We start from the raw sequence: 144,179 nt of genomic DNA, 5'->3' as shown, positions 1-144,179 counted from the left end.
AGCGCTACATTAAAAAGATACTGGTAGGTGAGCTGATAAATAGAATAATAATAATTACAAATAGATTAAGGGACAGGTATTAACCATTAAATGTTTATATGTCTCAGGTAGAACTGTACAGAACCAATAAGAGAAAAGACATTCCAGGCAGTCAACTACCACCACACGAAGAGGGGCTATTTCAAGAGGATTAAGGGGTACGTTCCTTCCCAAGGGTACAACTAAAGATTTGTAGAGTTGGTTGGACAAGTGCAGAGTACACTAGGGTGCTAAGTATTGTGCTCTATTAGTTCCCTCAGGCATCGTTCAAGAGAAGGTCTATAGAACGGACTGACAAGAAGAAGGGTGCTGCGGAGGAGATCCGAAGAATCCTGAACCAGTCTCTTCTTTCTTTTATTATTTTGTCCACTCCCCCTTCCCCCTTTGGGGTTGTTTTAGAGATGTGATCTAATTCGGTCTCTGGAGGATCCCGGAGGGGGCATTGGGAACTAGCATCTCTGTTCCTGTGCAAGTACATGGTAAGAATTCCTCTGTTGTAGATCTTGACACTATACCAATTGCAACATTTACTAACCCTTCTTCAACATTTAAATTACAGTGCAAAGTTAATTGACACTTTTAGCTCCTGCGTAAATTATTTTCTATTCCTGTAGTTTTTAATACAGAGTTTTCCAAAACATCCAATTCTTTTTATCTAGCAGTAGTTTTATGACTCCCTGATGTTCCATTTTATTAATAGCTGTAATTTCCAAACTATCTTATTTCTTCAGTTGTATTAATTGTTCATTAAACGTGGAGAAGAACTTCAAGTGTTGGCATTAAACCAACTTTAGACTTCTGTCCTTCAAAAGAATCGTGCATTAGTTCAGCTGCTGCAAAATTTGATGGTAATGGTTTGTTGATAAGATGAATTTCCAAAGCACATTTCCCCACTTTTGTTAGAAATCCTATTCAAACATTCTACAGTATATCTGCATAATTTACATCAGATGATTGGCGCATATTTTTCACTAGTTCCTTTTATTCAAAGTTTACCCAAATATTCACATTGCCAATGTCCCCTAGAGAATGTTTTTTTTCATTATGCACAAGTGTTTCAAAAACAGGTTATTCTTTTACGGGGTGAGTTAAAATAGGTCACCAAACAAAATCAAATGTTTTCCTCCAAAGAGCACATTGTAGTTTGTTCTCAAAATCTGCTGTATTCTTAAGTGTGTGAAGGCAAGCATTAAGGTGGATACCATGCTGACTTCTTCAATGATCAAAATCTACAGTTTCTTAAACACTCTTGACACCTCATGGGAAGCTTCACCAGATAGTTTCTGGTATTCCAGTTTATTGTCATGTTCAATAGGTAGCATCAGTAAGTGATATAAAGTAATCCCTCTAATTTTATGTGCACCTAATCCTGTTGGTGCAGTTACAACACATACCAAGTTTGACTCTGTAGTTTTCTCTAGATAACTAGCAAGAACTTTAATTAGGAAACTTGTTCTAGTGCCAGCTCAACCACTGATGTATAGTATTATTGGTTTGTATGAAGAATGATCACACTGTTTCCTCTAGTGGAGAAATCCCTGCTCTATTTTAACTTTAATTTAATTGTAAATTTATTTTTGTTCATTGTTCAGTTGTTCTACTAAATGTTCAAAATCCACAGTTTCCTCTCTTGCTTGCTGCATTGTAGTCTCTATCTCATTCATAGCTATAGCTGCTTCATTTTGGATAATAGGTTCTCCAAGAGGATCTTGACCCGCTGGTGCAGAACTTTGGATAACGTTGTGAACTCTCCTTCGCTATCTCAGCAGCGATGGTTTCTTCCTGTTCAATCACATCTTTCAACATTTGTAAATAGGTTGGAAATACTGAAATGAGCACTCAATGCTGTCTTACGCAGTGTTGAAAGAGTCTTCGTTACATTCATAGTGTTCAAGTAAATCTGATTCAGCATGCCACGGCTTGAACAACTGCAAAAGTACCAGGTTGAAAAACTCTCTTCTTTCTTGAGTTTGTCAACTAAGCTTTCGGTAGTTAATTAGATCATCTGTGTTGTGTTACGCCAGACAACCATCACATCCAGGTACTCCATATTTTCCTTCTTCTATGTTTGTGGTTACATTACTTTTATATGTATAGTGCTGAAGTACTTCATAGAGACACATGTTTTCAAGATGAGGACTGTTTCTTGGGTAGTATGTGTTCAGCATGTTAGTTTTCAGAATGTCTCTACTTTCTGGATCGAATTCCGCAAGGTGCTGTATTTTTGGGAAATACTTTAATACTCTGTTTTGATTGCTTGCAAGGCCTATGCTTGCCCACACAATTCCTCTCGCTTACCCACACAATTCCTCTTGACTTGGAGAACAAACTAACTGAGCTCAACCTGTCCGCACACTCATAGGATCCTTTCTTTTCAATAGGAAAGCATCTTTTAATACTGAAACTGTGCAATTTCTTGGTAAGGCTCTTTTCTGCAGAAATCTCCTCCCACATCTCTTCTCTGTCTTCTCTGATTTTGTTATATATGAAACCACGTAGCTAACCCACACAATTCCCCTTGACTTGGAGAACAAACTAACTGAGCTCAACCTGTCAGAGCACCCATAGGATCCTATTTCTCTGTGGGAAAGCGTTTTTAAACTGAAACTGTGCAATTTCTTGGTAAGGCTCTTTTTTGCAGAAATCTCCTCCCAACTCTCTTCTCTGTCTTCTCTGATTTTGTTATACATGAAGCCACGTAGTGGGGAACAGCTATGGAGTTGTCTGCAACAAATGGTAGATACATATTTGTATTCCACAGCTTCAGAATCACAGGGTTGTAGTTATTGACATACTTGGAAGCATCTGTTCTTCTCATATTGTATGTATTTTTGGGTGATTTTTGTGTCAATGTATGTCTGACTGTAGACAAGAAGCTGTTGGCTCTTTCATCTAAGATGACAGGTTGTGGAATCCAAAATGACATCTCATGTAAAATTTTCCTTTGCATCTGTATCTTCATCAACAGTACTTCCCACATCTATGAGTTTGAAACCGCAGAACTTGATGTCTCAAGACCTTGTCATGATCAACATTAGGAATGGCGCATGTCACATACTGTTGCATGAAAGACAAGACAGGCTCATTAGTGTTTGTACCAAATTTTGGGGCATCTTTTACCCATAACAGCACCTGAATATTTGCAGCACTTCTAGCTGGTACTTTTTGCACCAAAGCAAATCAGTTACTTAGTCAAGGGGAGGATTTGGTTTGTTTAATGGGAAAGCTATAATTGCTTGAAAGCTGTGCTTAATATATCTGCAAATGTTTGCAGGGCCCAGCTAGCAAAGTTCTCCTGGTGTCCTCAGATTGATATATTTTATGTTTGATTTTGCTTCTCACACTAATTCAAGCAGATCATCCAATGCATGTTCAGTACAACTGAGGTGCCGATTACGATCCTGTAAAAACCGGGTACGAACCGTCGGTCGGAGCGTTTTCTCCGTCCGACTCGTACCCGGTCGTAAAACTTTACAAACATGGAATTACGATTCGCACGGAAACACCATTTCCGTACGAATCGGAAAAAACACAGACCGACGAAAATATACATACGAATGTGATCCAGGAATGCTGCGACGTGAGGTCGGGACGCTTTCAGGCAGCGTTTCACGACCCAGGAAGTACGATTCGAACCGACAGCAGTCCGGACGGCAATATTTTCACGGCACCCAAAAAGTGCCGGAAAAGCGAAGTACGCCGCAAAACGACCAGAGTAGGTGGCCCGGTACGTGCCATACCCCCCCCCAGCCCCCGTATGTACGCGCTGACCCCCCCCAGCCCCTGTATGTACACGCCGACCCCCCCAGCCCCCGTATGTACGCGCCGACCCCCCCAGCCCCCGTACGTTCGAGTCGTACCCCCCGTGTATGTACACCCCTGTACATGTCGTACTCCCCCATGTATGTACACCCCTGTACGTGTCGTACTCCCCGTGTATGTACACCCCTGTACGTTCGAGTTGTACCCCCACCCGTGTATGTACACCCCTGTACGTGTCATACTCCCCGTGTATGTACACCCCTGTACGTTCGAGTTGTACCCCCCCGTGTATGTACACCCCTGTACGTGTCGTCCTCCCCGTGTATGTACACCCCTGTACGTGTCGTACTCCCCGTGTATGTACACCCCTGTACATTCGAGTCGTACCCCCACCCGTGTATGTACACCCCTGTACGTGTCGTACTCCCCCGTTTATGTACACCCCTGTATGTGTCGTACTCCCCCGTGTATGTACACCCCTGTACGTGTCGTACTCCCCGTGTATGTACACCACTGTACGTTCGAGTCGTACCCCCCGTGTATGTACACCCCTGTACGTGTTGTCCTCCCCCGTGTATGTACACCCCTGTACGTTCGAGTCGTACCCCCACCCGTGTATGTACGGTGCGTACCCCCAGCGCGTACATACACGGGTGGGGGTACGACTCGAATGTACAGGGGTGTACATACACGGGGAGTACGACACGTACAGGGGTGTACATACACGGGGGAGTACGACACGTACAGGGGTGTACATACACGGGGGGGTTCGACACATACAGGGGTGTACATACACGGGGAGTACGACACGTACAGGGGTGTACATACACGGGGGAGTACGACACGTACAGGGGTGTACATACACGGGGGGGTTCGACACATACAGGGGTGTACATACACGAGGAGTACGACACGTACAGGGGTGTACATACACGGGTGGGGGTACGACTCGAACGTACGGGGGCTGGGGGGGTGTTCGGCGCGTATGCGGGCACATGTCTCCATGTTTGCTATGGGTGTTCGGTGCGGACAGTGTTTTTTCCATACGGTTGTAACATCGGACGCACGGGATGGATCGTGATTCCTCGGTCGGACTTCACTTTTCACGTTTGTACGGTAAATCGTCCGTGGACGTGTCGGACACATTTTCCGACCCGAGGAGGTGTGGGGAATTCTTCCCAATGCGATTCGTATGATCTTTTTCCCATGCGAATCGTAATTGGCAGTTTGTACGGCACTTGTACGATTCGTACGGTAAAAAGACCGGATACGAGTCGTACGGGGAATTTTTTTACCGGATCGTGATCGGCACCTTAGTGTTGGAAACCACATAGGTGCTCCTAGGCTTCTCAACATTCCTTTCAGCTCACCATGAAGAATATACCAATATTCATTATTATCACGCCATCAAATTAATCAAGTTGTATTCCAGAGTTTCAACTTTTCCGTGAACTTTGTCAGTGAATTCCCTTGCAGTGATATTTTGCAGATTCACTCCTGTCTTGACAATGGGGTTTACTGCATAAGATAGGCCTGGCAAGTCGCTCTCAAATAAAAGGTGAAATACATAGGGAATACACTCGCGAAATCTAGGATCCTCTGAGTACAGTCTTGTTGATCTGTACTTGGCTGCTGGTATTTTTTTTAGGTCAGTCATCATACTTACCACATACTCCAGAAGGAAACTGATGAGGAAACAGTGAGCTTCTAAACCTTTCTCCCAGACACTTATGGGAGCTCCTTTAGCTTCTTTCACTTGAAAGAGATCAATAGTGTCACCAATAATCCCTTCAGAGTGTAGAGGATGAATATTATAGTGCTCATAAATTTCTTGTGACCGGGATCGATCCATCTTTTCAATCTGACCTCTCCATAGTAATTTGTCTTCCTCCATATGTGTAATATCTTGAAGAACATCTACTTTTTTAAATAAAATGTTATTTTATATTAGAAAAAGTGTTGCTTTTTTTACTTTACTAACATCTTCTAACTCTTGCCATATCTTTTTTCTCTTGGCAGGGACACCATTGACTAGAATTACAAATATTTCTTTCAAATCACTTTGCATTCCTGTGGTTTCAATATTCTGTTTGAAATCAAATGACAAGTACACAATCTACCTTTAAGACCTTTCTAGAGCTCATTTAGAGGTAACCTCCCTGTCTTTGTCTCAATACAAACTACAGCTTGAACTGGCTGCATAGACTTTATTAGGATTGATTCATAACCATTTCAATCTTATAGTTCTTGAGGGATTGCCACTAATTCTAACTTGTTGTGGAATGCCCTAGCTGGCCGTTTACTGTACTCCAACTTATTATAACAGTATTTACATATAATGTGTCATGTGGAACAATCACAGGTTTCCTCTAAAAATAAATAAGCTGGAAATTCTTGCCACTTATTTGTGTTGTCTTCTTCAGTTTTTGAAGACACAACACAACAAGTTGTGTAGTGAGTGTGTCAACAACATATACAAACACAGTCCTGTTTCTCTGAACACACTTTATTAAACAGTAATACCTGTGTCCTGTTCCACTACACCTGCAAACGAGCTCTATTCCTTTCTCTTAAACATAGTGCAGCAACTTTGACATAGTAAAGCCTCCTAACTAAAGATTGGATTTTTAAATGGTGTACAGCTAATGTTCTGAAATGATGAAAGGTGTTTTTGCCCACTTTCTTTGATAGACATGCTAGTGAGTGACCCTGCAAATTGGTATATTTTCTTGCTTTGCATGGATCTAATCCTTGCAAAAATACCAATTTTCTGTTTGGGACTTTGGCATGCAAAGATACGTACAAACTTTCTCAATATATCAATTGATTGTTGCCGAACACTGCAAATACTACTACAGTCCCATTTGTATAAAGGGGCCTGTCTACACCTTCCCTTTACCTCTTCAGGTATACTTAGTCTACATTTCTAGCAACCATTACCTGATTTAGAATAGGACTACCATCTTTCATCTCATAACATTGTCCAGATTTATCAACTACATGCAATAATGTATTCTCTTGGAAGTAGCTTTCTTCATTGAAGAAAGGCTCAGTAATTGTATGTCTCTATATACCTCAGAAAACATTGCAAAAGTTACTGCTATTGACAAGTCTTTTCTTTTGGTTAATTTTCCTCATCCACAAAACTATTTTATTTCCTGTCTTCCTTCTGTTTAGACAAACAATAAAAAGGTTTTTTTAGGGGCAAAGGCCTTATGAACTACAGCCTGAATACATTCATTTTGTCATACTGCTTCTCTTCTTATATTATACTTCTTCATACTTCATATTGGATTCTGAATTATTCGACTACTGAACATTCTATCTCTACCTCTGTCTTCTAGTTAAACTTTGTGCTTTATTGTATGATTGTTTTACTCTTCAAATCATTGACTTTTACTTCATTATCTTCTTGGTCTTAAACTTTAATTTGTATTTACTTGATTTAGCACTCTTTCCAGTTGTGCAGTTAAAATGTTAAGAAATGTCTTTGTCTTCTTACTAGCAGCTCTTTTCTCTTTGACCGCTTTTTCTGCATTTTGCCCCTTTTGTTTCTCAGCTGTGAGGATATAGTATCCTTTTCTCAGTTTCTTTCTTTTCTTTTGGATGGCATTATAACTGTCTGTACTTAAACAGAAATTGATGTCTGAAAATAAAATTAAAAAAACACCCATTAGCTTTTCATTATGTAGTATCAGACAACAAAGTACTAACACAAACTGTTATATTATTGTAATATCGCTAATATTACTCTATTAATTTTCATGTTTATGAGTCTGTGCCTTTCTCTGTATCACTGTACATATTAGTCTCTTACAGGGTATCCTACCACATTCACTACAGAGTTCCTGTGTATCTTCTCATATATAAATGACTACTTGCCTACATAGATGACTAGAGTGTCTCAGTACTTAGCTACATATCTCAGTGAGTCTATCAGTCCAGCTGTAACAGTGCCATAAGATGTATATATAAATGTGCCAGTATGTGATTCTCTGTTTTACTAGTTCTAGATCTCTCTAACTGTGTATATAAGTGACAGAATGAATACCTCACTGCCTGTGTTAAGGGTTAGAGGAGTATGTAGGTATCTGTGAAACTGCCTTTCATACTGCTGCATACATAAATAGTTTCTGAAAATGTGAGTGAATGTAGAAGTGTGTCTATTGGTCTAAGAGTAGGTGTGAGATAGGCACTAAACATTGTGAACATGTAATTACCTTCCTTTAAGGATGGTATACTCTATGTCATGCTTGGCATATGGGTCTGCAATTGTTGAGCAAGTTACTAAAACTCAAAAGGACAGCTCTCATTTGTTTAAGCAAAAATTGCTGCCCTTTATGGTGTACCTCCAGCATATCTCAGAGGTGAGTAATGTGCACTAAAATGTGGATTCAAGACTTGAAAAACAGCTTGTAGATGCCAAGTGAAGCTGGCAGTGAGAGTGTACATTGAGGGTCTGCACTAGTAGGTCATACCCATGTTTAGAGCACTATTTGTCAGGAGCGAATGACATCAGAGTGACTGTAGGAGCCCACCCGCAGCAGTGCCATGAGATGTTTAAGTAAATGTGCCGGTATGTTACTAAAACCCCGAAGAACATCCTACATTTTTTTCAGCACAAAACACAGTGTTTTATGGCAACTCTCAAACATATCTCAAAGGTGACCTTTGTGTACTAAAATGTAGATTTAAGACATGACAGACAGCGTTTACATGCCAAGTGAAGCTGGCAGTGAGACTGAACAGACAGGGTCTGCATAGGTAGGCCTCATCCATGTTTGAAGCACTGTTTCTGTGGTTGGATGATGAGGTTGTCAGTACTTGCCTACATATCTCAGTGAGTGTAGGAATACACATGTAGCAGTGCCATGAGATGTTTAAGTAAATGCTCCTGTGTGTGAATGTCTGTTTTAGTACCTCTATGGTTCTAGAAATGTGTATATAAGTGGCTGAACAAATACCTCAGTGTCTGTATTAAGGAATAGAGGGCTGTGTAGCTGTGACTGCAACTACCTTTGAGTGTGCTGCATACATAAGCTATTTCTGGATAAGTGACTGACTGTATAAGTACTCCTGTAGCTGTCTGATTAGGTGAGAAAAAGGCTCTATGCTTTCGCAAACATGTATGTCAGTTAGTTTCTGGGTAACATACTCTATGTAGTACTTGGCAAATGGATACACAAGTGCACAAGTAACTTATTGAACTCAAAAGGACATCTCTCATCTTTTAAACACAAGGCATCATGCTTTACAGCGTAGAGCATCTACAGGTTGTAAAATAATACATGTATCAGTTCAGAAATGGCATAGGTATTCAATAGCAGACACCCCAGATGAGTGTCAGAGATTTTGCTACTCAATCGATATTTGACTGTCCTCACTGGTGAAAAAGCATTACCTTCATGGCATTGGTACTCACGAGTATGACAAATATTAAGTGAATCACAGAGGACAGCACACCTCTATGTGTAGTACACACTTGCATACTTGTGTGTATGCCACACAATGTCATAGCGCATCTCTTGCAGTGGGCAAAGGATATGCATCATTCAGGACACATAACAGAAGGCCCCCCTTGCCCTTTATCTTAATTAACTGTACCCCTCCTGTATTTGCAGCTGACCAAGGATATGCTCTGCAGCTGTAGGTGATAACTCCTCTAAACCAGACAAAACCCAGACAGCATCCCAGCAGAGGTATAATTAAACCCTAAGCAGGACCTGGTTCACATTAGAGTGAACATTTGGCATTTTAAAATCCCATTCAAGAGTCTGGATATGTCTAGGGGCCCATTGCTCTACTCACCACCACCAATGCTATGCAAAATTTCACTTGTTTGGTTGCATATTGCACACTATTTGTGCACAGACAAATGTACCATGGGCTGCTGCCAATGAGGAGCAGAAACTGCCGGAAACCGAGGGTGAGGAAGATGAGGAGCCACATCAAACAGGACCATATAATTCACTATTTTCTTACTGAGTTAGAAAGTGACTTACATCATGTCACAAAATGATGTCTACATGAAAATATATATATATATATATATACATATATATATATCACTGAAAAAACCATAGGTTTCACACATGTTATAGTTAGCGGAAATTTTACTGATAAAAAACCAATGAAATTCCCCCGTTATAGTTAGTGCAGGAAACTATAACTCACGCGACCGCAATCCTCTGCTGATGCTAATACTGTATTTAGACACTTATTTGCCCATGTCTTCTTCCATAAATTTTTAGCTATACATATATTACAAATATTTTTTTTTCATAAAGACACATATGTCATCAGCAGAAGATTGCGGTCGCGTGAGTTATAGTTTCCTGCACTAACTATAACGGGGGAATTTCATTGGTTTTTTATCAGTAAAATTTCCGCTAACTATAACATGTGTGAAACCTATGGTTTTTTCAGTGAATTTGCAAGGTTTTTTAAATGCTAATTCCTAACTATAACGTGTGTGAAACCTATGGTTTTTTCAGTGAATTTGTACGGTTTTTTAAATGCTAAGTTACTTTACGCCATTCGTGGCGTGCGCGCCCACTTAACGCAGTTCGTTCCGTGCGCGCACGGTGCGCTTCGCGCACCGTGCGCGCACAGTGAGCACGCGGTGCGCTTCGCGCACCGCGCGCCCACTTTACGCAGTTAGTGCTGTGCACGCACGGTGGGCACGCGGTGCGCTACGCGCACCGCGTGCCCACGTTACGCTAGATGGGCCATGTACGCACGATGCGCTTCGCGCACCGTGCGCACATGGAGGACATATTATGTGCTTCCTTCTGATAGGTAATCTGTTGAAATTTTTTTGGGAAATGCTGTGCTCTTATATGCCATGCACAAATGGTGGCCTTCGTCCACCATTTGCACACGGGGTGGAGAGAGTGGGGTTTTTTTTTTTAATAATTATTTACCGTACGCGTACGGTAAGCGTACGGTAAGCGTAATCGGCAAAATTTTCGAAAGATAAAAAATTACCGTTTTTTGCCTTGGGGGATCGTAGAAGACTCAACTAACATGGTTATGTGCATGGGCGCTGTCTAAACAGCCCCTTTATATGTTTTTAGCATTTGTTTATCAGCTCCCCCCTCAGAGTGCGAGAGAGAAAATGGCGGCCGCCGCTTCCTGGTTTCGACCGATTCGAATGTTTACTAAGATCTAAGGGCCAATCAGAATCGCGCTCGCGCACGCCACCGTACGCGTACGGTAAGCGCACTGTAAGCGCACCGTAAGCTGGCTCAGATACATATATTGATTTAAAGGCTATTTTCTCAGAATCTACTGAACAGATTTACACCAAACCTACAAAAGGCACTTCCTTGACCTGAGGACTACCTCTCTGCCAAATTTCAAGTAATTCTGTTCAGCCGTTCGGGCTGTAGCTGTGTCTAAAGGTCCTATGAAAAAATGCATGGGAAAAACGCGTTTTGGGACCCCCCTTTTATCTCAGCCCCCGCTTGACGAATCCCCCCGAGACTTTCAGGGTAGGAGCGGAGCGTAGCGCCCCACCTATTTTGAAAAATTCGCAAGGATTCGTCGACCGGCGCAAAAGTTATTCAAAATAGAATGTTGCGGATTTCCTATGGAAACGTGGTCCTAACTATAACTACCTACTGGCGACCGCCAGTAGGTAATATATATATATATATATATATATATATATATATATATATATATATATATATATATAAACATATGGACACTGACAGTGTGTATGCATTTTGATTTCATAGTCAAAGTAAACATCAAAACATTCACATCACACCTGCTACTAATTGCCACTAGTTGTAGCTAGACAAGCTGGCCTTGTGATCCACAAATCATAGGCTGTGCTTGGTGGTAAAGACTATGTGCAATTGCTATGTGCATGGCCCACACATATCTTTCCAGACACAAGGCCACACAGTTGATGTTTGTGTACAACAACATACTATGGTGGGTTCTCTCAACACTTCCCTTAACCTAAACCATTCATGGAATTCCTCTACATGGCCAATGTAAGCAAAGGCATGCAAGATACATGGAAACAGAGTATCGAAGTTTACATCAATTGATACATCCTTGTTCTGACTCCACTGATGATGTCTTTCAAGTTTTAGACTGTGTCAGCTCCATGTGAGTCTCATCACCTGTCTCAGTGTCAAACTACATGAGTGTTGCATGTGAACACCCACTGCTATACACAAGCAACCCCACCTTGATGCAGAGTTTTGTTATGGTGTGATTTATATGCAGCCTTATAATCAGCAATACGTAGGAAGTGACACCAAGACATGCATGGTGAACCAGCATAGTACCATCAGCGTGAGTGAGAATCATGTGGCCCACAAATTATGACTCTGTTACTTCCTGTGTGGTATGACCCTTCAATATGAATGGCCTAAACTCAACCAATCATATGGTACCATCCATACCACCAGTTCCAGGTGATTGCAGCCAGTCACAGCACTCACCTGCAAGGGAAAATGTAACCCCCCCCAAGTATCCCCACAGCCTTCTGCCTGCAGTGTGGTACATGCACAGGTTGGCAGTAGGATGCGCTGTGGTAAGAAATGCCCTTGCACTACAGTGGGATAGTGCCCTATGTGTAGTATGATACCTGAAAATCATGAACTTGCACATGTGTACAATGTCAACCCACATATTAGGTACAAAAGGGGGTGGTGATGGACGGAGCATCAGAACCAATCAAACACTCACACCCAGTCCACAGATCTGGGTTTCATCCATCACCGTTCTTTAACCCACTCTGCCACCCCAGTTCAGACACGGCCATATGCAAATCAGTCTGACCCTGTGCCTCATGGGAACAGTCCAGCCCGAACTGCCAAGCCATGCCTTCCCTGGACCGGAAACAAGCTTCCTAGTACCGGTTTCTGGCATTTCAGCCGTCTTCAGCCAGGCTTGCTTGAATCCAGTGGCAAAGTGAGCAAGGGACTCACGTCTGAGCATACCCTGCCAACTTATGGCGAACAAAGCGGTACAAAAGGGGGTGGTGATGGACGGAGCATCAGAACCAATCAAACACTCACACCCAGTCCACAGATCTGGGTTTCATCCATCACCGTTCTTTAGCCCACTCTGCCACCCCAGTTCAGACACGACCATATGCAAATCAGTCTGACCCTGTGCCTCATGGGAACAGTTCAGCCCGAATTGCCAAGCCATGCCTTCCCTGGACTGGAAACAAGCTTCCTAGGACCGGTTTCTGGCATTTCAGCCGTCTTCAGCCAGGCTTGCTTGAATCCAGTGGCAAAGTGAGCAAGGGACTCACATCTGAGCATACCCTGCCAACTTATGGCGAACAAAGCGGTACAAAAGGGGGTGGTGATGGACGGAGCATCAGAGCCAATCAAACACTCACACCCAGTCCACAGATCTGGGTTTCATCCATCACCGTTCTTTAGCCCACTCTGCCACCCCAGTTCAGACACGGCCATATGCAAATCAGTCTGACCCTGTGCCTCATGGGAACAGTCCAGCCCGAACTGCCAAGCCATGCCTTCCCTGGACCGGAAACAAGCTTCCTAGGACCGGTTTCTGGCATTTCAGCCGTCTTCAGCCAGGCTTGCTTGAATCCAGTGGCAAAGTGAGCAAGGGACTCACGCCTGAGCATACCCTGCCAACTTATGGTGAACAAAGCGGTTCAAAAGGGGGTGGTGATGGACGGAGCATCAGAACCCATCAAACACTCACACCCAGTCCACAGATCTGGGTTTCATCCATCACCGTTCTTTAGCCCACTCTGCCACCCCAGTTCAGACACGGCCATATGCAAATCAGTCTGACCCTGTGCCTCATGGGAACAGTCCAGCCCGAACTGCCAAGCCATGCCTTCCCTGGACCGGAAACAGATCTCTTGACTGGGGGAGAATGTCTGCATTGTCAGCATTCCGTCCATCGTTTGTTTGTTGTAACGCTTTTCACCCTAAGTGGGATGGGTATTCCCAGACGTGGGACCCGTGCTCACTACGCCACTGGAGTCAAGCTATCCTGGCTGATGACGGCTGATAGCCAGAAACCGGTCCTAGAATGCTTGATTCCGGTCCAGGGAAGACATGGCTTGGCAGTTCGGGCTGGACTGTTCCCATGAGGCACAGGGTCAAGACTGATTTGCATATGGCCATGTCTAAACTAGGGTGGCATAGTGGGCAAAAGAACGATGGATTTAACCCAGATCTCTTGACTGGGGGAGAATGTCTGCATTGTCAGCATTCCGTCCATCGTTTGTTTGTTGTAACGCTTTTAACCCACATATTAAACACATGCATTTACAGTACGAAGGACAACTCCACTATTCACACCCAACACAGCAATCCCTGTAAATGATTACATGTATTGCACATCTCAATATACCCAAAAACACATATTTGCCCTATCGAATAAAAATAAATTGACGCATGAGACTAAAGCGTGGATTTTGCTGCCACAGCATCAGCCAAAAATGATGCTCCTAGCCGATGCATCTGAATGACAGCAGGGTGCCTTGTCAGGCCACTGAGAGAAATCAATGTATTGACTTGTAGCGTAAACATGGTGATGTTGTGGATAATGGGAAGTGATGTCAGGGATCCTGCATGCTGCAACCCAGGGACTGTGAAGTTACTTTCATTTTCACTTTAAGATACAGTTTTCCTTTCTGAGCCTGTGAGTGGTTGTGTCTTGGCTAATGCTGGAGAGTATTTTGGTGTGTCTGGAGCTAGTTAGTTGTGTCTGCTGTCCCTGTTGTGTTCGTCATGTCCTTTGTGTGCTGTTTTCTTGCCTATTGTTGCATATAGTGCTGTGTTCAGTTGGGTGTTTGTCTTCTGGGATATTGTTGTTATAGGGCAAGTTGTGTTTTTTTGGGGGGGGTTCTGTTTTGTTTGTGCAGTTGTTGTCTGTGGGTGTGATCATGCCTGGGAAAGGTATGGCTCACCCCATGAGCAAAGAGGAGTGTGGTAGCTTGCTGTGGCCAGTAACCCATTACCTGCCCAACATGTTAGCCTGTGGGTGACATGTACTCCTGGGCTGCCCCAAGAAGGTGTGGAAGCAATGTTGGGAGAATGTGCGGCAACAGATGCCGAGGCTGTTTGGAGTCAACCGGACAGTTCATCAGCTTAAACCTTACTGCGTGTATATGGTTGGCAGGGAGTCCGACCTCCTTGACTACGTTGGTATCCAAGTTGGTGAAGAAGTCGGTAAGTATACATGATATGTATGTTTTCTATGTGTCTCATTTACCCATTGATGAATAGTAGTAACATTGAGTATGAATCACATGACATTTTGCACATAATAGCCATGCCCGCATGCAAATGAGGGAAATGCTGTGGCAATAGTGCTGGCACGATTTGTGCACTAGCACCATCTGGGACACTGAGCGGGCCACACAAGTGTTAGTATCCCTTTAGGTGATAGAAATGAGTCTCAGGGAAGCATTGAGCTGATGCAAATGCCCATTGACCATTTAGACAACTCATACGATGACAAAGCAGGTAGTGCAGATCAGCTCCAGTGGTGCTATTTTCACCACAAACATTTGTCAGGTACAGTTGTGATGGGCCTTTACAGAACATGTGTTAAACATAAAGGGGCTTATTTCCAAGCCCCTTGTGCCGCCGGACATCACTTATTCCCTGATCAATAGTAATGAACCTGCGGTGCAAGGGCCTTGTAAATAAGCCCCATAGTTGTCTGCAAAACTCTGTGGGAGTGCAATTCATAAGTATTAGTGCTACACAGCTCAACGAGGATTTGCCCAGTGCTAGCCAGCAAGAAAGAGAAAATGCAGATTTTGGCAGAAGGCATTGATGAAGGGGGAGTCTGTTGAGCTATAGTGGACCACCTTAACTACAACCATGTTTATGTAGAAGCCCTAGTGGCGCCAGTGCTTCACTTTTCATATGTTAAAAAAAGTGAGGCCTCACTGACACAAGGGGCTCGCAAATTAGCCCCTTTGTGTGCTTAGCATACACATACACACCCTTGACCTATGGTGCACATGTGTGTGCATTGTTGACTTGATTGATATTGTACTGGAAGGGACAGCTCTTAGCACAAAGAAATGCTAAGGCAGAGTATGACACTTGTGTATGTGTACATTGGAATGCAGCGTGCATACAATACTGAATGACATATAGTGATGGATTACATACCATTGGGTAGTCATGCATTATTGAGGCCTGCCAAGGCTTACACAGCTAACCTGTGAATGTGCCAAAAAACACATATCACTGGTTTTGAACATCCTTTCCTATGTAAAAGGTATGGCTCCTTGATGTCCACTATGGCTACGCTGTGCTTTGCACTGGCTTGACTGACTCCATACCTCTGAATGCATAGCAAATAACACATGCTGCCTTTGCATGGCCTCATGGAGGTGTTTTTGAGGCCAGAGCCACTGGAATGGTCCTAACATATTACTCCCATTGTACATGTCTCTTGTATAAGAGGCCCAGTGTATGTCCGAGGGGAGCCCACTTACATGGTACTGTATCCAAGGGTATGCCAGCCTGAATCTGACACATCTCAACATATCCCATACATGCTTTTTTCTTTTCTTTTCTTTTTATTACATCATTGACAGTTGACAGATGGTCATGGCACATGAAAATACAAATTGTTATGTGAATAAACATCAGCAAAATCAGACAGCGGAGATCCCACGAATTGCATTTCCACCACAGAAAAACAAAAAAGATAAAAAATGAAAAGGGAAGTGAGAAAGAAAGGAAAATCTTAGATGTGAAAGGAGCAAGAAGAATAAAGACATTGAGCAAGGAAAGTCTGAAAAAATATGCAAATATACAAAGAGCCAAATTCAGAGATGTTTACCTGATCCAGCTAGGAATTGGCAAGCAGATTTTTCTCCCCATTTCCCCTCTCCTGCGCCCTTTCAATCTGTATACAGCTGATTCCATATTCTAAGTAGCTAATAACTTAGCCCGCCATATTATAAATATAGGAGGGTCAGGACTTATCCACTGAGAGGTGATGCATGTTCTGGCAATAGCCATTGCAACAAATAAAAATCCACTTTCGGGTCTGGGCCGAGCCATAGTTTCCTGGCTCACTTCTACCCCAAGATACTCAAATCAGATGTTAAAGAAACCGGTGTGCCGAGTATCTGGTTCAAAAAGAATTCGATATCCTGGAGGAATTTAGCAAGATTGGGGCAGGAGAAAAACATGTTTATCGTATCGGCAGCCCATGCCCCACACCTACTACATGATTTACCCCGTGGGCCAGCCCATTTGGAGATCTTCTCCGGAGTATAATATAAGTCAAATCCTGGCATTAAATGTTGGGTCCTCAGGCTGCCGGTAATTAAAATCTGTTTAGCAAATTCCAGAGACAGCTCTAAGTCAATACCTTCTTTCTCAAACTTCCTTCCCCATCTAGCCGTCTGGATAGACAAGTCGTCAGGGAGACCGGCCAATAGCGTTTTATAAATTATCCCAATACGAGATCTATTCTCTATTATGTCAACCAGGGGTATGTTCCCTATGTTTGCGTCTGTTTGAGCCATAGTTTTACGCAGGTAACTCCTGTCATAGAAAGGCCAAACGTCTCTTGTAAGTTAGAAAAGGAAGTGATTTGTCCCCCACAACAGACATCCCCAGGACATTAATCCCTAAATTACCCCAGCTAGACACGGTTGGATCTTGAAAAATTGAGGGTAAGAGTCTAAATGACGAGAACGGGGTATAAACATTAATATTTGAAATGCCAAGCTTCCGTCATATTTTTTTCCAAATAGAATAGGCTGATTGAATGATTTTAAATTTGGTTCTTTTATAATAGCTTGGCTCTCGAATTTTTACTAGACATTGACCAGCAGCCTCACCAAGTACTACCTCATAAATAGTAGGTCTAGCGGCAGCCGGAACTACTGCGTTAGCTCCGACCAGCAGTATCCCCATATGCTATAGTAATGAGGCCCAGTGGTAGAAGAGAAGGCTGGGCATCCCCCATCCCCACCTAAGTCTGGGTAAGATCATCCATTTAACTTCTCTTCTGGCTCTGCGATACCCCCAAAGGAATCTGACGCATGCCCTCTCGGCCTTAGAGATACAGGATGCCGGAAATTCTAAAGGTATGGTCTGAAATAAGTATAAAAATTTAGGAAATACCATAATTTTGATGACATTGCATCGGCCATGCATTGATAGGTGTAGATGGTCTAGTCTCTCAAGTGTCTTATTAATATTCCTTATTATTGGCAAGATGTTTATCTCGGGTATATGCTCCACTAAAGCAAAAATCTTTACTCCCATATATGTTGCTACGGATACAGTTGGAACTTCTTCCGGGAATGAAGTAGCTGAATGTAGAATCTGTGTTTTACCAATATTTAATTTGTAGCCCGACACGGAGCCGAACATCTCTGCTGACTCTTTTAATGCCGGGAGAGCTGATCTGATATTGGATGTGAAAACGGCAATATCATCAGCGTACGCTAGTGTTTTAGAAGCGATGCTCTTAACCGTATCAGCTTTAATCGATGTATTTTCTTCCAGTTTATTCAAAAAATGATTAATATAAATTGCAAATAATAGCAGGGAGCAGGGACAACCCTGCTGAGTTCCTCTGCTTATAGTAAATGATTTAGATACTTGATCAGATATCCGGATACAGGCCTCAGGAAGTACATATAGTGCCTGCACTGCTTGTATAAAATCCTTAGGTAGACCTTTTGCATACAGGGCGGACCAAAGAAACCCCCAGGAGACCCTTTCGAATGCTTTCTCTGTGTCCAACAGGATCATCCCGAGGGGTTTCTTCGTAGCCTGAGCCCAATCAAACAGAGCTATGGCGCGCCTGACGTGGTCCGATGTATCTCGACCCGGGATAAACCTGTGTTGGCGGATGTTAACCAATGGAGTGATAACCTTGCCCAGCCTTAGGGCAATTATCTTAGAATAGATCTTACTGTCAGCACATATCAGAGAAATGGGTCTGTATGATGATGGGCTGAGCTCATGTTTATCCTTTTTTTTTAAACTACTGTGGTGGTTTTGCGCCAGGAGTCGGGAATCTGGCCCTTCTGGGCCAGTTGAAATAAAGATTCAAGCTCACCTTGGAGTGTTTGCCGAAACGTGCGATAAAATTCCAGTGGTAATGCATCGGGCCGACAGCCTTACCGGCTGGTATCAAAGTTAGAGCAAGCTCAACCTCATCCCCCGAAAATGGAGCAGACAGCATCTTGCTTTGTTCCGGGGTAACCTTCAAAGTTTCGTTCTCCCCAGACATCGCTTTTACATGTCTATCAGCAGTATATAACTCCTGATAGAAATTCTGAAAAACCTTCAGGACCTCCCTAGGTAAGTCCTGGATCTGGCCTGATTGATCCTGAATACGAGGAATTCTATTAAAAACTCCCCTTTGTTGCATACATTTAGCCAGCAATCTGCCTGAATTCTCCCCATATTCATATATGTCCGCACGATGCTGTGCGAATTTAATAGCCAATTCATCCCCAAAAATTGATGTGTTCTGGCCTTTGCAACTGCTATCTGCTAAAGGCATTCGTCCGATTTTTGCATGTCCCTGATTACCCGCATAAGCTCTTCCTCGGCCTTCCGTAGCTGTTCCACCCAGCCATTAATCTTCTTTAACCATCCTTTGTCGGTAAAGGGAGAAGCTAAGAGTCTGGCCCTGTACCACCACTTTAAAAGCATCCCAAACTATTATTTCAGGTGCAGTGCCCTTGTTGATGTTAAAAAACTCGATAATCCATTTGGTCATATATTAACAGTATGCCTGATCTAGCAATAACTTCCTATCAAACGTCCAGGCCACAGGAAGTTATAAAAAGGAGCTTGTTGTGAACTCGATCACTAACGAGTTGTGATCTGATATTAGCTTTGGAAAAAGCTCAATATTAGCCCTTTCTGTGATTTGATCAGATGCAAAGAAATAGTCCAATCGGACAAATTTCCGGTGAGGCGCTGAAAAATAAGTGTACATCGGCTCCATCTGCCTATGCCTATGCCAAATATCGTTCAGTCTGTGTTCTCTGTCCAACCCCTGTAGAGCCCTAAAAGTCTTACCCTTTCTTCCCTGATAAGGGATGTTGCTGAAGAGGTTGAAGCTGTTATTCAAGTGAATATTAAGATCACCACAAAGGATTACCGGAGCAGGCCATAAAGCCAGTTCTATACTAAAAAAATCCAGGATTTCTGGATCATCCAGATTTGACCCATACGAAGAGCAGATGGTGAGAGGGGTGCCTAGAATTATAGCTTTGGTGATTACCCATCGGCCTAACTTATCTTCCTTAGTTCGCTTACTAAATGCGAAACCATGCTTAACTAAAATAGCTACCCCCGTGTGGTAGTGGCTTGGCGAGAACATGCAAGGAGATCAAAACCGAGATCCTTTAGCCACCCACGATTGTTCCAGGGGATGTGCGTTTCTTGTAAGCACAATGCGTCTATATTCATATGTCCTATAAGCTTGGAAAGTAAGCCTCTTTTTTTCTATCATTAAGGCCGCAAGTGTTTAAAGAGCAAATTCGGATTTTACTTTTCCCAGCAATCGGCCCTATAAGATGTAAAGATTTCAACATAGCGGAAATGCAAAGAAAGTTTTTTCTTTAAGGGAATTCCGCAGCATAATGTATTTATAAAGTCTCAATACAATCTGTTGCCATGAAAATTCATATAGAATAGTGACTGTGCCCCCACCCACCCTCGACCCCCCTACTACCCCCCCACATCCCACCCTACTTCTACCAGAAGCCCTCCCCCCTCCAAACACCCCCACCTTCCCACCACATGATTCATGGGGACCGACGGTCCCTGGTGATGCAGAGCTGACCCGCCGCCCCCTCCACTATGCTAGAACCCCCCCCACTCCCTCCCGAAAATACGTGCCATATAGTGAATAGAATCAAAAAAAGAAAATACTAAGAGAAAAGGCAAACCATACTTAAATTATTGAGCACAAAGAAACCCCCAGGGTCAAACAAATACAGTGCCATGCAAATCACATTCAGCCCACAGAACCCTGTAGCGAAAGCAAAAATTATTTTGCTTGAATTTTAGACTGGAAATAATGAGTCTGCCCCTGACAGACCACCTTCAATTTGGCTGGATTAAGCAAAAAAACCTGAGCCCCCTTTACCTGGAATAACTGGATTAATTGACGCATTAACCATCTCTTTTCAACAGTCGGCTGACAAAAGTCAGGCCTCACAAAGAATTCGCAGCCCTTGCCGGCCCTTTTCCGATCTGGCCTAGCTAAATCATACAGGGCTTCCCTGGCCCAAAAATTATTAAGACAGATCAGGATAGCACGTGGTCGACCATCAACCTGACCCTCTTTTCTCAGCTGAATAAAGGGGAAGCGGTGAGACCTTTGCAGTTGCATTTTCCAGTCCCAGTGTCAGAGTTCGGGGAAAGCCTCCTCAAAAAGTTCAATCACAAACTAGCGGACATCTGCCCCCTCCTTGCCCTCCAGCATGCCCAAATTTTGGAGACTGTTCGTCCTTGATCAATTTTCCAAGTCAATCAATTTCAGAAGTGTATCATCCTTCTTGGCTTGCATAGACTCGGTCAAGATCTTCTGTGTGGCCAACTCGTCTTTCAACTGGGAAATTCTGTGTCTGCCACTCCAATTCTTGTTGCAAAATCGGAACACGTCTTTGCGACCCTGCATATTGCATTCTGAAGTTTCCGGCACACACCTTGAGTCCGAGAACTCTCAGCTCTTGTTTCCGCCCGGTGGGCCATAATAGACTGATAAATAGTGGAGAGGGTGATTTCTTCAGATTCGTTGGAGTTGAAGCTGGCCACTCCAGGTAATCAACTGGTGCGTCTTTTCCTTCCAAATTTGGTGAGAAAGAATAATCCCAGGTCATTGAGCTGTTCACGGCCCCGGTCTGCAAAGATAAGGCAGGTTGGTCTTTCAATTTTCTAACTGTTCCGGGACAAGGATTTGTCGCTTGCTTCCTCCCAGTGCAGGCTACTAGTATCACTATCTTCCCCCGCCCAGTCTTTTGCACAACTGTCATCACCGGAGGAGTTAGAGTGGTCTAACAGGGAGTAGAATTTATCCACTAGATCCTCCTCCCTACATGTCAGCAAACTGTCGGCCTCCCTGCCTTGGTGACCCTGGTCCACTGCCCCTTTAACATGTCCACTGCTAGCAGAAACTCCATGTACCAGAATGCACTGGACTGGTTCTTCGGGCAATGTACCGGCTACCGGCTGAAGGGGAAGCACACCTGTCATGCTGCCAGCTTCCCCACTCTCACCAGGGAGGCTATCAGTTCTGATAAAATCAGGCCCTTGGTCCAAAGTCCCCCCATCAGTACCCCCTTCTGTGGACTCACCCCGGGTCAGCTCCGTCGAAGTTAAGGCAGTATCCAAAACCAAGTGGACAGATTCAGGGGCGGGTGGAAGGGTATTCATTTTCGTGTTAGTTTTGACTCCTGCTGCTGGTTGTTTCTTCGAAGTTTGCACTTTAAACAGAGCAGGAACCGTCTGCTTAGCACGAGTGGCAGCGCCCTCCCTACCATTGAGTTGCACACCAACACCCGGCATTTCCATGACAGAGCGGCGTCTGCCAACACCAGAACTTCCTCCTTGGACAAGAGCACATTTTCCCAGACTACCAGAGTCCGCCGGTGGACCCCTCGCCTTAAGGCTCGTGGAAGCTGACTTCGCCGGCATGGATGAAGCTACGCCGGTAGCCAAAGCAAGGGAGGCTGTCAGACCATGGGTTTTCCATGTCGTTAACCTGCAGGGCAGCAGGACCTCTCACAGCCAAAGCCACGAGCGCTAAATCATTGACAATGGGGGCTGGTAAGTTTACGCCACTACAACATCGCTACGTCTGTCTTTTGCACAAAAAAAAATCACATCAGAGTTGGGGAGGAGGGGGTCCAGCTCACTCGGTCGCAAATGCAACCGCTATCATGCCTCTCCACAGCTTGTCCCTTACTCCCTCCAAACACAGTTTTAGTAGCTTTGGGCAGGTCCCTGCTTCATAAAGTCCAATGATGCTCTTAAATCATTTGCCTTCATCAATTGCCACCAGAATTCAAGCTTTTTACATGCCTAGGGGGTCAAATCTTCAGGGCCACCCCCACAGGTTCTCCGGAGGTAATCACCTTCTCATGTTATGCCACTCGCGGCCGGGAGTCTTCCGAGCACTTCCAATTACTTCAAAGCACTCACCGCCTCCGCCCGAAGCAAAGCAGCAGCTGCTGCCAGCGACTCGCTACAATGTCCTTGCTCGGCGTCTCCGAATCTCCAAGGAGAGCAGAAGACCTAGGGTGGATTACCTTGAGACCGAGCACATTGGAAGCTGGAGCTAAAGATGCAGGACAGTTCAACATGACCACAACTCTCCGCAAGATTTATAAAGAGCCATTATTTGCTTCTGATTATATCTTCCATCAGGCTTTGGTAAATAAATTTCAGAGTTGACGCCACACCGTAACAGTAAGGAACTCCGATAGGTACGGGTAGGGGGAGGCCCGGGAGCCGCCAGCTCACACGTCCGAACTTGCGGACGCCATCTTGCCTCGCAATACCTAAACACTCAATTCCCGTACATGCTAATGTTCAAATTTCTAATAGAAGACTTAGGGATGCCTGGAACATATCTGAATAATATCTGGTAATCTGCAGCACTGACAGGTATGGAACTCACTTGACATAACGAACAAGTATACATAATGTGTGATGTATGTAGTGTACTCATTTACTGGTGTCAAAATTAAGAGGGCATGGGTATTGCTATACCTTTCTGAGTATGGTATGTGAGTTATGTAGGTGCAGAGACAAATCAAAGTCAACTACCATAGTGAAATATAGTAGTGATCAGGTTGAATATCTGGTTCTGCAAATTGACCAACAGGTGCATGTTTTGTCTCATCATAGGTATGCACACTTCTGCCTGCCTGCCTGCCTTACCGATGTGTTTCATTCATGCATGTCAACTGTGCCATTTGATTTTTTTACAGCCTGAAGGATTACATAACCAATAGCTATACAAATCTACTGGGCTTCTCTTGCATATAATATATGTGTTCTAAGTTAAGTGATGTGTTTTACATATTATGTCTTGCAGTTGGACCACCATCATACACAGTTGCTGAGGTGGATGGTTTCAAGGGCCCCAAAATCACCAGTGAGTGACTTCCTCAGTGCTAATTGTGTATTGCAAGGATTGATTGTGATGTCAGATGTTATGTGAATTGTGTGAATTGCCTGATTCAATGTGCATCCATATCATTAATAAATGTTTGTATATTGATTAATAGGTCATGAAAAGTGGATGGTAATTGTATCATGTGTATCAGACATGGACTAATTTTAAGGAGACTATATTGCCAATCTGGGATGGACCACAAGATAGAGGCTTGATATGGGAGTCAATCAATCAAGAGCTCTTTATTTCTGTAAAATACCATAAAAGAAATGAAGATTCAAGGGTGAGCTTCACACATGTCGACAGGACAATACATGTGGAATAACTTGACAATACAGTAAAAGAGAAAGTCCAAAAAAGTTAAAAAACGAACAAATATATTTAAAAACAGCAGATATCATATAATTCAAGCTTGCATCCAGGGTCCTGTCGACCAAAAGAAGGATGTACAAATTTCAAAAGAGTCTCTTGTATAAAGTGCCTGTGCATTGAAACAATGGTGCAGTCATAAGCAGCTCACACTTTCTAATAAGATCGGCTATAAAAGTCGATAATCGCAAAAAAACAGTTAAACAACAATCACAAATGTGCAAATACACAAGATAAATAAAATTACTAGTTACATATAGAATTCAATAACCAGCGAGGTACTCAAAAAAGCAGTTTCTCAATGGGTAGCCTGGGGGCTTTCTGTTTCCTCCTTCTAATTGCCCATGAGTGGCCTAAGAATTACGCAACTGCGCATAGAAATAGTGGTCTTACATCAGTTTTCAGTATGCGGACGGCCTCTCTAGAATCTCTAGTGCCAAGTTGCCTGCAGACTGGGGTCAACTATTTACTCCTGGGTTTTACATAAGCTGCACAGGCAAAAAGAAAGGGGTCAATGGATTTGTACGAGCAAGGGCAACAGGGGCAGCCCTTTTGCTGTGCTTTGTTGGCCATCCACGAGTTTGTAAAAGAATTAACTGGCAGACTGCTATGCCAGAATTGAATATATAGCTTTCGGCAGCCGGCACTTTAATGTTATCAAGGTCTTTTTTTAATGTGCGGCTGATTTTAAAGACTCAAACCTTTTCAGTTAGACTGCCCTGTGCGCTCTCAGTGTATGGGTTTAGCTCTAAACTGTCCCGATATAAAGATTTGATCTTACATCTATTGCAAGTTGGGGGACAATCAATAATATGGCCGGGGAAGCCTAAACTGGACATAAGGCTTCTGACATATTTGACCAACCCTATTTTATTCGTACTGTCTAAGGCACAGACCTCCTCAAAAGCTGCAGCATAGGATGACAGTTCCAGTGTGGAAACCATCCGTTGCCAGAACAACAAGGGGCGGAGCTTCGCTAGGTCGCTAATGGGTTTAATGCCCATATCAAGCAGTAGTGGGCAACTGGGGGTTCTTTGCGGGAGGGAAGTCAGGTATCTGAGAAACCTATTCTCTAAAATTGTCAGGTTGCATGCTCTTTCCATACCCCACAACTCTGCTCCATAGAGTGCACTGCTCACAGCCTTGCAGCTATGTAGCTTCAATGCTGGAGCAATTGGCTTGGTGTAATAAAGGCAATGCTTTTTACACAGAGCCCTGGTTACCTGGGAAAACTTGAGGTAGGCCTTGTTGAGGAGGTGTTTTTTCTAGGCCATGTCCTCCAACAGCTTACTCCCCAGGTAATCAAAGGAGCTCACTCTCTATAAGGGAGTAATGCCTAGGAACAAATTTCTCTTGAATGACTTGTGGGGATTAAATACCATGAGCTTAGTTTTGGATGTGTTAATTTCGAGCCCCCTCATATCGAAGAGGAGCTTGAATTGGTTTAAGAGTTTTTGCAAGCCTATTGGAGTCTTTGAGACGAGAAGAGTATCATCTGCAAATAAAAGGGTAGAGATTGTTTGCATCCACTGAGATGGCTGCTAAGAGCTCAATAACTTTATTAATGTAGAGTGAGAACAGGGTTGGTGCCAGGACACAGCCTTGGCGAACCCCACGTTGTACTTCAATAGGGTCGGTGCCCTGTCCCTGGCTACCCCATCTAACCCTGGCAAAATTCTCAGCGTGGGGCCCGACAAGAAGTGAGAGAATATTCAGTGGCATAACCATTTCCTTAAGGACCTCCCAATGTTTGGCCCTTGGAACAAGATCAAAGGCAGATTTTAAATTTATAAATGCAATGTAAAGGCTCCCTTTGCTAAGCTTAACTACCTTCCAATAAAGCATAAGGAGGCGGAAGACCTGATTGATTATGCCAGTTTTCCGTCGAAAGCCTGCTTGAAGGGAGGAGAGAATGTCATTCTCCTCTATCCAATCCGAAATTTTTGCTAGGAGCAATCGATAGAAAACTTTCTGGACGCAGTCGATAAGGCTAATTGGTCGACAGTTGGCTGGATTAGACCTATCACCTTTTTTAAAAATAGGAATCACTTCAGCCACTTCCCAGGAATCAGGGATCCTCCCCTCACTTGCAATGTCATTGGCCAGCGTAAGAACAGATGTTGCCCAATTTTCCCTGTCAGATCGAAAAAGGTCTCCGGGGATGCCATCCGGCCCGGGGGCCTTGGCAGGTGCGATTGCATCCAGCGCAGTCAATATTTTGTCTCTAGTAAATGAGAGATTGATTCATGATTGGAGTGGGGCAGGAACTGATAATTCATTGTCAAAAGTTTCAAGGATTGAATAATGGGCTCCATAAATGATTTTGCCACTCATTGGCTGGAATATTATTAGCCAGAGGAGTGAACCTTTCGTGATTGCCCTTACCCATGAGTAGCCAAAACAACCTAGGAGCTGGGTGCAAAATGGACTCCCCCAGTTCTTTCCACCTCCTTTCGTCCCATTCTCTCTTGGCCTTAAACTGCGTCAGCTTGTATCTCCCCCTCAGTTCCAGAATTAAAGGGATGTCCTTTTGCCTTAGAACTAGGGACAGATGTCTGCACTCCTTTGAGAAGCATAGTCATGATCACAGTGGCAGACCATGTGAAAATATGTAGTAGTGGATACACATCTGAACATGTCCCTGGATGTGAAAAATTCGGAATGCATGTCTGTTGCACATGCTATGATTTTAGAACTGTGTAATGAGCGGTGGCATGATCCACCATGAACTTAGAACAGTTCAGATAGGAGATGTTTCATATGTCTCTGATGTGAGGCACTTATCCAGCATCCATTGTTACATATGATATCGGCCAAGTGTTCAGTATAGTTAGCAATGTGCCCTGATATGGGTACTTGCCATATCAGTTACACTACATTGTGAGGTAATACATGTACTTTGCAGACATTGCACATCTTACTGTGGCAAATGCCAATGGCATAAAGGCCATTGCAGGATGCAGAAGGCACACTAATGTTCAGTAAAGTTGACATTTGTACCATATAATGGGTACAAAACAGCATTACTTTGTATTAACATGGTCATACCTGGATCCCTGTTTAATGTCTATTTGGCCCCTCTGGCCCCTATAATTGAACAATTAGGGGTGAAGGTCATCTCCTATGCTAATGACACTCAGCTTGTGTTTTCCTTTAGAGAACACTCGGAGACTGCATTCTCTAACTTTAGGAGATGCCTTCTAAAAGTGGCGTCCTGGATGACTGACAATTGTATGAAACTAAATGCTGAAAAAACGTAGACACTCTTTTTTAACCAACCTTCTCCCCCCAGATCAGAACTCTGGTGGCCTGCGGAACTTAACCCCCCTCCGGTACAGTCAACTTCAGCCAGAAATCTAGGATATAAATTCGATGCCAATCTGTCAGGCAAACCTCAGGTAGGCCAGGTTTCTGCTGCTTGCTTTTGGAAACTAAAAGCCCTGAGAAGATTCCTGAAGCTAATGCCAATTAGCTGTAGAAAATCAGTAGTCCATGCATTGGTCATCTCCCAGTTGGACTATGCCAATAGTCTTTATCTTGGGATGCCAGAGTATCTTGTCAGAGAGTTGCAGATTATACAAAATGCAGCAGCAAGACTCATTAGGAATGTCCCTTTTCGCCATCATATATCACCACATCACCACATCTCCGGAGCCTTCATTGGCTACCTGTAAAGAGACGCATTGAATTTAAGGCACTATCTTTCGCCTATAGAGCATCCCGAGGCCTGGGGCCTACCTACCTTAAGAATAGACTCCAGAAATACCATCAAACTAGGGCACTTCGCTCTAATCAACAGGATTGGCGGCAGGGCCTTTTCGGTAAGAACTACCACTCTATGGAATTCTATGCCAGAACACCTACGGAAATCCCCATCAGAACGGATTTTCAGGAAAAACCTGAAAAAATGGCTGTTCAACCGGATTTAATTACTTTCAGTGCACCAACACCCTCTCTGCTCCTCTGCAAGCGCCGGGACACCTGCGTTGGAGGTAGCTGCGCGCTCTATAAATGACAGTAATAATAATAATAATAATGTGCCAAGGTGGTGCAATTGCATTGTGCAACAATTGCACTGCCTTTGTACTTTGGCCGTAGTAAATCAGAGATGATAGATAATAGGCATGTGTAAGCTGCAATATGAATTAGGCGGTAGGGGATGCACTCTTTGATGTTGTGAAAATGACATTGTTTCATGACGTTTGGACCTGTTCCTAGTCACCCTTTGCCTGACAGTTTTCTTTTTGGTATAAACAGACAACATGACCCGAGAGCAGTTGAGGAAGCACAACCTCAGGAAGGATGGCTACTTGCACATTCGAAGAGTCGCAAAGGCTGACAGGTTGATGAGGAAGCAACATGAGGAGGTGAAGGCTCTTGGAAAATGGAAATTCTCCCCTCTGGGACCACCAACCTTGGACACTAGAAGCAAAGGAAAAGACTCTTGGGCATGTCAAGGTAACTCCAAAGAACCGGTACCCAGCGCCTCCACCAGCATACCCTTACAACCACCAGTCCCTACACGTCAGTCCACAGGAGAAGATATCTCATTTGAGCAAGAGATAAAGAAGGACCTGTCAGACCTAAAGTTGAGGGTGGCAGTGTTTGAGCAGAAGATATAGTGGAGGGGGAGTGATTTAGGTGTTTTGTAGGAGTGGGAATAATTTTATTAGGTAGGGGTACTCTGTGTTTCTTTGGGGTGTGGGTTGATGCGTTATGAAACAAAATACAGAAGTTCAAAACATACCCCTCCAAAAAACATGATTGTTTACGATTCCATGTGTAGTTAATTGACGTTTGGGTGTTGTTTCGGTTGTCCTTGTGTGAAGACATGTCTTAAGGGGGGGTTGACGATTATCATGTTGTGATAAATGTGTAGAGTAAGGTAGGTTATGTTAAGGTAGTTTTAAATAGGATGCAGGATAAGGTATTGTAGGTTAGGTTAAATTAGTTAGTTAGTGCAGGTCAGGTTGTTTTAGTAATTTGAATTTTTCTGTTGACATTAAATGTCATTGTTTGCTACATACAGGTCTAAATCATGATTTGCTGTGTGGGAGTTAGCATGCGTGCTCCGGTAATGTTATGTACATGCATTCTTATTTGCTAGCAGTGTTTGGCACCATGGTGGGGTTGGTTTTACATCATCTATCTACAGATATTGTTGAGCAGTGCACGTGGCAATCATGATTGAAATGGTGCACAGTGCAACACATTTATTCACATACAATTTCTCTATGTGGATACGTCATGCGACATGCTGTGGAGGGATGCTGTGCTCAAAACATTTTCCCAAATTGTAGGTTTTTGGGCTCACACACTGATGGCTACCCCAAACACACTTGCACTTATAGCGTTAACTTGTCAGCCCAATGCTGTTTGCTTGGTAGTCCCATAGACCCAGCACTTGTGGTGTGAAATCATTCACCATTAACATTGACAGCATGACACCTGTTGCACTTCATGCTGGCAACCTTGAGTAACCACTTGCTAGTCAACACACACATAGGGTTCACCAAATATGTTTCACTCTCACTGTCTACCATTGTCCCTGACTCCATACAACACATGTCCCTTTGGCAAAAAGTTGGTGTCATTGCCTTGCTGAATGCACAATGGTCAACTTGGTCCAGACTTCAACAGACAGACAACACACAGGTAGTACTAAGTGCATTTATTTAAATGAGCAAATAAGAATGCAGTTCATAGGACAACAACCCCAAAAGATGTTTTGAGCCAGTGTATCTCCAGAGTCCATGGGGGGGACATGTCATGGGACGGGGAACAACCTTTACAACGCAACTTTTACAACGCACTACCATTACAACGCATTTTTTACAACGCATAATCCATTACAACGCATGACATTACAACGCATGACACTACAACGCATTTTTAAAAACTACCTTTACAACGCATTCCATTACAACGCATACTACCATTACAACGCATACCATTACAACGCATAATATTACACTATACTATCCAACACTTACCCTACTGATGCACCCCCTGGAGTTAGAATAGTAATTTTTACCCCTATACTATCCAACACTTACCCTACTGATGCACCCCCTGGAGTTAGAATAGTAATTTTTACCCCTATACTATCCAACACTTACCCTACTGATGCACCCCCTGGAGTTAGAATAGTAATTTTTACCCCTATACTATCCAACACTTACCCTACTGTTGCACCCCCTGGAGTTAGAATAGTAATTTTTACCCCTATACTATCTAATACTTACCTTAAATGTAATTTAATATTATGCGTTGTAATGGTATGCGTTGTAAAGGTAGTATGCGTTGTAATGGTAATGCGTTGTAAAGGTATTTTTTAAAAATGCGTTGTAGTGTCATGCGTTGTAATGTCATGCGTTGTAATGGATTATGCGTTGTAAAAAATGCGTTGTAAGTGCATGCGTTGTAAAAGTGTGCGTTGTAACGTCATACATCCCATGGGACATGTATAGAAGAGGAGTGCTTCAGTGAGGAGGATGACCACAATGTTAATAGGGAGAGTAGGCCACATTGGCAATTTGACAGTCCACAAATGGTTAAAGTGAACAGGACAAAAGCACAATGAGGCAGTGGCAGCTGAATTAATGTGCATTTTTGAAGGTAGTTATGTGGTAGAATTGGTAACCAACCACTCTTCCCCTTTGAGCACCACTTTAGATGCATATCTTTAGCCTGTTACATTGCCTTTCACTTCAGTTGAGCGCCCGTAGTGTGGTCTTTACCTGGTTACCAAGCAGGAATTGTTAATGTGCATGGGCCCAGGTGATACAGAAGAGCATATTTCCTAAACATATGATGTAGCACAGCACCACAAACCATTTTGTTGCGCAAAGCTGCGTCATTAGAAAGTGCAGGGATGGGCTATGTTTACACCAATACAACTCATCCTTGTGCTTTCCTCTTTACTGGTGCACAATAGGCTGGCTTGCACCAATACAATGTGCCTGTTTTGGCGGTCGGCTGCTGTTTTTGTGCCGGCAATGGCAGAAAGGACAGGAATGTTCCGTAACTTGTAGATTCGGCACATTCTTGCCATGTCCTTGTGATGTAGGGTTTGCATCGCTGCCCTACACCAAAATGTAGTCAAAATGCCCATGTGCCTTCCATTTATGTTATGTTTAAACAGCGCTGAGCATTCTACCCTTTGGCCTGCGGACAGTGACACAGAGTCACATTGTGAAGCAATTTCTCACATACCTAGTCTGCACATCACACAAACTGTTACATACTCACAAACTCATAAAGCACATTACACACCTTATAATAAATATCTTAAACCACTCACACTACCCTTCATCGATCATGTCATGTAGTTTGAATATTTTTTCAAAAATATTTCATACTGTCTTTTAACATTCTCACATACACATATACCTTTTCAATATTCTTTTTCTCCAAATTAAATGCAATTCATATACCTTAAAGTTGAGTTTGAGTTTGAGGAAATGTGAAAACTAAGCATAAGAATGGCACACCACTCTCGTACAAAGCAACCATTAAGGCAAACCTTTTCAACTTTGCACTCTATGATAATGCGGAAGGCAGCAAATCAAAACTTGCCTTTCACATTTTTGTTTTCTAAGACCACTTCTGAATGGGTTAGTATTGGTTAACCCTTTCATGCACTTTTATAAAGATGCCCAATTTGGAAGGGTATCTGTGCATATTATCAACTAATTTGAGATTGTCATTACGAATTTGCAAAAAAAAAGGGAGTCCAGAAACATACTGAAATTGGTAGAGTTTTTAATTTTAGGAGTACAGCACACTTTATTAGCAAGCCCTTGAAGGACTGGGTTTTCTTAGACCCAGCGGTGCCAGGGGACAACACCTGAAACCTTCGTGGGTTACCTGTTCTGGCGTACAAAACACAGAGACACGGGACACTTCCAGTGACGTCAGAGATCAGCGTTTATTTACTGCAGGGATACAGAAGTCACAAGAAGTACACAGCGTGTAGGTTCTCGGAGACTGCTTCAAATTCATAGAAGTGGGTCGCTCCTTTTATACACGTTTTTGCCATAGCACAGTATGGCGAACAAAGGTTACAACTCAGTTCCCACAATAAACTTCAAAAGGGTCGCGTTCATGTTTCAGGAGGCCGGAACATAATTACAACAGTCTTGCCGGTTCCCAACTGTAAAAACATATTCCCTCCGCAATAAACACATTTCCTCCCAACCATAAACGCATTAAGGAAGGACGAAAAACAGAATACAGGGAAAGAACGAGGATGCACAACAGGTTAGAAAAGAGTGTTAGAGGCAATAAAGGAAACTCGAGAGAGGGATCAAAGACCTCGTGTCTAATGTATGCGTAACTGAAACAATAGACCGGAGCGGCAAGATGAGCCTCGAGCGGGGCCATCTGCCTTATTCGTGTCATTCCCCTCGTCATAAAAGTCACCTCAAAGAAACACGTGTCCTTCATACTATCTTGACAGTCCCAGGGTCACGAAGCGGACAAAAGCCCGTTCGCTGGCTACTTGAGGGCAAGAAGACAAAATGGACGCTGTATCTAAAATGGAACCCGAGGGTTCGAATGAACGAACACAAAAAATGAGACGAACCGTACAAGGCTGCATAGCGAAACTTCGCACACCCACTGTACTAGTCATTTGCGGTTCATAGATACCACACTCGTCCATATTCGTCACCACTCAAAAAGTGCCGTCCCGTCTCACACGGAACCTCAGACGCTCCTTTTGCCCTCATGTAGGCAAGCACTAGTCTAGATCAGAATCTATATCGATATTCATCAGATCGTTCAGATGCTGCTGGAACATCATTCTATCCATCAATGTCTCCTTGGTAGCAGATGGCCGCCTTATACACGTCGCAGCACATTGGCCACATAAGGCAGGACCACACTGAACACAAAGACAACACGTGAACAGAAACGCTACAACAGCCCCTACAATCATCAGAATATTCCAACCCCAAGTTGACATCAGGCCCCAAAACCATCCTAGAAGCGTCCAATTACCTTCGTCCACGTGTATGGACTCGGAAATCTTATGCAACTGTGAGATGGCTTGATACACAGTCGGAGCATTGTCAGGGATGAAAATGCAACAACTCGAATGGATAATTTTACACACACCCCCTCGATCTGCAAGGACAACGTCTAGAACCATACGGTTCTGCAACGTCATGAGTCTATCCGCCTGTAGTTCCGCTGTTAGATTACCAAGGGCGTTTGCAGTAATATTAGCGGTCGATTCCACCACACGGGTCAACTGTCTTAGGTTCCTGCTATTAACCATAGGTCCCCAAAACGGCAGGAAACCCTTAAAGAAATCTCCTGCTTCTTGACCAGCAGTATCCTCTTTGCTGATTACGCCTCTCACGACTCTGGTTTTGTGATAATCAGAAGCAACTGTGAAGGTCGGAGGTAAGAGATTCGCAATATAACAGGTACCCGAGAAGTCGCGGGGTAACCATGTATATGCGCGCTCATAACACACAAAATAGGTGCCCTTGGCGGTCAGAAAAACAGGGGAAGAGAGCATCGGTAGGACATACGTCTCAGTGCAAGCACTGTTCCCAAGTTGTGCTCTCGGATTTCGACCCAAACCTTGCAAACAGAAATTACCAAGGTGCGGTACAATCCATATAGGGGACGAGCTCTTCAACTGTCTATCCCCCACTGACGTACCATACTCAGCCTCACTCAGATCCTTATAAGCCTGTACTTCTTCGTCTGGAATGAGTGATACATCGAAAATATCTCTGTCCAGATCTGCTATGGCTATCGCCAGAGGCTTGTGGTACGGACCAGGACCGGACTTGACAAATCGTGGCTCTCGACTAGGGTAAGAGTCTAGTGCACTGCGAAACATGGTTTGGAATGCTCGAGCTGAACCCTGGGGACTGTACGGAAGGACCAAATATGGAATACCCCTATCCATGGTGTGTGGCATTAAACCACATACCCAACAATTTGTAGTATTCACCACTAACTGATGCTGATGTAGGAGTTGGACAAAAGAATTATTCCTGAATTCCGCACGTCTAACCTGTTCGTGTTGAGGCAAAGGATGAAAAGAATGTGGGGAAACAGTAGTGCGGGAACTTAGGTTAGGAGGGGAGGTAGGCGAAACAGGAAGCAAGAATTTCGATACCCCAAAATACACTCCGCCCACCAATAACATAGATACAGTTAGGAATAACAAAAACACCTGAAACAGAAAACATTTTGTTCGCACGACCCTCCATAACTCTGATCTCTGTATCAACACCCTTTCTTCTTCCACCAGCTTAAAGAATGCCATCCTCTACAAACCGTCCGTGACGTTCTTGACGCACTTTGTTCTGAGCAGCAATTATCAATTCCCAGGAGTTCCCAGGAATCGACAAAAGTAACCAACCTAGCGTCAGAAACCTGCTGAACAGAAAGAAGTACTCGCACGGCCCTACGGTAACCCGGATGGAGAGGTTCAAATTTATTACAAGTCTCTTAGCAGTGGAAAACACGAAAAACTTAAAAAGAAAGGATGTAATTGTTCATAACATTCGTAACGTCAAAACCACTATACTATCAATGTTTATTAGTCCTTGAAGTCCTTGAACGAAGAAAGTATCGATTTCTTCCAGGTTGAGTTTGTTCTACGAACAATTGTTCAGATGGCGCAGCAGTGTTCAATGAAGCAGATGACGAGTCGGACCTTGGGTTTTCTGCTACTGATGACTCCACTTGTGGATAGGGCAATGACGAATCCTCCACAAGTTGAGCGTCGCTGAACGGCACGAAACGCGAGGGGGTCTCAGTCTCTTCGGCCGAAATCCCAGTTCTCACCCAACCGTCAGTTGGTAAGGGGATCGGTACCTTCTTTGTATGACTGGCGTGGACCCAATTCTTCCGGCCCTCCAGTCGAACCGCTGTCCTCGTCGTCAACAAGACTAAGTGGGGTCCAACAAATCTTGGCTCCAAATTACGCTTCCGACCGAAATTTCGGGTGACTACCCAGTCACCTGGCCGGAGCTGATGTCCAGGACCCTCTGTCTGCGCCGGTAGAGCTTCAAAGACCTGTTGATGAATTAATCGTAGTTTAGTGGTCAAATCATACAAATAATCGATCAACATTGGATATTCAAGACTATCAAAAGCCCTAGGTCTCGGGACTCCCCAAATATTTGCAGGGCGACCGAACACAATCTCATATGGGCTGAGCCCTACTCGAGAGTGTACAGTTGCTCTGGTCGATAGGAGAGCCAGAGGCAAGGCATCAGGCCATGACAGACCAGTCGAAGCCTGGATCTTAGCGAGTTTCAGCTTCAGGGTACCATTGTACCCTTCAACCAAACCCGCTGCCTGAGGATGGTTGGCACTATGGAATTTCTGCTTTATTCCAAGGCCCTTACACACACTCTGCATTACACTTCCCACAAACTCACTTCCATTATCCGACCACACAATCCGCGGCATTCCATACCTAGGGAAGTATTCCTTCAGCAAGATTTTCGCTGTGGACATGGCAGTATTATCCTTAAGAGGATAGGCCTCGATCCATCTGGAGAACGCACACACCACAACCAAAACATACTTCAGGTTATTGCATCTCTCCATATGGATGAAGTCTAACTGGATAACCTCAAAGGGACAGGTAGGAGGAGCGAAATGACCAGGTGGAGTGGGGGTGCCTTTTCCAGGATTGTGCATCAAACACACCATACAATTCTTAACCACTCGTTCGGCACACTTAGCAATACCATCATTCCTCCACACAGGGGACAAGAACTTGCATATTCCTTTCGCACTGATATGTGATAACCCATGAGCCATCGTCACAACAGCTAACACGTATGCATCTGGAAGCATCCATCTCTGACATTCCGTCAGATCAACCCAACATCCATGCATATCCAATTTTCCTGCACTTTCTTTCCACTTGGTCTTTTCAGCTTCAGTAGCTCCATTCTGAATTTCTTTCACACTCTCGACAGTATTTTCACACATACCAGTCTCTTCCGGCCATCTCACTGAACTCGTAACATACATTCGAGTCGCAAGATTCTTAGCCGTTTCTTTAGCAATCTCATCCGCAAATGCATTACCACGACCAACATCATCCGTCACTTTCCGGTGCGCACTACATTTGACGATCGCCACTTGTTTAGGCAATGTAAGTGCATCCAAAAGATCATTCACTAGTTGTCCGTGTTGAATCTTCGTACCATGCGATGTCATAAATCCTCTCTCTCTCCACAATCTTCCAAAGTTGTGCGCAACACCAAACGCATACTGACTGTCGGTAAACACATTCACACGCTTTCCTTTCGACAGAACACACGCTCTCGTTAATGCAATTAATTCTGCCACTTGTGCTGAATTCTGGTTCAATCTCGCAGTTTCCACAACCGTGCTCAATGTCACCACAGCATACGCAGTCGTCACATCACCATTCGGCAACTTAAAGCAGGAGCCATCCACATACAAAGTACCATCGGGATTTAACAAGGGAGTGTTTTTCAGGTCCACACGACCTTTTGTTTCTTCCTCAGTTCGTAAATAACAATCATGGGGCAGCACATTATCTGCTTCTATATTAATCGGCAACAATGTCGCCGGATTCAGTACATTACAGCGCTTAATCTGAATATGACTTGCCAAAAGGGTAAGCTCATACCCAGACAACCGTGCACTCGTTAGATGTTGAGTCTTTGTCCGATTCAAGAGCGTATCGACTGCATGCGGAACCATTACTATGAGCATATTGTCCATGACCAAACCTGCGGACTGCCGAATAGACGCCGCAGCTGCCGCCGTCGCCCTCAAGCAACTTGGCAACGCTCTAGCTACCGGGTCTAAGGTCGAGGAAAAATATGCACACGGACGCTGCTTATCACCAAATTGTTGCGTTAGGACACTCAACGCACAACCATCTCTCTCATGGACGTATAATGTGAAAGGCTTACTGTAATCAGGAGTACCTAACACAGGAGCCGAACACAGTGCATCACGTAGTTCAGAAAAACTTTTCTGACATTCCTCCGTCCAAGGCAAAGGAGTCGAAACGTCCTTGCACGTGAGAGCTACCAATGGTTTCGCTAACAGTGAAAAATTCGGGATCCACTGTCTGCAGTACGACGTGATCCCTAAAAAGGCACGCACATCTCTCTGAGTTGTCGGCACAGTCATTCGAGCAATTGCTGCAATTCTTTCAGGGGTCAACCTTCTTCCCGCCTTTGACAATAAGTGACCGAGGTAGGTTACTTCTTGACAACAATATTGTAGTTTGGAAGGTGACACTTTATGATGCAAATCGCAAAGGTGCTGTAACAAAGACACTGTAGCGACTGTACAGAGCTGTTCAGTGTCAGCAGCAATTAACAGATCATCAACGTACTGAATCAAGGCTGCACCAGCCGGTAACACAAACGCATCAAGTTGACTTTTAAGAGCTTGGCTGTAGATTGATGGACTCTCACAGTAGCCCTGTGGAGCGCGTTTGAATCTGAAGCTACGCCCACCTAATGAGAAACCAAACAAATCTCTGCTTTCTACAGCAATCGGAATACTGAAGAACGCATTTTTCAGATCGATAACCGAGAACCATGATGCAGTAGCTGGAATCAGAGTCAGTAAAGCTGTAATGTCTGGTACCACAGGAAACTGTGGAACAACAACTTTGTTTACCTCTCGCAAATCGATAACTAAACGATACACGGGAGGCTTGGAGGGATCCGTTCGTTTCAGAATAGGCAACACGGGACTATTGCACACATTACCTCGTGTCTCCTCGATAACATCTTTGCCGATCAGATCGTAAATGATTGCTAACAATGCCCGTTCGCCATCAAGGGAGATACGATACTGAGGTATACGTGGTAAACGCGCACCCACTTTTAGTTGGACAATATAAGGTGGTATATCCAACAGGCCCACATCATTGGGACCTGTTGCCCACAAGGAATCTGGAAGAGACCTCAATTCCGGGGGGAGTTTGTCGATCGACAAATACATAGGGGAAATCACGTTCTTACCCAACGTAAGCTCCACACCCGTAGGAGAACAGTACAGGGTCGCATGTAGCCTCTTCAACAGATCTAAGCCCAAAAGATTCTCACCACAACCAGTAGTCAAAATCAAAGGAGCTTCCAGCTCATGAGACCCAATTGTAAGGGGCAAAGGGCTGGAAACCGGATTGCTAACAGGGGCGCCAGAAAATCCAACGGAGATATTCGTTAAGCCAGACAAAGGCGCGCCAGGGAGTTTAGAATGCATGATGGAACTTTTCGCTGCACCGGTGTCCAACAAAAAAGGCTCAACAACGCCCAAAGTGGCTACTGCAACATAGGGCCCTTTCTGATCAACCGGAACTGATACTTCTCCCCTCCTCTGTCTACGGCTGTCCTAGTAGATACCATCCGCATCAACATCACACTCAACATAATGATCGTCCACATGATACTGTGTAGACCGATCAGACGATGATTCGCGTCGATCGAAACAATTCTGCGGATCCGAAAACGTCGAAAAACGTTCGGTCTGGTTCTGGGTAACTCCGCGACCTCTACCACGAGAAGTCTGTGGAGGACCACCACGTCCTCCCCGAGCCGACACACCATTAGCCCTATCACGTAAAACCGGACAATCGAACTTAAAATGACCTTCCCCACGACAATATGCGCACTGATTATATCTCAGCACATTGCGAGGCGCAGGCGAAGCATTGCGCTGCTGTGGTTTAGAAAACTGTGGTTGCGATCTGTTGGGCTGCTGCGCATCACTAAAATTCGAACGCGGAGGATAAGCTTGCTGTAACAAGACCTTAGTTTTGAGATCCTTAGTTTTCTTTTCTGCACGCTCACTTTCCTCTTTTTCTCTATTCTCATAATATTGGGCCGTAGCCAATATTTGGGCAGTGGTAGAAACAGCCCACGCACTCTCAGAATTCTTCAGCTTGTTGCTCAAGTCGGGCAACAAATTCGACACAAATTTGTCAACGAACAACCGTTGACCACCCTCAGAACCCATATCCTGACCACTATGATCAAGGAACGCCTCTTCGAACCTAGTAAAGAAGTCGGACACACTTTCATCCTTCTTTTGCCTGCATGCTGATAGTTTGTCCCAATTGACGCGCATCGCTGGCATAAGCGTCTTCATGAGGGTAATAATCCTCTGAGGCAAGGCCGCAATAACCTGTTCAGGTTTAGCCCCACCGACCTGCCGGGCATCCGCCGCTGTAAGGGCAGCCCAGTCACCGCCTAACTCGGCTACATGATTTTCATGACGGATTTTCGCCCAAACCGGCTGAGGCACCACATTACCGAACAACATATCGATATCGGCTAGGTTCATAACTGTAGCATCCACCAATTGGGACAGCTCCTTATAATAACCCGCAGGGTTCTTACGAGGATCAGGTAGGGATTGTTTCACTTGCAAAACTTCCGACCGCTTCCAAGGGAGGTGTATCCATACTCTCTGAAAATGCGGTTGGACAGGAGGGTTAGCAGCAGCATCGCCTGGCATCCATACTGGGGGAACTTCTCGCATTGGATACTGACCAGGTTGTGCCATCCATTCCGTGGTCGCGTCCTTAAACAGTGCGCGTGGTTGCACTGTACATCGAAAGGATAACAAACGTTCTAAAGCCTCGCGGACTTTATCACCTACAATGACACCCGTGGCAAACCGGAGCTGTAGCTCGGAAACCTCAGGTGGCATATCATCAGCCATATCATCATCCCACTCCTCTTTTAATGACTTACACAATTCTTCGAACACAAATCGTTGCGTGGGCGCATTGAACTGAGAAAATGTTTCAAACACCACACGTGGGGTGTATCTAACAGGATTGCGAATCCATCTGCGCGCCGTTTTTACCAATGATTCACGTTCCCTATCATCAGGAAGCTGACTACGTCTTTGAGCAACATCCGAAAGAGTCGAGCCAAGTATCGGCCCAAAGAACGGAGAATAAAGAGAAGCAACAGCAGTCAAGAGACGGCTACGAACAGAAGGGGAGGAGGAAGAAGACGAAGGTGTAACAGCCATAGGGGCAGAAACAGTAGAGGTAGATGCAACAGCAGGAGTAGCGGGAACAACAGACGGAGGAGGGACTGGGAAAGGCGCAATAGGGAGAGAAACCGGACCAAGGGGATGTACGATCTGTGGCCCAAGGGGATTCGGGAGTACAGGAGGAACGGCGGACTGACCAGCAGCCGCCAAAGCAGCAGGTTGAGGAAGAGGGGGATTAACAAGACCCATAACATCCGGAGCATAAGGAGGTGGCGATTTCATCAGATAAGACAAAAGCGAATCTTCCACCGATTCTTCTCCTGTCTTATCGATCGTAGAAGGTAGCGTCGGGTAACATTTGTCCACCGACATATGGTGAAGCCGAGCACTAACTTCTTGCTCCTTCTCGTTTTTGTCTAACTGATACTGTTCTGCATTGCGCATCACCGTAATGACACCTTCTCGTTTATGTTTCTTGTTCTGTTTGATTTCCTTCTGCTTGGCCTCTTTCCGCCATAACCGGAAGGAATCAAACATGGCCGGCCTAGCTTTCTTTTTAAACAATTTCGCTTCCAAGTTATCTAAAATGGCAGTCTCAAAACTGCCATGAGGTGGCCAACTAAGGACACCATCCTTTTTAGTATAGCGAACCCAATATTCATTATATACGATAGGACCCACGCCATGTCGACTATAGAGCTCATAAAGCGGAGTTCCAACCGGAGGTATCGGGCAGGAATCCTCCAGCCGGGAGTCCATGCTGCAACATTTGAGAAACCCAAACAAAGTACTACGGCCAGGCATCATGCACACTAACCGAGTATACAAACTTCAAGGGCTATCGAATTACGATGTCCTCGCAAAAAAATGCAAGACCCTCGGTTTTTGGCAATTGCAATCGTCAAATAAACCCAACAACTAAGAACCAACAACTAAGAACCACAAATGCAATGGAACCATGCAACCAACAAAGCAACACTGGGAGCGACCCACAAATACTTAACTGAGAAAGAGCAATGGCGTCACCAGGAAGGCCCGTCTATCGTCTCGCCGTACAAAGGACTACGCCAGGCACCAAACAGGTCGACAGTCAGGGCATCGGTCCGTCGCAGCCGTCAGGAGGCGGGGATCTTCGCGGAAAGGACGTCGGGCCACTTATTTCGACAACTGGATCGATGAAGCGGGGTGCACCTTCCCTCGGAGATTTCACACGAAGTTCCTCACGATCGTCGGGCTTTGGACCGGTACCGTTGATGTCGCCCCACGTTGGGCGCCAACTGAAGGACTGGGTTTTCTTAGACCCAGCGGTGCCAGGGGACAACACCTGAAACCTTCGTGGGTTACCTGTTCTGGCGTACAAAACACAGAGACACGGGACACTTCCAGTGACGTCAGAGATCAGCGTTTATTTACTGCAGGGATACAGAAGTCACAAGAAGTACACAGCGTGTAGGTTCTCGGAGACTGCTTCAAATTCATAGAAGTGGGTCGCTCCTTTTATACACGTTTTTGCCATAGCACAGTATGGCGAACAAAGGTTACAACTCAGTTCCCACAATAAACTTCAAAAGGGTCGCGTTCATGTTTCAGGAGGCCGGAACATAATTACAACAGTCTTGCCGGTTCCCAACTGTAAAAACATATTCCCTCCGCAATAAACACATTTCCTCCCAACCATAAACGCATTAAGGAAGGACGAAAAACAGAATACAGGGAAAGAACGAGGATGCACAACAGGTTAGAAAAGAGTGTTAGAGGCAATAAAGGAAACTCGAGAGAGGGATCAAAGACCTCGTGTCTAATGTATGCGTAACTGAAACAATAGACCGGAGCGGCAAGATGAGCCTCGAGCGGGGCCATCTGCCTTATTCGTGTCATTCCCCTCGTCATAAAAGTCACCTCAAAGAAACACGTGTCCTTCATACTATCTTGACAGTCCCAGGGTCACGAAGCGGACAAAAGCCCGTTCGCTGGCTACTTGAGGGCAAGAAGACAAAATGGACGCTGTATCTAAAATGGAACCCGAGGGTTCGAATGAACGAACACAAAAAATGAGACGAACCGTACAAGGCTGCATAGCGAAACTTCGCACACCCACTGTACTAGTCATTTGCGGTTCATAGATACCACACTCGTCCATATTCGTCACCACTCAAAAAGTGCCGTCCCGTCTCACACGGAACCTCACCCTCACTCGGAAATCTCACCCCTCTTACATAACAATGACTCTAAAGACCTGTAATTTCTTAAAGCAGACAACTTTCTCTTTATCTCACTTTCCCAACACACTCTTAGCACAGTCTCCATAGCATCCCACTAGAATCAGTAGGTCACTAGTTTGCAGTACATTCTAAAAGGTGTATTCTAGTTACAAAATGAACTGCAACAGGTGTGGTTTACTGTACACAATAAAAAGTATATCTATATCTGCATTACACTTTTGAATTTTTTTGTCACTTCAACTTTTAAGACATTGTCTAATTTTATTCACCTCCAAATCCCCAGCATCAAAACAAAGTTTTTTTTAAACCAGAAACACACCTCTATTTTATCTGCTTTTCAGTTTGAAAACTACCTCATTCTGTTCCAGCCTCCTCTTTCTGCTACTGCTGCTTCACTTCAAAATGCTTAGAGTGTGGATTGTGGGCCACAGCTATGTCTTTTTGGCTGGATAGACTGCTAGAAAGAATGGCATTGATAGAGAGTTGGATTTACCTACTGTGGACATTTCTAGGGTTGTCCAGAGAGGATTAAAGTGGCATCAGTTGCTGACTTTGGTTGAAAGCATTGCAGATTGCCAACGCATAGACTTCATGACTTTGCACTGTGGTGGCAATGACCTAGGCACACTGACTGGGGTAGGACTAGAAATCCTAATGAAGGATAACTTTGCACAATTGATGACACTTTTTCCTCACACTGTCTTGGTGTACTCCAACATATGCCAGAGACAAAAATGGAAATAGTCAAAATCAATTCTGTCCACAGATTGACAAAGGCAGAAAACATGTTAATAAAGCCATCTCTGCATTACTCAGAGACCAGAAAATGGCTCTATTTACCACAACAACCTGCTTTTTGACGTGCATGGAATCTATAGAAGTGATGGAGTTCACTTCACAGACAAAGGCAACATGGAGTTTCTCAACAACCTGAAACACTGCATCCGGTCTTATGTGTAGCTGTCGCATACGCACAATTAAAACACAATGGCTCTTCTCAGAGCCACCCTATTGCCCAAAATGTTGTTCATTTTCTCCCAAAATTGTTTTCAAATTTGTGAAATATACGTGACAACATCATGTAATTCGCGAATACGTCACAAATATGTAAAACAAAAGCAGACATTCAATAGCTACCAGCACATTCAAAATTCATAACTATATGAGTGATTCTGTGCATCACTCTAAGTGCATGACTATCTAAATAACTCTATAAAAACATGTATGAGTCACTGAGTGACTGTGAGTGCATGAATGAGAGTTGAAGTGGCTCTGTCAGTGGGTGCATACCTGTCTCAGAAGCTCTGTCAGAAGGTGTGTGAGAGTTTGACTGGGTCTGTGAGAGCATGTGTGAATGTCTGACTGAGTGTGTGTCTAGCCATATGAGTCTCTGAGTGACTCTGTCAGTGTGTACATGGGTGGCTGAGAGGGTCTGTAAGTGTCTGAAAAGGGTCTGTGAGTGGATGTATCAGTTTCTGAATGTGTGAGTGAGTAGGTGCATGAATGTCTGACTGGGTCTGTCAGTGGATGTGGAAGTGTCTGAGTGGGTCTGCAAGTGGGTGCATGAGAATATATATGGGTCTTTGAGTGGGTGCGTGACTGTGTGGGTCTGCGAGTGAGTACATAAGTATCTGACTGGGTATGTATATGGGTGCTTGAGTGTGTAAGTCGGTTTGTGAGTGTCTGCATAAGTCTCTGAGTTGGTCTGTGAGTAAGTGCATGAGTCTCTGAGTGGGTCTGTGAGTTGGTGTGTGAATATCTCAGTGGCTTTAGGAGTGGCTGCATGAGCCTCTCACTGGGTGAGTGACTGGATGCGTGAGTCTCTGAGTGGGTCTGTGAGTGGGTGCATGAGTGTCTGAGTGGGTCTGTGAGTAGGTGCATGAGCCTCTGAGTGGGTGCATGAGTGGGTGCATGAGCATCTGAGTGGGTCTATGAGTAGGTGCGTAAGTGTCTGAGTGGGTCTCTCAGTGAATAGGTAAGTGTTTGTGCAGTTCTCTGAGTGGGTGGATAAGTCTCTGAATGGGTCTGTGAGTGAGAGACTAAGTCTCAGTGGATCTGTGAAAAGATGCATAAGTGCCTGTGTGGGTCTTTGAGTGGGTGCATGAGTCTCTGACTGGGTCTGTGAGAAAGAGTGTGAGTGCTGTGTGGGTCTCTGAGTGGATGTGTGAGTGTCTGAGTGTGTCTGAGACTGGATGAGTGAGTGAGTCTTTGAATGGTTTTTTGAGTGGGTGCATGAGTCTCTGAGTGGATCTCTGAGTGGCTGTGTGAGCATTTGAGTGGCCCGGTGAGTGACTGGGTGCAGAAGTCTGTGGGTCTGTGAGTGGGTGTGTGAGTCTCTAAGTGGGTCTGTGAGTGGGTACGTGAGCTTCTGAATGGGTGAGTATAAGGGTGCATGAATCTCAGAGTTGGACTGTAAGTGGGTGTGTGAGTGTCTAAGTAAGATTGAGGGTGGATGCATAAATATATATTGCCTAATTTTTCACTCATATTTGCGAAGTCGTTGCACTATATATTCACAAATTCATCTCAACATTACACAGGGGATGCGCTGACGATCATGGTAAATTTCCAAATATCATGAGTTAGAAAAAAAGCTTGTTCTTCAACATATTAAACTCATAAGTGGTTCCTCAAACACCCCAGCATTCCTCTCATGGGGTAAGGACACATCCAACCTAACCCCTTATGAAACTTTCTGCCATTTGGTTTGAACACCGGGGACTATTCCAATGGGGTAAAATGGCAGCCCCAACTCTCTGCTCAGATTGCGCCAACCAATCACGGCATTCCTGTTGGCATGCACATTCACCATTAATTGCAAAATATATATATATTGCCTTATATTTATCAAAAATTAGTGAACGGTTTTGCACCAAATATGTGAAAGTGTGATCTGTGAATTAAAATCTACCATTCTACCAAATTCAGTGTAATACCATCTAGCGGTTCGGGCTTTATTTGTGTTCAAAGCTCCTATAAGAATTAACATGGGAAATACACTTTTTTGACACCCCCTTTTTCTCAGACCCCACTTGACTGATCACTTAGCTATTTCCATGTGCAATAGGAATCAGTACCACACTTTTTTGGGGGAACATTTCATGAAGATTCATCAAACGGCACCAAAGATAAAGGCAAGTCAAAAAACGCTTTCCCTATGGAAACATGGTCCTGACTATAACTACCTACTAGTGATCCGCAGTAGGTAATATATATGGGCCCGATTCACAGAACAAACTTAAGACTAAATCCTAAACTTAGTACCATTCTGGTATTCACAGAATGCACTTAGTACTTCTGGTATTCACAGAATGAACTTACAACTTTTGCTATTCACAGAATGAACTTAGTACTTTTGCTATTCACAGAATGGATTTACGACTCCTAAACTTACGTCCGCACTCGGGCCGGAAATTCCGGCCCGGAGGCGGAGCTTCCGGCCCGGAGGCGGAGCTTCCGGCCCGGAGGCGGAGCTTCCGGCCCGGAGGTGGAGATTTCAGCCATAGCTAAATCGGCTGGAATCCCCACCTCCGGGCCGGAAGCTCCGCCTCCAGCCCGGAAGCCCCGCCTCTGGCCCGGAAGCTCCGCCTCCGGGCCGGAAGCTCCGCCTCCGGGCCGGAATTTCCGGCCCGAGTGCGGACGTAAGTTTAGGAGTCGTAAATCCATTCTGTGAATAGCAAAAGTACTAAGTTCATTCTGTGAATAGCAAAAGTAGTAAGTTCATTCTGTGAATACCAGAAGTACTAAGTGCATTCTGTGAATACCAGAATGGTACTAAGTTTAGGATTTAGTCTTAAGTTTGTTCTGTGAATCGGGCCCTATATATATATATATCACTCACTAAATTGAGGTCATAGTTAGATCTGGTAATTGTTTCTTATTTTATGTTAAAAATAGCCTCAGAAATTCACTAAAAAACACAAAGGTGAAAGTGAAATATAGGGGGTTGATTATGATGGAGGTGAACCTGCCACTGGCAGGCTGCCGGTGGCGGGTTCACCGCTACCTTGCCGCCATTTTCCACCCACCAAATTGTGATGGCAGGCAGTGTGCTGGCAGGTGCAAAGCCCAACCGCCATGGGTCCGACAGTTGCAAGCGCTCCCATTGCCTGTAAGACCGCCCAGCATCCCTAGAATGGTGGGTGTTGCCTAGCAGGCACCACCCGCCTGATTAGGATGCAGTCGACGGGGATGGACTTTGGGACCCTATAGCTGGCCCCCTTACCCCCGGGCACCTTGAACTTCCACTTGGTTTTCCTGCACCATGTGGCAGACACCGCATGGTGCCTGCCTTGTAGTGCAGGGAAATGAATAAGGTGCATTTTTAACACTATGGCGGGTGCTGCAGCTAGCAGGACCCGCTGCAATGCTAAATATTGCAGATGCGACTGCCGTGGTGGCGGTGGCATCTGAATTCCATGTGTGGGGCTGCCGCCTCATATGCGGGCGGTCCCCATCCCTTACACTATGACGGACAGACGAGCCCCATAGTTAGGTAAAAGTGTCAGTTAAAAAAGAAAGCATTTTAAACAAAAAAAACACTGAAATTCACCAATGATATTTTACTGGGCTACTATAATTTGCACCCCCACCATGCACTGCTTATATAATCTCACTTTTGAAATCACTCATGATATGTTCAATGACATCATTGATAAAATTGCAGATAACACCGCAAATGATGTTTGCTGGGGGTAAATAGATCCTATGCATTGGTGGAAAAGTGTCAACCACTGAAAATAAGGGTTGTGTGAAATTTGTGCATTTGTTTTCACATAATTACATGACATTTTGGGAAAACTATACAAAATTACATGTAATTATACAGAAAACAAATTCGTTATTTAGCACTATATGTTAGCATGAAATGTATTCTCCGGTGAATTTTGCAAACCAGAACTCAATTTGCACTTCAAGCAGCTCGAGTAAAACAACTGTTATGAACAACAGCATTCGTGTTCTGGTTGTCGGTGTGTTCCTGCACTCCTATGCTACATTTTCGACATGAGTGATGGCATAATTAAGAGAAATGGAACAATGGTGTATCCTTGGGAATTTCGCATTAGTAGTGTATGTGACATTTCTGAAATTATTTGAATTATACCACCTAATTTTATGTGTCATCTGGGCCTACTCAAAAAGTGCCTTAGCTTATTTTTGCTCAAACAAGCATTAGCAATTCAATAGGCCTAGGTTTACTGTTCCAATGCATGTCACGTGAGCACATCAAAACAGGATAAAACAATAAATTACTATATTGAAAGCTCTTTTCCCTTCAATACAATCCTGTGTTTGCTTCTATGTGAAATAAAGGTAATAGAGTAACATAGTTTTATTTATATTTCTTGATGCTGTATGATGAAAGGAAAGATAGTAATTAAGGCTCCTCTGGCCTTTTTTTGAAATAGAAACAAAAAGTAAGGCTTTTTGTATGTAAGGGAGCCCTCAATATAGACCATCTCACATTTTAATGAAATGTGAGATAAAAGAAAAGAAAGCAATACTCTGGAGCCATTATTGGGAAGCCACCTCTGGGAGCTGGATGGTGAATAAGGGGGGATTGTCAGCAGGGGAAAAAGGAGCATGCAGGAAAGAAAAGAGGTGAGAGGAAGGAACAAGATGGTAGCAGGTACCAGTTTGATTAGTGCACAGGGAAAGAAGGAGTGGCGGGTGGATGTAACAAGAGGTGGTGGCAGGTGGGGGAAGGAAGAACCCTACAGGGGTATTAGAGATTGGTGGCTGAAGCAATGAGAAGGGAGGAGGTGGAAATGAGGAGCACTAGATGCACAAAGAAGAATGAAGCGCAAGACACAAAGGAGTGAAAGGGAGCTGCCACAGACAGACAGTGGTTGGAAAGTAGTTCAATGCAAGTACATCCTTGTAGGATAAAAGATACACATCATTAAAGCCAAGAGCATCAAATTAGAGAGAAATACTCCTCCATGGTGTGACTGAACGTCTCAAGCCAATGGCAGGAAAAAAAAACTGGTCAAAAAGCCAGTGGTTGAAGTAAGCCGACACAAAGTACATGCTAAATATAGTGTAGCAAAATATTGGTTTGACAGTTCAGCTGTGAAATCAGATAAAAAAAAGAGACCTGAGGACCTTTCTGACATACCACATTGTATTCAGAGCAAATGACACTATGATGTGCTAAATAAGTGATAACATAGGACTGTAGATACAGAGAGACTGACATGTTAGAATGCTTTGGATTGTTTCTTCAAATTCAGCTCTGGTCAATAGACCTTTTTAGCAGTCTGAGGGGAAAAATGGGTTAGCAACAGTTTAAATCTCCTAATACAGTGTGATCATTTAGACCACACAATTAAAGTCTGAGGGACATACCATCAAGCCCCGGAGATAAAATTATCGTCGCTTTAGCGTCCGTTTTAGACGGAAAGCGGCGATAATTTTATCGCCTAATCAGCAAGGTCACGCTATCGCGTGAATCCTTGCATTATCGCCCTTTCCCCCAACACCCATCTTTGCATCTCTAATGAGATGCAAAGTGGGCGTTCCTGCCCTGACGTAACTGGAGAAATGTCGCTAAGCGACATTTCTCCAATTATCATTGGGCACGCTAACCTGCAGAGCGACAAGCAAAGTAGCGATAACCTCTGTTATCGCTACTTTCCTTACGCCTGCTTCAAAACTGACTTAGCAATGATATCCTATGTAAGGTGGATATCATAGCTAAGTATGCCTTTCCCTATCAGCAAGCTTTCGCCATACCTTGTGCGATTATCGCTGTATTTCCAGCGCTAATCGCACAATTGGCAGCTTGCCCTCTGAATTTTATCGCTTTGGAGATAAGCGTTGCTGATAGCACGCTATCTCCGTGAAAAAATTCAGAGTTGGCCGGTGATAATTATCCTCGCGCTAAGAGACCCTTATTCACTAACTTGAAGTTAACCTATTTATTACAAATTTAAAGCCAGACTAATATAAATCAATCTAAAGAACATACTATAGAAATTCAGGATTATTAATGCTAGACTGAACTGGTGCACAATATTAGTTTTTAACAACAGAGAGCATATAAGATTCTCTGTTGCCGCAATACAAAATATGACAAAAAGAACTTGATGGCTGAACAAATGATGTTAATTCTTCTCCCTATACATGTGAAATAATTTCAGCATCTAACAAACCCTACAATAACCTAAGAACAGGGGAAAACCCTATTTAATAAAGGAAGCAAGAAAGGTGTCAGCAACAGAACCTCTGTAGACGTTGTTTAGGTAAGGAATTATGTATAACAGGAAGCTGCATAATCAGGAACGTCAAGAGAGGTCTGTACCTCTCCATGTCTTAAGGGAATCTAAATAACCCTAAAGTGGGTTCACTGATTATAACGCACAAAAAACATTCGAAAAAATATGACCTCATGCACATCTTAGTAGCTTTCAGTTCCCAAACAAGAACTTGGCTCCTTGAACACAACTCCCACATTCCAGTTTCCGCTTCCAAAGAGCCCTTGAGTTTGTCCCTTTGTCCAATACTATCAACTGGTAACAGTAACACTCACTTTGTTCTTCATTACAATTGTACAACCGTACAAGTTCTTCTTCACTGCACTGTCTCAGAAATACAATGTGCTTTTCACTAACTAATGAATGTGTTTATTCTGCACCTGTAGAGGAGAAAATATGAAGAACACAACATTCACGTTAGTATTAAATGTCTCAACTGTAAGCCTACTGCCCACAATCATGCTAACTTAACATTTCTCTTTTGGATGTACATTTGTTCTACAACCTACATACATCCCAATAAATGATGAGGCAGATTTACAAGCCCCCTGCGCCACCAGTACGTCACTTTTTGTGATGTACTGGAGGCGCATTTCACTTCTCCATATTTATAAGGAGAGGAAAAGTCACCCTGCGTGACTTTTCCTATCCTTGTAAATATGGCTGCTTCATACACAGCACTTTGCGTGGAAGGGGCGTTCCATGGGAGTTGCTGTGGGTGTTCCCACGCAACACCCATGGAATGAGACACATTTCCAGATCTACGAGGAATTGTAAATCTGCAAATGCGTGTCAATGCTACGCCTCCCCAGGGGAGGCATAGCGAGCATAACGAGGAGAATTTTTTTCATTTCTCCTCGTTTTTTTCCTCTTTCAAAGTGTGCTGCATTCTACAGCAAGCATTGAAAGAGGAAAATGCCTGTAGTGATTGTTTTTTTGCAGGATGGTGCCCCTTCCTGCACAAAAACAATCTCCCCATGACGCAGGCATCCTTGCACCATGGTGCAAGGATGCCCGCGCTGGTGCATGGCTGCAGATTGTGTTCCAGCGCAGAGGAGAGCACAGGAATGAGACATATTATTGTAAATATGTCGCATTCCTGTGTTTTGTAAGTGCTGCAGCGTGGCGCAGCCAAAGGGCTTACGTTGCCACGCTGCTGCACTTACTTGTAGATCTTCCCCAAAGTGTTTAATATAAATCAAACCATCTTATAAGGGACTCTTATGTGGTGCACTATAACTGATACATATATCATTAAATAAAAATGATAACTGGTAGAAGACATTTCTGAAAAGGAAAATGCCAATATGCACACACACACACACACACACACACGCACTCACGCATGCACGCACACACACACACACACACACACTTAAATAGCCAACACAAGCAATAAAGGCACTTACCATATAGTTGGTGCACCATATCTCATTATTAGTATTACATCACATGAGTACATAAAGCCAAATGTAAATATATATGTGTCCTAGCCAAATGAAGAAGGATGGAGCCAAATTATGCTACACCACAAGCATGTGAAGGAGATGGAAAGTTCTTAAAACAAGAAGAAATAGAGCAGAACAGGCAGAGGGCAACAACATGTTAAATAATTCGGTAAGTAGATGGAAGATAAGTAAGAGAAAAATAGATTGCAATGAATGTTTATGGCTTCAGTCTTTACTGAGAACAGCAAGGAACAGATGCCAGAAAAGAAAATCACTTTTATTTTCAAGTGGCAGAGTATGAAACATAGATCGGTATAGGATTCTAAAAGGGTCAAGTGTGAGAGTAGAGTACTTTGTATCCATTTCCAATGCTTACTGGTGTTTCAAAAACATTTTTTCCCATAATTGAGAACTAATGTCTTTGAAGTGTATTCTTTCTGTTTCATGTTCAATTAGTTCTTTTGTATGTTATTTCTATTTCTGTGCAATACGTTCTAAGTGCTCTAACTTATCTTGGTGAGTCAGCAGACGGATTTTTTAACAGAATAAATGCTTGAGGAATTGTTGAATCCCTTTTTATTTTTTTAAATGATGTGGAAAAACGTAGCTGTTTTACTTAGCTCAGAGAAAGCCATACATCAATTAAATTATAAAATGCCCATATACACTTGTTTTTATGAAATGATATTTTATGCATATCACAACTCCAGGCTTAGGGGCTAATTACGAGTCTGTCGGTCCATGGACTGCCAGACTTGCAGGGGCGTGGCAGTGGCATTCTTCCGTCTGCCCAATTAGGACCAGGGCGGTTGGGTCGCCCTGAGACCACCGCAACTGCCAGGGATCAGAGATCCCTAGTGGTGGCACAGCAGCTCTGGGGCTTCAATATGCTTGGCTAAGCATGTTACCGGTTTCTTCACTGCCACACTTTTCATGTCGGTGTGATCACCATGAAAATTGTGGCAGTGAGGAAATAAAGGGGGCCTTGCAGGGCCGCCGTCATGGCATGTGGATGCACACAGGGGGCATAACATGTGCCCCCCGTGTAAATGCACACCAGTACCTGCACGGCATGCATGTTCCAGGGCCTTAAATATTTCCATTTTGGCTGTTACCATAAACTTTCTCCGGACATACGACATGTTGTCTTGGGCCCTACATCAAGGCGAGATTAAATGTCCACGGCTTTTATGTGGTTCCCAGGCTGATCGATTGTTCAGTCGATGAATGCATGTTTTTCTCTAGTATGGGCATCATTTTAATAACACGTGCCTAAGCTTGCTCAGTAATTGGCATATCTGCAGGTTACCTTATTTGCTGTTTTCCTTGAGCTTACACCAACTGTATGATTTTCTCTTGTAAGAGAGATGCCTTGAGCAGAACTGTCTTCTGAGAGCTGATAAACTAGGGGACTTATTTATGGGCCCTTGCATCAAATTTGCACCATCGGTGCGTCACTTTTTGTGACGCACCAGCGGCGTAAAAAGTGCACCGTATTGTGCCATATTTACAAAGTGATGCATCTAGGTAGATGCGTCACTTTGTAAACCCCTGCGCCACATTATACCTGCACCAGGAATAATGTATGCAGAGGGGGCATTCCGACGCAAGAAAGGGTCGTAGAGGTGTCCCAGTGAACTCTATAAGATTTCACTGCGACACTTCTAGGAAGCAAATGTGTGAATATCTTACACTTGCCTCATGGCAGGCGTAAGACTGACGCAGGCACATTTAACATGGGACTTGCCTATGTGTAATGACCCATTGCTGGAGTTACGTCGCTTTTGTGACACACTCCAGCAATGCGTAATACATCAGAAATACTGACGCATCTGTAACTCCTTCCGACATGATTCGTCATACTGTAAATATGACGCATCATTGGTGTTGCAAGTAGGGCGCAATGAAAAGTGACGCATCGCTGTTCTCTTGCAGCGATGCGTCACTAAATGAGGTCCTGGAAGTGTGTTGCTGGTTGCACTTGCAAGACTCATTGTGCAACTTACAGAAACTGGAAAGCGGATCCTGGGGGAAAGGTATGCAAGATGAGTTATCCTCATAGCTGTTCCCATCCTCTGGAGCACTTGTTCAAATAGGGTGCTTCCCGGTAGGGTTATATTCACGCCACATAAAGCGCTGTATTTTGACATATCAACGTATGCCTTTACTATGCATGCCTTTACCACACAGTCTTTATAAAGCATATACCTTTACCACACATGCCTTTACTATGCTTACCTTTACCACCATAAGGAAAGCAAAGCATTTGGTCACAATAACTTGACAACATAGTTAGCACTGCCTGCATGTGACATAAAAACATTCTCTGCAGATGACACAGACATTATTTTATTCTTAGAAAATTACAAATGCTCAAAGAGAAAAATCTGCCCTAGAAACCGAAAAAAAGCAAGCTATGAAAAGAATATATCACCTTAGTTTGTTGCCTACAAAAATCGAAATTATAAAAGTAAACTATGGTGATCTATAAGAGTAATTCATGGATACCTAGATAAAATTAGCATTCACATTTCTTGAAAGAAACAAACCTAGAGAAAATTATATTGATCCTATTGATTCTTTTTTTAGATTGCATTTTGAAAAGAATCCCAGCAAGCCACCTTGCAGCGCTGCGCTGTGCTGCACTGCATGAAAGGGAATGGGAAGGAATGCGCTAAATAAACATTATACAGCCCATTCTTGGCACACTTTTGGCTACCTAGTGCTAATGAAGATACCCTTGTGTCATGGTGCAAGTGTACCTGCGTTGTAGGCAGGATTTTTTGTGTGAAGCTAGGGACATCTTCCTGCACAAAAATAATCATGAGAGTCATTTTCTTCTTTCTGCGTGTGCTGCAGAATGCAGCACACATTGACAGATAAAAAACGAGGAGAAATAAAGATATATGTCCTCATTACACCTCACCTGGGGAGGAAAAAGCGTTTTGAGAGATTCCCAAGTCTACCACTAATGGCAAATCTGGAAATACACCAAAATAAAAGGGTGGATGCGTAGAAACACCCACGCTACACTCATGGAATGCCTCCCTGGGGCACAGTAAAGCAAGGCAGTGATTTGCACTGCTTGCGTTAGTCTTGATTTATCAAGACATGCAGGGCCCCATAAGGTGGCCTTGCGTGGCTTGATAAATCTCACTGAGGTTTTGCGTCAACCTTATGCCCCCTTGTGTGGTATTAGGGCAACGCAAAACCTTTCTAAATATGTGCAAACAAATTTAGAAGTTTTTGTTTGGATGAGGAAAGTATCAATCACTCAATTCAAACGTTTTTCATAAAAGCACAGGATAAAAAAATATGATACATAAAATCCACACAAGGACATACCCAGTTTAAACATAATATACGCAAATTGAAAAAATTGTAGTTAACAAGGTTCTACAAACACACTGATGGTACCTGATGGACAAATTATTCTAGATCATACAATAGGACCATGCACAAGATGAAATTTTTAGTTCTACAGGCAAGTGGAGCAAAATAAAGTGCATAATGCCAGGGGTAATATCGGGGAGCAGGCTAGTTAATTACAGCTCGCCTTAAGGCTGATCGCAGATTTAAAAAGGTTCAGCACATAAAAGACAGAATTCCCAGTCAACATTTGTAAAAAGATAAAAGCAGGCCACGCCTGCCTAAAATTGGTCTTTTTCAGATTGGGAATTAAAAAAGATTTTCTGGGAGTATCATAAAATGGTAAAAACATCATAAAATGAACCATGTCCTGTAGAGACTGCCCATCACAGCCACAGGTCTACAAGATGTGTCCCCTATTCCGAGTAAAGTAGCTAATGTGTTGTGAAAGAAGCAGGCACTCTCCACCAGAAAAGGGGACTGGCACTACCTGAGACTGACACTACCTGACTGCGGCTATACTACTAAGTTGCCCTTCAAGGTAAGAGATCTGATACCACCTGTGAAATATAGAAAAAAACATATGTGGGGTAAATTGACAAATTCAGTTCAGAGCAAGTGATAAATCTAGATATATGCTAACCTATTTGCAAGCCCCTTGCGGCACACTTTTGCCACCCAGTGGCACATGTGCAGACTAATATTTACAAGGCCACGAAAAGCCACTTTGAATGGCTTTTTATGGCCTCGTAGATATTGAGTAAGGCAAAGCATTGCAAATAGCTGCCTTGCCTTACTCTGTGTGAAATATACATTCCATGGCTGTTGCTGTAGGTGTTGCTGCTCAACACCCATGGATTTTAACACTGCCCCAGATTTACAACATCACATAAACCTGAGGCAGCGCCAAAACCTTGCGCCTCCCTAGAGCAGGCATAACGAGGAAAAATGTTTACATTTCTCCTCGTTTTTTCCTCTTTCCACGTGTGCTGCATTCTTCAGCACAGATAAAATGAGGGAAACACCCTCTTGTGATTGTTTTTGTGCAGGAAGGTGCCTTTTCCTGCACAGAAACAATTGTGCCTTGTGGCGTTCCTCAGGGTAGCTCATTGAGCCCCTCATTGTTTAACATCTACGTCTCCAAACTTGCCCCACTAATCCGGGAATTTGGGTTTAGCCTGACCACATATGCCGATGACACCCAGATTGTGGTAGCAGCACATAAACATCAAAACTCCCCGGCTCTGCAATTTTAAAGCTGCATGAGTACTATTAACAAATGGATGACAGCTCACAGCCTTAAACTCAACTCCGATAAAACGTAAGTCCTGATTTTCGGCAGCCTGCAGCCCTCCTTTAGTAATATGTGGTGGTCGGCGGAGATGGGTATACCACCAAAGCCAGCGGCAAAAGTAAAAAACTTGGGTGTGCTGATTGATCACAGATTGACACTTTGCCAACAAACTAACGCCGTTGTTTCTGCTTCATAAAGAACATAAGGAAGATATTTCTGTATATTCCGGAAAATACCAGGAAAACAGTAGTCTCTTCTCTCTTCTCTCATTCAATCTAAATTAGACTACTGCAATGGGCTATATCTTAATGCCCAGAAGCAGTGTCTGAAGAAACTCCAGATGATTCAGAATTCGGCAGCACGTCTATTGCTTAATATTTCCAGACATAGTCCAGTTTCCAACGATATTCGCAACTTGCACTGGCTTCCGGTGCCTCAGCATATAAAATTCAAAGCCTTGTGCATTGTTTACAAGGCCTTGCACCATATAGGCCGTTTATTTCTTAATAATCTCTTCGTATGGTATCAACCGACCAGACACCTTCGGTCGATGGGAGCAAGATTACTGCTGGTACCTAAAATTCGCACAGTGCATTGAGGAGGCTGTGGCTTTTATTACGGCGCATCAAAACTTTGGAACGCCCTGCCTCTTGAACTTAGGAATGTCAGCTCCTTGACTGGCTTTAAGAAGCAATTCAAAACCTGGCTTTTCCAGTACTAGGTGCTAAGCTCGCTGCTTGTATTTCCTAGCACCAAGACACCTTCGGGTATTTGTGCGCTTTTATAAATCTCATGAACATAACATAACACAGACACCCTTGCACCATGGTGCAAGGATGTCTGCATTGGCTCACGGCTGCAAAATGTGCTTCAGTGCTGGCTGAAAGGAGACGAATGCACCGTATCTTGTAAATACAGTGAATTCCTGCCCTTTCATATTGGTGTAGGGCAATGCAGAAAGAAGCCTTGTGGACTGCCCTACTCCAATTTCTTGTAAAAGCCCCACTGTTCTTAAGACATCACAATCAAGTAAGTAAAAAAAAAACTTTGGATAAGGGTGTTGTTTGATAGAGGGCATGCACCAGTATATATTTGCACCTTTTTTGGTTTTCATAAAAAAATATTATTTGATTGTTCGTGGACTGGAGCCGCAGTAGTTTTTTGCATTCACATTTTTAGCTTTTATAAGGAAAAAAAGTTGCACATTTAAGTACTTTTTCTCAATGTATGTGACATTTGCACTATTCATTTACTTTACCATGTGGCCTAGTCTGCCCAGAGGCCATCCAGACAGCACCACGCATTAGGTATATGAAGCAACTGTTTCTGTGGTATATGCTGTTTTAAAACACCAACTACTTACGGATGGCAATGGATTAAAAGTAAAATGTGTTTTTTTTGTATTTCATGTTTTTTTCTGCAAAGTGTTAAGAAGAATTTTGGTGGGGTTATATTTTTGTGATGCCTTGGGAGGATATGCACTGTTGACATTTTTTAAAGCTTTTTTTTTGTTCTCATTTTGTCATATTTCTCGCCGGGTTAAACTCTATACCCTCTAGGTCTTACAGAGGGGAAACAGACCGTTGACCTTTAGAGGAATAGGAAGAGTGCTGGCCCGCAAGCATACTACTGTTTCCACTTCCATCTCCTTAAACCTGAGGCACCCAAAGGTAGGAGATAACATGGCCGCCAGTATAATCATAGGACTCACGTTTCCTTCTCTCTCCACATTAACAACGGAGCCCAAATTTTTTTCTACTTCTTGGATCGCATGCCATGTCCGAGTCAGATATATAAATAACATTTCTAAGGCATTCAGAGAAGAGTGGAGGATTTTCAGATTTCCTTAACTTGCAAATCTCACGCCTCGCCAATAGAATTACATAAAACAAGAACTTTGATTCGACCGTTGTGATATGCACATCTTTCTCCAAGATAAGTCCAACAAAAATTACGCAAGGGCTTACTTTAATCCGAGTCCCGATAATATCTCCCAGAAAGTCACATATTGAGTTCCAAAATGGTGTTATTACTGGACATGACATAAATAAATGTATATCGTCGGCAGCTACTAACGTACACCTAGGGCAAGTATAGATGTTACCAGTGATTTTGGAGAGCTTTGCTGAGGACCAATAAACTCTATGAGTAGTAAATAGGTGGTTTTGTTTAAGTGATGCCGGCTTTACTACTTGTCTTAATATGCTAAAAGAATTGCTCCACATTTGTGTCAAATCCTCACCATTAAACTCTTCACCCCACTGTTTTAGAATTTCGTTCTCAATCTTCACACCCATCTCCAAAAAAGCCCAGTACCAAAAGGATGTTTCCTTTTTCCACTGACCAATTCTCATCACTTGATCAAATTTAGATTCCTCCTCCTCTGCCCAGTCTTGCGTTGCCCACCAGGAACTCAGTTGATAATATTTAAACCTAGTTAAGATACCATTAGTACAGTTGGATTATGCTTCCCAACTCATTAAATGTATGCCTGCCTTAAGGCCTGCCCAATGGCTAATCCCCCCGATTTCAAAGACTGACTTAGCTGGTTCCTCAAGCACTCCAGGGTGCCTGGCGAATCCCAAATGGGTGCCCATGATACAAAATATGGAACTCTCAGGGTTTTCCACACATACATCCATGTTTATAATGCAGACTTCAAGATCTTAAGCCTCACCTTTTAAAAAAACGTTAGGTTTCCGTATTTAAAAAGAAAATGAGTCTGAGCTTGTGGGACATCCATTAGCATCACCTCAAAAAGTAGGCCTATCATTGTTTTATCAGGCCTATTGGCGAGCATGCAAACATTCTTAAATTGAATAGCATAGCTGTAGACCAATATGTCCGGTAGTGCCAGCCCTCCAATTTCAAGCCTTCTACACAACTTTTTCCATGGGATCTTAGGGCTTTTCGATGCCCAAATAAAACTTCCTATTTTCCCCTGAAGTTTTGCTATAGCCTCCTTCTGAAAGACCAGCAGGATGGTATTAAAAAGAAATGTCACCTTTGGTAGTATAATCATTTTAAAAAGGTTTACCCTTCCATAAATATTCAAAGGTAAGTTTGCTCATTTCAAAAGTAGTCCAGTTACTTCCTGACTAACTTTCCTCTAATTTACTTTTGAAATATCCTCCATTCTCTGAGTCACTAAGACTCCCAAGTACCGTATTTGAGTTTTCACCCCATGGCTTGCCATATCCTGATTCCAGGCCATAATCTCGGTTTTTCCTACGTTTACTTTATACCCAGAAATTACACCAAACCTCTCTGCCTTGCTCATCAAGTTGGGAATTGCATCTTGCGGGTTTCTCGTATATAGCAACAGATCATCTGCATATACTGCTAATTTAACTTCTAGATCCTGTGATTTGAAAGGGAGAATATCAGTTTCTACCCTAATCAGATTGGCTAGTGGCTCGATATGTATATATTAAAAAGAAGTGGGGACAGGGAACATCCCTTCCTTGTCCCTCTAAACTTTTCGAACCAGTCTGACAGCCCCCCATTTATCAAAACCCTAGCTTTAGGACTACTATATAAATTTTGCGCTGCTCTAACCGTATTCTGTGAAAAACTAAAGCTTGATAAAGCCTCCCAGAGATAGGGCAAATGTACCTGATCAAAAGCTTTGGCTGCATCCACGGCCACTATAGTCAAAGGTAATTTCTGAGCCACCGCAATATCCATAACTCCCAGCAACTGAAAAGTTAATTCATTCAACTGCCTCCCTGGTATGAAGCCTCTTTGGTTAGGATGGATAACCTCATGTATTACCTTAGCTACCCGAGATTCTATGAGTCCAGAAAAGATCTTATAATTAGGCCTGGGCCAAAATTCCGTTCCGTTCGCGGAAATTGCGATATTTTGGTATTTTCGCGTTCCGCGGAAAGCGCGAAAATGTCAAAATTTCCGCATTCCGTAGCTTAGCGATAATTTGTTTCTTGCTCGCGCTGTAAAAAAATACATTCTCGCATTCGCGCGATCGCCTTACCTGAAACCCCGCGTTCGCCGACAAGTTTTCCCGACCCGGTCGCGTTCTCCACGAGATGTTGGATTTTGGTAGCCATTTTGCGCTGTCTCGCGACAGTTCGCGGCCGCATTAACATCATTTGTCGCGCGATCACGTCATTTGTCGCGCGATCACGTCTTTCTTCTCGCGATCATGCACTACATGAGTATGAGAAGATTGAGATCTCGAACATGTCATTCTACATCGCGAGCCAGAGATGAGGACGCGGACACGTCTAATCGAACGCGAACAGGAGAAAGAGACCCCAAACACGTCATATCCAACGCGACAGGGACAAAGAAGAGAACGCGATCATGTTGTTTTCGACACGCCGGCGGAAGTAATGTGAAGCTCGAGAACTCAACAACGTAAAATTTTCAATTTGGAGATTAATATCGGCTCTAGCAGCATGAAACCATCTGCAAATGCTGATTTTGGATGAAAAGAACTCCTTACATTGACATTTGGCTTTCCTTTTTTGTGCAAGGAGTCATTTTTTTAAAAGGTGGAGAGAGGGAGGAAGTGACACAGAATCTCCAACTTCTTGTTCCTGTCCAGCAGGCTCCTCCCAGTGCTTTGTCCATCTCCTGCTCATTCTGCCTTTGGATTTGGAGCTGGAAAGATCACTCTTTTTGTCTGCTGCATCATTGCAGTTGGATTTGAGGATTTTTGGAATAGGATATTTTACAAGTAAGTGGTTGTTGTGTTTGTTTGATTGTGGGCATTGCAGTTGTTGTAACTACAATTTATTTTTGATAATTAATTATCATCATTCCTTTTTTTTAATTTTTTTATTTTGTGGGTAGTAGTAGTAGGCCCGAGCTAGCCATGGGCATGGCCTCATGGGTGTGTGTGTGCATGATGAAGCAACTGTTCCTTTTGTTGTTTTTTGAATGTATTTCATTTTCAAGCACATTTAGGGCATGGATGGCATTGGATTGAGTTGGGGAAGTGTGTTTTTTGGGGTGGCCTTTGTGATGTTGTTGGGCCTGGCCATGTGGCTGGTGGCCATTTTGAAGCCTAGGCCTGCAAGCTTGCCTGGCCTTGTCTGCCAACAGGCCTGATTTTTCATCCACTAGGATCAGAGCAGGTAGCCACAGCTTTATTAATCAAGTGTTTTCTGTGTGATCTGTTGAATTTAAACATCATTTAGGGCTTGGATGGCATTGGATTGAGTTGGGGAAGTGTGTTTTTTGGGGTGGCCTTTGTGATGTTGTTGGGCCTGGCCATGCGGCTGGGGCCATTTTGAGGCCTAGGCCTCCAAGCTTGCCTGGCCTTGTCTGCCAACAGGCCTGCTTTTTCATCCACTAGGATCAGAGCAGGTAGCCACAGCTTTATTAATCAAGTGTTTTCTGTGTGATCTGTTGAATTTAGACATCATTTAGGGCATGGATGGCATTGGATTGAGTTGGGCAAGTGTGTTTTTTGGGGGTGGCCTTTGTGATGTTGTTGGGCCTGGCCATGTGGCTGGTGGCCATTTTGAGGCCTAGGCCTTCAAGCTTGCCTGGCCTTGTCTGACAACAGGCCTGCTTTTTCATCCACTAGGATCAGAGCAGGTAGCCACAGCTTTATTAATCAAGTGTTTTCTGTGTGATCTGTTGAATTTAGACATCATTTAGGGCATGGATGGCATTGGATTGAGTTGGGGAAGTGTGTTTTTTGGGGGTGGCTTTTGTGATGTTGTTGGGCCTGGCCATGTGGCTGGTGGCCATTTTGAGGCCTAGGCCTGCAAGCTTGCCTGGCCTTGTCTGCCAACAGGCCTGCTTTTTCATCCACTAGGATCAGAGCAGGTAGCCACAGCTTTATTAATCAAGTGTTTTCTGTGTGATCTGTTGAATTTAGACATCATTTAGGGCATGGATGGCATTGGATTGAGTTGGGGAAGTGGGTTTTTTGGGGATGGCCTTTGTGATGTTGTTGGGCCTGGCCATGTGGCTGGTGGCCATTTTGAGGCCTAGGCCTGCAAGCTTGCCTGGCCTTGTCTGCCAACAGGCCTGCTTTTTAATCCACTAGGATCAGAGCAGGTAGCCACAGCTTTATTAATCAAGTGTTTTCTGTGTGATCTGTTGAATTTAGACATCATTTAGGGCATGGATGGCATTGGATTGAGTTGGGGAAGTGTGTTTTGTGGGGGTGGCCTTTGTGATGTTGTTGGGCCTGGCCATGTGGCTGGTGGTCATTTTGAGGCCTAGGCCTGCAAGCTTGCCTGGCCTTGTCTGCCAACAGGCCTGCTTTTTCATCCACTAGGATCAGAGCAGGTAGCCACAGCTTTATTAATCAAGTGTTTTCTGTGTGATCTGTTGAATTTAGACATCATTTAGGGCATGGATGGCATTGGATTGAGTTGGGGAAGTGTGTTTTTTTTGGGGTGGCCTTTGTGATGTTGTTGAGCCTGGCCATGTGGCTGGTGGCCTTTTTGAGGCCTAGGCCTGCAAGCTTTCCTGGCCTTGTCTGCCAACAGGCCTGCTTTTTCATCCACTAGGATCAGAGCAGGTAGCGACAGCTTAATTAATCAAGTGTTTTCTGTGTGATCTGTTGAATTTAGACATCATTTAGGGCATGGATGGCATTGGATTGAGTTGGGGAAGTGTGTTTTTTGGGGGTGGCCTTTGTGATGTTGTTGGGCCTGGCCATGTGGCTGGTGGCCATTTTGAAGCCTAGGCCTGCAAGCTTGCCTGGCCTTGTCTGCCAACAGGCCTGATTTTTCATCCACTAGGATCAGAGCAGGTAGCCACAGCTTTATTAATCAAGTGTTTTCTGTGTGATCTGTTGAATTTAAACATCATTTAGGGCTTGGATGGCATTGGATTGAGTTGGGGAAGTGTGTTTTTTGGGGTGGCCTTTGTGATGTTGTTGGGCCTGGCCATGCGGCTGGGGCCATTTTGAGGCCTAGGCCTCCAAGCTTGCCTGGCCTTGTCTGCCAACAGGCCTGCTTTTTCATCCACTAGGATCAGAGCAGGTAGCCACAGCTTTATTAATCAAGTGTTTTCTGTGTGATCTGTTGAATTTAGACATCATTTAGGGCATGGATGGCATTGGATTGAGTTGGGGAAGTGTGTTTTTTGGGGGTGGCCTTTGTGATGTTGTTGGGCCTGGCCATGTGGCTGGTGGCCATTTTGAGGCCTAGGCCTTCAAGCTTGCCTGGCCTTGTCTGACAACAGGCCTGCTTTTTCATCCACTAGGATCAGAGCAGGTAGCCACAGCTTTATTAATCAAGTGTTTTCTGTGTGATCTGTTGAATTTAGACATCATTTAGAGCATGGATGGCATTGGATTGAGTTGGGGAAGTGTGTTTTTTGGGGGTGGCTTTTGTGATGTTGTTGGGCCTGGCCATGTGGCTGGTGGCCATTTTGAGGCCTAGGCCTGCAAGCTTGCCTGGCCTTGTCTGCCAACAGGCCTACTTTTTCATCCACTAGGATCAGAGCAGGTAGCCACAGCTTTATTAATCAAGTGTTTTCTGTGTGATCTGTTGAATTTAGACATCATTTAGGGCATGGATGGCATTGGATTGAGTTGGGGAAGTGGGTTTTTTGGGGATGGCCTTTGTGATGTTGTTGGGCTTGGCCATGTGGCTGGTGGCCATTTTGAGGCCTAGGCCTGCAAGCTTGCCTGGCCTTGTCTGCCAACAGGCCTGCTTTTTAATCCACTAGGATCAGAGCAGGTAGCCACAGCTTTATTAATCAAGTGTTTTCTGTGTGATCTGTTGAATTTAGACATCATTTAGGGCATGGATGGCATTGGATTGAGTTGGGGAAGTGTGTTTTGTGGGGGTGGCCTTTGTGATGTTGTTGGGCCTGGCCATGTGGCTGGTGGTCATTTTGAGGCCTAGGCCTGCAAGCTTGCCTGGCCTTGTCTGCCAACAGGCCTGCTTTTTCATCCACTAGGATCAGAGCAGGTAGCCACAGCTTTATTAATCAAGTGTTTTCTGTGTGATCTGTTGAATTTAGACATCATTTAGGGCATGGATGGCATTGGATTGAGTTGGGGAAGTGTGTTTTTTTGGGGTGGCCTTTGTGATGTTGTTGAGCCTGGCCATGTGGCTGGTGGCCTTTTTGAGGCCTAGGCCTGCAAGCTTTCCTGGCCTTGTCTGCCAACAGGCCTGTTTTTTCATCCACTAGGATCAGAGCAGGTAGCCACAGCTTAATTAATCAAGTGTTTTCTGTGTGATCTGTTGAATTTAGACATCATTTAGGGCATGGATGGCATTGGATTGAGTTGGGGAAGTGTGTTTTTTGGGGGTGGCCTTTGTGATGTTGTTGGGCCTGGCCATGTGGCTGGTGGCCATTTTGAGGCCTAGGCCTGCAAGCTTGCCTGGCCTTGTCTGCCAACAGGCCTGCTTTTTCATCCACTAGGATCAGAGCAGGTGGCCACAGCTTTATTAATCAAGTGTTTTCTGAGTGATCTGTTGAATTTAGACATCATTTAGGGCATGGATGGCATTGGATTGAGTTGGGGAAGTGTGTTTCTTGGGGTGGCCTTTGTGATGTTGGGCCTGGCCATGTGGCTGGTGGCCATTTTGATGCCTAGGCCTGCAAGCTTACCTGGCTTTGTCTGCCAACAGGCCTGCTTTTTCATCCACTAGGATCAGAGCAGGTAGCCACAGCTTTATTAATCAAGTGTTTTCTGTGTGATCTGTTGAATTTAGACATCATTTAGGGCATGGATGGCATTGGATTGAGTTGGGGAAGTGTGTTCTTTTTTAGGGTGGCCTTTGTGATGTTGTCGGGCCTGGCCATGTAGCTGGTGGCCATTTTGAAGCCTAGGCCTGCAAGCTTGCCTGGCCTTGTATGCCAACAGGCCTGCTTTTTCATCCACTAGGATCAGAACAGGTAGCCACAGCTTTATTAATCAAGTGTTTTCTGTGTGATCTGTTGAATTTAGACATCATTCAGGGCATGGATGGCATTGGATTGAGTTGGGGAAGTGTGTTTTTTGGGGGTGGCCTTTGTGATGTTGTTGGGCCTGGCCATGTGGCTGGTGGCCATTTTGAGGCCTAGGCCTGCAAGCTTGCCTGGCTTTGTCTGCCAACAGGCCTGCTTTTTCATCCACTAGGATCAGAGCAGGTAGCCACAGCTTTATTAATGAAGTGTTTTCTGTGTGATCTGTTGGCTTTCCTATTGGCTATTTGGCTTACTGCTTCCATCCATCCCCCCCTTTGCCAGCAGCAGCTCCATGGATGCTGAGATGCTCAAATAATTTAATGGCCCACCCCACTTTCATTACATTTTTATTTTGGTGGTTATTATTAACTTTCCTATCCTTCCTGAGACTGTAGTGTGTGGCTGTACACAGTAGTATAACATAGCTGTAGTTAAAAAAAAAGTCATAAATGGCTAGACTATCTTTTGTTTGCGCTAGTACAGTACTAAGTAACTGAACCACAACAAGAAATGCAACATTTCACTGATGTTCTTCTCCTGTCTTATTTGCTTTTAGGTGCACAAAAGACAGAGTAGGAGGTGTCATCAGCATCATCCGGCTACCTGTTGTACTGCCAGCCAGACAGAAGTCCTGCGGCGCATCACGTCCACGTGTGACCAGAACTTGTTGTGCATCTGCAGCCTGCCTGACGTCTGAAGAAGATGGCCCCAAAGAAAGGTACCAGGTCCAGTACCAAGAAAGTTGCCAATGAGAAGAAGGAACAGAAAAAGGAAGTGCCATTAACCACGACTGGTGGTGTGCCGGCCAATGTTTTTTTTGGCACCAAAGCGTTGTCCGGGAACCAAGCTGGGAGTAGCACAGCAGTCCAACCCCACCAACCTAGGTCCAAGGGCTTTAGTGTCGCAGAGGTAGCCAGTCTACTAACGAGCAGCGATGTTGAATAAATGTCATTACCGCAAAGTAGTACACAATCAAGTTCAACGCAGGCGCAAACTCAGCAGATCAGTGTGCAGCCGCCGCAACAAGAACAGCAGCAGCCACCGCAACAAGAACAGAAGCAGCCGCCGCAACAAGAACAGAAGCAGCCGCCGCAACAAGAACAGAAGCAGCCGCCGCAACAAGAACAGCAGCAGCCACCGCAACAAGAACAGCAGCAGCCGCCGCAACAAGAACAGCAGCAGCTGCTGCAACAAGAACAGCAGCAGCCGCCGCAACAAGAACAGCAGCAGCTGCCACAACAGCCCACCATAGTAGTTGTTGCTCCTGACGTAGGGGCATTTCAGGAAATCGAGCTTCCTGCAGACAAAGTGGAGCAAAGTCAAACCACTGTTTCAGAAGATCTATTGTCTTCCAGACCACCAGCAAGGAAAAGGAGGCTTAGTCCATCATCTTCTTCTTCAAGCCCCGCTTCTGATGATCGTGATGACACTTGGGTCCCACCAGCTCGGTCTGAGAGTGATATACGCCGCAAGACAATGCTTCTGAAAAGGAAGGTCCCAGAAAAACTTAGAGTTATGGAGGTAGATGTAGAAGAGGGGGGTGATGATGTTGATGAAGACGAGCCAGTCATCACGCACATTACTCCCGCCCCAAAGGGATTGGAGACCGACATTCTCCCCCTATCCAGAAAGGCTGCTACTGAGCGGGATGTAGCACGGATCTCACCAACACAGGTTACACCACCACTACCTCCAGCTGCCATATTTTCCAAGGCCCGGCAGGGACCTACATCCAGCTCAACCATCTCAGTAGGAAGTTGTAGTAAAAGTCACAGTGTAGTTGGACAGGGTCACATATTTTCAAGCACCCCCTCAAGTTCATCTGGTGTTGAAAGTGGCACATCCAGCAGTGCCAGAAAGTTCTCCTCCCCAGTTTAGGACTTTTTTTCTGTTAGCGCCAAGGAGGAGAACGTTGCTATATGCTCCATTTGTCGGCAAGGTGTTCGGCATGGTAAGCTTGGTACAAACTATGGTACCGGAGGACAAGCAAGTCATCTCAGAATACACCACACTATCGTGTGGGAGGATCACCTACTTAAGTTAAAAGAAAGTAGAAAAACTAAACCCATTGAAGTTGCTCAGGATTCAGAATCAGGGAGCGATATTATTGTGGTGGCAGGTGAAGAACAGGGAGGCATTTCTAGCCCTGTCTCCAGTAGTGCAGTCACTGCAGTGGTAACGCCCACATCCTCCTCAGTAACATCAGAGTGGCACCACAGTAAGAGCCATACTCAGAGTGTGGGTGAGACACCAAGGCGACCGGCGAGTACCTCAATGAGACAATCTGTGTCGTTGAGCCTTAGTGGGTTAATGAAAACAGCACCACTAAGGAAAGTAAGCCAGCCTACCATTGAGAGCATGTTTAGGTTGGAGGGGCAGTTCCAACGCAACCACCCAACGGCACGATTGTACAATGCGAAGCTGGCTAAAATGTTAGCGCTGGACCTTCTTCCTTTTTCATTTGTGGAAGGGGTGGGTTTCCTTGAATTTGTGTATGCCATCTGCCCGAAATGGAAAGTTCCCAGCCGGTCCTATTTCGCAAGAATTGCTGTTCCGACACTACATCATGATGTGCTGGAATTGGTTGGACATGCTTTGGAGAAGAGTGCTGTGCACAATATCCACCTGACAACAGACATATGGAGCAGTTGCCAAGCCACAGATTACATGTGCATCACTGCACACTGGATCTCTTTTGTGGGGGTTAGAGATAAACTATCTGCACGAGGTGTTGTTGGCACAGCTGCGATTTTTGAAGGTACTCGGAAACATGCAACTGTAGCCATATTCGCCATGGAGAAATCTCATACAGCTGAAAACATTTTAGAAGAGTTTCGCACCAAGGTTTTGGAATGGCTGCGGCCCAGAGGGCTTGGTATTGGTTTTGTTGCCACAGACAATGGCAGTAATGTACTTAAGGCCATGGAACTTGGTTCCTATTTCAGGTTTCCGTGTTTGGCAAACTGCATAAACATTATAGTGCAAGACTTTCTGAAAAAAGAACCCATAGTCAGCAATTTACTGGCCATCTGCCGAAGAATATGCACTCATTTCAGCCATTCTTTTAAAGCTCGGAAGCAGCTGAGGATCATCCAACGTGAATTTAGGATGCCAGTCAAGGCACTCATCCAGGAGGTGGCAACACGTTGGAACTCAACGTATTACATGCTTGATCGTCTGTACGAACAGCACAGGTCCCTCCATGAATATGTCTGGTACAGAAGCAGTGATGCTAGTGTTAAAGGCATGACCCTTCAGAGGGAGCAATGGACCCTAATTAAATGCCTGACTGAGATGCTGTCTCCTTTTGAGGTCTTCACACGTGAAGTCAGCAAGGAGGACTGTACAATGGGCCAAGCTATCCCATTGTTGCAAATGCTAGAGCATGAGCTGAATAATGTGTCTGAATCCTACAAAGGTGTAGAGGACAGAAGGCAAGCCCATGACTTGGTGGAGAGCTTATCCAGGCGCTTAACTGAAAATGTAAGGATACAAAATAAAATTTTGTCACAAGAACATTACATTTGTGCCACAATTCTGGATCCACGTGCAAAATTAGGACTATTCCTTGCTTTTTCCGACAATGATGTTGCCTGCTACAAAAGTTGTACAGCTGAAGCAGCCATTAAGTTTGAAAACGAAGGGCTGCTAATTAAAAGCCCACCACATCAACCCACAACAAGTACTGATACTGAAGCAGGCCATGCAGAATCAAGTGCAACTTCGTCGGCTGAGGGCAGTGCCGTTGGCTCACAATCACAACACTCACCATCACTATCGACTACAGAAACAAAAACTGGATCATTAGGCCGAGTAAAATCATCATCATTACAGGATTGGTATGTAAAGATGGGCTATTGTAAGCACAGTGCTGATGCACAGAAAAAACAGCACAAAAGCTTACCATCAGCAACCCTGAACATTGAGTGGATGGTCCAGGCCTATCTGGACGACCCAACAGAGGTGTACATTGATCAAAACCCATTGCAGTATTGGTATAGGAAAAGGTCTGAATGGCCACAGCTCAGCAGGCCGGCGATAAGCTATCTGGCTTGCCCTGTCGCAAGTGTCTCTTCCGAACGTGTTTTCAGTGCTTCTGGTTCCATTGTAACATTGAGAAGGACCAGTCTATCTCCAAAAAACGTGGAGAGGTTAACAATGATCAAAATGAATCAGCACTTCATACCACCGAATTACACAATGCATGAATCAACAGAGGAAGATGAGGACAGCGGCTCAGGTGACGGAAGTATTGTGTCAGATGATTACCTACTACTGGAAGAACCCCCAGAGTTTGAGGACGAGCTATACTTCCCTGACAATTAGGCTCTCACTTACTGTCTTCCTCCCTTTTTTCCCCCTTTGTTTATGTGTCTGTCGTTCCGGTTATAAACTTGTGAATCGCCACAAATCCATTATCACCGTCTTCTACTATTCTAATTTAATATACAAGTTTCAGGTGTCTGCCATTTGATAGTACAGTCCTCCGAATCCAGCTCCTCCGCTCGATCATACTGAATCTCCTGCTCAATTCCATTTCCCTCATGAATGATGATTGGATGATGGTAACAACAAATTCAAACTTTCCTCGTCCTTCCAAAACAAGTGGACCATGAATCAGATGACTACTATAGCTATCCTCCTTTCAGAGCCGAGAGAGACTGGCCATTAACTGAAAATAAGATGGAACAGGTAATGATTGATGCCATGCATTGGCCGCAGACTTGCAGACTGAATGATGTAGATTTTGTTGTGTTTGTTGCGCATGAATTTATGTAATTGTGCACTGCCACTAATCAACTTTCTACAGAACACACTAATTTTCCCCTTCTTGCAAATAAGAAATGTGTACTTCTCCTGCATCTTGGTGATACATTGCTTTTAATCCAATACAGGAAGGGGACTCACTCAATCTGCGCAATGCAAATGACTGTGACACAACTAGGGGTGGGCAGAATTTGCGAAATTAATTTTCGCAAATTATCGCGAAAATGCAGAAAATCTCCGCAAACACGCAGGAAATATCGCGAAGACGCGGAAGTTTTTTTGCCGCCTGTTCGCGGTATTTTTTGCGTGATCGCGGGTCGCCAACTTACCCATGCGGTTGCTCACGGGCGCGGCCATCTTGTTTTCACTTGTCCCGCCCTCTCGCAATGCTTACTTCCTGTTCCGGGTCGCGCAATGCATGTTCGCACCTGTTCGCGGTTGATATTTCCTGTTCGCGACCGCTTTTACTTGATCGCGTTGCTTTTTGGTTGCTCGGGGAGAAAATATCGCGCGAACTTGCACACGTGGTCGCAATGGGCGCGGCCATCTTGTTTTTCACTCTATTGCATGGTTCTGGGGCCTGATTTTCAATCCTCCCTAAATCTTTTCAATCCTTTGTTTATAGCCACTTTTTTTGGATCTTTATTACTTATTATTTCTCTAACTATTTTCCTGCTTCTATATTTTTGGTTTTTGTCAACTTTTTTTTTGTTTTTTAGCTACTTTTTCTCTTTCTATTGCCTGCTATTTATTTCCTTTACTCCTTTATTTATTTTACCTTTTCTTTCCCGCCCCGTCCCCAGAACCATGTCCAAGGGTAGGGCTGTTCGCCGGCGCAGCCAGAGCCGCGCGGCGCCCACAAGGGGTGCAGGCACGGGCCTTATTTGGGGAGGTGGAGCTGGCTGCACTAATTTTCTTTGTGCAGCGCCACCTCCCCTCAACCCTGGCAGCAGGTGGCAGGCCTTGGTCCGGGTACGGCCTCCGAGAGCGTGGCAGCGGTGGGGGAAGGTGCGCCGGGCAGTGTCGCGCATCTCTGGGGTCCGGCGCACCCAGGCACAGCTGACGCACCGGTGGTCCGACATCCTGGACCGTGAGCAGGACCTGCTGGACCTGCTAGGAGTGGAGGTCCCGGGGCTTGGTGAGTACCTATTTAATTATTACAACTTTGTGTCTGTTCTTCTGCTCTATGTTATATATTGCGAATATCTTTTTTTCCTTCCAACCAGCTAGAATGTTGCTGCTTACAATACATTCCAGGTTAATAACGTTTAAAAGTCTTCTATGATTATGACACCGGTGCTCTTCTGCACTACTACTAATCTTACTTGTTTGCAGCTTTGCGTTTGCGCTTGCTTAGCGTGATTCTTTACGAGTTTATTTTAGAGAAATTAAGTTACGTAATGCTACAGTGACTCACGTCCACTCCTTACTTTGTCCTGTCACTAATAGATAGGGGCGGATTGATACTTAGGTTTAGGTACTTTGTATGAGCTTCTAATTGGTTAGTGGTATGCGTGATGCCCCCCCCTCACTCAGTTACGTTACGTGCTGCTAGTACGGCAATCTTTAGAACCTTTTCTAGTTTGTTCAATGAGTGGAGGTAGGCTTAGCAGTTACTTAGCAGTAGCAGATCAGCATCAATCAAACCAAAATTTGGTGTATACAAAAAATGTAGTCATGTTCATGCGTCCTCCATGTTTGGACCATACGCATTGTTGAGGAATACAGTGGAAATGCATACTTAATGTACAATTGGCATGCCTGGAATAGGTGGGCTAGGTTGGGTGGTACGTTGTACTACTACTTAGGCTTAGTTGTAACTTAGTTTTCTGGAATCAGAATGGAAGACTGGATTACTGTTGATAAATAGTAACTTAAGTAGTCGAACTGCGAATCCCCCGATATTACATGTTGACCAGATGAGATCGGTCAATGTAGTTATTGCAATTGTTGTTTACATAAGTGTTTTTTGACCGTTGTTGAAAAATATTGTATTTGTTTGACACCATCCATCAATGTTTGTCTCTTTCTTATATCTTTCCTGTTCAACAGCACCCAGGGGCAGACCGACAGGGACTGGGCAGTCGGCAGGACAGGAACACCACCAGGAGGACACCGCTGAGGGCTCCTCTGCTGGCCCCAGTAAGTCTTCTTGTTTTTAATAATATTTCTTATTCCATAACTTTTACTGCCCCATTTTTCCCGAACTATAGTGTGTTTCCAAATGCTATTTTTTTACCACCAATTATCCTTCGATCCGTACGGTTTCAAAAATCTTATCCCTGCCTCCGCTATGATGACTCTGAGTACTACTACTACTACTATATACTATCAGTCTGTCTGTACTGTAGTAGCTAGTCTTGCCCAGTTGGCAAGTGCCACTCTTTGTGAAAGGTTGTAATATAAAACTCAAATTCACCAGTAGCTCGTACAATCCGTTGGGTCGTTGTCTTGTACTACTTTTACTCTTATTGATGTTGAGGCTTTGAAAATTCACAGCAACAACAGCCCTACCAGATTTCTTAATATTTTGATATGATACCCTATAGGACATACCACTGTTGTAGGGATCTTGCACATACATTTGCACCAGAAAATAGGATGTTGGTGATGGTAGGTTGGACCTTCCTTGCACACCTCAATCAGAAATTCCGCACCCACCACAATTCCACTGCTTGACTATAGTACTGTCTTGTCATACCCATTAGGTCTCGGAACCCTCCCCCCAAGATACCCAACAAGTACACAGCCCAGAACATAACACACCCAACCTCTGTCGTGGAAGCAATTCACATGCACACCCTTACTTTAATTTGCTCACTCGTGTAAGTTAGTCCACACCAAATACCACCAAGTCTATGTAAGTTTAAAATGTTTATTTCAATTTGAGAAGGTCTGTACACTGTTTTCTTAGCAGCACCAACCGGCAAATCAATAACATTAAAACAATATACATTGTTACACTTATACAGTTGGGAATTAAATCATGATAACTGAACAGGGGTGGAAGGCAGCACCACCATCCCATAGCAATTTAGTTTATATAAATTTATAAATGAAGATGTGAGTGAAGGGACCCCTCACCTCAGAAGAACCAAGTACTGGTACTTGGCGCATCGTTCAGAAGCTCTGGTTCGTAGAAGTGAATCTTGCGTCTGTAATGCGAAAAAAGAAATGGTGTGCGTTAGTATATTGCAACTTGCAAGCATTTCTCAGCCGTGCCAAAAAGTGTAGCATCTATGGATAAGCAATATGGACTAACAGTAACAGTAGTACACCAGTTCTTCCTAAAAAAGTGGCTTGTTAATGTTTGTTGACCGCTTGTACGCAGCGCGTAGACTAGACAGTAGCTGTGTGAGGCAGGTCATGTGGGCTCAAAGATGTCTTAAGAAGCTGCAATGTAAAGGTAACGTCACATGTGCATGGCTAGGGCTAATCAAGCAAAGGCTACAATGATCATATAACTATTAGTGTCTACTCTACTACTACCTGATTTGTACTAGTGATGTATGTTAGTATTAACTCATTTTTCAACCTTGCTACTGATCAATAGGGGGGAGGTGTATATGACGCCTAATAAATGTGTAATGTTTTCTAGGCGCACTACCGACCACCATTGCCGGGGCCAGCGAAGGCGACGCGGAGGGCGAGGATGCGGCAGTTGCAGATAGCAACGGAGCGGTAGGGGGAGTGGCAGCACCAGTGGTAGGCGGTGGTAAGTTAGATTCATAATCCTTAACTATTGTTGAACTTGACAGCACACTCACTGCAAGGGTGTACTGTTTGTATATGTATACTGTACAGTTGTGACTTAGGGCCCCATTAGGATGGTGGGCGTATTGCCCCCGCCGGGCCGGCTGGAATTCACTGCCGTCACCGCAGGGGCAAACCTCCCGCCATCCCTGTAGAAAATATTCGGACATGTCCAGGCGAAAAAGGGTTCAATATGGCGGTGGTGTCTCTCTCACCACACCGCCAGCCATATAATCTGCATTTTGGAATGCCTTTGCGTGGCGGCATTGCCGTCCGCCACGGAAAGGCATGCACACATTGCAGAGTATGCTTGGGGGCCCCCATGGAGGGTACCTACCTATGCTATGGTACCCCCCCCGACTTTCAAAGCAAAACGTGACAGGCTCCGTGCGGGGCCCGTCATGTTGTGCTTGGAAAAGCAGCACAACATTTTAGCATTGCTTTCAGCAAAGCCAACCAGAATTTAAATTTTAAAAAACAGGGTGCGCCCGCCACTGTGCCGGGCGCATCATCCTAATTAATTGTCCCCACGGGACCCCCACCCTTTTTAGCAGTCGGATGGCAGGCGGACAAAGTCCGCCCGCTATCCGATGTCGTAAGTAAGTATGAGTTGTTGGGGACGTTTGAAGAGTGAGCTAGAAGACTAGAATTCCCTTTAATTGATATAGGACTAGGAGCCGGAGTATTGAGTAACCAATGGCCTCATCTATCTGATTTCAACTCCGCTTTGAAAGTTTTATGGAGAAGAGCACCTGGTGCACTGTTCAACTAAAAAGTGTAAGACAGGTGGAAGGAAGAAGGACGGGCGACATTTAAAATGTTATGTACTACTGTGCTTTATTTTATAGTGCTACTCTACCATGCCACTATGTGTATAAATAATTACTTTGTCCTACTGTTTTATTAAGACTATATTTTACAATTGTCTTGTTTTTTTCTTTTTGATACACAGCTACTCCGAAACTCAACCAGAAGGAGTTGGCCGCCAAGGCACGGCGCCGGAAGCTGGAGGCAATCCAGCAGGAATACCGGCGGCTGGTGGTCCTAGCCGAGGAGGAGGAGGAGACTGCAGCAGCAATTCAAGCCTCCTCCAGTGCCCCGGGCCCCAGCCACCACCCTCCAGCGGTACGGCGCCACCGTCTGGCGGCTGCCCGCCACCACCGTGCCATCTCCGGTGTCCCCCCCCCCACTGTGGCTGCAACTGCCGCGGCCTTAGACGCCGCGTCGCCCATTTAGAGGACGAGATGCGCCAAATGCGTGTCCTCCTCCAGTCCCGCCCCACCAGTTAGTCCCTGTCACTGCCCCTTTTTAAATTCCTGTTCTTGTTCTTTACTCGTTTGGCCGTTAAGACTTTTTTCTACTGTGGACAGTGGTTGGGGTTTGGGAGGGGGGTGGGTCAGCTTTTGTGGGTTTAGTTTATTTTTGTTAGGGTAAATTAAATATGTTTTTCTATGTTACATGCAATGTTGTTAATGTTTTGTAGGTGGGGTAACTGTTTTACATCACACTGTTTCCTTGCTGGTGCATGGCCGCCCATAGCCTGTGTTTGATTTCAATAATTTGCTGACTGTATAAGACACAAACAGATAGATGCAACACACCTCACTCATTGACTGGTCCTTCTAGTACTTTCAGTCTGTCCTCTAGTCTATGCATTCTTTGGAGTGGTGTGTGAAAATGAAATCATTGACAACATGTCCATTATTAATTCTGCCTCCCCCAAACTTCTCTCTTACCGGTGCTTGATGTTTATGTCCAAAAAGGAGACAGTCAATCGCCTTTGAGAGACTGTTAGAGGAGTAGTTGAATGAAGTACATTACAGAACTTACCGAGCAGCAATTATATGCTCAAATATTTGACAAAAAAACTGAATGGTGGTTATGAGGATAGCCTACTAGACAGAGTTACAAACTATAGTTGTGTCGACTCGAGTCACTTGACTATGCCTACAGTCTAACAGTTAGTGCTGTATATGAGGAATGACAACAAACAAATCCAATCAATGCCGGCAATTCATGCTGAGGTATATGTTGCTTTGTTAAATAAAATAACCTCTGAAATATCCTACTCATGGGTGGGCAAGCAGAAGAAGATCATCGCTCTGCCTTGAAATTGAAGTAGTGTTGCTTTCACCACATCCGCCCCAGCAAGTGTGTGATTAAGTATTGGTGTAAATTTAATTTAGTTACACCTCGACAATAAGTCACACAGCCCGGGGGAAGAGGGTTAGGGTGTGTTGAATGGATAGGAAGGGGGATTTTGGGAAAGGTTTGACATAGAAAAACAGTATGCATACATAGACAAACAAACAACAATCATTGAAGACTACCATATCCATATGTTAAGGGAGAAAAAGGCAATGCATGCATGATGATGAGAGACCCGGATTACATACACTTCTATTTCTTGTTCTGTTCCGGCCTTAGTACTTTAACAGATAGCAAATAGAAATTTTAAATATTGGTAGTGAAGAATCTTAAACACAGAGCAAACCTAATGATGATTGATAATAACAACTCCAAGAACACACTGTTGTAAAGATTGTATACAAGATATTAATCAAATTATTTAAAAGAAGTTAAAAGTGGATACTGTTACTGTCTTATCCTGGTCAAAAATGTGGACTGGATTTTTGCATCTCGGCATTCCTCTTGCTCCTCTCGTCCATCAATCTTGGGTGTGTCGCCTCGCCACTCGCCACTGCCCGGCTGGAAAAAAAGGTGATTGATTGGTATGGTAATTAATATGCATTGTAATGTTTTACAAAGTTTTGGCCAAGGCCCGGACTGTAATTTTAGATTGAAAACCAAAGGGGATATTGAGAAAGAAAGTGAAAACAAATGCACAAGTGATGGTGTAGTGCAACAAGAACACATTCCGAGGTGGCATGTATGCATATGCATCATATCTACTCTAGTCTGTTTCCAGCATTGACCTTCAACAGTAACAGGAGAGATCAGGCCCACAGTGCTTACCATTAGCACATCCTACGTTAACACTTTAGAGTCCTTTTTTTTTCTCTCAAAGAGTTGGACAAACGCAAAGCACATTATCCATTCCAAACATAGCATTTTACAGTTTAAGTTAGTAAAATCAATGCACTGCAGTCATCCCACCGCTACACTCTATTCAACTTCTACACAGACATTTGGGTCTGCTGTGGTTGTTGTTGACGTGTTTACCTTTAGGCTTTTCCGTTTTATGCCACTCCTGAAACATCCTCCTCCTGACTTCATCATCATCTCTGATACTTTTACTGACTGAAGATCGGCCTGCAGTATAAGTATAATTTTTATGACACAACAAGAGTAGAAATATAAATATTACTGACTTGAGTCATTCTTTATTGTGTACAGAAAGATAGATTACTACTAGTACACTTTGACATCACTTTGTGCACAACAAACAAACAACGCAAACACAAAGACCAATAGCTCAGAGTCAGGTGTCCAATGCATGCCATTAATTGTCATCATTCATTACCTGTTCCTTCTCATCTTAAGTTAACGGGCCATCTCTTTCGCCATCATCATGATGGACGGTGCTGTTAAGTGACAGTCATTTGCATTGCGCAGATTGAGTGAGTCCCCTTCCTGTATTGAACTAAAAGCAATGTATCACCAAGATGCAGGAGAAGTACACATTTCTTGTTTGCAAGAAGGGGAAAATTAGTGTCTTCTGTAGAAAGTTGATTAGTGGCAGTGCACAATTACATCAATTCATGCGCAACACACACAACAAAATCTACATCATTCAGTCTGCGATTCTGCGGCCAATGCATGGCATCAATCATTACCTGTTCCATCTCATCTTGTTAACGCTGCAGGCCGTCTCTTTAGCCGTCATCATGATGGACGGTGCTGTTAAGTCACAGTCATTTGCATTGCGCAGATTGAGTGAGTCCCCTTCCTGTATTGAATTAAAAGCAATGTATCACCAAGATGCAGGAGAAGTACACATTTCTTGTTTTCAAGAAGGGGAAAATGAGTGTGTTCTGTAGAAAGTTGATTAGTGGCAGTGCACAATTACATCAATTCATGCGCAACACACACAACAAAATCTACATCATTCAGTCTGCGATTCTGCGGCCAATGCATGGCATCAATCATTACCTGTTCCATCTCATCTTGTTAACGCTGCAGGCCGTCTCTTTCGCCATCATCATGATGGACGGTGCTGTTAAGTCACAGTCATTTGCATTGCGCAGATTGAGTGAGTCCCCTTCCAGTATTGAATTAAAAGCAATGTATCACCAAGATGCAGGAGAAGTACACATTTCTTGTTTGCAAGAAGGGGAAAATTTGTGTGTTCTGTAGAAAGTTGATTAGTGGCAGTGCACAATTACATCAATTCATGCGCAACACACACAACAAAATCTACATCATTCAGTCTGCGATTCTGCGGCCAATGCATGGCATCAATCATTTCCTGTTCCATCCTATTTTCAGTTAATGGCCAGTCTCTCTTGGCTCTGAAAGGAGGATAGCTATAGTAGTCATCTGATTCATGGTCCACTTGTTTTGGAAGGGCGAGGAAAGTTTGAATTTGTTGTTACCATCATCCAATCATCATTCATGAGGGAAATGGAATTGAGCAGGAGATTCAGTATGATCGAGCGGAGGAGCTGGATTCTGAGGACTGTAGTGTCAAATGGCAGACACCTGAAACTTGTATCTTAAATTAGAAGAGTAGAAGACGGTGAGAATGGATTTGTTGCGATTCACAAGTTTATAACCGGAACGACAGACACATAAACAAAGGGGGAAAAAAGGGAGGAAGACAGTAAGTGCGAGCCTAATTGTCAGGGAAGTATAGCTCGTCCTCAAACTCTGGGGGTTCTTCCAGTAGTAGGTAATCATCTGACACAATACTTCCGTCACCTGAGCCGCTGTCCTCATCTTCCTCTGTTGATTCATGCATTGTGTAATTCGGTGGTATGAAGTGCTGATTCATTTTGATCATTGTTAACCTCTCCACGTTTTTTGGAGATAGACTGGTCCTTCTCAAGGTTACAATGGAACCAGCAGCACTGAAAACACATTCGGAAGAGACACTTGCGACAGGGCAAGCCAGATAGCTTATCGCCAGCCTGCTGAGCTGTGGCCATTCAGACCTTTTCCTATACCAATACTGCACTGGGTTTTGATCAACGTACACCTCTGTTGGGTCGTCCAGATAGGCCTGGACCATCCGCTCAATGTTCAGGGTTGCTGCTGGTAAGCTTTTGTGCTGTTTTTTCTGTGCATCAGCACTGTGCTTACAATAGCCCATCTTTACATACCAATCTGATAATGATTGTACTCGGCCTAATGATCCAGTTATTGTTTCTGTAGTCGATGGTGATGGTGAGTGTTGTGATTGTGAGCCAACCGCACTGTCCTCAGCCGACGAAGTTGCACTTGATTATGCATGGCCTGCTTCAGTATCAGTACTTGTTGTGGGTTGATGTGGCGGGCTTTTAATTAGCAGCCCTTCCTTTTCAAACTTAATGGCTGCTTCAGCTATACAACTTTTGTAGCGGGCAACAACATTGTCAGAAAAAGCAAGGAATGTCTTCACTAGTCCTAATTTTGCACGTGGATCCAGAATTGTGGCACAAATGTAATGTTTTTGTGACAAATTTTTATTTTGTATCCTTACATTTTCAGTTAAGCGCCTGGATAAGCTCTCCACCAAGTCATGGGCTTGCCTTCTGTCCTCTACACCTTTGTAGGATTCAAACACATTATTCAGCTCATGCTCTAGCATTTGCAACAATGGGATAGCTTGGCCCATGGTACAGTCCTCCTTGCTGACTTCACGTGTGAAGACCTCAAAAGGAGACAGCATCTCAGTCAGGCATTTAATTAGGGTCCATTGCTCCCTCTGAAGGGTCATGCCTTTAACACTAGCATCACTGCTTCTGTACCAGACATATTCATGGAGTGACCTGTGCTGTTCGTACAGACGATCAAGCATGTCATACGTTGAGTTCCAACGTGTTGCCACCTCCTGGATGAGTGCCTTGACTGGCATCCTAAATTCACGTTGGATGATCCTCAGCTGCTTCCGAGCTTTAAAAGAATGGCTGAAATGAGTGCATTTTCTTCGGCAGATGGCCAGTAAATTGCTGACTATGGGTTCTTTTTTCAGAAAGTCTTGCACTATAATGTTTATGCAGTGTGCCAAACATGGAACCCTGAATTAGGAACCAAGTTCCATGGCCTTAAGTACAATACTGCCATTGTCTGTGGCAACAAAACCAATACCAAGCCCTCTGGGCCGCAGCCAGAAACCGGTCCTAGGATGCTTGATTCCGGTCCAGGGAAGACATGGCTTGGCAGTTCGGACTGGACTGTTCCCATGAGGCACAGGGTCAAGACTGATTTGCATATGGCCATGTCTGAACTGGGGTGGCATAGTGGGCAAAAGAACGATGGATTTAACCCAGATCTCTTGACTGGGGGAGAATGTCTGCATTGACAGCATTCCGTCCATCATTTGTTTGTTGTAACGCTTTTCGCCCTAAGTGGGATGGGTATGCCCAGACGTGGGTCCCGTGCTCACTACGCCACTGGAGTCAAGCTATCCTGGCTGATGACGGCTGATAGCCAGAAACCGGTCCTAGGATGCTTGATTCCGGTCCAGGGAAGACATGGCTTGGCAGTTCGGACTGGACTGTTCCCATGAGGCACAGGGTCAAGACTGATTTGCATATGGCCATGTCTGAACTGGGGTGGCATAGTGGGCAAAAGAACGATGGATTTAACCCAGATCTCTTGACTGGGGGAGAATGTCTGCATTGACAGCATTCCGTCCATCATTTGTTTGTTGTAACGCTTTTCGCCCTAAGTGGGATGGGTATGCCCAGACGTGGGTCCCGTGCTCACTACGCCACTGGAGTCAAGCTATCCTGGCTGATGACGGCTGATAGCCAGAAACCGGTCCTAGGATGCTTGATTCCGGTCCAGGGAAGACATGGCTTGGCAGTTCGGACTGGACTGTTCCCATGAGGCACAGGGTCAAGACTGATTTGCATATGGCCATGTCTGAACTGGGGTGGCATAGTGGGCAAAAGAACGATGGATTTAACCCAGATCTCTTGACTGGGGGAGAATGTCTGCATTGACAGCATTCCGTCCATCATTTGTTTGTTGTAACGCTTTTCGCCCTAAGTGGGATGGGTATGCCCAGACGTGGGTCCCGTGCTCACTACGCCACTGGAGTCAAGCTATCCTGGCTGATGACGGCTGATAGCCAGAAACCGGTCCTAGGATGCTTGATTCCGGTCCAGGGAAGACATGGCTTGGCAGTTCGGACTGGACTGTTCCCATGAGGCACAGGGTCAAGACTGATTTGCATATGGCCATGTCTGAACTGGGGTGGCATAGTGGGCAAAAGAACGATGGATTTAACCCAGATCTCTTGACTGGGGGAGAATGTCTGCATTGACAGCATTCCGTCCATCATTTGTTTGTTGTAACGCTTTTCGCCCTAAGTGGGATGGGTATGCCCAGACGTGGGTCCCGTGCTCACTACGCCACTGGAGTCAAGCTATCCTGGCTGATGACGGCTGATAGCCAGAAACCGGTCCTAGGATGCTTGATTCCGGTCCAGGGAAGACATGGCTTGGCAGTTCGGACTGGACTGTTCCCATGAGGCACAGGGTCAAGACTGATTTGCATATGGCCATGTCTGAACTGGGGTGGCATAGTGGGCAAAAGAACGATGGATTTAACCCAGATCTCTTGACTGGGGGAGAATGTCTGCATTGACAGCATTCCGTCCATCATTTGTTTGTTGTAACGCTTTTCGCCCTAAGTGGGATGGGTATGCCCAGACGTGGGTCCCGTGCTCACTACGCCACTGGAGTCAAGCTATCCTGGCTGATGACGGCTGATAGCCAGAAACCGGTCCTAGGATGCTTGATTCCGGTCCAGGGAAGACATGGCTTGGCAGTTCGGACTGGACTGTTCCCATGAGGCACAGGGTCAAGACTGATTTGCATATGGCCATGTCTGAATTGGGGTGGCATAGTGGGCAAAAGAACGATGGATTTAACCCAGATCTCTTGACTGGGGGAGAATGTCTGCATTGACAGCATTCCGTCCATCATTTGTTTGTTGTAACGCTTTTCGCCCTAAGTGGGATGGGTATGCCCAGACGTGGGTCCCGTGCTCACTACGCCACTGGAGTCAAGCTATCCTGGCTGATGACGGCTGATAGCCAGAAACCGGTCCTAGGATGCTTGATTCCGGTCCAGGGAAGACATGGCTTGGCAGTTCGGACTGGACTGTTCCCATGAGGCACAGGGTCAAGACTGATTTGCATATGGCCATGTCTGAACTGGGGTGGCATAGTGGGCAAAAGAACGATGGATTTAACCCAGATCTCTTGACTGGGGGAGAATGTCTGCATTGACAGCATTCCGTCCATCATTTGTTTGTTGTAACGCTTTTCGCCCTAAGTGGGATGGGTATGCCCAGACGTGGGTCCCGTGCTCACTACGCCACTGGAGTCAAGCTATCCTGGCTGATGACGGCTGATAGCCAGAAACCGGTCCTAGGATGCTTGATTCCGGTCCAGGGAAGACATGGCTTGGCAGTTCGGACTGGACTGTTCCCATGAGGCACAGGGTCAAGACTGATTTGCATATGGCCATGTCTGAACTGGGGTGGCATAGTGGGCAAAAGAACGATGGATTTAACCCAGATCTCTTGACTGGGGGAGAATGTCTGCATTGACAGCATTCCGTCCATCATTTGTTTGTTGTAACGCTTTTCGCCCTAAGTGGGATGGGTATGCCCAGACGTGGGTCCCGTGCTCACTACGCCACTGGAGTCAAGCTATCCTGGCTGATGACGGCTGATAGCCAGAAACCGGTCCTAGGATGCTTGATTCCGGTCCAGGGAAGACATGGCTTGGCAGTTCGGACTGGACTGTTCCCATGAGGCACAGGGTCAAGACTGATTTGCATATGGCCATGTCTGAACTGGGGTGGCATAGTGGGCAAAAGAACGATGGATTTAACCCAGATCTCTTGACTGGGGGAGAATGTCTGCATTGACAGCATTCCGTCCATCATTTGTTTGTTGTAACGCTTTTCGCCCTAAGTGGGATGGGTATGCCCAGACGTGGGTCCCGTGCTCACTACGCCACTGGAGTCAAGCTATCCTGGCTGATGACGGCTGATAGCCAGAAACCGGTCCTAGGATGCTTGATTCCGGTCCAGGGAAGACATGGCTTGGCAGTTCGGACTGGACTGTTCCCATGAGGCACAGGGTCAAGACTGATTTGCATATGGCCATGTCTGAACTGGGGTGGCATAGTGGGCAAAAGAACGATGGATTTAACCCAGATCTCTTGACTGGGGGAGAATGTCTGCATTGACAGCATTCCGTCCATCATTTGTTTGTTGTAACGCTTTTCGCCCTAAGTGGGATGGGTATGCCCAGACGTGGGTCCCGTGCTCACTACGCCACTGGAGTCAAGCTATCCTGGCTGATGACGGCTGATAGCCAGAAACCGGTCCTAGGATGCTTGATTCCGGTCCAGGGAAGACATGGCTTGGCAGTTCGGACTGGACTGTTCCCATGAGGCACAGGGTCAAGACTGATTTGCATATGGCCATGTCTGAACTGGGGTGGCATAGTGGGCAAAAGAACGATGGATTTAACCCAGATCTCTTGACTGGGGGAGAATGTCTGCATTGACAGCATTCCGTCCATCATTTGTTTGTTGTAACGCTTTTCGCCCTAAGTGGGATGGGTATGCCCAGACGTGGGTCCCGTGCTCACTACGCCACTGGAGTCAAGCTATCCTGGCTGATGACGGCTGATAGCCAGAAACCGGTCCTAGGATGCTTGATTCCGGTCCAGGGAAGACATGGCTTGGCAGTTCGGACTGGACTGTTCCCATGAGGCACAGGGTCAAGACTGATTTGCATATGGCCATGTCTGAACTGGGGTGGCATAGTGGGCAAAAGAACGATGGATTTAACCCAGATCTCTTGACTGGGGGAGAATGTCTGCATTGACAGCATTCCGTCCATCATTTGTTTGTTGTAACGCTTTTCGCCCTAAGTGGGATGGGTATGCCCAGACGTGGGTCCCGTGCTCACTACGCCACTGGAGTCAAGCTATCCTGGCTGATGACGGCTGATAGCCAGAAACCGGTCCTAGGATGCTTGATTCCGGTCCAGGGAAGACATGGCTTGGCAGTTCGGACTGGACTGTTCCCATGAGGCACAGGGTCAAGACTGATTTGCATATGGCCATGTCTGAACTGGGGTGGCATAGTGGGCAAAAGAACGATGGATTTAACCCAGATCTCTTGACTGGGGGAGAATGTCTGCATTGACAGCATTCCGTCCATCATTTGTTTGTTGTAACGCTTTTCGCCCTAAGTGGGATGGGTATGCCCAGACGTGGGTCCCGTGCTCACTACGCCACTGGAGTCAAGCTATCCTGGCTGATGACGGCTGATAGCCAGAAACCGGTCCTAGGATGCTTGATTCCGGTCCAGGGAAGACATGGCTTGGCAGTTCGGACTGGACTGTTCCCATGAGGCACAGGGTCAAGACTGATTTGCATATGGCCATGTCTGAACTGGGGTGGCATAGTGGGCAAAAGAACGATGGATTTAACCCAGATCTCTTGACTGGGGGAGAATGTCTGCATTGACAGCATTCCGTCCATCATTTGTTTGTTGTAACGCTTTTCGCCCTAAGTGGGATGGGTATGCCCAGACGTGGGTCCCGTGCTCACTACGCCACTGGAGTCAAGCTATCCTGGCTGATGACGGCTGATAGCCAGAAACCGGTCCTAGGATGCTTGATTCCGGTCCAGGGAAGACATGGCTTGGCAGTTCGGACTGGACTGTTCCCATGAGGCACAGGGTCAAGACTGATTTGCATATGGCCATGTCTGAACTGGGGTGGCATAGTGGGCAAAAGAACGATGGATTTAACCCAGATCTCTTGACTGGGGGAGAATGTCTGCATTGACAGCATTCCGTCCATCATTTGTTTGTTGTAACGCTTTTCGCCCTAAGTGGGATGGGTATGCCCAGACGTGGGTCCCGTGCTCACTACGCCACTGGAGTCAAGCTATCCTGGCTGATGACGGCTGATAGCCAGAAACCGGTCCTAGGATGCTTGATTCCGGTCCAGGGAAGACATGGCTTGGCAGTTCGGACTGGACTGTTCCCATGAGGCACAGGGTCAAGACTGATTTGCATATGGCCATGTCTGAACTGGGGTGGCATAGTGGGCAAAAGAACGATGGATTTAACCCAGATCTCTTGACTGGGGGAGAATGTCTGCATTGACAGCATTCCGTCCATCATTTGTTTGTTGTAACGCTTTTCGCCCTAAGTGGGATGGGTATGCCCAGACGTGGGTCCCGTGCTCACTACGCCACTGGAGTCAAGCTATCCTGGCTGATGACGGCTGATAGCCAGAAACCGGTCCTAGGATGCTTGATTCCGGTCCAGGGAAGACATGGCTTGGCAGTTCGGACTGGACTGTTCCCATGAGGCACAGGGTCAAGACTGATTTGCATATGGCCATGTCTGAACTGGGGTGGCATAGTGGGCAAAAGAACGATGGATTTAACCCAGATCTCTTGACTGGGGGAGAATGTCTGCATTGACAGCATTCCGTCCATCATTTGTTTGTTGTAACGCTTTTCGCCCTAAGTGGGATGGGTATGCCCAGACGTGGGTCCCGTGCTCACTACGCCACTGGAGTCAAGCTATCCTGGCTGATGACGGCTGATAGCCAGAAACCGGTCCTAGGATGCTTGATTCCGGTCCAGGGAAGACATGGCTTGGCAGTTCGGACTGGACTGTTCCCATGAGGCACAGGGTCAAGACTGATTTGCATATGGCCATGTCTGAACTGGGGTGGCATAGTGGGCAAAAGAACGATGGATTTAACCCAGATCTCTTGACTGGGGGAGAATGTCTGCATTGACAGCATTCCGTCCATCATTTGTTTGTTGTAACGCTTTTCGCCCTAAGTGGGATGGGTATGCCCAGACGTGGGTCCCGTGCTCACTACGCCACTGGAGTCAAGCTATCCTGGCTGATGACGGCTGATAGCCAGAAACCGGTCCTAGGATGCTTGATTCCGGTCCAGGGAAGACATGGCTTGGCAGTTCGGACTGGACTGTTCCCATGAGGCACAGGGTCAAGACTGATTTGCATATGGCCATGTCTGAACTGGGGTGGCATAGTGGGCAAAAGAACGATGGATTTAACCCAGATCTCTTGACTGGGGGAGAATGTCTGCATTGACAGCATTCCGTCCATCATTTGTTTGTTGTAACGCTTTTCGCCCTAAGTGGGATGGGTATGCCCAGACGTGGGTCCCGTGCTCACTACGCCACTGGAGTCAAGCTATCCTGGCTGATGACGGCTGATAGCCAGAAACCGGTCCTAGGATGCTTGATTCCGGTCCAGGGAAGACATGGCTTGGCAGTTCGGACTGGACTGTTCCCATGAGGCACAGGGTCAAGACTGATTTGCATATGGCCATGTCTGAACTGGGGTGGCATAGTGGGCAAAAGAACGATGGATTTAACCCAGATCTCTTGACTGGGGGAGAATGTCTGCATTGACAGCATTCCGTCCATCATTTGTTTGTTGTAACGCTTTTCGCCCTAAGTGGGATGGGTATGCCCAGACGTGGGTCCCGTGCTCACTACGCCACTGGAGTCAAGCTATCCTGGCTGATGACGGCTGATAGCCAGAAACCGGTCCTAGGATGCTTGATTCCGGTCCAGGGAAGACATGGCTTGGCAGTTCGGACTGGACTGTTCCCATGAGGCACAGGGTCAAGACTGATTTGCATATGGCCATGTCTGAACTGGGGTGGCATAGTGGGCAAAAGAACGATGGATTTAACCCAGATCTCTTGACTGGGGGAGAATGTCTGCATTGACAGCATTCCGTCCATCATTTGTTTGTTGTAACGCTTTTCGCCCTAAGTGGGATGGGTATGCCCAGACGTGGGTCCCGTGCTCACTACGCCACTGGAGTCAAGCTATCCTGGCTGATGACGGCTGATAGCCAGAAACCGGTCCTAGGATGCTTGATTCCGGTCCAGGGAAGACATGGCTTGGCAGTTCGGACTGGACTGTTCCCATGAGGCACAGGGTCAAGACTGATTTGCATATGGCCATGTCTGAACTGGGGTGGCATAGTGGGCAAAAGAACGATGGATTTAACCCAGATCTCTTGACTGGGGGAGAATGTCTGCATTGACAGCATTCCGTCCATCATTTGTTTGTTGTACCGCAGCCATTCCAAAACCTTGGTGCGAAACTCTTCTAAAATGTTTTCAGCCGTATGGGATTTCTCCATGGCGAACATGGCTACAGTTGCATGTTTCCGAGAACCTTCAGAAATCGCAGCTGTGTCAACAACACCTCGTGCAGATAGTTGATCTCTAACCCCCACAAAAGAGATTCAGTGTGCAGTGATGCACATGTAATCTGTGGCTTGGCAACTGCTCCACATGTCTGTTGTCAGGTGGATATTGTGCACAGCACTCTGCTGCAAACCTTGACCAACCAATTTCAGCACATCATGATGTAGTGCCGGAACAGCAATTCGTGCAAAATAGGACCGGCTGGGAACCTTCCATTTAGGGCAGATGGCAGACACAAATTCAAGGAAACCCACCCCTTCCACAAATGAAAAAGGAAGAAGGTCCAGCGCTAACATTTTAGCCAGCTTCGCATTGTACAATCGTGCCGTTGGGTGGTTGCGTTGGAACTGCCCCTCCAACCTAAACATGCTGTCAATGCTAGGCTGGCTTACTTTCCTTAGTGGTGCTGTTTTCATTAACCCACAGATTGTCTCATTGAGGTAGTCGCCGGTCGCCTTGGTGTCTCAGCCTGACTCTGAGTATGGCTTTTACTGCGGTGCCACTCTGATGTTACTGAGGAGGATGTGGGCGTTACCACTACAGTTCTGGGGACAGGGCTAGAAATGCCTCCCTGTTCTTCACCTGCCACCACAATAATATCGCTCCCTGATTCCTGACCAACTTCAATGGGTTGAGTTTTTCTACTTTCTTTTAACTTAAGTAGGTGATCCTCCCACACGATAGTGTGGTGTATTTTTAGATGACTTGCTTGTCCTCCGGTACCATAGTTTGTACCAAGCTTACCACGCCGAACACCTTGCCGACAAATTGAGCATATAGCAACGTTCTCCTCCTTGGCGCTAACAGAAAAGAAGTCCCAAACTGGGGAGGAGAACTTTCTGGCACTACTGGATGTGCCACTTTCAACACCAGATGAACTTGAGGGGGTGCTTGAAAATATGTGACCCTGTCCACCTACACTGTGACTTTTACTACCACTACCTACTGAGATGGTTGAGCTGGATGTAGGTCCCTGCCGGGCCTTGGAAAATATGGCAGCTGGAGGTAGTGGTGGTGTAACCTGTGTTGGTGAGATCCGTGCTACATCCCGCTCAGTAGCACCCTTTCTGGATAGGGTGAGAATGTCGGTCTCCAATCCCTTTGGGGCGGGAGTAATGTGCGTGATGACTGGCTCGTCTTCATCAACATCATCACCCCCCTCTTCTACATCTACCTCCATAACTCTAAGTTTTTCTGGGACCTTCCTTTTCAGTAGCAATGTCTTGTGGCGTACATCACTCTCAGACCGAGCTGGTGGGAACCACGTGTCATCACGATCATCAGAAGCGGGGTTTGAAGAAGAAGATGATGGACTAAGCCTTCTTTTCCTTGCTGGTGGTCTGGAAGACAATTGATCTTCTGAAACAGTGGTTTGACTTCGCTCCACTTTGTCTGCAGGAAACTCGATTTCCTGAAATGCCCCTACGTCAGGAGCAACAACTGCTATGGTGGGCTGTTGCGGCAGCTGCTGCTGTTCTGGTTGCGGCGGCTGCTGCTGTTCTGGTTGCGGCGGGTGCTGCTCTTCTGGTTGCGGCGGCTTGACACTGATCTGCTGAGTTTGCGCCTGCGTTGAACTTGATTGTGTACTACTTTGCGGTAATGACCTTTCTTGAACATCGCTGCTCGTTAGTAGACTGGCTACCACTGCGACACTAAAGCCCTTGGGCCTAGGTTGGTGGGTTTGGACCGCTGTGCTGCTCCCAGCTCGGTTCCCGGACAATGCTTTGGTGCCAAAAAAAACATTGGCCGGCACACCACCAGTCGTGGTTAATGGCACTTCCTTTTTCTGTTCCTTCTTCTCACCGGCAACTTTCTTGGTACTGGACCTGGTACCTTTCTTTGGGGCCATCTTCTTCAGATGTCAGGCAGGAGGCAGATGCACAACAAGTTCTGGTCACAAGTGGGCGTGATGCGCAGCAGGACTTCTGTCTGGCTGTCAGTACAACGGGTAGCCAGGTGATGCCGATGACACCTCCTACTCTGTCTTTTGTGCACCTAAAAGCAAAGAAGACAGGAGAAGAACATCAGTGAAATGTTGCATTTGTTGTTGTGGTTCAGTTACTTAGTACTGTACTAGTGCAAACAAAAGATAGTCTAGCCATTTATGACTATTTTTTTTAACTAGAGCTATGTTAAACTACTAGTACTGTGCACAGCCACACACTACACTCTCAGGAAGGATAGGAAAGTTAATAATAAACAACAAAATAAAAATCTAATGGAAGTGGGGTGGACCATTGCATTATTTGAGCATCTCAGCATCCATGGAGCTGCTGCTGGCAAAGGGGGTGGATGGATGGAAGCAGTAAGCCAAAGAGCCAATAGGAAAACCATGCAGGCCTATGGCAAAAGCAGGACACTGATACTCACAGTCCAAACACCCAAAAAGGCCACCACCCACATGGACACACACAAATCACAAAGAAGCCGGGGGCCTGGGAAACACCAGGATCTGACAAAAGGCCTATAAAAGCCAGGTAAAGGATGGCTGCTAAAGCACACTGCTCTGACTTTTTAATGCAACAAAATGTAGGAACATTCACAGGCCCCAAAAAGCTCTGCAGGGTGCATGCATTGCACACCAACACACCAGTGACCAGACACATAAAAAAAGCATGGATTGTCTTTAAGACAACCAACATCAGCAAGGCCACCCCCCAAAAAGCACACTTCCCCAACTCAATCCAATGCCATCCATGCCCTAAATGAAGTCTAAATTCAACAGATCGCATAGAAAACACTTGATTTATAAAGCTGTGGCTACCTGCTCTGGTCCTAGTGGATGAAAGCAGGCCTGTTGGCGGACAAGGCCAGGCAAGCTTGCATGCCTAGGCCTCAAAATGGCCACCAGCCACATGGCCAGGCCCAACAACATCAGCAAGGCCACCCCCAAAAAGCACACTTCCCCAACTCAATCCAATGCCATCCAAGCCCTAAATGAAGTCGAAATTCAACAGAGCACACAGAAAACAGTAGATTAATAAAGCTGTGGCTACCTGCTCTGGTCCTAGTGGATGAAAGCAGGCCTGTTGGCAGACAAGGCCAGGCAAGATTGCAGGCCTAGGCCTCAAAATGGCCACCAGCCACATGGCCAGGCCCAACAACATCACAAAGGCCACCCCAAAAACACACTTCCCCAACTCAATCCAATGCCATCCATGCCCTAAATGATGTCTAAATTCAACAGACCACACAGAAAACCCTAGATTAATAAAGCTGTGGCTACCTGCTCTGATCCTAGTGGATGGAAAAGCAGGCCTGTTGGCAGACAAGGCCAGGCAAGCTTGCAGGCCTAGGCTTCAAAATGGCCACCAGCCACATGGACAGGCCCAACAACATCAGAAAGGCCACCCCAAAAAACACACTTCCCCAACTCAATCCAATGCCATCCATGCCCTAAATGATGTCTGAATTCAACAGACCACACAGAAAACACTTGGTTAATAAAGCTATGGCTACCTGCTCTGATCCTAGTGGATGAAAAAGCAGGCCTGTTGGCATACAAGGCCAGGCAAGGTTGCTGACCTAGGCTTCAAAATGGCCACCAGCCACATGGCCAGGCCCAACAACATCAGAAAGGCCACCCCCAAAAAGCACACTTCCCCATCTCAATCCAATGCCATCCATGCCCTAAATGTGCTTGAAAATGAAATACATTCAAAAAACAAAAGGAACAGTTGCTTCATCATGCACACACACCCATGAGGCCATGCCCATGGCTAGCTCGAGCCTACTACTACAACCCACAAAATTAAAAAAAAAAAAAAAAAGGAATGATGATAATTAATTAATTATCGGAAATAAATTGTAGTTACAACAACTGCAATGCCCACAATCAAACACAACAACCACTTACTTGTAAAATATCCTATTCCAAAAATCCTGAAATCCAATTGCAATGATGCAGCAGACAAAAAGAGTGATCTTTCCAGCTCCAATTCCAAAGGCAGAATGAGCAGGAGATGGACAAAGCACTGGGAGGAGCCTGCTGGACAGGAACAGGAAGTTGGAGATTCTTTGTCACTTCCTCCCTCTCTCCACCTTTTAAAAAAATGACTCCTTGCACAAAAAAGGAAAGCTAAATGTCAATGTAAGGAGTTCTTTTCATCCAAAATCAGCATTTGCAGATGGTTTCATGCTGCTAGAGCCGATATTCCTCTCCAAATTGTAAATTTTACGTTGTTGAGTTCTCGAGCTTCACATTACTTCCGCCGGCGTGTCGAAAACGATATGATCGCGTTCTCTTCTTTGTCCCTGTCGCGTTGGATATGACGTGTTCGGGGTCTCTTTCTCCTGTTCGCGTTCGATTAGACGTGCCCGCGTCCTCATCTCTGGCTCGCGATGTAGAATGACATGTTCGAGATCTCAATCTTCTCATACTCGTGTGGTGCATGATCGCGAGAAGAAAGACGTGATCGCGCGACAAATGACGTGATCGCGTGACAAATGACGTTAATGCGGCCGCGAGACAGCGCAAAATGGCTACCAAAATCCAACATCTCATGGAGAACGCGACCGGGTCAAGAAAACTTGTCAGAGAACGCAGGGATTCAGGTAAGGCGATCGCGCGCGCGAGAATGTATTATTTTACAGCGCGAGCAAGAAACAAATTATCGCTAAGCTGCGGAATGCGCAAACTTTGACATTTTTGCGCTTTCCGCGGAACGCGAAAATGCCAAAATATCGCAATTTCCGCGAACGGAACGGAATTTTGGCCCAGGCCTAGACACAACAGCACCGTCCATGATGATGATGGCGAAATAGACGACCCGTTAACAAGATGAGATGGAACAGGTAATGATTGATGCCATGCATTGGCCGCAGACTCGCAGACTGAATGATGTAGATTTTGTTGTGTTTGTTGCGCATGAATTTATGTAATTGTGCACTGCCACTAATCAACTTTCTACAGAACACACTAATTTTCCCCTTCTTGCAAATAAGAAATGTGTACTTCTCCTGCATCTTGGTGATACATTGCTTTTCATTCAATACAGGAAGGGGACTCACTCAATCTGCGCAATGCAAATGACTGTGACACAACAGCACCGTCCATCATGATGATGGCGAAAGAGATGGCCCGTTAACTTAAGATGAGAAGGAACAGGTAATGAATGATGACAATTAATGGCATACATTGGACACCTGACTATGAGCTATTGGTCTTTGTGTTTGCGTTGTTTGTTTGTTGTGCACAAAGTGATGTCAAAGTGTACTAGTAGTAATCTATCTTTCTGTACACAATAAAGAATGACTCAAGTCAGTAATATTTATATTTCTACTCTTGTTGTGTCATAAAAATTATACTTATACTGCAGGCCGATCTTCAGTCAGTCAGTAAAAGTATCAGAGATGATGATGAAGTCAGGAGGATGTTTCAGGAATGGCATAAAACGGAAAACCCTAAAGGTAAACACGTCAACAACAACCACAGCAGACCCAAATGTCTGTGTAGAAGTTGAATAGAGTGTAGCGGTGGGATGACTGCAGTGCATTGATTGTACTAACTTAAACTGTAAAATGCTATGTTTGGAATGGATAATGTGCTTTGCGTTTGTCCAACTCTTTGAGAGAAAAAAAAAGGACTCTAAAGTGTTAACGTAGGATGTGCTAATGCTAAGCACTGTGGCCCTGCTCTCTCCTGTTACTGTTGAAGGTAAATGCTGGAAACAGACTAGAGTAGAGATGATGCATATGCATACATGCCACCTCGGAAAGTGTTTTTGTTGCACTACACCATCACTTGTGCATTTGTTTTCACTTTCTTTCTCAATATCCCCTTTGGTTTTCCATCTAAAATTACAGGCCGGGCCTTGCCCAAAACTTTGTATAACATTACAATGCATATTAATTACCTTACCAATCAATCACCTTTTTTTTCCCAGCCGGGCAGTGGCGAGGCGACACACCCAAGATTGATGGACGAGAGGAGCAAGAGGAATGCCGAGATGCAAAAATCCAGTCCACATTTTTGACCAGGATAAGACAGTAACAGTATCCACTTTTAACTTCTTTTAAATAATTTGATTAATATCTTGTATACAATCTTTACAACAGTGTGTTCTTGGAGTTGTTATTATCAATCATCATTAGGTTTGCTCTGTGTTTACGATTCTTCCCTACCAATATTTAAAATTTCTATTTGCTATCTGTTAAAGTATTAAGGTCGGAACAACAGAACAAGAACTAGAAGTGTATGTAATCCGGGTCTCTCATCATCATGCATGCATTGCCTTTTTCTCCCTTAACATATGGATATGGTAGTCTTCAATGATTGTCGTTTGTTTGTCTATGTATGCATACTGTTTTTCTATGTCAAACCTTTCCCAAAAAACCCCTTTCCATCCATTCAACAAACCCTAACCCTCTTCCCCCGGGCTGTGTGACTTATTGTCGAGGTGTAACTAAATTAAATGTACACCAATACTTAATCACACACTTGCTGGGGCGGATGTGATGAAAGCAACACTACTTCAATTTCAAGGCAGAGCGATGATCTTCTTCTGCTTGGCCACCCATGAGTAGGATATTTCAGAGGTTATTTTATTTAACAAAGCAACATTTACCTCAGCATGAATTGCCGGCATTGATTGGATTTGTTTGTTGTCATTCCTCATATACAGCACTAACTGTTAGACTGTAGGCATAGTCAAGTGACTCGAGTCGACACAACTATAGTTTGTAACTCTGTCTAGTAGGCTATCCTCATAACCACCATTCAGTTTTTTTGTCAAATATTTGAGCATATAATTGTTGCTCGGTAAGTTCTGTAATGTACTTCATTCAACTACTCCTCTAACAGTCTCTCAAAGGCGATTGACTGTCTCCTTTTCTTTTTTTGGAAATGCTGCCACCCTGCCAGTGTCTACTACTACTACTATACTACCACCACCACCACCCCAATCATGGCACGTATGAAAAAGGAAACCATCTTCACCATGCAGCCAGGGCTGTGCCACAGTTGAACATAAACATCAAGCACCGGTAAGAGAGAAGTTTGGGGGAGGCAGAATTAATAATGGACATGTTGTCAATGATTTCATTTTCACACACCACTCCAAAGAATGCATAGATTAGAGGACAGACTGAAAGTACTAGAAGGACCAGTCAATGAGTGAGGTGTGTCGCATCTATCTGTTTGTGTCTTATACAGTCAGCAAATTATTGAAATCAAACACAGGCTATGGGCGGCCATGCACCAGCAAGGAAACAGTGTGATGTAAAACAGTTACCCCACCTACAAAACATTAACAACATTGCATGTAACATAGAAAAACATATTTAATTTACCCTAACAAAAATAAACTAAACCCACAAAAGCTGACCCACCCCCCTCCCAAACCCCAACCACTGTCCACAGTAGAAAAAAGTCTTAACGGCCAAACGAGTAAAGAACAAGAACAGGAATTTAAAAAGGGGCAGTGACAGGGACTAACTGGTGGGGCGGGACTGGAGGAGGACACGCATTTGGCGCATCTCGTCCTCTAAATGGGCGACGCGGCGTCTAAGGCCGCGGCAGTTGCAGCCACAGTGGGGGGGGCACCGGAGATGGCACGGTGGCGGCGGGCAGCCACCAGACGGTGGCGCCGTACCGCTGGAGGGTGGTGGCTGGGGCCCGGGGCACTGGAGGAGGCTTGAATTGCTGCTGCAGTCTCCTCCTCCTCCTCGGCTAGGACCACCAGCCGCCGGTATTCCTGCTGGATTGCCTCCAGCTTCCGGCGCCGTGCCTTGGCGGCCAACTCCTTCTGGTTGAGTTTCGGAGTAGCTGTGTATCAAAAAGAAAAAAACAAGACAATTGTAAAATATAGTCTTAATAAAACAGTAAGACAAAGTAATTATTTATACACATAGTGGCATGGTAGAGTAGCACCTGGTGCACTTTTTAGTTGAACAGTGCACCAGGTGCTCTTCTCCATAAAACTTTCAAAGCGGAGTTGAAATCAGATAGATGAGGCCATTGGTTACTCAATACTCCGGCTCCTAGTCCTATGGCAAATAAAGGGAATTCTAGTCTTCTAGTTCACTCTTCAAACGTCCCCAACAACTCATACTTACTTACAACATCGGATAGCGGGCGCACTTTTTTTACATTCTGGTTGGCTTTGCTGAAAGCAATGCTAAAATGTTGTGCTGCTTTTCCAAGCACAACATGACGGGCCCCGCACGGAGCCTGTCACGTTTTGCTTTGAAAGGCGGGGGGGTACCATAGCATAGATAGGTACCCTCCATGGGGGCCCCCAAGCATACTCTGCAATGTCTGCATGCCTTTCCGTGGTGGACGGCAATGCCACCACGCAGAGGCATTCCAAAATGCAGATTATATGGCTGGCAGTGTGTTCAGAGAGACACCACCGCCATATTGAACCCTTTTCCGCCTGGTCGACATGTGGGGGGTCTGAATATTTTCTACAGGGATGGCGGGAGGTTTGCCCCTGCGGTGTCGGCAGTGAATTCCAGCCAGCCCAGCGGGGGCAATACGCCCACCATCCTAATGGGGCCCTAAGTCACAACTGTACAGTATACATATACATACAGTACACCCTTGCAGTGAGTGTACTGTCAAGTTCAACAATAGTTAAGGATTATGAATCTAACTTACCACCGCCCGCAACTGGTGCTGCCACTCCCCCTACTGCTCCGTTGCTATCTGCAGCAACTGCCGCATCCTCGCCCTCCGCGTCGCCTTCGCTGGCCCCGGCAATGTTGGTCGGTAGTGCGCCTAGAAAACATTACACATTTATTAGGCGTCATATACACCTCCCCCTATTGATCAGTAGCAAGGTTGAAAAATGAGTTAATACTAACATACATCACTAGTACAAATCAGGTAGTAGTAGAGTAGACACTAATTGTTATATATGATCATTGTAGCCTTTGCTTAATTAGCCCTAGCCATGCTACCATTTTACCTTTGTGGCTTTTATTTTTGCACATGTGACGTTACCTTTACCTTGCAGCTTCTTAAGACACCTTTGAGCCCACATGACCTGCCTCACACTGCTACTGTCTAGTCTACGTGCTGCGTACAAGCGGTCCACAAACATTAACAAGCCACTTTTTTAGGAAGTACTGGTGTACTACTGTTACTGTTAGTCCATATTGCATATCCATAGATGCTACACTTTTTGGCACGGCTGAGAAATGCTTGCAAGTTGCAATATACTAACGCACACCATTTCATTTTTCGGAAGATTCCCTTCTACGAACCAGAGCTTCTGAATGATGCAACAACTACCAGTACTAGGTTCTTCTAAGGTGAGGGGTCCCTTCACTCACATCTTCCTTTATAAATTTATATAAACTAAATTCCTAGGGGATGGTGGTGCTGCCTTCCACCACTGTTCAGTTATCATGATTTAATTCCCAACTGTATAAGTGTAACAATGTATATTGTTTTCATGTTATTGATTTTCCGGTTGGTGCTGCTAAGAAAACAGTGTACAGACCTTCTCAAATTGAAATAAACATTTTGAACTTACATAGACTTGGTGGTATTTGGTGTGGACTAACTTACCCGAGTGAGCAAATTAAAGTAAGGGTGTGCATGTGAATTGCTTCCACGACTGAGAGGTTGGGTGTGTTATGTTCTGGGTTGTCTACTTGTTGGGTATCTTGGGGGGAGGGTTCCGAGACCTAATAGTTATGACAAGACAGTACTATAGTCAAGCAGTGGAATTGTGGTGAGTGCGGAATTTCTGATTGAGGTGTGCAAGGAAGGTCCAACCTACCATCACCAACATCCTATTTTCTGGTGCAAATGTATTTGCAAGATCCCTACAACAGTAGTATGTCCTATAGGGTATCATATCAAAATAGTAATAAATCTGGTAGGGCTGTTGTTGCTGTGAATTTTCAAAGCCTGAAGATCAATAAGAGTAAAAGTAGTACAAGACGACGACCCAACGGATTGGACTCAATGGCTCGAGCTACTGGTGAATATGAGTTATATATTACAACCTTTCACAAAGAGTGGCACTGGCCAACTGGGCAAGACTAGCTACTACAGTACAGACAGACTGATAGTATGTAGTAGTAGTAGTACTCAGAGTCATCATAGCGGAGGCAGGGATAAGATTTTTGAAACCGTACAGATCGAAGGATAATTGGTAGTAAAAAAATAGCATTTGGAAACCAACACTAGTTCAGGAAAAATATGGGGCAGTAAAAGTTATGGAATAAGAAATATTATTAAAAACAAGAAGACTTACTGGGGCCAGCAGAGGAGCCCTCAGCGGTGTCCTCCTGGTGGTGTTGTTCCTGTCCCGCCGACTGCCCAGTCCCTGTCGGTCTGCCCCTGGGTGCTGATGAACAGGAAAGATATAAGAAAGAGACAAACATTGACGGATGGTGTCAAACAAATACAATATTTTTCAACAACGGTCAAAAAACACTTATGTAAACAACAATTGCAATAACTACATTGACCGATCTCATCTGGTCAACATGTAATATCGGGGGATTCGCAGTTCGACTACTTAAGTTACTATTTATCAACAGTAATCCAGTCTTCCATTCTGATTCCAGAAAACTAAGTTACAACTAAGCCTAAGTACAACGTACCACCCAACCTAGCCCACCTATTCCAGGCATGCCAATTGTACATTTATGCATTTCCACTGTATTCTTCAACAATGCGTATGGTCAAATCATGGAAGACACATGAACCTGACTACATTTTTTGTATACACCAAATTTTGGTTTGATTGATGCTGATCTGCTACTGCTAAGTAACTGCTAAGCCTACCACCACTCATTGAACAAACTAGAAAAGGTTCTAAAGACTGCTGTACTAGCAGCACGTCACGTAACTGAGTGAGGGGGCATCACGCATACCACTAACAAAGTAGAAGCTCATACAAAGTAGTGTACCTAAACATCAATCCGCCCCTATCTATTAGTGACGGGACAAAGTAAGGAGTGGACTAGAGTCACTGTAGCATTACGTAACTTAATTTCTCTAAAATAAACTCGTAAAGAATCACGCTAAGCAAGCGCAAACGCAAAGCTGCAAACAAGTAAGATTAGTAGTAGCGCAGAAGAGCACCATAATCACAGAAGACTTTTAAACGTTATTAACCTGGAATGTATTGTAAGCAGCAACATTCTAGCTGGTTGGAAGGAAAAAAAATATTCGCAATATATAACACAGAGCAGAAGAACAGACACAAAGTTGTAGTAATTAAATATGTACTCACCAAGCCCTGGGACCTCCACTCCTAGCAGGTCCAGCAGGTCCTGCTCACGGTCCAGGATGTTGGACCACAGGTGCGTCAGCTGTGCCTGGGTGCGCCGGACCCCAGAGATGCGCGACAGAGCCCGGCGCACCTTCCCCCACCGCTGCCGACGCTCCCGGAGGCCTTACCCGGACCCAGGCCTGACACCTGCTGCCAGGGTTGAGGGGAGGTGGCGCTGCACAAAGAAAATTAGTGCAGCCAACTCCTCCTCCCCAAATAAGGCCCGTGCCTGCACCCCTTGTGGGCGCCGCCTTCCGCAAGGAAGGCGGTCGCGGCTCTGGCTGCGCCGGCGAACAGCCCTACCCTTGGACATGGTTCTGGGGACGGGGCGGGAAAGAAAAGGTAAAATAAATAAAGGAGTAAGGGAAATAAATAGCAGGCAATAGAAAGAGGAAAAAGTAGCTAAAAAACAAAAAAAAAATAGACAAAAACCAAAAATATAGAAGCAGGAAAATATTTAGAGAAATAATAAGTAATAAAGATCCAAAAAAAGTGGCTATAAACAAAGGATTGAAAGGATTTTGGGAGGATTGAAAATCAGGCCCCAGAACCATGCAATAGAGTGAAAAACAAGATGGCCGCGCCCATTGCGACCACGTGCGCAAGTTCGCGCGATATTTTCTCCCCGAGCAAGCAAAAAGCAACGCGATCAAGTAAAAGCGGTCGCGAACAGGAAATTTCGACCGCGAACGGGCGCGAACATGCACTGCGCGACCCGGAACAGGAAGTAAGCATCGCGAGAGGGCGGGACAAGTGAAAACAAGATGGCCGCGCCCTTGAGCAACCGCATGGGTAAGTTGGCGACCCGCGATCACGCAAAAAATACCGCGAACAGGCGGGAAAAAAACTTCCGCGTCTTCGCGATATTTCCGGCGTGTTTGCGGAGATTTTTAGCATTTTCGCGATAATTTGCGAAAGTTAATTTCCCAAATTCCGCCCACCCCTACTTATAATCCGCATTCAATAAGGATATCGGTCTATACGAGTTCACTTTCTGTGGATCCTTATTAGGTTTCAAAATCAAAGTGACTGTAGCCTCTAACCATGAATTGGGGACTTTCTTCCCACTTATATATATCTCATTAAATAAAGATTGTAAAATAGGGGTTACTATATCGATGATACAGAGAAAGACCTCAACTGGTAGACTATCTGGTCCTGCAGCCTTTCCCTTAATCATTTTCTTGCACTGAGCTCTTATTTCCTCCTCCTTATTCTCTCCTTCTAAAACGTTATGCTGCTCTATAGTTAACCGTGGAAGTGTCGTTGATCCCAGCCACTCCTTTATCTCTTCTTGGTCAGGTTTAATATAATCTCTATATAAATCTCTCATAAAGCTACAGACCTCTCCACATATATCTGAGTTGACAATCAATAGCTCACCAGCTTCTCTACTGATTAACTTCCGAATTGTGTTCCTAGCCCTATCTGCCTTCGCCTTCCAGGCTAATAATGATCCACAATTTTTTCCATGGGCAAAATGCTGGAGTTTACTCGCCTTCCACCTATCAAGTGATTTTTTGTCCAGCTGTACCCGGAACGCCACTTGTAACCCCTCCAGCTCCTTACTCAGACTTTGGACTCTATCTGACTCTTCCATGGACACCTTCTGTAGTTCTCCTTTTTTTCCCTTAATCTCTTTAATTCTATTCTCTCTTTGCTGTTTCCCCACTCTATTTTTCCCTATCATTATGGATTTTAGGCCCCCCCTTAGATATGCTTTAAAGGCATCCCATACTATGTGTCCTTCTGGTGAGCCCTTGTTAGCGCAAAAGAAATCCTCAGACATTTCCCTCAGATCTCCATCCACATTCTCATCCAGAAGTACCGCCCTGTCTAAAGTCCACCTTCTATTCTGGTCTTTTTGATGATAACTCAATGATAAAATTACAGCAGAATGATCCGACACTATCGCTGGCATGTGGGTCACCTCCATCACCTCCCCACATAGCTCCTGATCCAGTAAGAAGTAATCTATACGGGAGTGGTACCATTAGTATATTACTATAGAATGTAAACTCCCTCACCTCCCTTTTTTTAATACGCCACATAAATTGACTAAGTTAAATTCTTTCATAATGCTTATCAGTCTAGAGAATGTTTTTGGTGGGTTGGTGTATTTAACTTTTGTGGTCCTATCCAATCCTTTATTCAAAACTAAATTAAAATCACCTCCTAATGTCTCCAATAGACAGGACTCAAGGTTTTCCAGAGCCTCTGGATTATAATTATTCGGACCGTAGTATACCGTACACACCAAAGACCTACCTTGGTCTGAAAGAGTTGCCATTAGACACCTACCCAACAGATCTGATTCAAACTTAACTACTCTTATTTCATTATTACTATTAAAAATTATAGCAACCCCCCGGTACTCCCTCTCTGATCTGAACATAATACTTCCAGCACCCATCTAAGTTTTTCAAAACATTGCTTACATTCAGTTCTTTCCAGGTGGGTCTCTTGTAGTAATATTATTTGCATCTCACTATGTTTGAGAGTCTCAATGACCCGCAACGCTTTCTTCCTGGATCTTAACCCATTCACATTCCAGCTTAATAAATTGATCACGTTTATGTTATCCATACTCCATTTATAAACTCAAATCTTCTTATATGGACCTGGAATCCATCCCATTGTCTTGTTGAACCCAACTGGTTGCCAAAGCAATCCAAGACTAGCTTAATGAGGACAAATTTTTTTTATTTTTCTCAAACTGCAACCCACACCCAGTGCCCCTCTTTCTCCCCCCCCCCCCCAGGAAACCCCCTTTCTACCTCTAGGACGATACAGTCTGCCCTTCGTGAACCCCAGTTCCGAAAGGATAAAGAAGAGAGAGAAAGACCAGAGAAAAGAAATAAAGCAAAAGGAAGCAAGCCTATCTATACCACACAGACATCTATTCATAACTTCTTATAAAACTCCTACAGATATCGGCTCATCCATCCATTTGCGAAATGAAAGTGTCCACTTCCTCTGGATCACTGATGTTATGCATCTTGTTCCGCCACTTTATTTTCAGCAAGGCTGGAAATTTTTGTTGAACCTGACCTCCCTTACTACGTAGCTCATTCATTCTGGTGCCCAGTTCCCACTGTCTCTGGGCCATCCTCCTACCTAAGTCTGATCTAATTTGATATGAGAAGCTCTCATATTTTAAAGAGCCCTCCTCCAGAGCCCTTCCTAGTACCAGCTCTTTCACAGTGTACGTCAGGAAGTTTACCAAAAAAATTCTCGGAAATTTTCTGTCTGGAATCAGCCTGAAAGGATCTCTATGCGCTCTGTGGACCTCCTTCTCCCAATAAATATCCAATCTATCTGTCAGAATTTCTCTCAGGAGGCCACATATAGGAGCCTTAACATCGCCCTTCTTGGCCCCCTCTGGAATGTTGAGAAACATCAAGTTATTCCGACAGGAATGTGTTTCCAATCTTTCCAGATCTTCTTGCAACATTCTATTCTGTTTCTTTAGTGATTCAATGTCTTTAGAGTTTTCCGACACTGCCACTTATAGTGTTTTAACTTCTTCTTCTAAAGTATAAGTGTGTTGCGCGATATCATCGAGCTTCTCCACAAGTACTTCACTCTTGTCTCGAATCCCCTTCTGATTGGACTCAGATATTTCGAACTTCTCAAAAATACCTAATTCAGAAGCATCTTTTCCATGGGATTTTCACCTCTGCCACCTCCAACACCCCCAAAACTCTCACCGTTATCCACCTGTTTAGAAGTCTCAGTCTCGGTCCCTCCTGTTCCACCACCACTACCTTGAATAGGTTCTGTGCTTACAGACAGAGAAAAGATGGGCTAGCACCAGGACCAGGACCATGGTCGAGGCTGCTACTAGAGCCAGGGCATAGGGTGACCAGGGCTAAGACATAGACTGGAGCTAGAGCAAGTAACCGCCCCTCCATTCTCAGCCTGCAGCTCATGCTCATCATCATTCAGGAGTAATCCAGCTAACAAGGTAAATCTGTTCTCCAAGGGAATTAGGACAGTTTGCGCCTGCTTCATAGACTTTTTCCCCTTTGTTTGTAAGCTTTCAACTTGCTCTTTTATTTTAAAGTATGATCATAAAGAGGGGGAAGGTTTTACAGGAACCCATGCCACTTTCAAACCACAACGCCGCGGCTTACCTCCACCCTTCAATACTTTCTTTTTTGGAGAAATTGCTGCTACTTTTCTTGCCACTAGCTCTCTACCTTCTCCTCCTTTAGCACCTCTACCTCTGCTTCTGACTTCCGGGAGTGATCTCAGCTCATACTGACTCCTCGTTCCTATTTCAGAATCTGTTAACACTTTTTCCACAGGGTTTTCAACCCTCTTATCAGCTCTCTCCACTGAGCGCGAGCCCCCTAAGGATTTCACTGGGGTGGGGTTAACTTCTTCGCCTTCACTGCCTTCACCGCCTTTGCCGCCTTTGCCTTCACCACCACCCGTGCCTCCAGTGTCACTGATTTCACTCTCACCCCTTACGTCGTAGATAGCATTGGAGGGAGACTCATCCATCAGCCTCGGCACCTCCTGTAACCTCCTTAGTGCCTGTACCTGTAGACCTTTTGTCTTCCCTGTCTTTGTCGCGACTATCTGCCACTCTTGCGGGTCTACTTGCATGTTTCCTGGCATAAGCTGGGCTTCCTTACTGCCGCCACTCCCCACTGTGTTCCCGACATCTCTCGTCCTCGCCGACTCCCATACTGTCCTTCCACCTCCGCTGTTAACCCGGAAGCCGACCGCCACAATAACCGCCCCAGGCTTCCGCAGGAAACCTGCTGCCCGCTGACAAACCTCGTGACGCGTCTCCACCGCCAGCCCCATATGCGCCGGAGCCCAGTTATACTAGTTTATCTCAAAATTGCATATTTTGTTCCTCAAATCAGTATTCAATACTTAATACCCATCTGTTCATTGAAAATGCTGCACAGCATTGCTCCTCATTGCAGATTCTCGCCTTTCTCGCCTCCTCTCCTCCCTCCGTTCAGGAGGTCTCATGACCGGCATCAGCCCGCCGCCATATTCCCACCTCTCAACATTTTTTATAGCGGATGTAATTTTCATTTTTGACATTGCTGAATTATCTACAGCGTTTTGGTCTCCGTTTACCATGCCTGCTTTGTTTGCTGGCCAAATGACCATTTTTGTCTGGCCAGTGTGTGATTGCCATATGCCACCATTTTGTCTTGGTTCTCCATGCCATGTGGCTGGTGGCCATTTTGTGTAGTCAGCGTCCATAGGACTACATGTGTTCTTTGTTGTCCATTCCTCCTTGCTTGTTGTTGTTTGAACATTTGGCCGGTGGCCATTAAGTTTAGTAGTCAGTGTGCTTTTGCCATAGGCCTGCATGTGTTTTTTGTTGTCCATGCCTTCTTGGTTGTTGCTGTTTGAACATGTGGGTGGTGGCCATTTTGTCAGTTTAGCCAGTGTGCTTTTGCCATAGGCCTGCTTGTGCTGTTCATTGACCAGTCCCACTTCATTGTTGTTGATTGAACATGTGGCCGGAGTTCATTTTGTCTAAGCCAGCCACTGTGTTAAATATTTTTTTCACTTTTCAAAGCCATTTTCTAGGGGCATTGATAGAAGAGAGCTATGACTTTTTGCTTTTTGTTCATTTTTTCTTTTTTCCCCTGAAATCAGTTTCATATGCTTGAGGATGATTGTAGTATGTACGCACAGTGTTTATACAAGCATTTTTTTGCCATTTTCTCCTACACCTCTGTGCCTCCCAAAGGATTTCTCATAGTCCCCAGTGAGACACTGGCAATTAATTTCTTTGCATTACTTGATTTTTCCCTGGTATTTCACAGCCTAAACTGCAGCACCAAATTAAACCATGCTGCAGTTTTAAGTAGCAAAATGCAGTGGACAGGGAAGCGATGGGTTGGGAAATGTGCCTCGCTTAATAAATACTATATAAACAAAAAGCATGGGACACCCTGTATAACCCTCTAGAGCCTAGGGCGCTCAAACATAAAATACAAACATCAAAATGTTTCTAGCAGGATGAATCTAAAAACCAAGTCGGAGGAGTAAATGAAACAAAATGGTGGCATTGCTGGGCTGCAGATAAAAAACAAAGAGAAGAAAACAAAAGAAAGAAAAGAAAAATGCCACCAACAAGGAAAATTGTTCTTCTTGTCAAGAAAATGTTACTTCTTCTTGTACAGTATATATATTTACAACATATAAAAACCTGCTAGAAGGTGGGTAACTAGCTAAACAATGTAACCGCATATGACGGACAAAGGACCATCTTGGTAATATTATAAAACTCACTAGCTTCAGGAACAAATATCACATAATGTAAGACCTATTAGTACATTATATTATTGAATTGCATTGAATGATAGTCATTTAATAGGTCTGTCACAACATATAAATTGTACGATTCTTTTCTTCAACATGCGTTCATCTTGAGTGATGTGAAGTGGACGGGTTTGTGCGGCCATTGGCAACAATTGAAGTAAGCTCATATGCACTGCTGACATGGGTATTTTTTTAGCCAGTTGCCTGTACATTTACATTAGATATTAACTCCACTGATATTAACTCATCATCATGAGTGGGCGCGCCTGGCATGTGTTAATTTTACAACATGTAGTTATTTATAGATAGCATCTAGTTTCCATAGGAAAAGGGTTTTTTGTTTTGCTAATTGACGGATCTTCAAAAACTATTCAAAACTAGTTTGTCACTTACTTCAGCTTCTGTTTTGAAATTTTGGGTTGATTTTTGAGGTGGGCCAAGATAAAAGGGAGTCGCAAAATGCATTTTATCCATGCAATTTCCCATGGGAATTTTAGACACGACTACAGCCCGAACAGCTGAATGGAATCGCACCAGATTTGGAAGAAAGCTAGATCCTGGCCCAGAAAGATGCTTTGTTGTTATTTGATGCAAATCCATTTGGTAGTTTTTGAGTAACTAAAGAAAAAACTTTTATAGATATTTAAGGATGTGAATCATCTGCTGATCCGACAGATCCCATGATGAGATCTAATAGGCTGCCAACACTTCAACCAGGAAGTGTTGACAGCCATCTAGGGACTCCGACTCATCAGTGTCCCAAGAAAAAAGACAAAAAAAGAAGGGGTCTGGGTAGGAACACCCTGACCCATAGGCCTGTCTGTTTGTGGGTAAACCACAGAGGATCAGCTTTCTTTTTTTGCCCCCCGGATGGGCTGCATACCTGAGGGTCGATTTTGGCCCTGCGGACCCCATCACCTGTGACCCAGCCTCAGAACGAATGGGAGAAGGGGAGCTGCACAGCTCCCCTCCCAGCACTTGTTCGGCCCCAGGGATCTGGTTTTTTAAATGCTAATTCCTAACTATAACGTGTGTGAAACCTATGGTTTTTTCAGTGAATTTGTACGTTTTTTTAAATGCTAATTTATTTATGTATTATTATTTTTTTTATATATTTATTTTACAATAAACTACGTATTTATTTTTCTTTTTTTTTTCACCGTGCGCGCACGGTGCGTGCACCCCCGCGACTTAAAAAAAGAAAAAAAAAATTCTGCCTTCGGGGTCCTTCAGGGACCCCCTGACAAAGGCTAGGGGGTCAGGAACTCTCTACCCTGCCCCCTTTTCACATTCGCCACCTTCCTTTTTCACTCTCGCACTGAAAACAAACAAAATGGCGGCCGACACTTCCTGATTTCGACTGATTCGAACGTTGACTAACATGTAACCACCAATCAGAATTACGCTCGCGCACGTTAGGGTGCTCGCACAGTGCGCGCACGGTGCGCGCACGCTGCGCGCGTATAGATATTGATATGCTTTTAAATGCTATTTTCTCAGGAAATACTGAACAGATTTACACCAGAACTGCAAAAGGCACTTCCTTGACCTTATGGCTACCTCTCTGCCTAATTTCAAGTAATTCTGTTCAGCCGTTCGGGCTGTAGCTGTGTCTAAAGGTCCTATGGAAAAATGCATGGGGAAAACGCGTTTTGGGACTCCCCTTTTTTCTCGGCCCCCGCTTGACGAATCACCCCGAGACTTTCAGGGTAGAAGCTGATCGGAGCGCCCCATTCATTTTGAAAATTTCGCGAGGATTCGTCAACCGGCGCCAAAGTTATTCAAAATAGAATTTTGAGATTTCCTATGGAAACACGGTCCTAACTATAACTATCTACTGGCGACCGCCAGTAGATAATATATATATATATATATATAGAGAGAGAGAGAGATAGTTAATCCTCACGTAAACTTACATTACCTATGAGTGTGAGAATGCTATTTGAAATAAATGCATTTTTAGAAAAATATATATATATTACTCATTGAGCCCCACAAACTCGACACCTAGCAGGTCGAGCAGGTCTTCCTCCTGGGTCCAGAATGCTGGGTCGGCAGTGCAGCACCGCCATACTTCCCTCCAGAGCAGCCGTTTGGGCGTAACCCTTGCTGGGTCTGACAGCTGCTGCCAATTAAAGGGGGAGGTGGTGGTGCACCCAAACAATTAGTGTTGCCATCTCCGCCTTGCTGAAAATGCAGCAGGCTGCACCCCTTCACCTGTGCATCACCCAGAGGGAGTGAGGGTGGCACTGGCACTGCTGCTTCTGTCATTTCGTAGGGAGTCAGAGGGGGATGGGGAAAAATGAAAAAGGATTTCTATGCCCACAGGACTGCCAAGAACAGGGAAAATAACCTGAAAAAGAAGATCTTGATGGTGCCTGCTTCAAACCAGGAATTTTGTGGCTCACACAGACAGTGATGTAAAGCAAAATGACACCGCCTCCCACTGCAGAATATGAAGAGGAACCCCTGCGTCTACCATATCTCACAGATATTCATTGGCCTTCAGCTGAATGGGGTCCCCCTGATAGGTTAGAGGGCCCCTGAAAGGCTGTGTTACACTCCTGCACACATACTCAGGGTCACCATTCTCAAGTCCTTTACCCCGATGTCCCCACGGGCTCTGCAGTAGACTGACACCTTTAGGTTACTTTGATTTCTGCAAAATGCAAGGTGTTTTATTATTCTTTAACAACACGTTCACAGAGAATATTTAGGTAAAGAAAGTGTCCAACAACACTTTTGTCATCACTCTTTTAATTTAAATCTTTCCATGGCAACAGGGAATATTAGTTGTAGAGTATTCAGTCTTTAATGGAAGATACTTGTGGGTTCTGTTGCACAGTACCAGCTTGCAATGGTCGCACAGTTGGAATGAATTATTACGTTAGTTAAAAAAAAATTTAGTATTGGCCGGGGCGACTGCCTCTTCAAAGTCAAGTTGGAGCTGCCATTGACGCAAGCAGCTATGACGCATGGTAATAACATGTGGCAGTAGGTATTTACTTGTGCAGAGTTTAGTGGCAATCTTTATTAAAGAGGTCTGTTGTCACATATTGTTTAAGGCAACCCGGCCCTCAATACTAATGAAGTCCCAGGAGTGTAGGAAGTGGGGCAGGCATACCTACACTATGCCGCTTAGAATGCGGAAGCTCAGCACATCATACAAAGGGTTTGCTTGAATCTGAAGAAGACAAAAGATAGTCCATGTATGGAAAAAGATTGTGAATTTGCAGTCTGTTTCCGTATAAACTCACCTAGGGGCATATTATCAAGCACGGCATTAAAATTGTCGCTGCTTTAGCATCAGAAAACTGCCTCTAAAGTGGCGATAATGGGCTTGATAATATGCCGCAGAGAATTCCAATAGAAGCCCATGTTGACACCAGAACATGGCGGCGATAATCTTAACGCCGTTTCTTGATAATATGCCCCCATATATTTTCGCACAGGCAAATATGTATGTAAATTTTCTTTTGGCCATCTATTTGATCGAGCAGGATTCATGCAAGACCATGCTTCCAGAATGCTCAAACGTGCACTGAATTCAAATGCACTGAGGTCAGTGGGCCTGGCATGATATTCTCACATCGTTTGAGGCAGAGCATATGCCTCCAAGTCATTCTTTAGGTTTTCTGAAGCCTTTGTATTAGCTTTTAATGGTGCTTTAAAGAGTGCATGGTTCTTCAGGGCGGCTTTGTATACGTTTTAAGGTTTATTTGAATTGGATACCTTGATAGGTTCAGCTTTGATAGAACTGTAGGTGAACTTTGAAGGAGTGATATCATTTTTTTCCAATTGCAGTAGCATGAAGGAGAGAAAAAGCATACGTGAGGTGGTTAGTCTTGTCCAGATGTGTCCGAGGCATGCATTAGATTGGACGTGAGCTCATTACTATGAAGTCAAGGGTGTTTGCTTTGATGTGGCTAGGTTCAGTGATGTGCTGCTTTATGTCCAGGATGTTAAGTATTGTTTAGAATAGATTTTTTCATTTTCTTGAGTTTTTGGGTAGGTTAAGGGCCACATGTATCAAACTTTTTTTCCAGGTGCAAACGGTTCAATTTGCAGAATTGACCCGTTTGCGACCGCAAAAAAGCATTTTGGTATGTATCAGACCCAAACTGCAATTCGATAACAACTTACTAAATCACAATTTTGGTGTGCAACCAAATACTGATTTGGGATTTGGAACAGTCCTCTCTTCCAAATAATGAATCAGAATAGTTTGTAATAATGTTCTGCAAAACATCAATAATTTACTGACTGCCGAAGTGTAGAGGTAATGCATTCACAAATGGGAAGTGGTCCCCTCTGGACCTTTCCATATGTGAATGTATAAAAAACACGTGTTTAAGAGAAGGTGGAGGTCTACTGGATCTCTGCATCTTAAACAAACTAATTGTTTTTAAAAGAAACTTTTCTTTTTAAACGTATCCCTTATTCGCTTAAGAGAAACGGGGTACATTTAAAGACAAAACACTGCTTTATTTAAAAGCAATCACAGACAGGGTGGTCTGCTGAACTAAGCAGGCCACCATCCCCGTGCTGGCATTGATTCCTAAGGGTCTCAAATTATGACCTACCTCATTTATATTCATAAGGTAGGTCGATTTGTGATCCACTAGGAATCGCTAATTGAACCTATGAGTTTCATACATTAGGAATGGCAATTTCCTTATGAATCGCAGAAAATCACAATTGGGTAATTGCCGTTCCCAATATTGGTACATCTGGCCCTAAATGCTTTAAGGAATGGCAAGTTGGTGTATTTATTGGAGGCTGACCTGATGAGGTCTGAGATTTCTTTGTTGGTGGATCTCTAGTCCAGGATGACAGTAGTGGTTTAGGACATAGAGAGTGGGAAACAGAAGGTGAGGGGTTCAAATGATTTCATGTTGCTAGTTCACTAAGTGCCAAATCTACAAAGCAGTTTTCTGGTCGCAAATGTCCAGATTACCATAATCAGGCCATTTGCGACCAGAAAATTCTTTTTCAAATGTACAAAATGCAAAATGCGATTCAGTAACTTGTTACTGATTTACATTTTGCATTTGCGATTTGGTATTTGGAAGGGCGTGTTTAGTCCCCAAGGAACCACTTATCCTTTGAGAATATAAATAATAATTTTTTATAAGAGCAGGCATAAGACCATTGCCTACTCTTGAAAAATGAAACTTCAAGGTTTATTTTTTTTCTTTTTATACTCTTTCCATTTTCTTTTAAGGAAAACCAACTTTATTAAAAAAAAATATTCATCAGATAGGCCGACCTGCAACCCACAAGGAATCCCTTACTGAAACTCATTGAGTTTCATACATTAGGAATAGTGGTTGTCTCTGGATAGCAATTAGAAAATCTGAATTTCTAATGTTTCTACAGCTGGCCCTAAGGGTGCAGGACCATGTGAAGTTGTGAAGGCTGAGAGTTCACCTTCTCTCTTCTGTGTACTTTTGGCACCCTGCACTTTATGGAGATGAGGACACGGAATGTGTATGTGATTGTGGACATTGGTGCATTTCTGTATGAAGAGATGCATAGAGCATCAAGGCTCATGAGTGGTTATGTCTCTGATGTCAGGGGCGTGGAAAACTGGCATGTGTGCATTGGTAAGCATGAGGAGGAGGGTGTGTTATGTGGCCTAAGCATATCATTTAGTGAATAGGTTGTGGATAAAATTCTGGAAATTTGTGAAGTCAGTGGCATGTTAGGTCTGACTTGGGATCCAAATGCGGGCATAGGGCAAGGCATATAGGGGCAGATTTACAAGCCCCTTGCGCTGCCTGTACGTCACTTTTTGTGACGCACTGGCAGCGCATTACACTGCCCCATATTTACAAGGACAGGAAAAGCCACCCTGCGTGGCTTTTCCTGTCCTTGTAAATGCGGCCCCTTAACACGCAGCACTTTGCGTGAAAGGGGCGTTCCATGGGTGTTGCTGTGGGTGTTCCCACGCAACACCCATGGAACCTGACACATTTCCAGATTTACGAGGATTCGTAAACCTGGAAATGCGTCAGTATGCTACAACGAGGAGAAATGTTTTCATTTCTCCTCATTTTATTCCTCTTTCAAAACATGCTGCATTCTACAGCACGCATTGAAAGAGGAAAATGCCTGTAGTGATTGTTTTTGTGCAGGATGATGCTCCTTCCTGCACAAAAACAATCTCCCCATGACGCAGGCATCCTTGCACCATTTCAAGAGCGATTTGATTCATCCTGCTAGTACATTCTGCCCAAATAAAACCACTGTGGTACAGTGGAAAATTACAGCAGCTGAAGTAGAAATGGTCATCAAAAAGTCGCAGGCCAACTGTGCCCCTGGTCCAAATGGGTTACCACAGGCGTTATTCAAACATTTTTCCAAAAAATGGTCTGTCTTCCTAGCATCAATGTTCAATTTCATTTTGGAAAACAACGTTATTCCCGATAGCTGGAGGGGCTCCATCCTTCATCCCATTTTCAAAAAAGGCCTGGTTTGTTCACCCAACAACTATAGGCTAATAGCACTGATGGATGTTGAGTTAAAATATTTTTCAATGTTATTACTCCGTGATCTGGAGTTTTGGGTGCATGGCAATGAAAGAATTCCCCTAAATCAAACTGGCTTGCAAAGGGGCCAAGGTACTTTAACAAACCTTATGTCCCTGAGTCTAATCAGAAACAGAGTGAAAGCAACCTGGACACCCCTTTACTTATGCTTTGTTGACTTTAAAGCAGCTTTTGATGGTGTCCCTTGGGACAAATTATGGGCTAAGCTTCAGCAATGGGGCATCCTATAAGCAATTAGGCTAGTATATTCCGACACCTGGGTCAAAATCAAAATCGGAGACGGTTCTTGCATATCCAGGAAGGTCCAAACAACTTTAGGCGTAAAACAGGGCTGTGTCCTAGCCCCGTTCCTTTTTAACTTATTTTTGGCACACCTTTCCACTGAGCTTGACGAACAGATTTCCCATGCTTCGTCTGTAGGAGGCAAACAATTGTTACATATCCTCTATGAGGATGACCTGGTGTTGTTCAGCAACATGCGAATCGGACTCCAAAGGCTGCTCAACACTCTGGGAGCTTACACTGAAAAGAACGGCCTGGAAATAAATTTTTCAAAAACAAGTGTGATGGTGTTCAATCATCCCATCAAGACAAATCGAAAATGGGTTATTAACGGAAACAAAATTGAGGAGGTCAAACTCTACGTGTACCTAGGAGTCAAAATAGACACAAATTCCTCCTTTGTTTCCCAGAAGAAGGCGATTACGGCGAAAGCGCAGGCCCTTAATTATGGCTTCTCATCACTGGCCAGATCTATTAAAGGTCACGATTTAAAGCCGATGGGATCAGTTCTGAAAGCCAAACTGTTGCCAACCCTTGCATATGGAATGGAGATTATGTTTGGCGATGATGCTCTTTTGTTAGAAAAAATGATGATAAGAGCCTATAAACAAATGTTTAGGCTCCCCAAGTAGTCTTCTCCGGCGCAAATCCAGCTAGAATTTCTGCTTACAAAACAGACACGCGCTAGGCCAGCGGCATTTGTAAAGCTATGTTATAATTTGCCAGCAGCAGCAGAAAATTCTCTGGCAAATCTAGTCTGGACTGAAATTAACGTGCAAAGGGGCAACTGTGCTTACAAGACTTTTTTAGAAAACAGCATTACGACGCTTGATCTGGGTGACCTTTGGAACTCTAATATCTCTGGGCAAATCTTTAAGAAGCTTGAAAATAAATCTACAAAACTGCAAAGTTGGATGGCAGATAAAGATACCCTGTCAAAACATTACCACGGGTGGCTGGTGTTGAAATCGTATTCCACTCTAAGACAGTCAGCCTTGCTAGCTGCACCTTACCACCGTAAGGTCAAACAGTCGTTTTTGACCCTAAGATTTGGAGAAATTCCCACGCTAGACCTCATGCCAAAATGGAGGATGTCCGGTCAAAGTGAAGACCAGTCCTGCCGTCTATGCCACCAGGGGCCTGAATCTCTGCTTCACATTGTCTGTGCTTGTTCTTCTTTGATGGTTCAACGAAGAGCTCTATTAAGGCGGGAGTTCCTTGAACAGGGAATTAGGTACTGCAGGCATGCATTGGTGGAGTCCATTGACCCAATCAACACCATGCTGAACATTAGACTGACTCAGTGATTAACCTGTTTTAAGAAAATGATCAGCTAATAGGATATGCGATGTGTAATCTGGAGGTGGTCCCTGAATGTAATTCTAAATTGTAATAACTCGGAAACTTTTAATGTTAACCTAGCACGCTCAGCAAATGTGAAGTGCGGGCTGCTAGGGACTGAAACTAGTAGGTCCCTATCCCGTTAGACTCAGATAACTATTTTATCTATTTCTGTATTCTTAATGATGTGAATATTTGTATAATTGTTTTTAATGGTGGGTTTCACAGTCCATCTGGCACCGTATTCATACCTATCTTAGTCCTGCTTATAGGCATTTTAATTATATATATTCATTTACTTAAGGGACATTTTTGTTATCTGTGCAGAAAGCTTGCTTTTTTAGATGTCAGGGTAACGAATGATTCATGTTTAGTCACTTTTTAACTAACATAGATTAGTGTTGGTATCCTGACAAAAATTTCCAGGAAGAAAAGTTGAAGAAAGCAAAGGGTATGTAGCCTGAGGAGTCAAGGTTGTACTAGCTGTATGACATACCTGTTTTTCATTCATTTTACTTTTTATTCATTATGTACTTTTTAACCATGTGATTTTGTTTATGCTTTTTAATTGACTAATAAACTAAACAAAAACCATGGTGTGAGGGTGCCTGTGCCAGGGCATGGCAGCTGTTTGTGCGACAGCGCAGGGGAGAGCACAGGAATGCGACATATCCTTGTAAATAAGTTGCATTCCTGTGCTCTGAAAGTGCCGCAGCGTGGAGCAGCCAAAGGGCTTGTGGTGCCACGCTGCGACACCTTCTTGTAAATCCGCCCTATGGTTTTTAAGACACATGTTAAATTTCGATGCTTAAATTTAGGTGTTCTAGCCCATGGCTATTATCAGCCTTATAAGCCATAACCCGGAAGCATACTTTCCCAAGCATTTGCTAAGGACAACAGAGCAAGAGGCGATCTAGGAGTGTCAGTTGTAAAGGTGAGAAAGGGAAGGCATGATATGATTGACTCCAAGAGGCTAGCTGCTAAGGCTTCCCTTGTGTATGTGCCCCTTAGTAGTAACTGACTGGTCTACTTGCTGTGTATTGGAAGGCATAAAAGAGAGGGGGTGAGCTGGTTGAGGGTGGCGATAGAGGCAGGCTTACTTGGGTGGAATGAAGGGAGCTTCTACCCAAGAAGCATTGTGTCTGTGTCGTGGGATCCTTACTTTTTGCCTATTATTGCTTCTCTCAAGCACTCAACATATGCTTCAATGCTCACCAGATATATAGAGGTGGCTTCCACCTCTTTCAGATTTACTTTGAGAAGCCCAGGCACGAATGCTGCAAAAATAAACACATGTTGATCCCCAGGTCTTACCAGAGAGTCATGTCATGTTTTTTTCAAATGTACAGGTAAATTAGAGTGGATATTTATATACAAAGGGGCTCATGAGTCCTTGCGTCACTTTTGCACCGCCGGTGCGTCACTTTTGTGATGCATCAGCGGCGTAAAAACGGGACCTTGTTGCACCATATTTACAAAGTGACGCATCTCGGTAGATGCGTCACTTTGTAAACCCCTGCGCTACATTATACCTGCGTCAGGGTGGGCATTCCCACGTAAGTAAGCATCGTAGAAGTAACGCATCTACGAGATTTCACTGCGCCACTTCTAGGGTGCAAATGCGTCAATATCTTGCTCCTGCCTCACAGCAGGCGTAAGACTGACGCAGGCCATTTCACATGGGGCTTGCCCCATGTAAAAGGACACATTGCTGGAGTTGCATCACTTTTGTGACACACTCCAGCAATGCGTCACTTTTGCGCCTACAGATACGTCAGAAATACTGACGTATCTGTGACTCCTTGCGACATGATGCGTCATACTGTAAATATGACGCATCATTGGAGTCGCAGGGAGGGCGCAGTGAAAAGTGACGCATCACTGTTTTTATGCAGTGCTGCGTCACTTTTCATAAATGAGGCCGTAACTCTTTGTAACTCTGTTCTGTTTGATTGCCAGCTAAAATGTGCACCACTGCCACTGCTTTGATCCAGGTTGTGTACACTGTTGCAGAGCAGGAACTTTCATGGAAAATTGTGCTGTATAGGGGTGAATGTTAAAATATGCATTATGGTAATAGCTGTAACCCAGGGATACATGTGATTCCTGCCATCGCAAGACCTGCACACGTAATATATTACAATAATTAGCCATGGTACCCTGAGCAGACCTAGGCACTAAAGTAGCCTAAACATATTTTATCCCAAAGGACACCCATGTCTTAATCTGTCAGCACGGTTGGTAGGTTGTTTGTCACACTGAGCAGCACGCTGGAATATTAAAGCACCATGCACATGTATTGGAAGAATTGTGTCATAGGATGGCCACACAGTTGTGCGTAATTTTGTGTGCAAGAGAATAAAATATCATCAGCTTTGCTACTACTATTATGCTCATAAATACAACACTTAGCGCTGGCAAATGCAGTGATCTTAGGGTAGAGGTTTTGAATCCCAGCTAGACAGACTGAGTTTAACATCCTGTCGAGGTCATTAAATAAAGTACTGTAAAATGAGTAACAATAATATCTATTAGTTGCTGTGCTTAGAAATGGAGGAAGTATTTTATGATGTGTTATCTAAAAAAGAGTTTTTTGTTTTTTTTAGAAAATAAAATGCTGATGTAATTTTGTTTTAATGCTCATTCATTTTCATGGCCTATTAACTTGCAAGGGAACAATTAAAAAGCACATAGTACTCATCTGTCTTTCCTAGGCACACATTTGCCTTTTGTGCATCGAGTGTTTTACTAGATGGACAATGTTCTGAAAGGCACATGAAAGATTTGCTGATGTACGGAAATATTACTTCAGTCAACTCTCAAGTACTAGACTATTCCTTAATTTCCCCTTTAACACTGTAAAAGCATGATTACTACCCAATTTTTATTAAAACTTTGTTGTGACAAGCACAATTGGTTCCATATTTCTTCAAATGATCATGAAGTAAGAGCAACATTTGCAAGCACGCCTTGGAAAGAGTTGGGCTTGCCCACACATTGCAATATTTGAGTGGTGATTGTGTCTCAACTCCACATTGAATCAATTCTAGGCACTCCAAGTACTGGTGCATAAGGGAAAATGGCTTTTACTTATGTGTGCATGGAACTGATTAGACTTCTGTTGGGAAACCCACTGGCTAAAGATTGCAAACGGGGCACTTATAGCATTGTTGCACACATGCCCCTGAGGTAGACTACCTCACATACATGGTGTAATGACCCTCAACATGAAGTATGTGCTGTGGTCTGTGGGGATAGGAGGATCGAAATTACCATAAAGATTCAAACCAATTCTCTTGACTGGAACCCCAGCCCCTGGCAGCGGTACCGCAGAAGCTGCTATTTGGCATCCAGACTTCTCACAAGTTTGATAGGTCCAGCAACACAGCCTCCACATTTCCTTCAGTGGTAGACTGATAAAAGGTGAGCCTTCTCTTGTGCTTAACCAACGCACCCTGCTAAATGGATATAATGCGCCAATATCACCAAACGTTTGTGTGACCCAATGGCTCCACCAGCTGTTGGTTTGGTGTCAGGCCTGGATCTCTTGCTACTTGACAGCCTTCCATCACCAAAGATTATGAAGCACCCAGCTGCCTGCTTGAAGGCCTTGAGTGCACAAAAGACCAATGCAGGATAATATTGCTATGTCTGTACGAGCTAGGCCCAGTGAGCCCTTTGGCATTTCATGTCATTCAAAGCAGTGTTTCAGAACAGACACCGCCATCGTTAAAGCTCAGTCTTAGGGAGTAGGATCTGCAGGTTCCTCAGTGGCTTAGCAGCTGCAAAGGACACTGAACTGGTTGCCGGATCTAGCTTTGCACTGCATTTATTCCTGCGTGGATATCCCACAAAAACTGCATGTAGGCTGTCTGTGAAGCAGCCCCGAAGTTGAAGATATATTAGAGGATCAGGCCTCTGACACCAAAGCTATCCTTTAGGTTGCAGTGATCTTACAGGCTCAGATGTCTGAAAGAAAACCTATCCTTAAGATACATTGATCTTCCAATCCCACCCCAGGGACAACAGAACTATGCTCCAGCTCTCACATGATCTTGCCTATGTGACACACATGTTCTAATCAACCGTTTGAAGACAGAGTTTGGAGCACCATTATGTTGGGCTAGCATTGGTGGACTCAACATGTGTCATAAGTGCAATTGCCATGCTTGGAAAATACCCCAAGAAAGAAATCTAAAACAAAAATTAATTTGCCTCCAATATGTTAAAACCAGTTATAATACTGTCTATATACAGCTACCATTGATGGAAAGGTGCTCTGGGACAGGTTCTACAATCCCTGTTGTAATGGATACACTATGGCTATTGTTCCCTGTTTTACTTGACAAGTTGCATACAGATAAGTTTATGCTTGGCTTTTCACTTCCAGTCACAGGGAAAACCTTGCAGTATCCACGGTTAAATTTCAGGTGTTAACCACTAACCAGTATACTCATTACTAGTTATGCGACAGAAATTTGTCCTCCTAAACCTTCTAGATTGACCAAATAATCAAGCTTAAACAATAGGTTAGCTCAAAGGATGTGGTTGTGTGTACACACTATAGAACTAGCAGTTAGACACCACACAATGCACAACAGATGGAACATAAATAAAACAATTAAACACAGTGGTAAATCAGGACACTTGAAATGCACATTGTATGATACGAATAAAAGACAGCACTCACCAGATATCCCCAAGAGGTTGCAAGTAAGCAAAATGCCGCTACATTTTCAGGCACTGTTAGAAATACACCGACAGTGCTTAATTTGAGTGCCTGCCCTGCCAAAATGATGCAGCAATCCCACATAGGGTATTACGAATACCGTAGAGTTAAATTTTTAATTGGTGCAATGTTATCCATATAAGTTCCACAGTTAGCAAATGGGGATATTGGTGGGAAAGTACCTGTGCACTAATGTTGCATACATTGTAATTGTGATTCGAGTACAAACTCCTGCCTGCGCCTGAATCAGGATTACTGTCCTGTTGGATCACTGACATAATATCGATTACCAAAATATCGACTACTTAAAATATAGTTGCTAAATTATCGACTACAATATTATCGACTCACCATACTTATTAAACAAAATACAAAAATATCGAGTACACAATATCGTCTTAACAAAATATCGTATATCATTATATCGAAGTTAAAAATATCGTTAACAAAATTATCGTCTACTCTTAAATGACAATGTAAATGACAAAATTATCGAAAGCAGAAATATAGACAACCAAAATATAGAATATTTCACAATATCGACTATCTAAAAAACTATGAAGAAAATATACTTTAAGCACAACACATACATTAACATTGCAATACATAATAAAACACGTAAATAACATTAAAATTTTCGTTCAAACACATACATTTAAAAATAAACATTCCATAAACAATATGAATACATTTCACTACATAAATAATTTTATAATTATTATACATGCATTAAACCACTTTTAAAAATCTCTGTAAAGCATTTAATACTACAAATAAACAATGACTTACTACTAATAAGTTGCTAATTAGCGTTTCCCTTACAAGGAAACAAACAGCCAGAAAAGAAAAAAAAAATTAAGGTGGACCAATGACATGCTCACATTTCAAATTAAACCAATGAAATGAAGCAACTAATTAATTGCACACTATAAAAACACTACATTTCAACATCTCTTTTACACTACAAACTGAAAAGAAGAAATAAGACGAAACTCTACTCAACTGTTTCCTGAAAGAAGAATTACAGTCCAAAAGAAAATTTAACAACTACAGAAAGTAAGTTAAACTCTGTTTATAAAGCAACTAATCTAGAATGCTACAGCTGAAACTATTTCTATAAATGAATGTACTACACTTCATTTAATTACATTCATTTCGCCTCTATAGATACCTTCTAAAAAGACAGAAATATTTTGGACATCCCCACAACTCTAATATTAATCAATGTAAGTATTGTTTTACTTTTTCCTACCCACCTACAACTATTAAATAAAAAAATAATTCTAAAAAATATTTATTCCTTATTTGTCTCCTCTACAGAAAACCACTGAACCATCCAAAACTACCTTCTACGCAATCACCTACTGGACCAAAGAAATAAGTAAGTATATAAACCTCAAACATTAAACAGCCTAAAATACGCAGCCAGAATGTTACTTTCCCCTTAAAACAGTAGCACATTCAAAAAAATGTATCCAACTATTAACAAACTTTTTCTCTTATCAACAGAAAATCTATCTCCAAGATTAAACTGAAAGCTTGAAGTCAGCTAATTAACATCTTTCAACACATCAAATTATACATTGTAAGTATATTCACTAAAATGTAAATATATTTAAAATATCGATAACATTGTTTATATTTACAAAATATTTTTTCATCTCCCCTAGTATAATACAGAACAACATGACTGAAGGTGCTGAATTTATAACGTCTCAAAAAAATAAAATGTTGTTATGTTATATGGGTTATGTATATACACAAGAAAAGCAAAGTGGTCTGAAAATGTTTTGGAAATGTAGCAAATACTACTCAAACAAATGCTATGGTAGAGCTATTACAAAAGAAACCACTGTTCTTTCTGTAAAAGAACATAATCACCCCCCCAATATTACAGAGATAGAAGTTAGAAATGCTCTTGAAAACATTAAAGAAGCAAGTACTAGCACTGATAAACCCACCACCCAAATACTCAAAGAACAATTAATAAAAATACCACACCATGCATCAGCACAATTACCCCCAATTGATTGTTTAAAAAGAACTATAGCTAGACAAAAAAAACTAACTACCAAAACTTTACCTACCCCTAAAACATTTGATACAGTAATCATTCCCCCAGAATTAAGCATAACTCACACTAATGAACCATTTATTTTTTTTGACAACAAATCTCCTGAAAAAAGAATAATTATGTTTGCTACTGCTAACAATTTAGTGAAATTACAACAATGTGACACTTGGATGATGGATGGAACTTTTAAAGTTTGTCCAAAACCATTTTACCAGCTGTACACAGTGCATGGATTGTACCAACATTCTAACATTCCATTCATCTATGCCCTCTTACCAAATAAACAGCAAACAACATACATAGAAATATTAACCAAAATTAAAGAAGAAACCAATAATTATTTCCCACAAAAAATAATTATTGATTTCGAATTAGCCATGATCAATTCAATACTAAAAAATTATCCACACACAGCAATCCAAGGTTGCTATTATCATTTTAACCAGAGTCTATGGAGACATCTGCAAAAGTCCACCCTAAGTGTACAATATGCTACAGATAGTACTTTTGCCTACCAGGTTAAAAAACTAATAGCACTAGCATACGTACCTGTAACAGATGTAGCAGAACACTATAATATTCTAATAGAAAGTCCCTATTACAAAAAGAACGAAGACAAATTAAGCCAACTCCTAGACTACTTTGAGGACACCTGGGTGGGAAGATTACATCGATCAGGACATAGAAGACAACCAAAGTTCCACATTCCTTGGTGGAATGTATACCTGAGTACCTTAAATAAACAATCCAAAACAAACAATAGTGTTGAAGGATGGCATAATGCCTTCCAAGCAACTACAAGCAGAGGGAAACCTACCCTACAAAAACTCCTGGAATCTCTACAAAAAGAACAAAGCTACCAAGAATTACGGATGCAACAATCTGTTACTCAAATAGGTCCTAAATTAACTAAACAAACCAAACAAATGTTTGATCTACTACAAAGTCAAGTAAACCTATACCCATCAACAAGTGGCCTAGACTACCTATCACTAATAGCCAAAAGCATTTTATAATTAACATACACACAGCTAATAAATGAAATAGGTCAATACAATAAACAATTGCAATCATATATTAATACTATATTTTCCTAAATAATATATAATTGTCAGATACATTTCATTTTCATATAGGAAATATATCTGTACAATTAAATATTATTTCTGTAAATATAATATATATAACAATAAACTATAATAACATTTCCCACCCAAATTATAACAAAATATAACTTACCATTGATGTAGCCATACAAGATGAATTCCACCAAGTAATACTCCTTCCATTTCTATGTCAATCCATAGTAATAATAAAACGTTTGCCGCACCAAAAATGAAAATATCAACACATCCAATGTAAATCCATCCTCGACAAATCCAAAAACGTGAAACCCTCAAAAACCCGAAAAATAGGTCAAAATAGTAACAAACGCTCCTGGAAATCCCGGTGAAAAAAACAGTGTGATAACTTTATTAGTTTCATTAACTAAAACACACTGTAAAAAAAAAAAAAAAATAACGTCTCTCTTTCCATCATAATATCCAAACCCTCAAAAACCCGAAAAGAAGTGAAAAATCAAAATAAACGCTCCATGAAATCCCGTAAAAAGTTAAAAAGTGTGTTAACATTATTACTTAAATCAAGTAACACACACTTTAAATAAAAAAACGCGTCTTGGTCTTCGAAAAAACATCGATCAACATTTACCTGAAAAACAGAACAAAACATACCCACCCACACAATCACACCCAAATACATTTAATAAATACAATTACATCATTTCAAAACAACACATATTTAATCACAATATTTACTTCGAAAACTACGTCACAACCAGTAAACAACCAGACGTAACTAAATCATTACTAACACGTCAAAAACACCCAAAACATTTTAAATTATCTATCAATACACTATAAACATCCTAACTACCCTAAACATAAGTATTTAATAACACTTAATACTTAAAACACCCCTTACCTTGCTCAACGCGACGCAGCTTCCAACCGCGAGCTTCCTCAGTCCAAAATGACCCAAAATAACATGAAGCGGTTACAAAATAATCCCATTCAAATGAAAGTCCCTACTTAAATCAGTGTAAATACATTAAAACATTATAATCATATATAAATATAACATAAATGTATCTAAATTTTTTGAAAATTATTTTGTAATAAACAATACCTTAAAAAATTATATTCATAATAATTATAAATACATTATTATTATGATTATAATACAGTAATTTTTTTTCACAACTGTACAAACTATAATAAAATGTTTTTATTATTTAAAAATTATTTACAAAATGTACATGTTGCAAAACAATTTTTTTCATATAATTATAAAATATAAAAATTAATAATATTAACATTTCCTACAATAATATTATTAATCATCATTAAAAATACATAGCATAAAAATATACTTTTTGTCATGTACTAATTATGTACAACAACAAAATAAAAATGAAACAATATTCTTCAGAAATTAAATATGCAATGATTTTTTTTATGTATATAGCCAACAAAAACATTATGATATGAATACTGTAAGAATATGTTTATTTGCAAACAATGTTAAAAAGTAATAAATGTTATGTATGTTTTTTTGTAATTATCAATACTTCTGTTATAAAATGTGATAATATCAATACATTTTATTTTCCTTAAAACATTGCAAAAAGACACAAATGAATGCATATTTGCTGTATGTCTACTAATGTATACTCCATTCTGTAAATAAAAAAAAAATAATCTGTCTACTTTCTTCAACAAAAATAAAGCTTATCTAAAAATATAAAATGTGTCATTGGATTTCATAATTTATAACTCTCACATATATAATGTAGCTAATTTAATTGTTTAAAAATGTAAATAATCACATTTTTTTCCAACATTTAATCCAAAAACATACTTCATTAACACAATACATATACATTCAGCACACTAACCCTATACAAATTACTATTCCCATTTCACCTACATTAAAGTTAGGAAAACTGCTGGACACTAACCCTATATAATTTACTATTCCCACTCCAGTTAACATAAAGTCAGGAAAGGTGCTGGACAGTAACCCTATATCATTTACTATTCCCACTCCAGTTAACATAAAGTCAAGGAAGGTGCTGGACAGTAACCCTATATAATTTACTATTCCCACTCCAGTTAACATAAAGTCAAGGAAGGTGCTGGACAGTAACCCTATATAATTTACTATTCCCACTCCAGTTAACATAAATTCAGGGAAAATGCTTGACAGTAACCCTATATAATTTACTATTCCCACTCCAGTTAACATAAATTCTGAGAAGGTGGTGGACAGTAACCCTATATAATTTACTATTCCCACTCCAGTTAACATAAAGTCAGAGAAGATGCTGGACACTAACCCTATATAATTTACTATTCCCACTCCAGTTAACATAAACTCAGGAAAGGTGCTGGCCAGTAACCCTATATAATTTACTATTCCCACTCCAATTAACATAAAGTCAAGGAAGGTGCTGGACAGTAAACCTATATAATTTACTATTCCCACTCCAGTTAACATAAACTCAGGAAAGGTGCTGGCCAGTAACCATATATAATTTACTATTCCCACTCCAGTTAACATAAAGTCAAAGAAGGTGCTATATAGTAACCCTATATAATTTAATATTCCCACTCCAGTTAACATTAAGTCAGGAAAGGTGCTGGACAGTAACCCTATATAATTTACTATTCCCACTCCAATTAACATAAACTCAAGAAAGGTGCTGGACAGTAACCCTATATAATTTACTATTCCCACTCCAGTTAACATAAAGTCAGGAAAGGTGCTGGACACTAACCCTAAATAATATACTATTCCCACTCCAGTTATCATAAACTCAGGGAAGATGCTGGACACTAACTGTATATAATTTACTATTCCCACTCCAGTTAAGATAAAGTCATGGAAGGTGGTGGACATTAACCCTATCTAATTTAATATTCCCACTCCAGCTAACATAAATTCAGAGAAGGTGCTGGACAGTAACCCTATATAATTTACTATTCCCACTCCAGTTAACATAAACTCAAGAAAGGTGCTGGACAGTAACCCTATATAATTTACTATTCCCACTCCAGTTAACATAAAGTCAAGAAAGGTGCTGGACACTAACCCTAAATAATTTACTATTCCCACTCCAGTTATCATAAACTCAGGGAAGATGCTGGACACTAACTGTATATAATTTACTATTCCCACTCCAGTTAAAATAAAGTCATGGAAGGTGGTGGACAGTAACCCTATATAATTTACTATTCCCACTCCAGTTAACATAAATTCAGAGAAGGTGCTGGACAGTAACCCTATATAATTTACTATTCCCACTCCAGTTAACATAAACTCAGGGAAGGTGCTGGACACTAACCCAATTAAATTTAATATTCCTGCTCCAGAAAGATCAAACTGAGACAAGGTGCTGGTTATAACATCACTTAAAATATTAATAATCTACATTTATTAACTATGAGATATCATTTAAAAACTATTAAATTTAACAATACTATAGTTACAATACCCACCCCTATCCCATATTAACCCTAATTCCAAAATAAATATGTACAATATGTTTTCCATATAAATTGCAAATATACAATTATTTAATTATAATTTTTATATAAAATTTTAGATTTCACAATATTTACTAATAAATTGATTTTTTTTATGATCTATGTTTACAATATTATTTTAAAAAATTACTCCCCACCCTTCTCTCCTAATATACCCACATCCCACCCATAAATACAACATAAATATTGAAATTATATTTTCCAATGTAAATTATATAATTAGATTTTGACATTAGGGTGCCAATTCCGATCCGGTAAAAACCGGGTACGAACCGTCGGACGGAGCCTTTTCTCCGTCCGACTCGTACCCGGTGCGAAATCCATCCGAAAATGCAAGTACGATTCATACGGAAACACCATTTCCGTACGAATCAAACAAAACACCGACCGAACAGAAACTAAACACAATTCCGATCCTGAAAGGAGCCGACGTGACGTCGGTACGCATCCAGCCTACGTTTCACGAACCAGGAAGTACGATTCGAACCGACGTCATCCCGCACGGAAAATATTTACCGGCTGCCAAAAACTGCCGGGAAATCAGGACGACACACGCAAGGAGCAGCTGGACGCGACGAACAGACATGGACCCGAACCTACGTGCCATCCCTGCCCTCCTAGCAGTCCACCTGGCGTACAGGAACCGACGCAGACGCCGCAGAAGGTCAGCACAACAACCAGGGGCAAAGGGGGGGGCAGGGGCAGGACACACAACACCAACACATGGTACCAAATCACACATGGCCTGGACATACCTGACCATCAGGGCCTGGTCACTTCCAGGGGGTGGGGGCGAGGCCAGCAACGCAAGCGTCCGCCACAACGGAAGTGGATGGTCACGCGAACCGGTACGTACCCTACCCAGGCCGCAAGAGCGTGGGTACGGAACGTACCACGCGTCCCCCTACGTCACTCCAACAATAGCGGTACGGCCCGTACCCACGTCATAAAGGCCTTGGTACAGCTCGTACCAGCATTGCTGGGGTCATGTAGGGGTACGCGTGGTACGACCCGTAGCCACGCCCCCAAGGCCTGTGTACGGTGCGGACCCCACGGCCCCGCAACAATGGTGGGACGCACCGTACCCACCCACCAAAGGCATGGGTACGGCCCGTACCCAGGCACGCAGAGCGTGGGCAGGGGTATGTACGGACCGTACCCCCACCCGTGGAAGTACGGCCCGTACCCCCACCCGTGCATGAACGCCCCGAACCCCCACTCGTGTATGTACGCCCCGAACCCCCACCCGTGTATGTACGCCCTGAACCCCCACCCGTGTATGTACGCACCCAAGCGCCACCCGTGTATGTACGCCCCGAACCCCCACCCCACCCTGGTATGTACGCCCCGAACCCCCACCCGTGTATGTACGCACCCAAGCGCCACCCGTGCATGTACGCCCCGAACCCCCACCCCACCCTGGTATGTATGCCCCGAACCCCCAGCCGTGTATGTACGCACCAAACCCCCACCCGTGTATGTACGCACCAAACCACCACACCAGCCGTGTATGTACGCACCAAACCACCACCCGTGTATGTACGCCCCCGAACCCCCCCCAGCCGTGTATGTACGCACCGAACCACCAGCCGTGTATGTACGCACCAAACCCCCACCCCAGCCGTGTATGTACGCACCAAACCACCACTCGTGTATGTACGCCCCGAACCCCCACCCGTGTATGTACGCCCCGAACCCCCCCCGTGTATGTACGCACCCAAGCGCCACCCGTGTATGTACGCCCCGAACCCCCACCCCACCCTGGTATGTATGCCCCGAACCCCCACCCGTGTATGTACGCACCCAAGCGCCACCCGTGCATGTACGCCCCGAACCCCCACCCCACCCTGGTATGTACGCCCCGAACCCCCAGCCGTGTATGTACGCACCAAACCCCCACCCGTGTATGTACGCACCAAACCACCACACCAGCCGTGTATGTACGCACCAAACCCCCACCCCAGCCGTGTATGTACGCACCGAACCCCCACCCGTGTATGTACGGACCGAACCCCCACCCGTGTATGTACGCACCCAACCCCCACCCCAGCCGTGTATGTACGCACCGAACCACCACCCGTGTATGTACGCACCGAACCCCCACCCCAGCAGAGTATGTACGCCCCGAACCCCCACCCGTGTATGTACGGACCGAACCCCCACCCCAGCCGTGTATGTACGCACCAAACCACCACCCGTGTATGTACGCCCCCGAACCCCCCCCAGCCGTGTATGTACGCACCTAACACCCACCCCAGCAGAGTATGTACGCCCCGAACCCCCACTCGTGTATGTACGGACCGAACCCCCACCCGTGTATGTACGCACCCAACCCCCACCCCAGCCGTGTATGTACGCACCGAACCACCACCCGTGTATGTACGCACCGAACCCCCACCCCAGCAGAGTATGTATGCCCCGAACCCCCACCCGTGTATGTACGGACCGAACCCCCACCCCAGCCGTGTATGTACGCACCAAACCACCACCCGTGTATGTACGCCCCCGAACCCCCCCCAGCCGTGTATGTACGCACCTAACACCCACCCCAGCAGAGTATGTACGCCCCGAACCCCCACCCGTGTATGTACGGACCGAACCCCCACCCGTGTATGTACGCACCCAACCCCCACCCCAGCCGTGTATGTACGCACCGAACCACCACCCGTGTATGTACGCACCTAACACCCACCCCAGCAGAGTATATACGCCCCGAACCCCCACCCGTGTATGTACGGACCGAACCCCCACCCCAGCAGAGTATGTACGCCCCGAACCCCCACCCGTGTATGTACGGACCGAACCCCCACCCGTGTATGTACGCACCCAACCCCCACACCAGCCGTGTATGTACGCACCAAACCCCCACCCCAGCCGTGTATGTACGCACCGAACCACCACCCGTGTATGTACGCACCGAACCCCCACCCCAGCAGAGTATGTACGCCCCGAACCCCCACCCGTGTATGTACGGACCGAACCCCCACCCGTGTATGTACGCACCCAACCCCCACCCGTGCATGTACGCACCGAACCTGCTATAAGAATGGGGTGTGCAAAACACCCCCAGCAGTGCCCAGACACAGGAGGGGTGGGTGCAGGGTCCTCCCAGCAGTGCCCAGACACAGGAGGGGTGTGTGCCTATCACTCCCAGCAGTGCCCAGACACAGGAGGGGTGTGTACCTATCACTCCCAGCAGTGCCCAGACATCGGACAATATACCCCATCAACAAGTTCAGTGACCTACAAGGGTGATACCCCAGATGCAGGCGGAGCCATCGCTGAGCCAGCATGGCTATATTGAACGGCAACCCTCACACATCCAGGAAATGTAGACACAGCACAGCACAGCATTTGGGAGACACCCTGCAGGAAAAATGGCCTGGGCCACAGAGGATGGAACACACCTTGGGACAATGTCACCATACAGTGAGAGCAAACATGACCAAATACCATTTGCAGAGACCTTTGTGATGGCACGCAGATGGCAGGGTACACCCCATGAGCAGCACACTCCAACATTTCACAGACCCCTAACACATTATCACCACCCCAACGCAGGGAGCACCAGCACCAACAGCAAGTCCAGGAAAGCATCAGTGTGCAAAACAAAAAGAAAAGGCTTTATTCAGCAGGAAAATATATCAGAGAAAATGTCCACTATGTACAAGGGCCATGGGCCAGCCCAGCAGCAATGTCCGGGGGGGGGGGTACACATCGGGACGTGTGTCCCCTAGCTTGCCTGCACAGTTCACAAGTCCATTTCATCCACAGAAGAGGGGGCATCAGGGGGGAGGGTGGAAACAGGCACCGCAGGGACAGGAGGGGAAAGGGTAGGTGTTGTGGGTGCAGGGAGGGATGAATCTGCCACAGGGGGGGTGCCAGCGCCAAAGGTGGAGGACAGAATGGCGCTGCACACGTCGGCAAGTTCCCCCAGCGACTCCCCCGCACCCAATCCAACCACAGGCCCCAAGGAGGGGGGGGGGGCAAAGGGATGGGTCGCAGCGCCACTGGGGGAGGGTGTGGACAGGGTGGGGGACTCAACTCCCCTGGCCGGGTCCCGCCTCCACCGCTTGCGGGGTGGTGTCATCCTGGGGCTGGGGGGCACACTCGCAGTGGATGATGCTGTCACTGACTGTTGGCCAGGAGAGCTAAGGGGAGTGGATTTGGAGGGAGTGGGTTGTGTGGAATGCGGACTCCCACTGTGGCTGCGTGTTCTACGTTTCCCCCCCGACCCAGTGGGTGTGCCTTCCTCACCCTGTGTGTGCGTGACAGGAGGTGTGCGCTTCGACTTCCCTGGTGGTGTGGTGCCTGTGTCTGTTGGGGTGCGTGCACGCTGACGTCTGGATGTGCGTGGGACAGGCACGGGAGTGGGAATTGTGGATGGGGCAGGGGTAGGGGGTGTTACGCAGCGCTGCAGGAGATCCAGTGCTGCAGTCAGTGTGGAGTCTATGGACCTCAGCAACTGCCGTTGGTCAGACTGCGCAGCCGACATGCCCTCCATGTATGCCTCCATCTGGGTCAGCACCTGGGTGTGGGCATGGAGGACATTTAGCATCGCAGTCTGACCAACCTGCAACTGCCTCAGGATGTCCACAGACTCCGCACTCACCGCAGCAGTGGTGACAGGGGCAGGGGGTGCGGTGCCTGGCAGGAAGGAGACATGTGGGGACCGAGCACGGAGGGAAGGGCCACGAGCATGTGGGAGGCCGGTGATGGAACCTGAGGTGGCGGGGGGATGTGGAGGGCTGCCATCAGCTGGGGGGGCAGACTCCGCCACCTCTGGGAGCTCAGCCTCGGACCCGTCTGCGTCATAGTCTGTGTTGGCAGTCAACAGGTCCTCCGCCTCACTCCCTTCGGCCTCCGTGCCACTCCATGTGCCAGACAGGACAGCACTGCTGGCACTGGTGCTCAATCTCTCCTCCCGGTCCGTGCTAGTGTCTCCTTCCGTGTCCCCCGGCGATGCTGTGGGCAAGGTGAAGAGACAGGAGAAAATCAGACACCTGTACACTTATGTCACATGAGTCAAATATACATAGGTCACATTGCATAGCCTGAAAAGCAACAGGAGTAACACCTACAAAACAATGTACACATGTAGGCCATGGAACACACAGTTTTTCTACCCACCATGCCACTGAGACACAATGGAGATCATGACACAACAGCAAATCACTGCACCTGAAATTTTAGAGAGGAGTCAGCCTCTGGGGACAAATGTGCACAGCACCTGCACCACACTGCGTCGTCAAAAAGGGATGAGCATGAATCATATCCATTTACTCTTGCCGCATGCTGCAAAGGCAATACATGAAACCAGGCCACACATGACAGGGTCACTGCACCTTGAGCGTATGTCCAGTCAAACATCACACACAGGCTAAACCCAGCAAGGAGGATGAAGCTTCTGACATGTAGGCCTTGTACGCACAAACCACCCACACCTGAGACAATCTCATTGAGACGGAGAAAGTATGTACACCTCTTACTCTGGGATGGAAACACATGGCCTCCACTAATTCATGACTGTACACACACAGCCCCTGGTGGCCATGTCCACACATCATTGACAGGCAAACATCATCAGATTGTCTCAACAACACACACAGGTAATGCCCACTGTGAGTATGCACAAGCAAAATGGGTCCCCCTGTACAGTGGACACATGTAGCAACCTGTAGGTCCTAACAGTTGAGCCCAGGGTACAATGCCACCCTACGCAACCCATGGCAAAGACACAGTGAATGGCCATATTGTTGGATGACGCACATGATACCTAGGAAGAGGTGCCCCAGGGCACAGTAGTGCCCACACTCCTCCATGGTCCAGGATGGACATGACTGCAAATTAAGCAACCGTCCCTGCACTTAGCAGGCCTCCCACTCAGGCACATCATGTCAGAGGGCACACAATTGGACATGCATGCTGGAAGGCTGTACATTTTGGAGACACACCCCTATGTCGTGATTCACAATCAGTGCCAAGTGACATGGACACCACAATGACTGAAATTGGCCATGGCACACGCAAGGTCCCCATACCTGTGGCACATCACCCCCACACATGATGCTGATAGCATAGGGCACCTGCATGAACTGCCTGCCTAAATAACCTTGTGCAAGAGTGGCGACAGACCAGGGAACACATTGCAAGGAGGGGAAGGGAGGGAGTGAGAACAGCACTGTGCTACTTTGTGGAGAAGTTGACGCACTGCACAATCAAACCCTGGCAGTGTATCCATGCAACTGCACACTTACATTGGCTGGGGACACACAACTGACACACATGTACCTACCCCCTTCCTGCTGCTGCCTCTCCTGTAGGCGCCTGTCCATATCGGGGAAGACCACCGCCAGCACACGCTTCTGGATGTGGGTCAGACGACGGCGGCCACGGTTCTTACGGCTCTCAGGTGAGTCCCCCAGCAGGAGCCGTGCAATCCTCCTTGTCCAGCACCGGATGTCCTGCCAGCGTTTCCTCACCTGAGACAGGCTCCGCCTCCGACCCTCTGTACCCCTCACGGCACTGACGGCTTCCCTCCAGATCTCCCCCTTGGCAATGGCGCCTACCTGTGAGGATGCAAAAGAGAGAATACATTAATCCACATGAGCAAAGACACAGAGACACACATATAGAACAATCCTCATTATGAACAGGCCATGGTATGCATGCAACTAATTGCACCTTTGTCATAGGGACATTATCCACTGTGGAAGGCCAAATGCACTACGTGCCAGTGGAAGCACACGGGTGGCATGAGGGGTACCACACACTCACTGACCAGGGATCACACTGTGCCTCACAGGCTACACCAGGATTATGTACAGCACCTCACAGCAGTCACCTGCCCCAGCACACTGATGCTACCTCAGCAGAGTACACAGACACACACAGGTACAGGACAATCACATGGCATTGCCAACTGCGGGTACACACCTCACTCTGCCCATGTGCCAGTAGACGGGGGTGTCACAGGTGTGGGGCTGGCTCAGCACGGCATGCACACAGCACTGCTCCCTGCTCACATCCGATGGCCAGGCCATATCCATCCCTCATGCTGCTTGTGTGCAACACTCCCCATATGCACTCACCCACATGACAGGGGACTAACACACACACCAATGTGCAGGGGACGAACACGGCCTTTGGACACTCACAGCACAGGTACACTGAACAAACACACATCCATGGGTACTGACACCTGTCACACTGGGGGGAACACAGGATCACATCAGGACTGTGGAAACAACATCCCCAGGAGGAGTATGCAGGCAGAATGTGGCATGCACCTTGCATTCATTGTCACAGTAGGCACTATGCAAGTGAGGAGTGCACACAGGAAACACAGCATGCTCTGCATGGGTGACATGAGGCCTTCCACACCCTGGGACCCACTCCAAACAACAGTGCATGTCTGTCACACATGGACACAATGCCAGAAGTCACTGTCACACAAAAGGGGCACAGTCTAAGCTAGTGGAGTCTGCACTCACCTGAACCCCTGGTCGACCATACAGGCTCTGGAACTGTGGGAGGATCACATCTATCAGGGCAAGGTTCTCCTCCTGGGTGAATGGCTGTGACCTCTCCACAGTCCTGGACATGGTGCCAGAGGAATCACTATCAGCAGCAGTGGTCATGGATGAATGGATGTGCAGGCAAGTGCTCTCTCATGGGACCTGGCTGCCTTATATATGCCTGGCTGGCCTGTTCATGTATAGGAGTACAGATTGATTGGTCAGTCACATTAGCATCCTACGTTTCATCCAATCCCTTCAAACCTACCCCAGTGTGTGGCTTTGCATGGTTTCAGTTTTGATAATGATGTCAAGTCAACATCCACATTGCAACAATGTAGATTCTTTCAAACTGACTTCTGCTGTGCACCTGGTGCTCAAATTCAAAAATTTAACTCAGTCTCCATGGCAACCATCAGGCATTTAGGCCCTTATACTTGTCCCTCATGTGTCCCCTATGTGTTTTCATACATTTACACACAGGTACGGTGCGTTCCACGCCCTAGGGCACCCCACAAGCAGTGATACCGACCGTACATGCGCTTGTACGGTCCGGATCACAATATGGGCGCTGGCGTATGCGTACGCCACAGTAGTACGGACTGTACACGCGCTTGTGCGGTCCGGATCACAATAAGGGCGCTGGCGTATGCGTACGCCACAGTAGTACGGACTGTACACGCGCTTGTGCGGTCCGGATCACAATAAGGGCGCTGGCGTATGCGTACGCCACAGTAGTACGGACTGTACACGCGCTTGTGCGGTCCGGATCACAATATGGGCGCTGGCGTATACGTACGCCACAGTAGTACGGACCGTACAAGCGCGTGTACAGTCCGTACTACTGTGGCGTACGCATACGCCAGCGCCCTTATTGTGATCCGGACCGTACAAGCGCGTGTACAGTCCGTACTACTGTGGCGTACGCATACGCCAGCGCCCTTATTGTGATCCGGACCGCACAAGCGCGTGTACAGTCCGTACTACTGTGGCGTACGCATACGCCAGCGCCCTTATTGTGATCCGGACCGCACAAGCGCGTGTACAGTCCGTACTACTGTGGCGTACGCATACGCCAGCGCCCATATTGTGATCCGGACCGCACAAGCGCGTGTACAGTCCGTACTACTGTGGCGTACGCATACGCCAGCGCCCATATTGTGATCCGGACCGTACAAGCGCGTGTACAGTCCGTACTACTGTGGCGTACGCATACGCCAGCGCCCTTATTGTGATCCGGACCGCACAAGCGCGTGTACAGTCCGTACTACTGTGGCGTACGCATACGCCAGCGGCAATATTGGCCCAGGGACCCTATACACGCGCTCCGAGCGTATGTACGGTGCGTATAACAACTGTCAGTGGTGACAGGCGGCACACAGACAGGAATGGAGCGGACAGGTATTGCCAAGGGTGGACACCAATGCATTGTCTGTGCAATACCACCTGTGTGTGACACAGGTGTGTCAGGATGTGATGTGGCACTTTACCCCTGAGGTGTGGGCAAAGCACATGTACGATGAGCTGTGTACACATGTCGTGTGTGATGGTGCGCATTGTACCACACATCCCCTGCACTCCTTTGACATGTGTGCATGTTGTACACACTAGTGGAGCCATGAGTCACTTGCATGTCCCAGTCACGGACACCCGCACCTGTCCCCTGATGCCAGGTACACGGAATATTACACATGACACGTGTATGGCTGCGTTGCACGCTGCAACCATGTCATGTGTGTGGCATGTCTTTCCATGATTTTGCTGTAGGTGTGTGGTTCAATGCGTCAGCAGTTGCTGCTGCCAACATGTGTCTGTGTGTCGATGGGCATGGCACACTGTTCCGCACACCAGCCCACATATGTGATTTGCAATGAGGTGTGTATGTATCCAACTACACGGAGTATCAACACAAGTACATATCCACATGCTCCCTATGTATGTTCTGTCTCGACATGTACTCCTCAAAGGCAATGTGTGTGGCCTGTCCTATTCCTATGACATGTGACCAGTGCATATCGCATCCAACTACCTGTCTGTACCATACGCATACTACTTCTGCACATGTGTGGATGTCTGTGAATCCTGTGATGCGTGTGCATGTTCACTTACACTGGCCCACAGCTAGTCTCATGCCATGTCATCGTGATCTTGCCCCCCTCCGTTAGTGGCTGTCCCTTGGTAGGAGTGTAACCTGACTGGCGTACGTGTCCAGGAACTGTGGCACAGACCTGACTCACAACGTGGCATATGTGTATTGGCTGTGTAACATGTGCTCAGTGCATTGACGATGTTGTTGTACAGTGCTCACTCTTAGGTGTTCCTTCCATTTCACTGCAGGGCTCCGCCTCTCCCTCGACGTATGCCAGACATTGCTGCCCTGCATGAACGGGACTGTATACGCCGCTACAGATTCAGCCAACGGTTGATTGATGAGTTGACTGGCCGGCTGGAAGCACAACTCCTCCCGCGCCACAGGTATCCAAGTGCACTGACACCCAAGTTGAAGGTGATGGCAGCCCTACATTTCCTTGCCACGGGTACGTTCCAACATACCATTGCTGATGTCGGGGGCATGTCCCAGACGATGTTCAGCCGTGTTCTGCATGATTCCTTAGAGGCCATGTTGGTTCACCTGGATGAGTACATTAAATTCCCAAATCGTGAGCAGTTGACAGATGTCAAGCGTGAGTTCTATGCCCTGGGAGGGATGCCCCATGTCATTGGGTCCATAGATGGGACACATGTTGCGTTGGTACCACCACAGGCACAGGAGGTGGTGTATAGGAATCGCAAACATTATCACTCCATTAATGCCCTTGTGGTGTGTCTGTCCAACATGGTGATTTCACATGTCTGTGTTCGCTTTCCAGGATCAGCACACGATGCCTTCATCATGAGGCGTAGCAGGGTGCCAGAAATGATGCTGCAGCTGCGGAACGAGCGAGCATGTATTGTTGGTGGGTAGACTCTGGCAGTTCAGTGTTTGGCGTCATCTTCCAATCTCACTGCCTGTGCTGACACACTTCTGTCCATGATGTTTCCTTGTAGGGGACGCTGGCTATCCCAACATGCCATGGCTGATGACGCCTGTCCGCAACCCCAGCACGGCTGCCGAGCACCGCTACAACAACGCACATGGGCGGACCAGGAGAGTCATTGAGAGGACGTTTGGACTTCTGAAGAGCCGATTCCGGTGCCTCCACAAGACCGGCGGAGCACTCCCATATGCCCCGGTGAAGGTGTGCAAGATCATCATCGTCTGCTGCATGCTGCACAACATGGCAGTGGAGGAAGCTGTTCCACTCATACTGGATCAAGATGACCAGGACCATCCACCCGTGGAGGATGAAGGGCTTGGTGACGGGGCAAGTGATGTGGAGGAGGAGGAGGCTGTGGAGGACATGCGGAGTCGGCTCATACGCAACTTCTTTGCTTAGTGGTGAGTTCCAGTGTCTGAGTGTGCACGCATTGGGCCGTGTGTGGCATGTGTTGCAATGTGTGTGTCCATCTGCATGTCTGCCAAGTGAGTCAGTGGTGTGTATTGAAGTGTCACTCAAGTGATGGCGCAATGGAAGGATGTTGTCTGAGGGTCATCATTGTCACCTGTCATGTTAACAACATGATACCTGTTAAGTACATGCTTGCGGATGTGCTCCTTTGTGCTGAATCCTTGTGTGTCTCTCTTCCACAGGTCCATGTGCATGCTGTCTGCTGGTGGCATTGTTGTGCTCCTGCTACTCCTCATGAACACAGCGACATGTGCTGATTCAGCGTCACATGCACGGGCAAGTGTTGAAATCTCCTCAGGGTAAGGGATGCCTCACGTCGTTTTGGGTGTGTGAATTGTTTGTAGTCTGTGTGCACTTCTCCGGTTCATGTGTGTTCCATTTGCATACATGGTGATCCTACATGGGGAACATGACATGGGGTAGGCTTCACCTGGAGCCATGCTCAGACTTGGTGACTGTCATGTGGCAGGGGATTGGGGATTGTGATGAGGCCATCATTGTGTGTAACACTGGCCTCGGAAACATACAGGTTGCACCGGGTTGACATGGTGTGTGATTGCCCCATCAGGGCCTCAATGGTGTATAGCGGCCTCTCCGTGGCAGCAGGGGGTGTTTAGCTGTTATCCGTCACTTGTGTGCCAGGTCAATGGGATGCCAGCATCTGTGTTGCAATGGGGGGTGCCAGTGTTGCTCCCACATGTTCATCCACATGACCTGTGTATGTGTTGACAGAGTATCATTGTCATTCCAACACACATGACTAATAAATTTGTCCCTCTGTCTCCAAGGTGCCTCTTCCCTGTCAATGGTGCCCTGTTGCCACTGTGCGTGCCGCAGGTCTGGCATAGTTTTCATAGGTGGTGCATATGTGTCTATGTGTAGAGTGACAAGATGCTAGGGGTTTGTCAGGGAGTGGGAACTGTATTATGCACAAGATGCACAGTTCCATCCACCTCAAGGCAAGAGAGACCATCCCCCAGGGCAACTACAACATCCGTGTCGAATCCTACCCTGCAGTCTACGGACATGTGCCTCACGACTCCCATGGTACTTGTCCATATCCGGAGTGCATCTGCACAGCTCTGCTACTGCGTCGGGCAACCAGGCCACATCAACGTCCTAACGGGATGGGGGGAATGTTTCACAGCCAGCTGCAGGATGACCTTCTAGATCCACGCCCACACTCATGATGCAGCCCACAACCCCAACACAACCATGTGGCACAGTGATCCTAAACTGCATTCTGGCATCTCCATGCATCCAACCTTGGCCTAGCCACCATTCTCAACATCCGCCTGACGCAAGCATGCTGCACATTGTAGGGACACATGTCTAGACATACCTGGGAGCGGCAAGCCAGGTCACTCCACATGATCCCTGACCTCTGCGCATGACTGTTGCTCCCCTGAATGTGTCTGTAGCCACAGTTGTGCGGGAACCACTCAGCTGGTTGGGCCCAGCACAGGTGAGTTTGGTACTCCATGTCTGTATCAGATGAGACATTGGGACCCATGTGTGTCCTGGGCAAGACTGCGACCCCACGGTTTGGATGGTTGGAGTTAATTCTGAGATCAGGCATGCTTTGACTGTACGACACACACATGTATTGTAATAATGTAGAATCACGGCATCATCTTGTAAGTGTGATTAATTTATTTGTGGTGGGGTACGGGTTTGTGGGGATGACAAGAGGTGCACAGCGGGAGTGTAGAATCCAAAGTTCACTGGGGGAGTTGGTATCCTTGTCGTAGCAAAATGTCAGAGTCCATGCCACAGTCTTCGTCAACATAGGTCAGACAGTGACCAGCAAGTCCATGTGGCAGAGAATGTCATGTGCTGCTATTGGGCCAGAGGGCCAGGTGCCAGGCCAGGTGACCTGGGAGATGGTGATGTTCTGCTGACTCTCACAGTCTTTTTCGTGGACGACCCACCTTCCTGCGGGGACCCTCGGAAGCAGTCCGTGACGATGTCTGTGACGCTCCGTCGGATGAATCCTCCTCCTCCTGATCCCTCCCTGTGTCTGGTAATGGCCTTCGCCTGGTGCCACAGGGAGGGTTGCCCATGTTGTCGGCAATCCGACGGAGTACACCGGTCATTTGGGTTTGCACCGCCACGAGCTCAGCCTGTCTATCCTCCATCCTTCCTTGGTGTTGCAGTTGACAGGCATGTTGCTGGGACTGCAGGGTCTTCATCTCCTGGAGGGTCCCCTTGATGTCATTGAGGGTGGACGCAATCTGGTCCATGCCCCTGGTGTCACGCCGGTATGTATCCAGGATGTTGCTGACCTGGGACACTACCGGGTCCTGAGCTGCCTGGTCAGGTTCGCGCCTCCGCCGTCCTCCACTCCCGCCACCCCTGCCCACGTGCACCTGGCCTGCCGTTGTGGGTGCATCGGGTCTCCGGGACCCCTGAGGGATGGCATCTGCGTTGCCGCCTGCCTCCTCCTGGGTGCCCGGAGGACCGTGTCCCTCCTGGGCAGACTGGCTGGGTGGTCGTGTGCGGGCAGGGCTCCTGGACGTCTCCTGGGATGTGGCAGGAATGGGGGTGGTGGTTGGCACAGTTGTACCTGACGCAGGTGCTGCAGGTGGTTGGACACCAGAGGGGCCAGGTTGGTCTGGGTCATCCACGGAGTGGTGAGAGTCATCGCTGGTGGTGGGGTCATCATCCCGCGGAGCCTGGTCCTGTGTGACTTCCCCCCCAGTGTTGGGGGGTGTTCGTCGACGTTGACCTGTGTGTGAGAGAGACAATGTTAACAGTGTCACATGTGGCATCCATGTTGCATGCATTTCTGATTTGGCACTCTTCCTCTGGGTAGTTGGATCTGTCCTGCATTCCTCTCACAGTGCACTTGTGCATGGCTATGTCCCTTGGCCACAGCTGTCAGGGCTTTACGCATGTGTGAGACACAATCTTAGTTGATGCATCTATTTGGGTACACAGTCAGCAGTGTGGTGTGCGGGCGTAGCGAGCCATGCAGAGGCGCCTTACGTGTTGCACTGTACGTGGCCAAATGGTGTTTTGGCAAGGCAATTTGATGTTGCAGGTAGGGGACTGAAGCATTTGTGACAGGGTTCTTACCGACACGGTGGGTGGGTATACTGGGTGTGTGGTTAGGTCTGTGCCTGCAGCACGGATGGACTCGTGCACAGATTGACACATGGACCGGTCTTCATCTACGGAAGGGGGGGTTGAGGCACTGCCAGACCTGGTCTGCATGCACACAGTCCACCGGCTGACGAGTGGACATGGCCACACCACCCAAGGGTGATTTAGTCTCCCTGTGTCTCCCTTCCTCCCTCCCTCTGTCACCCTCCTCCCTCCCTCTGTCGGTCTCCCTCTGTCACCCTACTCCCTCCCTCTGTCTGTCTCCCTGTGTCCCCCCTCTGTCTCCTTCCCTCTCATTCCCCCTCTCCCTCCCTCTCTTTGTCACTCTCTGTCACCTCAGGCCAGCTTCCTGGGCACACACAGTTAGCCGGTCTTTGAATGGCCATTGGCTTGTTCATGTGAGTTAGTCCCTGTTCTCCGGGCACCCATTGGGCAGTGTGTCTGAGTGTAGGCTGCTGCTGTGGCGGTGTGTGCTGAGACTCTATCAGAGCGATGCATCTTCATTGTCTGCTGTTATGTGCAAATTGTGCCTTCAGACCCATGGCATCCTGCATGGCAGCCATCATTTGCAGGCAAGACAGTACTGTGTGGGTACACACAGTTTGTATGGCTGTGCCCTGGGCCATATGGGCTGAGGGCATTGTTGTGTGCTTGTGAGTTGCTCAATGTTAGTTTTGCTGCCCCCACTCCCAGCATCGACCACATCCTGTGTTGTGTTGGTGTTTTGTGTGGCCTGTGACTTGGCATGGCCCTGATTGATGCATGGGGCATGGAGGCGCCAGTGGCATGTGTGTGTTTGTGGAGTGTTGTTGTGTCCGGTGGTGGCTTGGGGGGGGTGGCATGCATGATTGATTGTGTATGGCATCCCCCCCATGTGAGGTGAGTTGTTTGTGTACTCACCAGGGTCTGGGAGTCCTGGCAGTCCGTGTAGTCCCTCCACCGCCAGCGTGGACATCACCTTCTCCTCCCAGGGATGGTATTGTACCGGTCTGGGGGGCGGCCCTCCTCCAGTGATGTTCCCCTGGTTGTGATTGTCAGTCATCTTCCTCTTGACCGTCCTCCGCAGATCGTACCACCTGGATTGGCACTCGTGCCTGGTCCTTCTGGTTGTCCCAACAGCATTCACAGAATCGACGATCCTCTGCCACATGGCGGTTTTTTCGGATATGCTGGTCTGTCTGACCAATGTCCCAAAGAGCTGTGGCTCGACTCTGAGGATTTCGTCGACAAGGATCTCCAGCTCCTCCTTTGTGAACTTTGGATTCTTGGTGGTGGACATGGCGTGGGGTGTGGGTGTGGATGGTTGTGGGGGTGTGGGTGTGGATGGCTGTGGGTGTGTGGGTGTGGTAGTGGAGGTGTGTGTGTGAATGTGATGAGGGGGTGTTTGTGTAGGTGGTTGTGTGAAGGTATGCAAGTGTGAGGTTCAAGTATGGTGGTGTGGGTCGTCTGTGGGCTCTGGCAGCAGTGGGTCTGTTGCAAAGGCTCATGGTTTGTGTGTGTGGTCCATTTTTATTGGTCCATTTGTGGGTGTGGCTGTGTTTGAAATTTGTGTGGGTGTGTTATGAGGAGTGATTGAGTTTTGGGCCTCTGTTTGGCAGTTTGGCAGTTGCAGGTGAGTGTATGTGATGTTTGTGGGGTTGTTGGGCCTGTTTGGTGGTGTGGGGAAACTCTACTTGACTCTCCTTGTGTAAATATGGTTTGTCCGGGTTCAGTACGTGTTTTTTTGGCGTCAGTACGGTCCGTACATGCACTGGTGGGGGTGCGGTCCGTACATTCCCTGGTGGGGTGGTGGTTCGGTGCGTACATACACGGCTGGGGTGGGTGTTTGGTGCGTACATACACGGGTGGTGGTTCGGTGCGTACATACACGGCTGGGGGGGGGTTCGGGGGCGTACATACACGGCTGGTGGTTCGGTGCGTACATACACGGCTGGGGTGGGGGTTCGGTGCGTACATACACGGCTGGGGGGGGTTCGGGGGCGTACATACACGGCTGGTGGTTCGGTGCGTACATACACGGCTGGGGGGGGGTTCGGGGGCGTACATACACGGCTGGTGGTTCGGTGCGTACATACACGGCTGGGGTGGGGGTTTGGTGCGTACATACACGGGTGGGGGTTTGGTGCGTACATACACGGCTGGGGTGGGTGTTTGGTGCGTACATACACGGGTGGTGGTTCGGTGCGTACATACACGGCTGGGGGGGGGTTCGGGGGCGTACATACACGGCTGGTGGTTCGGTGCGTACATACACGGCTGGGGTGGGGGTTTGGTGCGTACATACACGGGTGGGGGTTTGGTGCGTACATACACGGCTGGGGTGGGTGTTTGGTGCGTACATACACGGCTGGTGGTTCGGTGCGTACATACACGGCTGGGGGGGGTTCGGGGGCGTACATACACGGCTGGTGGTTCGGTGCGTACATACACGGCTGGGGGGGGGTTCGGGGGCGTACATACACGGGTGGGTGTTTGGTGCGTACATACACGGGTGGGGGTTTGGTGCGTACATACACGGCTGGGGTGGGTGTTTGGTGCGTACATACACGGCTGGTGGTTCGGTGCGTACATACACGGCTGGGGGGGTTCGGGGGCGTACATACACGGCTGGTGGTTCGGTGCGTACATACACGGCTGGGGGGGGTTCGGGGGCGTACATACACGGGTGGTGGTTCGGTGCGTACATATACGGCTGGGGGGGGTTCGGGGGCGTACATACACGGGTGGGTGTTTGGTGCGTACATACACGGCTGGTGGTTCGGTGCGTACATACACGGCTGGGGGGGGGTTCGGGGGCGTACATACACGGCTGGGGTGGGGGTTTGGTGCGTACATACACGGCTGGTGGTTCGGTGCGTACATACACGGCTGGGGGGGGTTCGGGGGCGTACATACACGGCTGGTGGTTCGGTGCGTACATACACGGCTGGGGGGGGGTTCGGGGGCGTACATACACGGGTGGGTGTTTGGTGCGTACATACACGGGTGGGGGTTCGGGGCGTACATACTCTGCTGGGGTGGGGGTTCGGTCCGTACATACACGGGTGGGGGTTCGGGGCGTACATACGCGGGCGGGGGGGTGGTGGGGTGTTCGGCGCGTATGCGGGCACATGTCTCCATGGTTGCTATGGGAGTTCGGTTCGGACGGTGTTTTTTGCGTACGGTTGTGAAATGGGGAGGACGGGAGGGATCGTACTTGCGCAGTCAGACTTTATTTTTCCGCACGGTGGGTTTCTCGCCCGGGGACGTGTCGGTGACTTTTCCCGACCCGAGGACGTGTGGGGAAATCTTCCCAATGCGATTCGTATGGACTTTTTTCCGTTCGAATCGTACTTGGCAGTTTGTACGCTACTTTGACGATTCGGACGGAAAAAAATCCGGATACGAGTCGGACGGGGAATTTTTTTACCGGATCGGAATTGGCACCAAAATGTTCACAAATTTGACTTATTCCAAATTAAATATTTATTTATTAATCTATAATTTTGTAATAATTATTAAAATACAATCCACACCCTTACACCCTAATAACCCAAATTCCCAACCATGAAACAAAAAAATAATTTCGAAATTAATTTGAATTTTTTTTAAAACATTGTCAAACTTACATTTAAATTTTAACATTTCTAATTCTTTAGTATTAATATTTATAACTTATTATCCAATTTTACAGTAATCTTTTTAATACACTCCCCACCCTTATACACTAATAACCCTACATCCCACTCATAAAACAAAATTTAAATTTCATTATAATTTCAAATTATATAATTTCGAATTTTTATTGAAATTTTGAAATTTCGAAATCTTGAATATTAAATATTTTTACATTATTATCTGATTTTACAATAACATTTTTAAAACACTCCCCACCCTTCTCCCCTAATAACCCAACATCCCGCTCCTAAAAAATATATATAATTTCTTTTTTATTTTCTAAATTATAAATATTTAATTTAGAAATTTCATTACAATTTACTAATCATAATTATTTATTATTTAATATTTTTAAATTATTATCTGATTTTACACTAATAATTTTAAAACACTCCCCACCCTTATCCCCTAATAACCCAACATCCCGCTCCTAAAAAATATATATAATTTCTTTATTATTTTCTAAATTATAAATATTTAATTTAGAAATTTCATTACAATTTACTATTCATAATTATTTATTATTTAATATTTTTAAATTATTATCTGATTTTACACTAATATTTTTAAAACACTCCCCACCCTTATCCCCTAATAACCCAACATCCCGCTCCTAAAACATATCATACTATAAATTACTTAACACTATTAATTATATTTTATACTTTAATAAAGTATTTATACATATAATTAAACAATTTACTTATTCAATATACACTAAATACACATTTTAAACAATATATATATTATATTTCGATATTTCTAACAAAACTATTCAATCGATATTATCTTCAAACGATATTACTACATCGATATTTCATACTTCGATATTTTACTAAACACTAAAAAAACGATATTACTTACCTCGATATTCTACACTTCGATATTAATGTTATCTCGATATTTTAACTTCGATATTCTTGTTGTTCGATATTATTTTTTCGATATTATGTCTATTTACCGTCCTGTTAGACCTGCCAGCCTTCGGATGGTCTTCCACCAAATTATTTGCCTATGCCCTCCACTGTTTGCCTACATTTGTTTTTGTTGGCTCAAGGACTCTCTGCACTTTACTGCTAAACAGTGTGTTGGACTTGGCCCTTTCTGCAGGGTCAAACTCAATTTTTTTGCCTTCACTCTCCTGTTTTCTGAACCTGTTTTTGTTGGCTTTTAGGACTCTGTACAAGTTACCTGTACTAAACAGAGATAAAGTGCTTGTGCTCTCGCCTTAAAACATGGTAGAATTGGCTTTTACCCATTTGGCATGTTTAATTTACTTGTACGTCCCTAGGAATGTTGCACTACCTCTGCCCAGGGGCTGTGTATTAACTACTACTAGTGAGCCTGCAGCACTAATTTTGTCACCCACGTAAGACACCAGCTCTTTCGATATCGGAGTGCATAATGGTGGCTGCCTAAGATTCCGGCTGTTCATTGTAGTGCCGATCATGGTGGCATCAACGTGTTACTTTGCAATATGCACAAGCGCCGCATTATATTGGCCACAATTAAGATCACATACCACCTCCACATCAGGTTTTCAACGCGTTTGTACCGGCGAAGAGAAGCGCCGTTCGCAGAGATTTCCCATCACAGTGGCGATCTGTCAAATGGAGGCGGTCTAATTGCACTTGTAATAAATAACAAATCAGGCCGTGCTGCTCAATGATATACTACTGCAACAAGACTGGGAGATGTTTTTTCACTAAGTTGAATGTGTAGCGCTTTCCCTTTGCACCAATTCATTCCAACACAAATTGTTATTGTGTCTATCTTTGGCTTATTCTATGGGGACCTGTTTCAAGTTGTGCCAGTACCAAGCATATCTGATTTTTTGGGCTCTCATCTGCTGAGGGAGACATAACTTCATCCTGCTGGAGGGCTATCATACAGTGGATTTAAGCGATCTGGTTGCTCCCACAGTTAATCCCCCCTTTAAGCCTGTAACTCAGAATTTATCTAATGAGGCGCTCCCAGGCTGTAAATCTAGATGCCATGATAATGGTGTAGTGCAATATATAGGAAAAACGACGAATTATGAAAAGCAGGAAATCGACGATAGAATAATGCTGTTGGTGGACATTTTTTGCTGCAGGAGGTCAGGAATTGTACATGTTTAGCTCTCTCCAAAAACACCCTAAGGTACATCCTTGGTTACATTACCTAAACACAATATTTAGATGTATAATGTAACTCACATTTGCTTGTTTTCTATTTTGCTGGTTTTATTTGTTTTTGGCAGTCCAGCTTGCATTCTTCCCTCCACTGGAGCAATTTAATTGTACTGTACTCCTCCAGCAGTGCTCGCTTTCTGTATACAGGCCTTTTTACCTTGTTCTTGTCGCATCCTATGTCCATTGAAAGACGGAGGTCAAATATTAAGCTCTGTCTTCAGGAGCTTGTTGTTTACTTTTCTCACTCTGACTTTAAAGTAAGAGGATTTATGTGGCAATCATACTACCTCTTTGGGGTGTGCTACAGAAAGGGTGTATGATGTAATTTTTTTTTTGGGCTCACAACAAAATGTAAATGAGCTGAGCAGATATTTCATG

Source organism: Triturus cristatus, chromosome 2_2 (assembly GCF_964204655.1).
Source record: "Triturus cristatus chromosome 2_2, aTriCri1.1, whole genome shotgun sequence".
Taxonomy (NCBI): Eukaryota; Metazoa; Chordata; class Amphibia; order Caudata; family Salamandridae; genus Triturus; species Triturus cristatus.
This window is presented reverse-complemented; position numbering follows the sequence as displayed.